The sequence below is a fragment of the Miscanthus floridulus genome, chromosome 19 (assembly GCF_019320115.1).
Source record: "Miscanthus floridulus cultivar M001 chromosome 19, ASM1932011v1, whole genome shotgun sequence".
Taxonomy (NCBI): Eukaryota; Viridiplantae; Streptophyta; class Magnoliopsida; order Poales; family Poaceae; genus Miscanthus; species Miscanthus floridulus.
In genome coordinates this window covers 26,007,953-26,149,767 of record NC_089598.1, presented here as the reverse complement: position 1 = coordinate 26,149,767, position 141,815 = coordinate 26,007,953, and the positions used below count along the sequence as shown (strand labels likewise).

Sequence of the window (141,815 nt, the reverse complement as noted above, 5' to 3'; positions counted from 1 at the left end):
TTACAATCATGAGCTAGTGGAGGGTTGACTTCACTTCTTTCTTCATTGTTGAGTTGTGGTTGAGCTCGCTCATTGTTGACACCATCTTCACGAGAATGATCTTGTGCTTCATTTGATCTCCCATCTTGATTATTTCTTGTTGCGGAAGCTTCACCATGTTCATTGGATGAAACATGATGAATGGTTGGATCAAGATCATCATGCACAACATGGTCTTCATCTTCATCTTCAACGGGCTTTACTTCACCAATAGCAAGCTTCTTGATTGCTTCGTGTGGAGCTTCTTCATTACCTACATTCTCAACATTGACTTGCTCTTTTTGAGAGCCGTCGGTTTCATCAAAAGTCACGTCTACCGCGATTTCAATCAAACCGGTGGTTTTATTGAAAACACGATATCCATGTTCATTAGTACCATAACCAAGCATGAAACCTTCATCAACCTTTGGTGCAAACTTAGAGCTTTTGGATTTCTTGTTAAGTATGAAACACTTGGATCCAAAGACTCTAAAGTAATGCACCTTAGGCTTTTTACCGGTTAGAAGTTCGTAGGCGGTCTTTTCTCTTTTCTTGTGAAGATATAAGCGGTTGATAGCATGGCATGCCATGTTGACCGCTTCCGCCCAATAGTTGGTAGGAGTCTTGTATTCATCCAACATTGCTCTTGCGGCTTCTATGAGTGTTCGGTTCTTCCTCTCCACAACACCATTTTGTTGTGGAGTGTATGGAACCGAAAACTCATGCTTGATCCCTTCTTCATCAAGAAACTCTTCAATGTTGGTGTTCTTGAACTCCGTCCCATTGTCACTTCTAACTCTCTTGATTTTGACATCAAACTCATTTTGGGCTCTTCTTGCAAATTTCTTGAAGATACCTTGGACTTCACTCTTTTCACGCAAAAAGAATACCCAAGTGAAACGAGAATAATCATCAACAATTACAAAACCATATTTGTTACCACCAATGCTTATATAAGCGACGGGTCCAAATATATCCATGTGAAGCAACTCTAATGGCCTTTCCGTTGTCACAACATTCTTGACGGGATGTTTAGCTCCAACTTGTTTTCCCGCTTGACATGCGCTACAAATCCTATCTTTCTCAAAAGAAACATTTGTTAGTCCAAGGATGTGTTCGCCTTTTTGAAGTTTGGCCAAGTTCCTCATCCCAACATGGGCAAGTCGACGATGCCATAACCAACCCATGCTAGATTTTGCCATTAAACAAGTCTCGGGATTTACTCTATTTGATGTGAAATCAACTAGATAGAGTTTCCCTTTTAAATGACCCGTAAATGCAATAGAGGAATCCTCCCTTCTATAGACTTCCACACCCTTATCCGTAAAAAGACAATTGTAACCCATCTCACAAAGTTGTGAAACGGACAACAAATTGTATTTCAACGAATTCACAAGTAAAACATTGGAAATTGAATTATCATTTGATATAGCAATTTTACCCAAACCTAGGACTTCTCCTTTTCCATTGTCACCAAACACAATGTTTCCACTTTGATCATGACTTGGTTGAAATGATGTGAACATGTCCTTCTCTCCGGTCATATGATTGGTGCATCCGCTATCCAACACCCAACTTGTTCCACCGGAGGAATATTCCTACAAAGACAAATTAGGCTTTTGTTTTAGGTACCCAAAGTGATTTGGGTCCTAGAGGGTTAGTCACATAAAACTTGGGCACCCAAACACTCCTCATTATTTCCTTTCTCTTTTGGGCACCAACATATTTAACCACAATTTTGCCATCCTTGCCCCAACAACACATGTAGTCACTAGCATAGCACCGTGGAAGTGGTGCTTGTGGCTTGGGGACATCGGATTGCTTCGTCTTAATTGTCTTGTTGCTTGTAGGTTGTATCTTTGGGATGTAGATCTTGTTGTTGGCCTTGCTTATTAGCTCATCAAGAGCAACGCCCTTGTTGAACTTCACATAAGGCACACCATTTATCATGTTCCTTCCATTGGCCTTTCCATCATACCTATTGTAGCCAATGCCTTCCTTAATTGATGGGTGCCTTGATAACTTGTATATTGTCTTGTTGGATTGCTCTTGACACTTGCACCCATTCTTCAATATTATCTTCAACCTATGAATCTCCTTGTCTTTCTTCTCTATCTCAACAAGGTTAGTTGTATATGCATTCACATCAATTTTATAGCATCTTTTACAACCATCACTAGTGGAGACATTAGAGTCTTTGGTTGCCTTAGGAGAAGTTGAAGTGCTAGCCCAAAGAGTACTATAGTTTAGCTCAAGATTTCGATATTTTTCTTCCAAGCTTGTGAGGCTTTCTTGAGCTACACTCTTTTCATTTTTTAGGCTAGCTACTTGATCATTAATCGAAGAATGTTCTTTAGTCAATTTCCCAAATGAGTTATTGGCTAAAGATAATTCAACGGTTAATTTTTCAACCTTCATCTTTTCCTCGGCGATAGATGCTTCAAGAGCAAGATTTTTCTCTCTTTCTTTTGTGATTATGTCTCCTTGCATCTCTAAGCATCTATCCCTCTTCTCTAATTTCTTCATTAGTATTTTTATTTTAGTGAAGGCCTTTTTACCAAATTTCTTTATCATAGTTGCTTCAATTTCTTCTATGTTCTCATCACAACTATCATCATCATCACTAGAGGAAACGGGTGTAGTATGTACCTTCTCCCCTTTTGCCATGAGACAAGTTGGGGTGTAGTAGTCGTTGTCGATGAGGTTGGAGAAGAGCCTCGGTGGTGAAGATAGGTTGGGGAAGAGTTTTGGTGGTGAAGTTGAGTCGGGGAAGATCATGGTTGGTGAAGAAGAGTGGTGGATGGCGATGTTTGCGGTTCTCTTCTTCTTCTTCTCATCATCACTTGAGTTACTATCACTTGACTCCCATTCTTCCCCAAGATGAGCTTCACCTCTCTTCTTGCCTTTGTTCTTCTTGTCTTCATCCTTGTCATACTTGTGCTTCTTTTTCTCATTAGGACAATCGGCTATGAAGTGACCGGTTTGACCACATCCATAGCAAAATCTCTTTTTGAACCTTCTCTTTCCATCACCATAGGTCTTGCGGTTGCTTTTCTTCTTCATAAACTTTCTAAGATTTCTAATCACAAATGCAACCTCCGCATCGGAATCTTCTTCTCCACTTGAGGAATCATCCTTCACTTTCTTCTTCTTTTCTTGACTTGAACATTGAACTTCATGTTGTTGAGTTGCTTTAAGGGCGGCACTTTTGTTGAATCCCATTGCATTAGGATTTTGATTGTGAGCATTGATTGCATCTTCATCTAGACACTCATGATGCTTGAGCTTTGAAAGGACTTCTTGAGGTGTCATCTCATCATAACCGGGCCTTTCCATGATCACGGATGCTAGCATGTTATTCTTGGCTCTATAGGTTCTCAACATCTTTCTAGCAACTTTGTTGTCATCCCATTCGGTGCTTCCAAGAGCTCTTATGCGGTTGACCAATGCCATGAGCCTATCAAACATAGATTGTGTTATTTCATTTTGCAAGAATACAAATCTTTCCAATTCACCATGAAGTAACTCTATGTTGCCTTTTCTCACACTTTTATCTCCTTCAAATGATACTTTCAAAGTATCCCAAATTTGTTTAGCACTTTCCATTCCATTCACTTTTCTAAACTCATCCGGAGCTAGGCTTGACACAAGCAATGCTACGGCTTGTGCATTTTGATGGAGGTTGTGCACTTCTTCCGGAGTTATCTCTCTATCTTCATCGGTAGGAATCATCACACCAACATCCACAACTTCTCAAAGTCTTGCGGCAATGAGATGCATCTTCATCTTGTATGACCAATCGGTGTATCTTGTTCCATCAAAGTGAGGTGGCTTGCCAATGTTGACAGATGGTGTATGTAGTGTTGAGCCCTTCATGAGTTGTCCATAGTCAAAACTCATGTTTGAATAAACTCCTTTTCCATGAGCATGCTCACCGGCTCCAATATCACTAGCGGCATCTTTGTTTGCTTCATTCTTGTCACTAGTATCATTCTTGCCACTTATTGCATCTTCTACTTTCTTGCTCAATTCTTCCTTCATTTTGCTCATCTCATCTTGCATCTTTTTCATTTCATCTTGAAAGATCTTGGCTTGAGTACTCATCAACTCTTCAGCTATTTTCTTGGCCATTTCGATGGCAATGGCTTGCATCTTATCGGACTCCGACATTGTTTCTTCTCACGCGGTGAAGCGCAAAGAGAAGACCTCGCTCTGATACCAATTGAAAGGATCTAACAATGCCTAGAGGGGGGGTGAATAGGCGTATCTAAAATTTACTGCAAAGGCTAAGTTCAATTCTGTCAGTCACTGTCGGAAGTCCCGACATTTGGGTCGGAACTCCCGACGTTGTCAGAAGTTCCGGCGCAAACGTCAGCAGTTCCGACGCCTACGTGAACTACAAAAGCAGTGCCAAATTTAACTTTGCGGATAAATGAACTTACAACCTCACTTCCTAGTGGTTTGGTGAAGATGTTGGGTCACTCCCTTGACGCCGTAATGCCTCCAAACCGTAGATCGAGTCCAAACCCTAAAATGGAAATTTGGGAGAGAGAGAGACAAACACATACAAGTAATATCTAGCAATCACAACAACAAGCATACGGGACACAAAGATTTATCCCGAGGTTCGGAACCCCACTAAGGAGCTCCTACGTCCTCGTTGTTGAGGTGACCACAAAGGTCGGAGTCTTTTCCACCTCCTTGCCTCTCTCTAAGCGACCACAAAGGTCACTTGAGCTTTCCACTAAGAAATCGAGGGGTAATACAAACTTCCCGAGGCTCTTCCACAAGATGGAAGCTCTTGGGCGACGCCTAGCTGGCTAGGGGTAAAACCCCAAGAGTAATAGACGCAAAATCAACCGGCTTGACGAAGAAATCAAGTGCTCAAGCTTTCCAAAGTGATGCTCTCACTTAATCCACTCTCCTTTCAATCAAACCCTAAGGGAATCGAAGATTGGAGCAAAGGGGGAAGGAGAGGGGCGCTTTCAGTTGCTTGGAGCTGTTGAGCACGAAGTGGGTCGCTGTAAGTGAGTCCGTAACGGTTAGAAGTGAAGTGAGAAGTATTTATACTCCAAGTGAAAATCCAACCGTTCAGATCTACGTTTGAAGTTCCGACGCAGATCTCGGGACTTCTGACGATAACAGAAAACACTGTTCACGAAGGTCAGAAGTCAGCGCGTGCAAGTCAGTGTCGGAACTCCCGACAAACGTCGGGACTTCCGACGGTCGGTAGTTCCGACGAACGTCGGGACTTCCGACATGCGCAGTAAAACAGACAGTCAGCACCTCTGATGCCAGGACTCCCGGCTTGGGTCAGGTCAGTGTCGGAACTCCCGGAGAACGTCGGGACTTCCGATGGTCGAAACTCCCGGAGAACGTCGGGACTTCCGACGAGCACAGACAGCGAGCCAGTCAGAAGCACAGGTGTCGGGACTCCTGGCTTAGGTCGGGACTTCCGACTGTCGGTAGTTCCGACTTACGTCGGGACTTCCGACGTCGACAGTCACAGAAATTTATTCTATGTGCTCGTGAAGTGCAAGAGTGTCACTCTTTAGATTTTATTTAAATGCTTGAGCACTCTATCTTCCTCAGACCAATTAAATTTGCATCCCTCTTAATAGTGCGGCGGATCCTAAACTCAAACTTAAAATTAAAACCTTTGAAGATCGTTTTGAGTTCGTCCGCCTTTGCAACTTGAATAATTGAGGGATACCATTACATCTTTATCAACTCTTTGATTCTTTCACGGGACTAATAGCTGTAACATATCTCATTAAGATCATATTAGTCCCTAATTTGGATGTCATCAATACACCAAAACCCACGTAGGGGGCAAATGCACTTTCACAATTGTACGTTTGTCACCAGGTTATGACGACGGTATTTGTCACTATAGTTGTCATAATACATTAGGCGGGATGGTGACAAGTGTACTGTCCAGGGATCTGACGTGGCAGATGATGTGGTGCGTGACGTGGCCCATGTATCATGGGCTGCTTTCCTCACTAGTTAATTGGGCTAAAACTAGTTTGGCCCACACGTTGTGGCTGGCCTTTTTGGCCCAATTTCTTATGAATCTTTTTAGCCCATTCTTTTTTTCTCTAGAGGCCGAGCATTCATATTATCAACCAAGCCCATTTAAATATTCATCACAAATAATAAATCACATCACCAATTACATAATAATCACAATTTTTAACGTGCGACCATAATATTTCCTCCAAACACAATGCTTCATACAACATTAGGTGCTCCAAATGTGTCATGATCCTGGTTCTTCCGGGAACATTACAACCCATATAAATATATCAACCAGCTCAAATACACATGAGCAAACCCATATACATACATCAGCCAACCCATATAGTTCTGTGATCTTATATTAACAACATCTCCATACCAGGTATCTTGTACTAAATTTCTTCACGTACCAGCATGCCTCCTCTTGAACTCAATGGTCTGTTACATGAAACACCAGATAATTAGAGATAGAATCTCATAGGCACGACACTATTTTCAGCTAGCAACTTGACTAGTTTAACCATTCTGTATATATCATCGGATTGCAGTATTAGTTTTGAAGTTTATGTTGCCAACACAAGACTACATTCAGGAACTGCATGTCAAAAAAATTGAAAAAATAAATTAGCAGCAAGCTACTAAACGCAGCAGAAAAAGAATAATACGGGCTATGGGCGCGGTACTAACAGCAAGCTATTTAAATCAGCACAAAAATGAAAAAAAAGTAACTAGCAATCAATCAATTAATAGGTACAAATATTTCTCAAAGCAGTAAAACAAATCAATAGTAAATAAGCAGCACACTAATTAGTCAGCTAACAGGAGCTTCTATTTACACATGGGCAAAATAAGCCAAGCTTAAAAAATAAAGCATACTGCTGTTGCTGCTATGCCGAACTGAACTCTACTGAACTGAACTGCTAGCAGTAGCTACTGAAAGTACTTCACAGAACTGAACTGAACTAAACTGCTGCTATGCCGAACTGAAAGCTATATAGCTACTGCTACTGCTGCTGCTATGACAAACTTTCGTCATGAGCTATTGTCACAAAGATTGGGAAGGGCGCACGGTGACAGTTGTTTATGACTAAAACACATCTTGGTCACGAACGCTTGTAATCTTCTGAAAAATTATCATAAACGCATCGTTTCTATGACTAAAAAGTGCTTTGTCATATGAAAATTGTCATAGAAGGCCTAATCTCTTGTAGTGAGGGCGAGCTATATTTTTCAAGTAATCCGTTCCTTTGTAGCATAGATATAGATATATACTATGTATAGACATTTAAAAAAACATAAGAACGTGCCCCTAATCCAACAAAAAAATCCATTACACAAAAGAGGAAGCTGTCACAAGTCAGGTACACGGCAATGGCAGAGCCAGCCATGCGGTTCTGTATTACTAGTACATAGCTCGTGCCTCGTGCAAGAAAATTCTGCACCAAACTCATGCTAGAAACAACACCTGCTCTAGCTCCCCCTCAAGCTAGGCAGCTTATGAACCTGCACAACACAACGCCACCCCCTTCACCCTGCAAGCGCCGACGCTGGAAAGTTCATGCATGGGCGTCAAACGTTCGATCTTCTCGGCGGCTTGGGCGAATCGCTCGCTCTTGAGCTGAACACTGATCTTGGGTACTGAGAATCGACCATCATCTCCTGTAAATTTCCCATCGAATACTCGTCTCAGTTATGCTTAGAATTGAAGTTCGTTATTAGTCGTGTTGGAAAAAAAATTTTAAACGGAAGTGTTGGAAAAAGGTTTGGTTATTATGGACGGAGGATGCTTACGGCGGCGTGCGACAGTGAGACATTGCTGTGGAACGGCGAGCTGTGCATGCCCATGCCGCCGCCGCCGCTGCCGCCCCTGATGGCGCCGCAGTACTGTATGTTGTCCTCGCCGAGCGCGCGCAGCCGGTTGAGCTCTGGGAGCACGACGGCGCCGAGGTCCGGCCGGTCCTTGCGGCGCAGCTCGCAGCAGCGGAGCGCCATCTCGGCGAGGCACTGCGCCTCCTCCAGGGGCCAGTCCGGCACGGCGGGGTCGAGCATGTCCAGCAGCGCTCCGCGCTCTATGGCGCGGCCGACGTGGTGCGACAGCCCCATGGGCGGCTTCGCCGTGATGATCTGCAGCAGCATGACGCCGAAGGAGTAGATGTCGGACTTGACGCCGAGCATCCCCGTCTGCTGGTACTCCGGGTCGATGTAGCAGAAGGTGCCCGCGGTGGACGTCATCCGGTACTGCGTCACGGTGTCGGCGACGGACGGCGGCACGAGCCGCGCCAGCCCGACGTCGCTGATCTTGCTCACGTAGTTGCGGTCCAGCAGGATGTTCCCCGGCTTGAGGTCCCGGTGCACCAGCGGCTCCGGCTTGGTCTGGTGCAGGAACAGCAGGCCCGTGGCGATCTCGGCGCAGATGCGGAACCGGTGCTGCCAGGGGATGACGGGTCCGGCGGCGCCGGAGGAGCGGCGGAACAGGCAGTCGTCGAGGCTGCCGCTGGCCATGTACTCGTACACGAGGCAGCCGTACTCCGGGCACGCGCCCAGGAGGAGCACCATGTTGGGGTGGCGGATGCAGCTGAGCACCTCCACCTCCTGCTGGAACTGCGACCGGCCCTGCGCCGCGTCGGGGCGGAGCACCTTGATGGCCACCTGCGTGTGGTCCAGGAAGCCCTTGTACACGGGGCCGTACCCGCCCTCGCCCACCTTGCGCGCGTCGTTGAAGTTGTCGGTGGCGTGCTCGATCTCCTCGATGGCGTAGCGGCGGTACCGGACCTCGTGCGACATGCCGCTGCTGCCGCGGTTCTTGCGCTCCTCGGCCTCCTTGAGCAGCTTCTTCTCCGCACTGATCCGCTTCTGCACCTCCATCTCCGCGATCCGCTGCGACGCCTCCGCCGCCTCCATGGCCGCCTTCGCCTTGGCCTTCTCCCGCTCGATCATCGCCATCGCCGAACCCTCTGTTATCCGCGAGTCCTGCGTCTTCTGCTCCTCCTCCATCTTCCACCGCTGCAGCTCCATGGCCTTCTGTTTGGCCGTCAGCGCCTCCTTGCAGGCCGTGCTGTACATGTCCATGGTCTGCTTCAGCTCCAGGCGTAGCCTCTTCATCTCCGCCTCCACGTCGTCCTGCTGTTATTAGCATAGGAGTGCATGCATCGTTTCTCTCATCAAGAATTCAAGATGGTGGCAATGACCATCAGAGTTGGGCTAATTAATAAAACAAAACAAAAGAAATCAAGTCACCATGCCGAGGGAGCAGAAGGAAGAGCTGCTGCTCTGCGAGAAGGTGGTGTGGTCCATGCCGCCGCCGAAGGAGTCGCCGCCCCACTTGCTGGGCGTGCGCGACATCTCGAAGCTGTGGTCGTAGCTGTCCACGGAGCCGTTGGACATCCGCGGCGGGATCGCGGAGTGGTGCTCGACGCTCCGGCGCCCGGTGCTGCTGACGAACGAGATGTCCGCCGAGTCCGGCATGGACATGTGGCTGAGGTCGGCGTACGACTTGCGCGTGTTGGCGGGGCCCCCGCGCGCGAACGGCGAGCGGAAGTTGTCGACCCGCGGCGTCTCGCCGTGGTCAGAGTGGCCCCTCGACGACGAGGACCACCGCTGCGACTGCGGCGGCGGCTCGGGCTTGGGCGTCGCGGCGTCGCCCTGCGCCGATTGGATCTGCGACCGGAGCGGCGACACCCGCGGCGCGGCGCGGATGGAGTTGCGCTGCGACGACACCTTCCCCTTGTTGACGATGTACACCGTGCAGAAGTCCGGCGCGCCCTTGGAGATGGTGGTCGGGATGTCCGCCTTGAACCGGACGAAGCCGCCCCTCGCCGTGGCGCCGAGGACGAGCTTCTCCACGGCCGCCTGCGCCGAGAACTCGATGATGGACTTGGCCACGTCGTGCTCGTCCAGCACCACGTCCTTGCAGTGGATCTGCAGCAAGGCAGCGTACATGTCAGAACCTCTCTCCATCAGTGCACGACGACACGCATGCGTGCTCGGATGCTCCGATCGTCACGCACGTCTTTGCGGGTGCAGAAGCATCGGAACGGGAGGAAGAGGTCCTTCATGTGCGGGTCCGTCGGCTGCTTGAACCCGGCGGCGTCCTCCACGCCGCCGGAGGTGCCCTTGGTGTTGACGTGGACGAGGACGATGGTCTGCCCCTTCTGGACCAGCGAGTCGATGGCCCACTTGAGCGCGTTCTGGCTGTTCTTGTCCTTGTCGATGCACACGGCCACCAGCGGGTAGCCAAGGTCCGTCCCCGCGTCCCTGCCGCCGTCATGGTACGACCGCCCCATCGTCAGTCGTCGCTGTCGACGGCGGCGTATGGTGTGACCCTCCTAGCTTCCGCCGGATTAATCGTTCGGCTCACGAGCCACAACACGACGACCGACGAGGATCTCAGTGTTGTGCCATGGCCAGATCGATCGATCAACGGACTGGAGGACGACGGGGGCACGCCGAGGGGCCTGGAGGGCACGTCGTCGGTCTTCTTCGCAGCTTCCTGCTCGAAGGGTTGACCCCCGTTATATTAAGCACACCATTTTGGGGATGTGGTGGCCGTCTGGGCCGTACGTGCCGGCCGAAAATAGAGGTGTTCACCGGGGCTTCAACCTCGTTCAACGGGTGGCCACTGGACAACGGATTCCTGCCCTTTTGGAACACGTGTTATATTACTCGAGTTTTTTTTGTTTACCTTTTTTTTTTTGGGATACAAAGACCCACGTCACAAAACCACCGTGCTTGCATTGCTCACGAGTGCACAGGATTTCAACTTATACCTCCTCCATTCCAAACTAGTATAGGTTATTTCAGCTTTTCCAAAGTCAAACTCAACTTCTTTAACTTTGCATAGTTTATAGATAGAAAAACATATCAAAATCTATAACAACAAATTAGTTTCACTAATTTTTTTCATAAAATATATCTTGAAAGTGTGTTCACTTAAACATGTAGATGCTAACATATATTTTTTTTATAAAAAACTTTGTCAACGTTAATAAAGTTTCACATAGGATAAAGACAAAGTGAGCTATAATTTTGAAAAAAAGAGAGGATTAGTATGACATCATGAATCTATAGGAAACACGTTTCATGCCGTCTAAAGCTAAAATTATTTTCCTATAGATTATGTAAGATGGTGAGATTTATTTCACTTATCAGGCCATTACCTCTTTTACTCCCTCACTTCCAAATTATAAGATATTTTGGCTTTTCTAGATACATTTCTATAAAGCTAAGTCAACCGTAATGCGCTTAATTCATTAAAAAAACTTGTTAGGTGACTCTATTTTCAAATATTGCATTTGAAGTATACATGTGTGTTTGGTTGGGTGGCTAGCTCTCTATCCAAGCTCTAGAATGCATTCTAGCTTTTATTTGGTTGCCTCTTTTGGGCCCGAAGCCAGACCCAACTAGTGCACCGACCATCCCTTGGTCTAGCTACCGGGAAACGCTCGGCCCCTTCATTTTCAAGGAGCCTGGCTTAGCTTGTACAGGCGACAGGACTGATTCCGCTCACATCCGTGCTATTTCACCGCGGCTCGCCTGCCTCTTCATTGCCTTTGTCGCCGAGACATGCCATAGCCCCAGGGTTCGCACTCTGCCTCCACCCTATCGACCACTGCCCAGGAGTCGTTCTCTGCTTCCACCCCGCCGGTCGCCACGTGATCCACGGTCCGCTTCCACCTCGCCGGGCGCCGGCTGTTGGTGGATCCGCGCTCCATCCCCACACCGTGCGACCGTCGCCAGAGGCGGTGCCAGTGGTGACTATCCGCCTCATGCTCGCTCCAAGAGCTCCGCCGCTGGGCTCGCGCCTCCACCCGTCTATGGAGTCATCAACGCAGACTAGATTCAGTCTATAGAGCCGATGGAAGAAAAAGAACACGAGCTGAAGAACAAAGTGAGGCCGTGAGGGAGATGTGATTTTGGCTAAGATTCACCTTCACTAAAAAGAGGTGATCCTATCTAAGCTAGCTAGACAACCAAATACGATTTAGATAAGCCAGACTTTACTAGTACAAGTAAACCAAATACATGACTCTTGTATTACTGGAACCAGGGTTAGGCTGGCTAGGCCTAGTTGGGTAGCTAGTCTAGTCTAGATCTAAAACGTGAACCAAACACAACCTATATGTCGTGTACATGTCGCTAAACCAAGTTAGCTTCGCTGGCCATAATAAATAGACAAACTTTTCTGGTGACTTGGTTGATTTAATTTACAACAACAATGTATTCATTATTCATTTGGTTCCCCTTCAAAAATATCATGTGAACGCCTTAGAATGAAGCCTCAGGTTTATGCATGGAAACAAAGTATGCCTAAAGTTAAACATGCATATTCTTTACCGATATAGTGTATCACGTATCTGTGTCCATACAGTCTCAATATTTTTACATATATATTAGGTTCCTGTCCTCGGGTATATCTGACCTTTGCTCAATTGTATAATTAGATTTATTCAAGTAACAGATTACAATATTGCAGCAGTATATTTTCTTTCCTCAAATCTCTTTCATAGTATTAACTACTAGGGTTATTTTGAACGAAGCCATTACAATTTTCACGTTTTGAGGATTTGCCATTCCAATTCATCTAATAGGAAATTTACCATTATAATTGTTGAACTCGCTGACAAATGCCATTATAGATGTATTTGGCCTCCTTGGGCCCACCTGCAGGTGATGTATCTATGTTGTATTCCCATATAGACCAAATTGCCCTGGGGGACAGAAGGATAAAGCCCGATTCGTATCCGCTCGATTCATCGTTTCAGCGATACGCGTCCATGGCTTCCAGAACAGCAACCTCGATTCATGTCTCGCCGGCGGCGGCTTTGGAGACTGGCGTGGGCGCAGGTTGCCGGTCGCGGCAGGCGAGTGGTCACGGGCGGTCCGTCACTGCGGTGGCGAGGCGGGCGGTCGCTGCGGAGGCAGTTGCGGGCGGGCGCAGCTATCGCAAGCAGGCCGTCACTGTGGTGACGCGGCAGGCAGCCGAATTTTTTACATTTTGGCCCCCTTTTTGAAAGTTTCTCACAAATAGACCCATGACGAAAAGAATTTAGAAAATGGACCCTTAGCTCGGCGCCATTGGTGCTGGCGTCGAACTAACACGTCTCGGCGCCAGCGTCTCTGGCGCCGAGCTCCTGGGCACGGTAAATGACATGGCACTGAGCTCGGCGCCAGTCACTCTGGCGCCGTAGATTTGGCGCCGAGCCTTTAATACCTATGGCCCGTGCCTCTCTTCCTCTCCCTCTCTCGCCCTAGAAGAGCCTAGCTCCACGTCGCCGCTGCCGCCGCCGCCCGCGCCCGCGCCCGCTCCGTGTAAGTGCACGGGGTACTATGCGAGCTTGGCTGACGAGTTTGTCGCTGGCTGCTCAAGTTTTCACGTTCTCTCTCTCGTCACCTAGGCAAATACTCCCTCCGTCCGGTAAATTTTGCAATTGTAAGACCTGAGGGAGCCACCAATGCACAAGGCAAATGACCAAAATACCCCTACTGTTAATCTGACAACTATACCAGAGTTCAGTTTCATCATCATTGCACAGGATATGGCCTACACGTGTCTTTACACAAAGGTTGACACAACATGGCGAGAAGACTCTAGAGACAGAGAAAAAATAAACAAAGCTTCTATGAACCCTAGTTGGTGGCTGAGAATGATCCACGCGGTGTCCAAAATTTGAACCATCTCCAAGTGATTTCCCGCCTGTGATCTCCAAGTGATTTCCCGCCTGTGCCACCCCACGTCCCCTTGTATAAGCTCTCCCTGCAACACCCACAAGATCATCCACTCCCATCAGCCTCCCCTCGTATAAGCTCTCCCTGCAATACCCACAAGATCATCCACTCACACCAGCCTCCCCTCCATCAACCTGGAAGCCATTTTCATCATCAGCCATGCCCATAGATCTCAACATTCCTCCTGATCAACATGGAGAGCTCTTACCTGATCTCAATGAAGAACCTGCACATGAGGAAGATGAAATCGGTCATCTCCGGGAAGATCAACTTCATGAAGATGAAGCCCAACTTCCAGATCAACATGGAGAGCTCTTACCTGATCTCAATCAAAAACCTGCATATGAGCAAGAAGACAAAATCTCTCATGTCCAGCAAGATCAAGTTTATGCAGCTGAAGCCCATTTCCAAGGTCAACCCCTACATCTTCATCACAATGAACGCCTTGGTATGCATGTCATCGATCTCAACGTTTATGCTTCCGAGGGTGAACACGAACATCATGAAGGTAATTCTTTTTCTATTGATTGTATTCAGACAACAATAAGAACCAGCTCAATTTTAATTATCTACTTAAAACTAGAATCATACTTGAATTACATATTGTGCCTCACCTCATTTCAGTAGTTGGAGTACAGGAAGAGCATCCGCAAGATGCATGTCTCATCTTTGGTGGTCCACATGAATTTGATATAAACTTTGAACCTTCTGAGCTGCAGCGACAAATACATCAAGTTCACAGTAAGCTTACGACCTGCTAACCTTTTTCTTTTCAATGGCTGAATACGCCTGCAGTTACAGTTCTCCAATACAGAAAATTAACAACAGTTACAGTTCATCGCTTATACCAATAATTATTTACTTGTACCAACACTCATAAGTGAACCGAAAATTGAACTAAGAAATACTCCTACACAATTGCTCCACAACTCACCATTTCATTCTTTTGTAGGCATGGTGGAGGCCATGGATGAGTATGGTGTTCATACTCACCCTGAGGACATAGTCTTCAATGAAGAGGAGTTGGATGACTCGGATGTTGAAGAACATCACAACATTGAAGTTTCTGAGCAGCAACAAGAGATGCAGCAAGTTATCAGTGAGTACACCATCATCAATCCTTTTTCATTTAATTTTCCAAAGCACGTTGAATTGAATAGTTCAAACATTAAGGGGTTTCCTTCATATATGCTGTAATCATAATGGGTACAGATTACTACTAAAAGGACATTAAATATCTAATGTTCAATGCACCTAATCCAACAGACCTGATTGGTTTTTGTAACTCATGTCAGTTAAATTGATCTTCAAATCTTAACCAACTGCTCTACAATAACTCACCTTGTAATTCCTTTTTTGTAGACATGATGGACGACATGCACGAGTATGGTGTGTATGCTAATGCTGTGGAGGTACACTTCGATGAAGAGGAGTTGGAGGACTCAGATGTTGAAGAAGATCATCATGCTACTCAGAATAGAGCACGTCCATATAGAAATTTGACAGATGCCGAACGACAGCAAATCTATGAAGCATTGCTTGAGAGAAGCAACCATGGAAGACTAAAGAGAAAAAGCACAACTGTAGTTGCTCAATTGTTCAAAGTGAGTAGGTATCGAGTGCAACGCATTTGGCAGAGAGCGAAGCAATGCCGTGCACAAGGAAGGCCAGTGGATGTTAGATCAAGAATGCCCAAGAAGTGCGGGCGCAAAAAGGTACAAGTAGATCTATCTCAGATTCTTAGTGTTCCCTTGCATAGGAGGAGCACTATTCGATCTCTAGCAGAAGCCATCGGTGTAAAAAAGAGCACTCTGCATACGCGGTTCAAAGAAGGGCTACTACGACGCCACTCTAGCACACTAAAGCCATTGTTGAGGGAAGAAAATAAGAAAGAGAGGCTACAATGGTGTATTTCCATGTTAGATAAACGGACATTGCCAAATGAACCCAAGTTCATTGAAATGGACAATATCTTCCATATAGACGAGAAGTGGTTCAACACAACATCCACGTACAGGAAATATTATATGCTACCAGACGAGGATGACCCACATAGGACTGTGCAGAATAAGAATTTCGTTGGTAAAGTTATGTTCCTATCAGCAGTTGGAAGACCTATATATAATGATGCAGGTAATTGCATTTTTGATGGGAAACTAGGAGTGTGGCCATTTGTTAGAAAGGTACAGCATAGTACACTTGTTTCGCTATCTTACATCAATTTTTGGTACTCATTTGTTATCCCAACTTTGTCTCTCATTTACTGCAGGAAGGAGCAAAACGAAGAAGCCGTAACAGAGGGAGAGGGGCCCAAGTCACTAAGCCTATTAAGGTGGATCGAACTACTATGAGGTCGTACCTGATTGGTAACGTTCTAAAAGCTATTGTTCGAAAATGGCCACGAGAACTTAGAGGAAAAACCATATATATTCAACAAGACAATGCCCCTTCACATGTGCCAGTAGATGACGCAGAATTTGCTCAAGCTGTAGCACAAACAGGGCTCGACATACGACTCGTCAACCAACCTGCAAATTCCCCAGATTTGAATGTACTAGACCTGGGATTCTTTGCATCTCTCCAATCGTTAACCTATGAAAGGATCTCTAGGCATTTGGATGAGCTGATTCAGAATGTCCAAAATGAGTTTAATAACTATGATCCAGATACTTTGAATAGGGTGTTCCTCACACTACAAGGGTGTTTGATTGAGGTGATGAAAGATGGAGGAGGAAACAGATATAAAATTCCTCACATTGACAAAGGCAGGCTCGAAGCGCTAGGCATGCTTCCTAAAAGCCTTAGTTGTGACCGACAACTCTATGAGACAGTGATGAAGTCCTTAGAAAAATAATGATGGACATGAGTAAACCCCACATGAGTATTTTGATAGTCCTGTAATATAAAGGAATAAGCCTTTTGCTACTGCTATAATTATATGTCCTGTAATATAAAGGAGTAAGCCTTTTGGTACTGCTGTAATTATATATCCTGTAATATAAAGGAGTAAGCCTTTTGGTACTGCTGTAATTATATAAAGTTTTGAACTTTAAATGGTTTGTGGCAAATGTTTCCATTGTTGGTGGTGTTTTAATTTCAGAAACTTCTCTAGGCCTAAAAGTTCAGCTCATGATATATAGTAAATAGTAAATAGATAAGTTCGGTTCAGTTTACATGCAAAGAATGGAATGTATAAACTGCAGAACATATAAATGGGAATGTAAAAATTATTTGGCCATGATGTTGTACTGTTGTACGAGTAATAACCTCATTATATCATATCAGAGAGTCGAAAACATTGTGAATTTACCTATACAGATTTATAAGAACACCAGTTTCATTATGTAGGATAATTCTTATTTACCAAAAGCAGCATTTCATCATCATGCATATACAACAGTTCATCATTTTGGAGACCTAAATAGCAGTTTATCGTAGCAACTAGCAACCTGTCCAGCATGTTCTGGTTGCTGCCCCGTAGGATTTCCTCGGCCGCATTCACATTCTTGCAGACATCTGCAGCGCAGCACGTACCAGCAAGCGTATTAGCCATGCACGCATATGGGCATCTGCATCTGCATGCGTACGAGTGGCTGTTGGATGGATCGGCTTACCCGACTTGGCCGAAATGTTGTTGATGAGGTCCGCGAGCTCGCCGCTGCCATCGCCGCTCTCCTTGTTGGCCTTCCTCTTCTTCCTCCAGAACGTCCTGTTCCTCCACCTTTTCTTCTTGCTATCTGGCGTGGAAGCCGGCGCAGACGTCGACGCCTCTTCCTTGCCGCGCACACCACCAGGGGCGGAGGCGGACGGCGAACAGCAGCACGCGTCCGCACTGCGGAGTAACTTCTTGCCGTTGCTGCATCTCTTAGCGGCCGATGCGAACAGGCCCATCGTGGGACCGACGCGAGATGGGCAGTGCACCCTCGGGTTGATCCGCGCGAGGAGGGTGGCCGGATTTCTTGGGGATACTTCTACACCGACGAGGGCACCCTCGGGTCGATCCGGCAGGCCGACGGCACCTGCCGCCGCCTCGAGACATGCGCGCGTCGAGGATGAGGAGCTACTAGAGGAGAGGAACGGGGAAAGGAGATCTGCAGGGATGGAGTTCGATTTGAGCGTGAATTTGGGTTCGGGATCAGGATTGTGGATGGATGGGGAAGGAGCTCTGAGGTGGTGCGGGAGTGCTCGGCAGCGAAGGATACGGAGTAGGATGTGGGGAGTCTCGGATGGGGGAGATGAAACGAGTGGCTGAGGACGTTCGCGTGAGGTTTGGCTGTCGGTCGTGTTTTTTTTTAGCGTTCAAGAGACTTCTGTAACCTGGGTCCCACTTGATGTGATAGCCTACTACTCTAGGATTGCAAAATTTGTGGGACAAATTTAAACTCTAAAATTGCAAAATTTACTGGACGGAGGGAGTAGCTAGCAAGAAGATTCTTGCTGCGACGCCCTTAGTTCTGCTATTGATGTTGCTCGTAAAGGTAAGAGAGGCCCTTTTCCATCCTATTGACATTGTTTTTCTCTCGTAACGCCCAGAAATCAGCCAGCAGGTGCATGCATCGTGAGTGCGGGAGACCGAGCAAAAAAAAGTCCACGTGTCACCGTCTCGCTGGGCGTCCCCGCACGGTGCAGCCGTACCTAAACCCACGAGGCCAGGAGTCGGGCTCCGCACGTGGCCGCGCCGCCGCAACCACCACAACGCTGCACGCGCGTCGCGATACAACCGCCGGCCCACCTAAACTTCCGTACGACTGGCAGTGACAGGCTGGCAGCTGCGCACGCGTGGTCGCGCGGAGTTCAAAACGGCCCGCGCGGTGCCGCAACTGAAGCCGCATATCCAACGGCATCTCATCGCATCGCATTGCGCGCGCAGCCGACGCCACGCCAGCCTCGCCGAAGCAAAGACGATGGCGCCCGCCGCGTCCTCCCCGCCGCCGCACGTGGCCGTGGTCGCCTTCCCCTTCAGCTCCCACGCGGCGGTGCTGCTCTCCTTCGCGCGCGCCCTGGCCACCGCCGCCGCGCCGTTCGGGGCCACGCTTTCGTTCCTCTCCACCGCGTCCTCCCTCGCGCAGCTGCGCAAGGCCAGCGGCGGCGGCGGCGGCTCCGCCGGGAACGGGCTCCCGGGGAACCTGCGCTTCGTCGAGGTCCCCGACGGCGCGCCTGCGGCGGCCGAGGGAACCGTGCCGGTGCCGCGGCAAATGCAGCTGTTCATGGCGGCCGCGGAGGCCGGCGGGGTGAAGGCCGGGCTGGAGGCGGCCCGCGCCGCGGCGGGCGGCGCCAGGGTGAGCTGCGTGGTGGGCGATGCGTTCGTGTGGCAGGCGGCGGACGCGGCCGCCGCGGCCGGGGCGCCGTGGGTGCCCGTGTGGACGGCCGCGTCGTGCGCGCTCCTGGCGCACCTCCGCACCGACGCGCTCCGGGAGGACTTCGGCGACCAGGGTGCGTTGGATTCTCCTATTCTCTAGATAGTTCGTTGTGATATTGAAAAAAAAGTCTTATCTTCGCTAGAAAAAGAATGAAAAGGTCTGATCTTGAATCTTGATGCATCATTCACAGCCGCGAACAGGGCGGACGAGCTGCTGACCTCCCACCCGGGCCTCGCCAGCTACCGCGTCCGTGACCTCCCCGACGGCGTCGTCTCCGGCGACTTCAACTACGACATCAGCCTCCTCCTCCACCGCATGGGGCAGCACCTCCCGCGCTCCGCCGCCGCCGTCGCGCTCAACACCTTCCCGGGCCTGGACCCGCCCGAAGTCACCGCGGCGCTCGCGGAGATCCTGCTGAACTGCCTCCCGTTCGGCCCCTACCACCTGCTCCTCCCCAAGGACGACGCTGACACCACCGCCGCGCCAGCCGACCCGCACGGCTGCCTCGCCTGGCTGGACCGCCACCCCGCGCGCAGCGTCGCGTACGTGAGCTTCGGCACGGTGGCGTCCCCGCGGCCCGACGAGCTCCGCGAGCTGGCGGCCGGGCTGGAGGCCTCGGGTGCGCCATTCCTGTGGTCGCTGCGCGAGGACTCATGGCCGCTGCTCCCGCCGGGCTTCCTGGACCGCGCCACCAGCACCGGGTCCGGGCTCGTGGTGCCCTGGGCACCGCAGGTGCCCGTGCTACGCCACCCTTCCGTGGGCGCGTTCGTGACGCACGCCGGGTGGGCGTCGGTGCTGGAGGGCGTGTCCAGCGGCGTGCCCATGGCGTGCCGCCCCTTCTTCGGCGACCAGCGGATGAACGCGCGGTCCGTGGCGCACGTGTGGGGGTTCGGTGCCGCGTTCGAGGCGGGCATGACGCGCGCCGGGGTGGCCGCGGCTGTGGAGGAGCTGCTGCGCGGGGAGGAAGGCGCGCGGATGAGGGCCAGGGCGCAGGAGCTGCAGGCCGCGGTGGCCGAGGCGTTCGGGCCCGGCGGCGCGTGCAGGAAGAACTTCGACAAGTTCGTCCAGATAGTTTGTTGCGCTTGAAAGTTGTCTTTGCTGTTAGATACCCCTACCCGTTCGTTCAGAGGTTTTAGTGTTTTACAGTACTGTATTTACCAACAGAAGAATGGAGTACTTCCGTTTTCTCCTTGTGAAATGAACATTTGAATGTGATGACATTGGTTTTCCTGTTTGTTGGGGCTTCTGCCCAGTGGCCGTCACTCATCTCACCGTCGTTGTCGCGGCCGTCCCCATCAATCACCGGGCGACCGATGGCAGAGGAGCTGATCTGATTTCTGTCAGTTGCTGTTGGATCGATTCGGTAAAGATCAGCATCGGTTATTTACCCTGTTGGCTTAAGCTGAAATTTGACTTACGTTGATCTGTATGCTGAAATGTTGTGAGAGAAAATAATATTTTATAGTTGAAATGTAGCGCGAACAGGGCGATTGATCCGCCGGTTTTCAGTATGTGTCAGTCGAGGTCCGTTTCTGATTGCGTATGGTCATACCGCGTTTATCTGGGCTAGTGGATCAGCTGATTGTGTATGGTCGCAACATGGATCCTCTCTACTACACCATGCACTTTGTGGACGGGTTGCGGGATGATATTAAAGTTTCTGTGCACTTGCATGGTCCTACATTGCTCGATTTTGCTTGTGCTCTTGCATTGTTATTGGAGGAATTAGCGGGATGCTGGTCGGAAGAAGCACTTCCGCAAGCCGGGTGAAGAGCATAAAACAACATTCCAGACTTATACCGGGCATTACGAGTTTCGGGTCATGGCTTTTGGTCTATTAGGTGCATCCGCCACTTTCCAGATGATACACAATCGAGTTGTTTTCTTTTGTTAATTTATTTATGGCCATAACTGCTACTATCCCCCTATAGATGATAATAGTTTAACATCATCCATCATAATTTTTTGATATTAAATTGTAACCAAACATCTGATTGCCAAATTGTGGAATTCATGTCAAGAATATCCCTTAGACAAGCCTGGAGTCAAACAGAACTACTCCATAAAATGCTTGCCATGAGCAGTGCTTCTTCGGCCCCAAATTATAGGTTGTTTTGGTGAAATACCTTTTGCTATGCCTAAATGTACATTATGTCACAGTTAAAACTATGTATCTATTAAAATCAAAATCCTATCATTTGGAATGGAGAGAGCAATTCACTTTGGGAAGTAGGATCTATCAGCAAGCACAGTTATATTATACTGTTATCATGTTGAAGGTTCTCATCTTTAGCTAATTAGCTCTGCCTTTGTGGAACTACTCATTTGGGCTAATCCTACTTTGTCAACCTCTTGGCAGCTAGGCTAGCACATAGTAATTTCAAGGTTGTGCATGTACAAAAAAGGGAACCATCCAAAATTACCAAAGCTCCTAGTGAAATAAACTTGTAAAAAGTAACCCATGCTAAAGCTTACCCTGGAATAATTCAGCTGGCAATGGCATCATCAGTCCTAGCAGCTGAAAAAAAGGGAGACAAAGGCAGATGAGGAGATAATTTGGTTCCTGGAAAAGAGAAGTCACCAACAATAAAGGTTCAGCTATTCACCTTTATAATTCATCTGGCAATGGCATCATCAGTCCTAGCATTTTTCTGAAGTTCAGGGAGCATCACCGTCGAGTAAGGGGGAACATTGGGTTGCATGGTAGCAAGGCAAACCCTAGGAAAAGAAGCAAAGCTTATTATTTTGGAGGAGTGCAACACTACGATGTCTGTGCCGAAGACACAGGGGAGGTAGTGTGTGTGCTGGCTGTCCAAAACCCAGCAGAGCAAATCATGACTGATGATAGGTCTGAACTACACTGTCACCAGTTCCATTGGTGTGTTCTTCCCATCCCTCCACGCACTAGCCTCTTAGTACTACAGATATCAAGTAATGATGGCACACATGTAAAACAATAACTCGCTAATAACACACATCAGCCACACAGTTGAATGCAATTATGCAAACGTATAATTGTCTAATTGTCTATTATTACAGACATATAGATATATGATGGCACACTTGCAAAACAACAATTTGCTAATAACATGCTCGCCGCCCCCACAATTAAATGCGCCGCAGCACAGTTGAATGCAATGGAATTGCAAGCACACACATGAACAAATAGAATCCATATATAGAATCATTATTCCTTGTATCACCACGACCTCGATAATAACATCAGACTGACGATCCCCCACAGTTTAGGATGAGCTTACACAAAGTTTAGACAGAGCTTACAGCCTTACATAGAGTCATAGACTGCTTACGATAGTAGCTACAACTTGTCAACTAATCCCGACAGAAAAGCCTAGTGTCAACTAAGTGTTGTTTCAACTTGTCAACTAATCCCCTAATTGTCCTTACTCATCAACCTCTATCTCCTCATAGGCGCATCTAGTTTCATGGTACTGACGGAGTATGTCAAGTCTAGGCTCATTCCACTGGTCGATCGAATCTGCAACTCCGGGAAGCTGATCAAGAATGGCCCGTCGTCTCTCAGGATTGGAATAGGCTAAGGGGGCGGACTCTTCAGTGAAAGAACGTAGGCGATGACTGAGAGTGAGATTCACTGGATGCTCCAGCAGGGAGTTGATGCGGTCATCCGCCACCTTCACCAGCATCTTCTTCTTCTTCTTCGCTGGCCCCGCGGACATGGCCTCCTCCGCCGCCTCTGGCTTGTTCCCCGCAGCCAAGACCTCCGCTTCTGCTGCCTTGTTCCCCACTGCGAACTCCTTCGCCGGACCCGCCGGAGCCTGCTTGCTCCCCCTCGTCTCAAGCGCCAGCGCCTCCACCTCCATAGCCTCGATCACCTTCGAACCCTAATCTCCCTCTCTCCCTCGAACCTTATATCTGGATGGGTCCCTATCTGGTTGCCAGGTCGCGGGCTCGCGGCGGTTCCCTTCTCCGACTGCAATTCTCTCTTATCGGAGAGACCTCCCTCATCTATTACGTGACCTCCCTCATCTACTACAAATAATGTAGATTGGTTTTTGACCTTGTCTTGATATATTTACATCTATGTGGTCCATGGGCAAAGTGGCAAACAGCTATAGCATTCAGATGCATTGCATACACTCCTGCGAGCCAAATGAATTGTTAATTTGAAAGAGTTTCCACTTTGGGTCTGCAAGTTAGGGATGCGTGGGTTGTGTGCTTGCAGGCTAAATCTATGGTAGCTCGGACAAGGAAGTTTCACTGCCAAAATCAGTATAAGGCATCATGCGTGGATCTCTGAAATTGATCGTGCCCACAAGTTATTCAGGCATCACTGTTCATCGTACTGCAAATAGGAACTTCAAATTCTTTCCTTAAGAAATTCTGGACAGTGTGCTTTGAAGTCGTAATACCATTGCTATGCTATCTTTAATCGTCCTACCAGTGTGTTATTTCTGGATATAGCATTTGTTATGGGAAATACCTAGCGCCCGGACGTCCGCCCCCAGACCCGTGTCTGGACATAGCTCCGCCGCACCCTGTCCCATCCCCCGCGTAACATAGCGTCCGCCGTGCCCGCATAACAGGGGAGCGCGCCCACTCGCTGTGCCCGCAGCAGGTCTCAACCTCGTCGTGCTTGCGTCACCTCCATAGTCGGGGTCTGCATCTCCGTTGTGTGGGGAGATGCCACGAGCTTCTGCTCTAGGACCTTCGGCGGAGGTAGCATGTCGTACGGGAACGGGTTGCGTGCGCCAGCGCATCCTTCAATGGAGCGCCGCCGCCAGCTTATAGCCGATGCCGCCATGGCTCCCGCACTAGCCCTCTCTTCCTCGCTAAACAGCCCTACATTGATATCTACTTTTGCAACACTCAGATGAAATAATCGTAACATACGACTGAAACAGATGAAACATTTGGAACATACAGTTGTAACATAATCATTGTAACATATGTAATATCTAGATAGAATACTTGCAAGATACGTCTGAAATAGATGAAACATATCAAGCATGTTGTTGGAACATATGTGTGAAACATATGCAAACATCCGGATCAAAACACTTACAACATACGTCTAGAACCGATGAAATATTTTGAACAAATGCTTGCAACATGCCTATGAAACACTTGCAATATATGCAACATCACCGTTTTACTTTTGTAATATCCATAAGAAACAAATGCAACATATCTTTGAAACGACTAAAACACTTGAAGCATATATTTACAACATAGGGGAGGGGAAGCTTGGGCGGTCGATTCCAGTCATTGGGGGTCGAAGCCGGCGACGAGCAGCGGCGCACGAGCACCACCAGCACCCAGCACCGACCAGTGGCGCACACGAGCACCACCACCAGCCAGTGCCACCAGCACCGACCTTAGCTTAGCCTGGCGGGTGACATGTGCTACAGAGAGGGAGGGAGCAGGCGGCGCGACGCACGACCAAAGCAAGGAGCGAAGAGCGAGCGGCGCAGGTGGGGCGCGCAACGGTGTGGAGCGAGGAGCAAGCGGCGTAGGTGGGACGCGCGACGATGCAGGAGCGGGGAGCGAGCGAGCGGCACAGGGGCCAGGGCATGGTGGGAGAAGGCCGAGCGGAGTGAGCGAGCGGTGTCTGGATGAGAATAAGAGATAGAGGAAGTCAAAGTTGTAGTGCACGTCACACCACGCGTCCGTCCGGCGGAGGGAGTCGCTAGCGTCGCCTATTTGTAGCACTATCGTTTGTCATGTTTACTAGTTTTGTTGATGTAAGGGTGGAGTATTATTGTGCGAGGTCTTGTAACAGATTTGCAAAAAAACTTGCTCGTATAGGAGCACAACTCAGGGCGACTGGAATGCTTTTTTTTTAAGGTCAACGGGGGGAAGCGTTCCCCAACTGATTTTATATATTGACCCGAAACAGCCCCTTATATGAAGTTACATGACATTTTGCTTTGTTTACAGCATCACACAGATGGTGATGACATCTAGATAAAATTACAACATTTCTACCCTTGTCTTTCCAATTCAAAAACCTGACACCGTTGATCCACAATTTGCTTCTTTTTTTTTGGGGAACCTGAAGCGCCATTGCTCAGCAGCTGCTTTGGAAGCTCCAAAAACTTGTGAAATGTTTTGCCTTTCATCTCTGAAAACCGCTGCATTCCTTGCCTTCCAGAGTTGCCAGCACGGCAGGGCAATGAAGGCTGCAAACTCTTCCCTGGGCACCCCTCTTGGAGGCGCCAATGTATATGTAGGCTGCCCGTATTTTTTCCAAGCATCGATGGCATGTTTAACCTCTCCCAGAAATGCTTACCGAGTATGCAGCCACTGATTATGTGTTCTGGGGTCTCATCTTCTTCATGACAGATCTCGCAGGTGCAATTTTGTAGAACATGTTTGCGCTGTAGCACCGTACGGCACTGAGTACGTCGCTGCACCAGTAGCCACATGAACATTTGGACGCGCGGAGGGGCTGCATTCTGCCACACAAAAGCCGATCTGTCATCGTTCGGTTGGCCGCGTGCTTTGAGTAGCTGATAGACTGCTCCACTGTCCACTGTCCAAACCCGAAGGCCCCTTGATGAATGGCGAGGTTCCATGTTCAGGCTCATCAAGCAGCTGAGTGTCCGCTATGACTCCTTCAATATCTTGCAGTTCCTGCAGAGCCCTTGGAGACAGCCTCGGCACAAGGGTTTGTTGCAGTCCGGACTGCATGGGTTCACGCACAGTGATGTCTTTCTTCGTGCAGTGGCTGAATATTGCCGGATAAATGTCAGCTAGTGCTTCGTCCCCGCGCCAAACGTCCAGCCAGAAGGAGCAGGACTCCCCGTCACCAAGCTGCACAGAGGTAATCGCCTGATATATAGTGGCAGCAAGGATCGCAGGACCTCCCAGTGATCACCATGAATGTCACCCTTGAGTGAAGAGATACAAGCTCGGCCTTGTACCCACTGAGCCCATGCCGGGACAATGAAGCTTGTGGATGAGTTTCAGCAGTAAGCATATATTTTGCGTGCCCATATCTTTTATGCCTAGGCCACCGTGTTCTTTTGGATTGCAAACTTGCAGCCATGCAACAAGACAGCTCGCTGGCGAAGCTTTGCCTGTCTGGTATGTGATATCTCTTGATGATGTATTCATCACTTTACTAGCCGCTGGCAAAGAGCGGCCTTTGGTTAATAGAAGGTCTTCCAATCTCAAAATAAAACAGGTCACAGTACCCAAAACAAAGTGAAAAACAAGCAAATTACAGTATTTAATTTACTCATGAATAGTATTCGAAATCGCAAATGCCATAGTCCTGTGAATCGAGTTGCCCACTATGGAACATGCCGTAGTCCTTTAACCGGCAGAGAATCATGGTTGGACTCTTTCTTTGTTTCATCAATTTTCAGGTGTGTCATTGAAGAACTTGGGACCTCCACGACCGCCGCCAACCTCCTTCACGACGTGCACGCGGCATGGGCGCCGCCGCCGCCGACCGCGTCGCCATCGTCACTGCGGCCGACAAGCGGCCGTTCTCCGAGGCCGTCAAAATCCCTCTGCCCCCACGCTGCCCCCTTCCATCCTGGAGGCAGCTCGGTGGGGCGCTCCAAGGCTAGTCGCTGGGCAGACGCTGACCTAGGCGCGGGCAGCTCTGACGACGAGCCCACTCATGCTGCCACACGCCCGTCGTACCTGGACGCCGCTCGCAAGGCTCTCCGGGCCACGCCTCCGATGCCAGCGGGGACTCTGAACGCGGCGCAGCGTATAGCCGCCGTGAAGGGAACTCATCCGGTGCCTGCAAGGTGGAAGCGGCGTCATCGGCGTAGGACCAGTGCGCCTGTTGGCCGTGGGACACCGTCGCCGCAGGCCGCGCGAGTGCCCGCGCAGCGTCGCCTTCTCCCGCAGTAGGCGGCATGTCAGCGACTCTGCTGCAGACGATGAAGATGAACCCACGCCAGGCTCCAATGCAACTTCGCCTGACGCTGAACCGGCAGATGGGCTATTGCCAGATGGACTACAGGAGAACGTGCGTGCCAGGAGGCCCATGAAGCAGAACCCGCGCTACTTCGGCCCGGCGTGGCAGAGCAAGTGAAGAAGAACCTTGTAACAAACTTGTTCCCTACTAAGAACTCATCAGTTCCTCGGGCTATTGCTGTTCTTCTTGCCTTGCTCCTGATTCGTCCGCTTCCCAGCCCCTCTGCTGCTAACAAAGTGGTACTCAGAGCCTTCGATTCCGTGGGTCTTCCCCTATCTTCCTCCTCTCCACCGCTTCGATACGGCACCGTAATCCCCGTCGGCAGGTCGATCTCCGTCTACGCTTCTGTGTTGGTCGTCGATATCCCGTAGGTCCGATCCGAGGTCGGTGTGATTGGCGGTGGCGTAGTGAGCAGTCCACACTGGAACCCCACGAAATTTCCCACGATTACTTCACCCGATTTCGGAAAGAGCTCGGCGCCATGGATCCCAACTTCAAGATGCTGCTGGACGAGATCAAGGTCGTGTAGACGTCGATCGCCAACATCGACTCCAGGCTGTCCTCCCGCATCAACTCCGTCGAGCACACCATCGCGGGACGCTTCGACAAGATCGAGCATGCCGTCCAGGTGTTCGACACTTGGAAGCCCAAGGTCGACGCATCGATGGAGGAGTTCCGCGCGGAGATCGGCGCGTTTCGCAAGACCGACGAGTCGGTGGAGCGGATCTGGTCCGAGATGACGGCGCTTCGCAAGACCGTCAGCCGCACCGCGCTCGAGTCGACTACAGCTTCACCGATGGGAGTACTGCCGCCACCGCTCGCGTTCCCTGCGCCAGCAACGGCCGGCGGGTCCGTCATCAGCCCAGTTGGGCACGGCGTCGAATCAAGTCACCTAGCTGTTGTCTTCCCCAACAGCTATCTCCGGCTAAGCCTCCTAGCTGTTGTCTTCCCCAGCAGCTATCTCCGGCTATAGCTGCAGCTATAGCCGGAGATTTAAAACTTTGGCAAGGATTCGCGCCGCCCGGACATGTACTCGGCGACCAAACCTCCACCCAAGGGGGCCTTGCCGCTGCCTCTGCCACCGCATCGCATTGAGCGCGGGGCCCAGGAGGCACCGCCGGTGGAGGAACGTCGCGGTCGCGGCGTCGATGATAAACTCAAGACTCTGAGAGACTACCGGCGTGCACGAGGCTTGTGCATTCGTTGTGGCGAGAAGTGGTCACGCGACCACAAATGCTCCGAGACAGTGCAGCTGCATGTATTACAGGAGTTCTGGGATATTTGCCACTCTGATGATTCAGCAGCTCCTGAACAAGATACTGATTCAGTCCACGATGCCCAAGTCCTTCTGGCAGTTTCTGTGGCAGCTCTTAGTGGGAAGTCTTCTATCAATGCTATTCAGTTTCGGGGCAAGGTACAGGGCCATTCAGCTACGATTCTGATCGACTCAGGTAGTTCCCAATTCCCATACCTTTGTCAGTCGTTCTTTTGCAGCCAAACTTTCTGGACAGTCACCATTGTCGCAGCCCTTGACGGTGAAAATAGCAGATGGACAACTCATACAGTGTGATTCTGAAATTCTACAACTCAACTGGTCTGTTCAGGGGTGTGATTTTCAGTCTGATGCTAAGATATTGTCTCTAGCACACTTTGATATCATTGTCGGTATGGACTGGTTGGCTCGCTTCAGCCCAATGCAAGTTGACTGGCAAGAGAAATGGTTATTGATTCCATATAATGATTCCTTTCAGCTACTTCATGGGGAGTTTGAATCATTGCCTCCCGGATCAGTGATTCAGATACATGCCATTGTGCCTGATGCAACCAGATCTGAAGCTCCAGTATACCCTCCTGAGATCGCTGTCTTGCTGCAGGAATTTCAGTCAGTCTTTGCTCCGCCTGAAGGATATCCTCCACCCAGAGATTGTGAGCACTTTATTCCATTATTACCTGGTGCTGCTCCCGTCAACGTTCGCCCATACCGTTATCCTCCGGCGATCAAAGATGAGATTGAGAGACAGATTTCAGAGATGCTGGCTACTGGCGTGATTCAACATAGCCACAGTCCATTCTCGTCTTCGGTGTTGCTCGTGAAGAAGAAAGACAGAACGTTCCGTTTCTGTGTCGACTTCCGTCATCTCAATGCTATCACTGCTAAAACCAAATATCCAGTGCCAGTCATTGAACAACTCCTCGACGAGTTACATGGGGCTTCGTGGTTTTCGTGCTTGGACCTGACGGCAGGATATCACCAAATCAGATTGGCTGCCGGGGAAGAACCAAAAACGGCATTTCAAACTCACTCTGGTCACTACGAATTCCGGGTCATGGCATTCGGTCTCTCGGGCGCCCCAGCGACCTTCCTCAAGGCTATGAACACGACGTTACATCCGGTGCTGCGTAAGTGTGCACTTGTTTTCTTTGATGATATACTCATCTATAGCCGCAGCTATGAAGAGCATGTTGAGCATGTCAGACTAGTTCTGGAGTTGTTGGCTCGTGATCAGTGGCATGTTAAATTCAGTAAGTGCTTATTTGCTCAACGTCAGTTACGCTATCTGGGTCACATCGTCTCGGAGCACGGGGTAGCAACCGATTCCACCAAGGTGCAGGCTGTGTTGGATTGGCCAGTTCCGAGGTCAGTCAAGGAGCTCCGGAGCTTTCTCGGTCTCGCCGGGTACTATCGCCGTTTTGTCAAGCATTTCAGCATGATTGCATGCCCATTGACAGACCTTCTGAAGAAAGGCGCCATATATGCGTGGACAGATATTCGTCATCAGTCTTTTGTGTCTCTAAAGCACGCAATTACATCAGCTCCTGTGCTCGTGTTACCTGACTTTTCTCAGCCTTTCACCTTGGAGACCGATGCTAGTGGCACTGGAGTGGGCGCCGTTCTGATGCAGCGTGGTCACCCTCTAGCTTTCATGAATAAATCGCTCAGTCCACGGTTGCAGGGGTTATCCACATACGAGAAAGAATATCTTGCCATTCTTATGGCAGTGGAGCAATGGAGGAGTTACATGCAACATGCTGAGTTTCATATCATCACTGATCATAAAAGCTTGATGCAATTGAGTGAACAAAGGCTCCATACACCGTGGCAGCAAAAAGTTTTCACAAGACTCCTCGGTCTTTAGTACCGTATTATTTATCGCAAGGGTATTGAGAATGGGGCCGCTGATGCACTGTCACGAGTACCTTCGCCTATGTGCTCAGCCATATCTGTCATCCAGCCTCAATGGCTTAAGGAGGTCTTACTGTCTTATCAAGGTGATCTTCAAGCTCAAGACTTATTAGCCAGATTGACTAACACGTTTGACGATGTGCCACATTATTCACTGCACGATGGCATCATTCGCTATGACGGGCGAGTCTGGATTGGAACATCAACTGATCTGCGTTCTAAACTGATTACTGCTATGCACAGTGGGGCAGTGGGGGGTCATTCCGGAGTTCCTGTTACTTATCGCCGGATGAAGCAGCACTTTGCCTGGACCGGTATGAAAGCTGATGTCCATGACTTTGTCACTGCTAGCAGGTCTGCCAGCAGGCTAAACCTGATCGTTCCAAGTTGCCGGGGTTGCTGCAAACGTTGCCAGTTCCTGACCGTGCCTGGAAGATTGTATCTATGGATTTCATCGAGGGCTTGCCATTGTCCGAGGGATTCAACTGTATTCTGGTGGTAGTGGACTTGTTCTGGAAGTATGCTCATTTCATCAGCCTTCGTCATCCATTTACTGCTGCCAGTATAGCTAAGTTATTCTTCCAGACAGTATACAAGCTTCATGGTATGCCTTCAGCTCTCGTATCTGATCGCGACAAGATTTTCACTAGCACCCTTTGGAAAGAACTATTCAAACTTGCCAAGGTGGAACTGCATATGAGTACCGCTTATCACCCGCAGTCGGATGGGCAAACGGAGAGAGTCAATCAGTGCTTGGAAACGTTCTTGTGCTGCTTTGTGCACGCCTGTCCGCGTCAGTGGCATCAATGGCTTGACCTCGCCGAATTCTGGTATAACACAAGTCTCCACTCCGCATTGGGTAGGTCTCCGTTCGAGGTGCTGTATGGGTACTCACCTACCCAGTTTGGTCTGCAAGCCGCTGACGATGCTCTAGTTACAGACATCACCAGTTGGCTCAATGATAGGGAACTGATGTCAACTGTCATTCATCAGCAACTGCTGCGAGCTAAACAGCGCATGAAGAAGTATGCAGATGAGAAGCGTTCTGAACGGCAATTCAAGGTTGATGATCGGGTATTTCTCAAGCTCCGACCCTATGTCCAGTCCTCTCTTGCTGCCTGTAGTAATCAGAAGCTTGCATTCAAGTTTTTCAGTCCCTACCGAGTCGTTGGCCGCATTGGATCGGTTGCTTACATGCTTGAGCTCCCGCCTTCATCCTCAGTCCACCCTGTGTTCCATGTTTCGCAGCTCAAAAAGGCGGTGGGTGCTCGCCACGTGAAATTTTCGTATTTTGGTCTCTTTTGAAAATATTTTTTAGAAAAATACCAACGCCAAAACATTTTCTGAAAATAGACCATTTTTAGGCGTCTTAGCACATGACGCCGAGGTATGAGGCTCGGCGTCCTGTCACTCAACGCCAAGGTACTGCCACGTCACGGAAGACCGGGGTCGTCGTCGACACGTTGGCGCGTGGGTCCGAGACGTCGGCGTCGTGTCAGCCGACACCAAGTACCCAACCTCGGCGCGGTCGGACTGAGCGCCGAGCTCTGGCCCCATCCGGAGCGTGGCCCAGGCGGCCCAACAAAGCACGGTGGCTCAGCAGCTCGGCGTTGGGTCACTTAACGCCGAGCCTCTAGACCTCGGCGTGACCCGACTCAACGCCGAGGTCTGGACCCTTTAGGCCGCGCCGAGGCCCCTTCTTCTTCCTCCCTTCATTCTGAAACCGCCGGCCTCCCTCTCTTTCTCTTCTCCCCCGCGCCGCCAGCAAACCCTAACCCCCAAAATCGACCCCCGGTGCCACGATCTCGGCTCCCGAAGCTTCCTCGAGGTAATGGTCCCTCCTCTCCTCCATTCTATCCGCGTAGATGTGCTTACATTGTCCCTAATCATGTGGAATCATGGTTGTTTGGTGATTTGGTATATTTGTGTTTTCATTTGCAAAATGTATGGCTAAGGATGATTGAGTGCATTGTTGTTTAACTGTTTTATGTGATGAACATGTTAGGTTAGTTTGGTTTCTAGTTATTTTGGTCATTAGGGTTATTTGTTTATTGTAGGTGTCATTAGGGTTAGTTATTTATTGGTCATTAGGGTTACTATGTATTTTATTTATTTGTTGGTCATTACATTTCAATTTGTTATGACTAGAAATGATTATGTTGTTGGGGTTGAAAAACGATGAAATGATATATTTTAGTTTCTACTTATTGGATTGAAATATATTCATATGTTACACTACTTGTTGTGTGATGGCTGTAGATGGATAAATTAGTGAGGTTGCATCATGGAGGCCGTATTGTTAGGACAAAAGATGATAGTTTGGAATTTCTGGACATGTGTGAGGAGTTGTTGATTTTTTCTGAAACACCATCTTTGACCCAGTTAGTGGAGCGAGTGAAGGTTAAGTTAGGCTGGAATGAAGGAGACGTGCATGTTCAGTTTGAAGGTGTCATAAATGTTGGGTCATCGAAAGGTCCTCGGATCAAGCGGTTGCTCAAAATTACAAGTGAGACTGAATGAAATGATTACAAGGCAGTTGTATTGGCCTCAGAAGTGCGATATTTGGATTTAGTAGTAAGTAAGGAGTCCGGCTTAGGAAATGATAACTTCGAAGCATGGCCATCTTCTCCCGCTCACATAGGTTATGGTCCTTTGCCTGAAGAAGAAATACTTGTCACACAACTAGGCTACGGTGGAGATGAGGAAGAGAATCCGGTTGTCGATGGTGAGGGCAATCATGATAGTGATGAAGAGGTTGATGATTATGTAATTGTTGATGCAGAAGAAGGTTTGGACGAGCGGAGACTTTTCTATTGAGGATGAGCTTAGCGACGAAGATGATCTTAGTAGTGAAGAAGACTTTGGTGATGCTAGGGCTACGAACCGTTTTGACATGGAGATAGCTGGAGATGATGAGTCCTTCGTAGAGGAGATAGCCAAAGACTCTGATGACGATCGCCCTGTTGGTCGTCTGAATTTAAGGAAAATAGAGATATTATCTAGGGTCTTGCCTTAGAGAGATCCACTAGTTGGTGATTTCGAGGACCTTAGCCATGGTCATAGGGCAGTAGCTGATGGTGGGCCAAGTGATACAATTATGCCTGATGTTAGCGGTTGCCTCATCATACGGAAGGGCATATTGTTTGCTACCATGGATGAGTTGAAATCATGGTTGCAAGAGTACTCCATTGTACACAACCGACCTTTTAAGGTCATCAATTCATTCAAGGAGAAGAGGTACACTGTTGCTTGTGAAGAACAACAGTGTGGTTGGAGAGTATGTGCTAGGAAGACGAAGGCAGGCAAATGGAAGATTACCTCAGTGAAGCAACCACATGTTTGTGCCACTGCTGAGGTAGAAGAGAACCATCTGCAGCTCAATTCTAGGTTCATTGCAAGGCAATTATGCCCCGTGGTGAAGCATATGCCAACCATTACGGTGTCTGTGTTGGTTGAGATCATCTTCCAACGGTACAATTACTATGTCAAGTATGGGAAAGCATGGAGGGCAAAGCAGCGTGCACTGGAAATAATATTTGGAAATTGGGAAGAAGCTTATGAGCGCCTCCCTGTAATGTTGAACGCAATGAGGGCCGTAAATCCTGGGATGCACTTCAAGTATTTACCTAAGGAGGGTGAAACAAGGAATGGTAGCCAGGTATTTGGAAGGGCATTTTGGGCGTTCGGGTAGAGCATCGAAGCATTCAAGCATTGCAGGCCCGTCGTCTCAATTGATGGGACCTTTCTTACAGGGAAATTTGAAGGCACAATGCTTATTTGTATTGGGACAGATGCAGAGGACCAGCTTGTGCCATTGGCCTTTGCGATTGTTCGAAAGGAGGACACGGATAGTTGGTGTTGGTTTCTCAGGCTAGTAAGACAAGTGGTAATTGGTCTGGGATGTGATGTTTGTGTGATATCCGATAGGCATGCTGGCATTCTGAATGCCATAGAACAAGAGATTCCTGGTTACGGCCAAATACATCACCGGTGGTGCACCAGACACCTTGCTCAGAATCTTATTAGGCGTGATCACACAAAGGACAACTTCAAATTATTTGAGGAGGTTTGCAGGCAGCAAGAGGTTCAATTATTCAAAGACAAGTTAGATGCCCTAAAGTTAGCCACAAATGTTGATGGCAGGCAATTCTTGAGCGAGTTGATGGCGTCGAAGGATAAGTGGTCACTTGCATATGACACGGGTGGTTGGAGATGGGGCTTCATGACTAGTAACATGGCAGAGATGTTCAACAGCCTTCTAAGAGGTTGTCGTGGTCTGCCTATGACTGCTATTGCCTCATTCACCTTCTATAAGTTGAATTCTTGGTTCGTTTCGAGGAAGAAGCATGCGAGGTCTCTATGGACAGCAGGCAAAGCTTGGCCACTTTTAGCATCTCAGGAACTAGCTTTCTCAAAGAAAAAGTCTAAACGACAGAAGGGTTCATGTTTCGATCCGATCAACCATGGATATGAGATTCTAGAGGGTGGCGGAACTAACATTGGTGGTGAAGACCGGGGTGCTCGAAAACATAAAGTAGTGATCAATGAGAACAAGTGTACGTGTGGAAAACCGATCATATACCATAGGCCTTGCTCCCACATGATTACAGCCTGTCGCCTTAGACGTGTTGACCCTAAGGTCCCTCCCCATATGGTCGCGGAGTTCTCTTTGAGGAACCTAATGAGCACCTGGAATCCTCAGTTCGAGCCATTTCTTGACGAGAGTCAATGGCCTACTTATGATGGCCCCAAGTATGTGGCTGATCTTGGTTTATTCTGGAAGAGTAGAGGAACTAGGTGGTGGAAGCGGTTCAGGATGGACATGGACCGAGCCACGAAAGGTAGATCAACCACGAGTAAGGTTGGGAGACATTTTGTAGAGGACACCCAAAAGAGCCATTGCTCTGGTAGCCATAAGCCGGGCCACAATAAGAGAAAATGTCCTGAACTACTTAGACAACAGGTATCCATCAAGCTAGCTACTAGAATTGCTTTGTGTAATGGTACATTGGTTTACTTTTGTTTTTTTATTTTTATGTTACTTTGTACCACATACACATGCTTTAACTTATACTATTGGTTTGGCATTGCTTATGTTGTAGGATGGATCGGTTCCCCCTTCTTGATCCAAGGTTCGATGAGCACCACCGGGCTCGGAGGATCGAGGACGGAGAGGTATATTCAACAATTCGTATGAAAACATTGCATTGTTCATGTTTTGCTCTATAGTCCATGCTCTTTATAAAGTGACATGAACTAATACTTTTTCATGCTTGTTTTTTTTGCAGGTTTTGAATGTGCTGAGGCCAATGACACATGAGGCCTCTACGACCATGGTCTACGACGAGAGGTACACGCCCCTCCTAAAGCTGGCAAACCTTGCTACTGTTGCTCGTGTTTGTCGTCGAGGCACGCCACCTTTCAACCCAGCGGTGCTGACGGCGTTGATAGATCAGTGGTGTCTGGAGACACACAGCTTTCACCTACCATGCGGGGAGATGATGGTCACTCTCGAGGACGTTGCCATGATCCTTGGAGTCAAAATCCGAGGATTCCCAGTGACAGGAGACACGGAGTCTGAAGGATGGCAGCAGTGGGTTGAGCACTTCTTGGGAAGGCCCCTAGCGGCAATTGAGGCTGGCAAGAAACGGCGCAGCAGTGGGGTGTCCTTGAGGTGGCTTCATCAGCAGTTTCGGGAGTGCCCACCCAACGTAGACACCGAGACCGTGACATACTACTGTCGGGCCTATGTCCTCCACATGTTAGGTACGGTTCTCTTCCCTGACGGCACTGGAGACACGGCGTCCTGGATGTACATCCCGTGGCTTTTGAACTGGGAGGATGCCGACAATAGGAGTTGGGGCTTGGCTATACTTGCCTTCCTGTACCATCAGCTTTGCGAGGCTTGCCGCCGTCCTGGAGGCGCGCACGCTACAATGTCAGGCTACATCACACTGTTGCAGGTAATAAAGCAAAGTTGTACAAGTTACCACTACAATTCAATGTTTTTTCTTAACAAAAGTGATTAACATTCATGTTTCCACTCTTTTTTTGTAGATTTGGATGTGGGAGAGGCTTCCAGTTGGGAGACCGCATTAGCTTGATCCCCCACAACCTTGGTTTCCTCAAGGAGACGCAGTTGTCGCCCCTACCATGGCACACCTCTACGAGCGAGCCCATAGAACATACCACGTGTCACGCCACGCGTACATCAGCTTCACCAACGAGCTGGACACCCTTTTGCCACAGCATGTAAGTTTCCCACCCTTTTGCCCTAATCGAGGATATGTGCACAAATTGAGCGTCGACTAGTTGATGACGACGTTGTGTACAGGTTCAATGGAGCCCATATCGGCGGAGGCAAGTAACGGATCTCAACTTGAGCGCCTTGTGCATGGCAGACGAGGACGTCTGGACGATGAGGACCCCCCTTATTTGTTTCTATGCAGTGGAGTACCATCTCCCTCACCGTGTAGCACGGCAGTTTGGTAGGCTGCAGCCTTCTCTGCCCGATGATTTCTCCACCTGTTGGCAGCTCCACAAGTACGTAACATACAATATTTTGTTCGTTTCACATGAAAGAATCATTGAGTAGGCCTTCATATTGCCGATTTGGTGTAAAATTTGCAGGTTCAACAGACAAAAAAAATAAGAAGATCACCAACTGGCAGCTAGAGCACCAGTGCTACATTGATGAGTGGATGTTGATGGAGCAGAACAACATGGGCATCCACGCCGTCCATCGTGACAAGGCATTCCATGATTACCTTGTTTGGTTTGGTCAACAAACAAGGCTTCAATTGAGGCCCGCTTGGACGGAGCAAGACATTGCTAACATTGCGAGCGAGGATGAGGGCAACAACCCATATGACCAAGCTACCCAAGAAGGCAGGCAAGTTGAGATCGCCCCTGCGTTAGCCAGAGCTGTAAGTGATACAACTATTTCAATCACTGAGGTCTTTACTGTGATAGAGACTTAAATTATTGTTTTTGTTGCATAGAGCATGGAGATAATGAGGACAGTGGCCGACCAAGGAAGGGCATTGATGATTCCTGTGCGCGATCCTGATGAGGCCTCCATGTTACGACAGCACATTCAGGTAGTCTTCTCTCATTCAGTTGATGTTACATCTTTATATAGTTTTGCGACCAACCCCACTTACTAATAGTGCTTTCAAAATGCAGCGTGCCATGCATCGCCTACGAAAGGTAGCTGCACGCCTTGGATGTAGACATTCCCCGGATGTGGCAGTCCCACAACAGCTTGGTGCTAGACCTTCTACTGCACATGTTGGAGGGACTTCATCTTCACATGGTGCACATGGTGGCAGGACTTCTTCTTCACATGGTGCAGCAACTATTGCAGAGGGTGGTCAAGGACATGGTCATTATGATGATGAAGTTGATGAAGGACAGGGAGAGTACTATGATCATGAGTATGATGAGATTGGCATGTCCCAGCTTGGAGATGCACCCCAAGGAACTCAAGGCCCCTTCGGTTCTGGACGTCCACATAGGACGCTCAGACCAGTGGACAGGTACACTCCAGGTACCTATCCGTTTGGGAGGGGAAAGCGTTACGCTCGCCGTCCACGTTAAGGTACAAGGAGCGATAAAAGATCCAAAGACTTCATATGCTTTATTTTGTGCATAGACTATGTATGCATTGGACCTTGTACTATGTTTGGACTATGTTTGTTGATTGATGAAGCATATGTATGGACTATGTTGGATGTTGAATGTGTTGGACTATGTTGGATGCTTAATGTGTTGGACCTTATGTATGTACGGATGTTGAATGAATCTGTCTGTCAGTGTGGTCATGTGTTATGTGAATGTGTGGAACGTCGCCATGTTTCATGTTTCCAGCTATTAAGGGCCTCCGTCGCAACTCACAAGGAAGAAGGGGTGTCATCATCCCCATCCTCCATGTTACGATCAACCTCTGTTGGATCCATGGTGACATGGCAAGCACGCAAAGGGGATGAAGCGGCTTAGGAGAGTCGGGGAGCTAGCAAGCTCAGGTCCGTTGTTGGCACAAGGTCATCGTCGGCTGATTAGAGTAGTGGGAAATAGTGAAGCAAATCAAAGAAGAGGTATATTTTGGTGAACCCAGGGGCTCGGCGTTTAGTCATTTGACGCCGACCCCTGGTACATACTGGAAAACAATTCACCGAAGCGCCGAGGTGCCCAACCTCGGTGTTTATTCGTTTCACGCCGACCCCTGGTACATACTAGAAACCCTTGCATCGAAGCGCTGAGGTGCCCAAGCTCGGTGTGGGGTAAATTGACGCCGAGCCATGAACCTCGGCGTGTTACGACTAAGTGCCGAGGTTCGGCCCAAACCGGGCGATGGCCGTTGCCAAACCCTAGGGTTGGCGTGGGCCAACTCGACGCCGAGCCTCAGCCCAACTCGCAAACGGCCGAGCCAAACCCTAGGGTCGGCGTGGGACGACTCAACGCCGAGCCTCAGCACACCTCACACACGGTCGAGCCAAACCCTAGGGTCGGCATGGGCCGACTCAACGCCGAGCCTCAGCCCAACAAAACCCAAACCATTTGGTATATGTTGCGATCCTATTTGCATGATTCAAATGAAAAATCTTTCTCAATGATTCCTCTTTGACTAACACGAGTTATACTAATAAGAGTAGACAAGTTATATTTATGTTTGTATGTTTGTTCCTGCAGGAAAAACCGATTGTTGGTTCGATTTCAATCCCCTATTTTTAGAGACTCAAATCTTTTTTTCAGTTTGGGAATCAACCATAGTACATGAAACTTAGAGGTAGGTAAACTGCAATTTATGAAATAGCGGAGGCACAACGATTACACTCACATCAAAAGTAACAAATGGCATGTCGCAAACTAAACCTAGCATGCCTTAGGGGATTGAAAGAAACAAGTGATACAGACATTGCAAAGGGTACACACTCACATAAAAACTAACAAGGGCATGTTGCAAACTAAACCTAGCACGCCTTACGAGATTGAAAAGAACAACTCATACAAGCATTCCATATTCGGATTGACTAACAAATGTTGGTCCTAATAATGCTCCCACATATTGAACTAAGTTACGCCTTCCCCATAGTATCCTCTAGTTGACGGAGGCGGTGGTGGTGGCGGTGGCGGTGGAGAAGGAGGTCCGTCCTTCTTATGGTACGGGCACTCGCAGTACGGATTATTGCATAGTGCCTCCTCTGCATCATTGCTGTTGTCGTCGTCCGACTTGTCCCTGTTACCACTTCCAGGGCCATACTCTAGGTCAAAGATGCGTCCCTGTAGATATGTGATGTACTGTTGATGGGGATAGATAGGAGGAGGGTCGACCCATCTAGTGAAGCCACAGTTATCTGGACAGCTTGAATCCTGAAAACCCATCTACCAATAAGTACTAGTAGAAACCAAATGCAAATCTAAAAAAGGAGAGAGTTCAAAGGCAATACAAATCCTCACGGGCATCTGAAGAAACGACGGCCTCCACCGTCATAGTCGTTGTACATCTGCACAACGCAATCCAAACCGTGGCGGCATTTTGGCCAATCTTCAATACGCTTCTCGTATGATCTAAGAGGTCTCTCACGGGTGAAGTCACTCTTCCTCTCCAAAGGAAATTCCTCTATTGGTTCTTCAAAAGAATCAGGACCCAGAGAACCCTCCCACACAATCGGAGGTCCCTTCCTCACCCCCTTTCCTCTCCCTCCGCCGAAACCCTTTCCACTCGAGGAACCTCCGCTCAACATTTGCTAAAACTAAACCAGAAAACAAGTTGTGTGGATGTGGAGCAAGACATGGAGCACTATATATAGAGATGAAGGCAGGTTCACCATGAATGCTACTTGACAAAAAACATGTGTGCGTACTCATTTATTGAATCTACAAAGGCTAGATGCTTCATCTGAAAAGCCTACAACCATAACTGGTCATTTCATCTGAAAAGGCTACACCTGTGTTTTGTCACTTCATCTAAATGCAGTACATCACTCTGATATTAATTCATTGCGTATACGGATACAACAATAAATGAATCTAGGCTTTTCAGTGAGTTTTCAAATAGACTTGTAGCCCTTTCAGTGACTGCAACAACACAAGTAGTCTTTTTAGTGATACAAATAGTACCACTACAGTCTTAGGATAGTTAACGAAGTACAGGGCATAAGACCATCTGAAATAAAATCATAGTGCATTACAACATAATAAAAAAAGTCCAGGGAATAAGTTCATCTGAAATAAAAGCAGAGTGCATTACAACATAGTAAAAAAAGTCCAGGGCTACACGACATCGCTCGTGAATGAACCAAATACCTACTGAGTGCAACGAGGCCACTTTCCCTTCCTCTCGACATCAGGATTCTCCTCCATCGCTGCCTTCGCTCGGCGCACACGCTCAAGCTTCTTCTCCCTCTCCGCCCTGTATGCAGCAACACGCCTCCTTTCCTCCTCTTCCTTATGCTCCTTTTCTATAGCCTCCAGTCCGCGTCTCTGCTCAAACCTCTCCTTAACCTCTACATCCCACTCCTTCAGGCCTTCTAGACGCTGCTTGTCCGACTCCTTGATCTCAGTGTCAATCCACTGCTCAAAGTCACACAGTGGTGGAACGGTCTGCAAGAAAAACAAATTGTTACAAAACAAATAAATAAGCAATACTTAATATCACAAGAAAATTAATTAACACAATAAAAATTCCTCACAAACGATGCACGGCGCTGTTGCTTTGTAGGTTCCCATGCATAATTGGGACACATCCAGTACCTCTGTCTATATGTTTCCTCATCTTCAGAGATGTCTACCTTGCAAGGATCACCACAAAAGCACATTGGTCGAGGAACACCTTCAGGGAGAGGCTTTAGGTCGTAGGGATTTGCCCTCTGGCAACCATAGCTACAATTGAAAGAATTTAGTCATATTAACGGAGAACCAAACCTAAACCTAGGGTTTTCTATTTGTTGCACAGATAATGAATAAACATTGGGATTACCTTGGAATACGAGTTTTACCACGCCTTGGCATCCTAACATTACGTAGAAAAAAAATCAATCCAAAGTACCTTGCAACGAATGTAAAGGTACTAACACTACATCACCATACCTCCCAAATAAGCTTTTCATTATAAACCCTAAACAAATTTGAATCCCAACAAACACAAAATTTAACTCAATGATTATAAACCATAACATATACAACAACAACACCAACAACCATACATTTGGGTCATTCAATCATTTGAACCACCATACATTGCACGAATGACATGAACATGAACCAAACCTATAATGCCAAGTTCAAAAACAAACAAATCTAAATGAATGAATTGAAAGAGGGGAAAGAGGAGTACCTTGGCAAAACGCCTTGGTCATAACAAATTGAAATGTAATGACCAACAAATAAATAAAATACATAGTAACCCTAATGACCAACAAATAACTAACCCTAATGACACCTACAATAAACAAATAACCCTAATGGCCAAAATAACTAGAAACCAAACTAACCTAACATGTTCATCACATAAAACAATTAAACAACAATGCACTCAATCATCCTTAGCCATACATTTTGCAAATGAAAACACAAATATACCAAATCACCAAACAACCATGATTCCACATGATTAGGGACAATGTAAGCACATCTACGCGGATAGAATGGAGGAGAGGAGGGACCATTACCTCGAGGAAGCTTCGGGAGACAAGATCTGGGCACCGGGGGTTGATTTTGGAGGTTAGAGTTTCATGGGGGCCGTGGGGGATTTGGGAGCCATGGGGGAATGGAGGAGGGGAGGGAAGAAGAAGAAGGGGGCCTCGGCTTAAAGGGTCCAGACCTCGGCGTTGAGTCGGGTCACGCCGAGGTCTGGAGGCTCGGCGTTAAGTGACCCAACGCCGAGCTGCTGGGCCACCGTGCTTTGTTGGGTCACCTGGGCCGCGCTCCGGATGGGGCCAGAGCTCGGCGCTCAGTCCAACCGCGCCGAGGTTGGGTACTTGGCATCGGCTGACACGACGCCGACGTCTCGGACCCACGCGCCAACGTGTCGACGACGACCCCGGTCTTCCGTGACGTGGCAGTACCTCGGCGTTGAGTGACACGACGCCGAGCCTCATATCTCGGCGTCATGTGCTAAGACGCCTAATAATGGTCTATTTTCAGAAAATGTTTTGGCGTTGGTATTTTTCTAAAAATTGTTTTCAAAAGAGACCAAAATACGAAAATTTCACGCTCGCCACACGGTTACTCCTACTCTACCTCCATCTTTGGTACTCTGGAGTGTGCCTGCTCATATCTTGCAACGGCGTTAGGTCACCAAGGGTAAGCGCCTTGTCCAGCAGGGGCTCGTTCAGTGGTCTAACTTACCTGCTTCTTTGGCAACTTGGGAAGATTTGGAGTACTTGCGCCAACAGTTTTCTCACACCGGTATTTGGCAACAACCAGGCGCGCAAGGGAGGGGGAATGTCAGCGACTCTGCGGCTGACGATGAAGATGAACCCGCACCAAGCACCACTACAACTTTGCCTGACGCTGAACCGGCAGATGGGCTATTGCCAAATGGACTACAGGAGAACGCGCGTGCCAGGAGGCCCATGAAGCAGAACCCGCGCTACTTCGGCCCGACGTGGCAGAGCAAGTGAAGAAGACGGTAGCGTAGCCGAGTTGAGTTCTATATGTATCGACCAGCTTCTTGCTGAAGGGGTTATGAAAGAACCTTGTAACAAACTTGTTCCCTACTAAGAACTCATCAGTTCCTCGCCTATTGCTGTTCTTCCTGCCTTGCTCCTAATTCGTCCGCTTCCTAGCCCCTCTGCTGCTAACACGGCAAGGGTCCCAGTGCATCAGCGCCTCGGCCCACGGCGTAGGGTGTCGGTGCCTGGAGCATCTCGGCAGCCCCATCGAGGGCCCGACGTCGACGCCGATGTTTTCCAGACTGTCGAGAGTCGTTGCCACCGGCGCGGTCCGGGGAAGGCGGCACCCAAACGCCACCGCCCCATCCCGCTGGAGCTTATGGGTCTCTGCTTCAACTGCCTCGCGCATGACCACATCGCCGCTCAATGTCGCTCTCCGTCCCACTGCTTCTGCTGCCGGGGTACTGGCCATCGGGCCAGAGCGTGCACGCGAGTGCAGTCGTCGGCGTGTGAGCCTTCGTCCTTGCTGGCACGTTGCCCTAGCCGGAGTGCCTCTAAGGGATGTCGCTCCGCTGGTTCGAGGTGTCCCAGCTCGTCGCCAGAATGTCGTGCCATGCAAGGCCAGACGCCGACAATGTCTTCGCCTTGTGTGAAGCGGCCGACCGCATCGTCATCGTCGCCGCAGCAACACCACAACAGCAGCCTGCTGGTATCCCCACCTCTGGGTGACATTAATAACCGGCCCAAGGTCGAGGTCTTCGTCGTCCAGAGGAACGTGGACCTCACTGCTTCTGGTGCGGACCTCCCCCTTGTTCTTGTTGCACTTGTTGGCGAAAACTAGCCAGCCACCATACTGGAGGAGTTCCTGGCGCACCTTTCCTCGAAGTTCCATGTGTCTGTGGGAGTGCCCAGGACCTGTGCTTGGCTCGGAGGCCCCGTTGCACGTGAGTGCCTGCAGGACGACCACTGTTGCGTTGATATGCAGGGAGGCAAAATGTAGATATAAACGGTTCAGCTTTGGGACTTTGATCCCATGCTGGTTGAGGTGGAGGCAGGTCTCATGAGCCAGGGCGTGTCGGAGGTGGCCCTGGCGGTGGACCTGTGCCTTTCAGGCCCGGACGAGTGTGGTTTGGGCCAAACCTCACCAAGGCCATCACTCCTGGAGACAGAGCAGGCTGGGGGATTCCCACCCCCGGTCCAGGTCGACTCCCCCAGCAACCGGGAAGATGCAAACGGAGGCGGTTCAGCCATGCTGACTGTTGATGGCGGAGTGCCTCACGCACCGGCCACGATGTTGATTCAGGAGAGTTTGGAGGAGCAGCTCTGCCTTCCTTTGTAGACACCCCTCATCCGCAGGTCACCGAGGTTGCACAGGCCTCGAACGCTAGCCCCCGTTACGTCGCTGCGGCGCAGTGACCGCATTGCTGCCAAGCCACGCGAGGCAGACTCCACCAAGCAGGCTCAGTGTGTTCTCATGCAGAAACTGGGAATGGTGGCACCATCGCCCAATGTCGACTCCGAGACGGTGCACAAGTACAAGGCTACCTTCAGGGCGCTGCTGTCAGACTCTACCCAGGAGGCGCTGCAACTTCTTTTTGGTGGGGAGTTCGCTTGGATATGGTCGGGTTGGACGAGGTGGCCAACTAGCCCCTTCGCTGCCAACACCACTGTCGCTCAGTAGTCATGTTTATTGTGTAATTACAACCACGTGCGAGTTTGGTGAGGGTAAAAGGTGTGGGTTTGTGTAATCTTTGGATTACCGAAACTTGAGACTGACTATGACAAAACCCCCTTTATTCTGCTTAATGAAAAACGTGCTAAAGCACGATCTCGAAAAAAAAAGAACTTGGGACCTTGATTACTTGTATTATAGTAGAAGAAAAACTCTTCCCATGACGAGTATATATATACTACAAATATAGATAGATTTTTGCCCTTGTCTGCTCGATACATTTACATCTATATATGTGGTCCGCGGGCAAACGGCTATAGCATTCAGAATTTCAGATGCATTGCATACACTCCTACGAGCCAAACGAATTGTAAATTTGAAAGAGTTTCCACTTGGATCTGCAAGGTAGGGATGCGTACGTGGGTTATGTGCATAAGCAGGATAAATCTATGATCGCAGTAAAGAATTCAAACAAGCAAGTTTCGCTACCAAAATCACTATATAAGGTATATATGCGCAGATCTCTGAAATTGACCGTGCGACCACAAGTTCAGGCATCACTGTTCGCTTGCTCGTAAACGATCGTAAATTTCCAGCCGGGAACAGTGTTTTTCTCTCACACCAAACCAGCCAGCAGTAAATAATCCACGATACGATACGGCCTCCCGAACAGGCTGCATAATAGTCTACCAATGAAGAAGCTAATTAGCAAAATGGTGGACTGGATATTGGTACTCGTTCTCCCATGTGTTTCAGATCTGCTGAAAGAGGCACCTGTTTTCTAAATGTAAATTCGCAAAAGGAAGCATGGACTATGGAGGAGCTAGCACTAACATTGGAAACTGAAAGTAACAGTCTAAACTTACAAACACCAAAGTGTTACTCAAGCTCAGTACAAGGTAACATTGAAATATTCGGTGCTGGTCTATGGTATGCTCCGGTTTGCACCTTGCAATACTGGGCTACTCATGGATTTCAGCTGTGGTGTAGCTGTGTTTGTAACATTCCATTCCTCTTAATGAAACACTCTTGCGCTCATGCGTATGTTCGCGAAAAAAAGGTTGGCTTAAAGTCATGCAAGTTAGAACAACCAAAGCACTATGGAGGATCTGATCTCTGCGGGTAATGATGCAAACGCAGAGCAAATTACAATAAAGACATACAGGTTGCTGGCTAAAATGCTAGTGAGAGCACTGAATTTATACAGACACCGGTATGTAACAAGTATGTAGTAGTATTGAAAATGAAACCTATCACCCAAACCCCATAACCATTGGTGCCAAGCGGAGCAGCGGCTCGAGCGTGTCCGGCGCGAACTTGCGCGCGAACACGTAGCAGACGCCGCTCCCTCCGTCATTGTAGGCGGTGCAGTTGTTTTCGCCGCCTGGGCCGAAGCCGCCGCCGGCGGCGCTCGCTCTGATCTCCCTGATCAGCGCCTCCGTGGCGTCCCCTGCCCCGTGCGTGCGCGGGTGAGAGCCGCCTCCCCTCCAGTCCGCGTACGTGAGCGTCCGGTTGGCGTTGCGCGTCCACCCGAGCACGCTCAGCAGCGTCGGCAGGTAGTGCTCTTCCGCGAAGCAGTACCTGTTGCGCGCGCAGTACTCGCGGAACGCCGGGAAGTAGGTGTCCTCGGAAACGAGCTCGACCGCGAGCGCCCGGTCCATCTCGAACCACTGCGCGCCCTTGCGCCACTGCGCGAGCGTGATGTTGCCGCCGGCGGCGCGCTGGCCGAAGAAAGGGTCGTACCGCACCTCGCTGTCGTGGTTGACGAAGCTGTCCACGAAGCTGGTGTTGGAGCCGGTGAGCAGCGCGTACACGGTGGTGAAGTTGTAGAGGGGGATGCACGACTCCGAGAGCAGCGCGAACCGCTGGTTGCCGAGGTCCAGCAGAGCGTTCGCCACCAGCCGGCGCGCGGCGTCCACCAGGGTCACGTCTCCCCAGGACGTATTCTGCAGTGGCCAAATTCTTTACTTTGTCAGTGGCAGTGCTGCAACCTTTTACATACGTTTCTAGTATCTATATGTGATTATTACATTTTACATACCTGGCTTCGGATCATGCGATCGTAGAACACGGAGTCCTCCGGCGGCGAGCCGGTGTAGGACGGATCCGCGTGCACGTAGATGGAGTAGAGGCCGTCGTGCCCCTGGAAGAACTTCTCCCACAATGGCCGCAGCGGCAGGTCACCCCTTGCCAGGAACAAGAAGGCAACCTTTGGCACGCGGTGGTACGGCGTGGCGCGGACCTTGGGCGACATGGACGCCCACCAGAGCAGCTCCTCGTCGGTCATGTTGTTGCTCTTGACACTGCTAAGAGAGCCAATCATCAGTTCCACCTTAGGGCTTTGTACTGATGTCGTTGAAGGTGTAGATGGAGGTGGCGATGGAGGAGGCGGAGGTTGTAGGGCCGGTGGTGGCGGTGACGATGGCACAGGCGGCGGCACCAATGGAGGTGGTGATGGTGACCACATCCTCGCAGAGGGCAATGGCGGCACGAAAGGGAGGTAGAAATTTGGGAACTTGGCGTTGCAGGTGATGCTCACGACAAAACCCAAGGAGAAGCAGAGAAGCATAGGCACCACCACGCCGAGGAGATTCCTTCCTACTACCGGCATGCTTGTGTCGTTCATGGTTTAGCCGCAGCCCGCAGGCTAGCCGCATGTGTGATCCAGAGAGATGCAGCAATGCCAGTCTATAAGAGTGACGTTGAATACACGTATTGGCGCGTATACACAGCTCCGATCCGATAGATCCACTTTGCTTTTTCTGCAAATTAACAGGTGTCGCTTGTGGTTGCAAAAGTTTGCGGTGTTGACTTCTAATTTGTTTCAACATTTAGGCCCTGTTTATTAGATTCGTTATCTGATAATAGTTAGCTAGCTAATACCTCATTATCTGATTTGGTCTAGCTAGTTGAATAGCTGTTTTCTAAAGGTCTAGCTAACAATCAGCTAGTCTATCATCTGTGCCTGATTGGATCCAAAAGAGATAATTATTATTCCCTCCATTTTAAATTATAAGTCGCTTTGACTTTTTTTGGTACGTTCATTTTGCTATGTATATGGACATATGTTATATCTAAATACATAACAAAATAGATATAAAAAAATCAAAGTGGCTTACGTACAATTTGGAATGGAGGGAGTAGCAGAGAACTGCCTATCTATAGGATCCAAACAAGGCTTTAATTATTGGACATATGTGGGAAGCTAATTTATCAGTCGCACATTTATCATTTCTTTTCGTTACTAATTACTCCCCAGGGAATATGTAAGCTTCGAAATTAGATCTTATGACAAATATCGGCCTGCTCGAGTGGGGATAGATGAGAAATTAAACAAATGCAGCTTGCCCTTATGGAGCACAAGGGGCACTTGCAAACCAAATTAAACTGTACGTGCATACACTCAAGAAATGCCAATACTGACAGAACGATGCAATTGTTGTGTTTCCATCTTTTCTCGATCTGTCTACCTTCTCTCTCTTTCTCTCTTCTCTATCCCTACCTCTTCTCTATCTTTGCTTCTAACCCTCTCTCTCTATCTCTTCTCTACTACTACTCAGTACAAAAGCTTATTAGGCGTCATTTTTGGTTGACAAATGCATAGTAACGAAACTAAGGGCCTCTTTGGTACAAGAGCTAATTGCTAGCCGAATTAAAATTAGCTAAAATTAGTCATAGTACATTCAAACAGGAGAGCTAATAGGTGGGCTAATTGTTTAATCAAGCTGTCACTAGTTGTTAGCCAACTAAGGGTCTGTTTGAATGAGTTAGGTCTAGTTACTAGTTGGACTAAGAATTAACTTAAATTAGCTGAGTTTGGCTAGCTAGTTGGCTAACAATTAATTAGAGACTTGGCTAAAAATTAGTCTATTTATTAGCCTTCTTCTTTAGATGCACTATAGCTAATTTTAGCTAAACTTTAGCTAGCTAGTAATTAGTTCTTGCCAAACAGGTCCTAACTAGCAAACCTTAGTTAATTTGAGCTAATTTTTAGCTCAACTTATAATTAGCCCTGACTCATCAGACAGACCCTAAATAGACGAATGCAATAGTTTTATATTCATTTTTTGGGGTATTGTGTGGTCAGAGATGAAATATTGTGAGATCAACGCAGAACATGGTAAAGAGTTAGATCTCGTTCTTAGTAAAGAAACATAGGAACGACACAACTTACTCTAGAGCATTCTCTTAGTATGTATTTCTCAACTGTTAAAATATGTGCAATAAGATGACAAATATACATAGGAGCACAAGCCCGAAGATTCAAACCCTATGCTTAGCCTGCTCCTCATTCTAGAGCCAAAGTTGACTACACAATCTAATTGCCGTAGTGGGATCGGATCACCCTAAACGCAGCATGTTAAAACAGTGACCTGTAAGAAGTAAGAACTAAGCAAATATTAGCACTTTTGACCTGACTCAAATTAAGGCCAAAATTTTCACGCGTACCCACACATGATTGCTACGGGGAAATATGATTTATTTTAAATAATAATATGATCTAAGTAAATCCTAATAGTAGTTTGGGTGTGGCTGCATGCTTGTGACCCTTTCCATGCCCCCTATTTCTGGACACTAATAAGCTTCTATTGTGTGTAGGTTAGGCAAAGTTTGCCTGCCAAATTCCTAATGATGGAAAAAATAATTTTGGAAGTCCCTAATTGACTACGAAACATAGCAGATGCTTATAAAAAAAGACTAAGTAGGTGTGCGCGCTTCACCTGCCCATGTATATATAATATAATAATAACATGGTAACCATATAATGTATATTTGTTCTTGTGCCATTCATGTGTTCAGCAGGCCATGCATTTGTGTCACTACCTATCTGCCGGTAGGAACTCCGGACGCGAGTACTCAAGCGGGCGTGCACGAGGAAGAGACTCCGACCAGATGGGGCTTGGCGGAGCACAAGGACCAGACGACCCGATATCGTAACACCCCGGTGTTACGATTTTATTTAGCACCACATTTTAGGCCTAAGTAAAAATTTTCGTAACGAGTTTTCAGAATTTTTAATCTAAACGTACTTGAGGCGATAAGCGAATCTTGGGTGACTTAGTTTCGCGGACTCGAATTAAGCACTCAAGATAAATTACGCAGTGCGTAGAAATATTCAGGAATGTCCGACGACGATTCTAGAGAACGGTTTATCCTGTTAGATTAAGCATGAAAATCAACTTTTATAAATAAAATAAAATCCATTAATAAATAGAACGATATATATATATATATATATATAAACTCACGGGTTTATTTTGTTAAGCACGAACTGACGAGAAAGAGAGCGCAGCAGCTTCGTTTATTTTTCCAACATGCAACGTACTCGCCTGGCATTACTTTTTGATCACTGTCTCGTTCTCATCGTGGCCCTGCAATTCTCTGCATTGCAAAGTCTCCTCATCCATCCGCGGTCTTGTCCATGCCAACCGGCACGCCCTGCCGGCCACGTTGGGTCTGGCCGTCCTGCCGTCGTGTTTAAAAAGTAACCGAGCCCGTACGCGTCTCCTTGCTTGTTCGTCTTGAGCTAGTCTACAAATAATCTTCTCCTTCTTCCTTCTTAATTTAATTAGCACGCATACACTCTTTATTGCTGATCAGCCCCGTTGGCACGCCAAAGACACACTCGAGTCCAAGTCTATCGTAAATCAACTAGTCCAGTTGACACGTCGAAAGACTACTCTAGTCCATCGCCTGAAATCAAAACACGGTTCACTTGCACCGTCTTACACGTCGGGTGCTGTAGCGCGCAGAATCAACTCAGAAAGCTGTAGCGCGCAGAATCAACTCAGAAAGCTGCAGCGCACAGAACCACTGTAGCAGCGTGGAATCACTGTAGCGGCGTGGAATCACTGTGGCGACATGGAAAACACTGTAGCAACAACTTCTTTTGTGCTCAGGCGGCTCAGTTTTTGGCTCCAGTCCATAACGCGCATGATGGTAGGCGGACAAGCTTGCCAGCTTCTCTTCACGGTCTATAAAATGCGAGCCCGCACAGTCCAGTAGCTGAGCCTCCGCTCTCCATAGCTCCAGCTCTCTGCTCAATCTCTCGCCTTCCCTGTTCTGTCCGCAAGCTACACGCGGGTCAGAGTTGACCTTTACTCGTCGGGCGAGGTGAGCAGCTCATGAGCATCCCCTCGCTCTCCTCTCTTTCCCGTGACCTTCTCCTTGCACCTCTTCTTCCAACCCGAGTTGCCCACAAGCCCCATGAGCTCGGCCATGGCGTTCACGCATGAGGCAAGAAGAACGCTCGTAGCTTTCTCTTTCTCCCATCCCATGCATGTGTATATGACGCGTGGGCCCTAAGCAACAGCACATGCAAAAGAACCATGCCAACACCCACGTGAAGACCAAAGAATATTCCCTAATCACGCATTAGTCTTTTTCTGTGTGATTAAATTGCGGCCACCTCGCACAACCAAATGCCAAATCCGATTCCATCGATTCTTCTTCTTAAATTCATCTAAAATCGAACCCCACCTATCCATAAAATTTCATAATTTTTGGAACGCAGTTGAATGTGAATATTTAATTGTGTCTGTTTGCCGAGTACTGCGAGTTCGACGCCAATGGTGGGACGTCGATGGATTGTGGAGTCATCGGGAGTTGCTGGAGAAATGGTATTTTTGGAAGCGTGATTGGATTTCTAAGAATTTCGGCTGTCGTTGATTATTTACACCTATGCATTTGCATCAATACATATCATAATAGGAACGATGGTGGATCGATGGTATCAACTAGAGTAGCTGAAAGATGATGCTATGGTGATCATATCACGAAGATGGAATGCTAACTTTTGGTTATATTTTACCCAGACAAGCCACGGTGCATAACCTCTACTTTTCTGCAGTTTAAATTATATTTGTGCATTAAGTTTAAGGAGTTGAATGAAACCCACTTGCATATATATCTTTATTCCTATGAGTCTTACTAGTATGACAGGATCGTGTAGAATGCTATGCTATAGGACTCCGGTAGAAGTCGAGTGATTGCCTGTCACTCGCGAGAGATAGGAAATATATTATTAGATTACTATCACTTGGAAAATATCAAAATGGTGGAAAGGAAAATGGTGACCGGGCAGGGATATGGTTTGGGTATTGGTGAGTGTAAGGAGTTGTGTCGCCGTGGACACGGGGCATAGCTTGGTTACACTATTTTTTCCCTGTCTGGTCGGTTAAGGACCGATCGTTGCATATGACTCTAGGCAGGTCATGGACTTATTATCCCGAGCACACACTTGTGTATGGGCGCTTGAAAGACTTGTTGCTCTCTTGTCGCGGATCCGGCTCTTTCCGGACCGACTGTTAGGGTTTGTTTTGGTGGAGGAGGTCCTTGCACCGCACTAAGTCCGGGACTCAGGCGCGGGGGCTTGGAGTCCCAGTTTGGACGGGGACCTAGACACCCAGGATAGGAGAGTGATGGGTTGGTCCTGCTTGTGCCTAGGGTACAAGCGGGACGTGTGTTTTCGGGGTACCCAGCTGGGGGCATTGATTCACGAATCGTCGGGCTATCTGGTACGGCTTGTCTACGGTTTAGCATCGTAGTAAGAACTGAAGATGAAAGATGAAAGATGGAAAAGGAAATCTGATTGCTTACCACCTGCTTAAAAGTAGCACAGGTGCTTACATAGAATGGTTAGTTAATGAACCAATGCGGCTATTAGTAAAAATCGAATATAAGGACGCACGCTTAGTAATGCTTCCTGCAAATGCAACCCACAAGCTAGATAGCCTTGCATATCCTTGGAGTCTTTTCTTTTCTCCTATCGGGTAAGTCTTGCTGAGTACAATTGAGTACTTAGGGTTTTATTCCCCCTGTTGCAGGTGATAGGTTGATGCTAGAGCTGACCCTTGTGTGTGGATTCCTCCTGGTGGGCTCAACGAGGATTCCTTTACGTCGCGATCATAGTTTTTATTTATAACTCTCACCAAATGTTTTTATAAATGAAAGTTTCATAATCTGTTGTAATAGTTTATATATCAATACTTTATCATATCATTAATAGATGTTTATTTCCGCTATAATTCTGATCACATGTTTAAATTCTGCTGTACATTAAATTATTTATAACTCTGATAATATGATTACATTCCGCTGTTACACAATAACTATTATACTCTGATGTTGTGCTAAAAGGGATGTATGAAATGGTTAAGAATGATGTAAGCTTTGTTCTCTCATTTGTGACCCTGATGGCAAAAATGTGGATTTTTGGGTTCTCCCCTGGGGTGTGCCCGACGGAACCGAGTAATTTAGTGTTCTCCCTTGAGTGCTTAGTGTCTAATGGAAGACAAGCACTCCTATGAGGCATTAGATTAGACGGTTCTGCCACATGTGGTATCAGAGCATAAATGAGGAAATAAAACTTTCAAATCCTTTTCTAAGCTAAAATTTGACAACCTGTTTTTGCAAAAAGTTAGGACGTTTACATGCGAAGTTATATAAGTAGCCCTATTACTATGGTTATGTATCCAGGATAGATGGCACTCTGCTGACTTAGATAGGCTTAATCAAGTTTTCTGTAGGTACATTGACTCGAGCATAGTTCGATAGTATCGACTAGCTAAAGGGAGAGAACGTTGTGCCAAAAATATGAGAACGGTTGCCCTATGTGCTGGCAACAATGGAAGGACGTATAGGACGTGCATTCATGCATATCCTGTTTCTGCATTGTAGCGCTCGTATTGCTTGTAGATACACCCTCCATAGGTGTCACGACTGACTCGTTCCTGTTCCATAGTTAGGTCTGCACTGTGGCTTTGTGTTCTGTGTTCACCCGTGGTTTCACACCTGTCATGACCCATGTCTCCCCGTACCCCTTTTTATGTGCTCTTGTCAGACCCTTGCCCTGCAGTCGTACTAGTCAGTAATGGCATCGCACGTCGCTCGCCTCGAACACGTGGAATTTGGTCAATTCGTCGTAGTGATCTCGCATGGGAACCCTGGTGAACCACGCCAGGACCACTAAGCGCTCCGCCTTTATAAGCAGAGCCTATGTTAGCCTTGGTATCACCACTCGGCGCACTTTAGCTCGCTTAGGTTTTCCTTTGAGCAAGCTTCGCTCAGCCTTCCTCACGACCACCGCTAGAAATGGCAGGAGCCTAGGTTAGTAGTTACTGCTTGAACGTTGAGGGTTTTCCCAAAATCCTGCATACCACCCTGCAAAAGCTCAGAGTCAAAGATCATCCCGAGTATGAGGGCTGTGAGTATGAGGAGCATGGCACCGAGCGGTGTGAGGTTACCGTCTACATTGGGAAGAGTGAAGAGTTCCTCGACGTCACTAAAGCCTGGAGTGTGACCGCAACCGGGTGTAGCTTCGTCGACACCTATCAGGTTGTGGCCCGTAAAGCCTTGCGGTACCTCTGCCAGATCTATGAAGAGCCCATTGCCCGTACCCCTATGCGGTTCTTTCCACCTTTGGACAGGAATCGGCGGGCATGGAGGGCTCGCTTGGAGGCTTTACAAGGGCGGGATGCGCAAGAAGACAGTCCAACCATGGTGTCCTTGACCACGTACCTACTTGCTTTGGATGAGCAGTATGACCGGCAAGCCTTGGAGCTAAGGGCGTGCCTTCAGCGTGCCGAGGAAGCCGAGATCTTCAACAGGATGCTCTAGGTGCAGCTTGCCGAAGCGCATGCCAGCGCTGCAGCTGCTGAGAGCCGAGAGGCTGCCATGGAGGAAGCTCTAAAGGGGGCTGAAGATCGTCATGTCCATCAGCTACGGGTGGCCTATCTTGTCACCAGGACCGAGCGGAGGATGTTGTCTACTGAAGGGCAGGATGCCCCAATCTTGGAAGGGATCCCTATCCACCCACCAGAGAGAAGAAGAACCGATGATGCAGCACCGCCAACACCTCCACCTTCGGAAGTGTTAGAAGCAGAACCCTTGGTTCCTATCAGTCAGTCACTGCCACGAGAAGATGTAGATTAGTTGCCTTGGGATGTTGTAACCATAGTAGTAGTACTTTTCGTCGCTGTCCTCCGGTATTGTATTCTTGCCGTTGTTGTTCGTCCATAGTTGTTGAGATCGTCCGACCGTAGGTGAATGCTATGCCGTGAATGTGAGCCTGAATGCATGTACGTTGTACCCGTATAAGGTCGTTGGAACATGCATTTTAATTATTTCGCTGTGTTTATTATGTTCATTTACCTTAAAGTCCTGTTAGACGTGCTCTAAGTTTTCAAGGGCGATGTTAAGTGAGTTACAAGAGAAGTTGCCACTCAGATACCAGCAGATCAGCCGTGATTGGATAATATAGGACACTGTATCGGCTAATTGTGGATGTCCCAACAGAACACTTGAATCTTTTTAAAAACAAATCCGTCGTTGGATTTGAATTCCTTGTCCCTTGTTGTGGAGGGAAACCTGTGTTGTTGAATTTTTCCCTTGCGATACCCCTTACTCTGTGGTATATGACCCCACCACCTTCATGGTGTGTAAGTTGGTAATAGTTGACTGGTTAAAAGCTTATGGTGCCGCGACGAAACTGAGGGCTCCCTGTGGAACAGCTGCCACATGTGACGCTGCTCGGCACGCGCTGGTATCGAGGTTTTTGGCCAAGTACCTTTGCCGAGTTACACCGCCGTACCATTTTGTTTTAAAAATTTTCTCCATGGAAATGTTCAGGTGTTCACACGGGAATTCCACAACGGGTTGATGCAGAAGTGTTCTCTCAAGGTAAACAAGAGATGGTTTGGAGAAAGAAAGTATGACATGGTCTCAGTCTACATGAAAGACGGATGTGGTCGAGTAAAGGAAAGAAAAGGAAGAGTAGTAAGGAAGGTTAACCTTGGGGAGCCGGGAGTAATAGAAAAGCCTGAGTGGCCGTCATGTTCCAACCCTATTTTTAGTTGACCATGCTTCGCATGCCGGGTCATTTCGCTGCGTGCCCTGCAAACGCCGCCTGTGTCGGGATCTATAGCACCCCATTTTCGCATGGCTGCGGCATCGTGCAGTGCTCGCCGTCCTTGTGCACTGTGCACTTTTCCTTTCCTGGCGTCCGGTCAGCTCTCTACCCCGCACCATCGTTCCCCGTACCGGACCCCCCCTCATTTCCCCTTCCCTCTCCTTCTTTCTTCTTTTGGTGACACGACCGCCGCACGCCTGCCTTGTCGAGCGGACCTGTCCCCCTCTCCTCTCCTTTATTTCCTCCTCTGCCGCTCACGTAGGAAGCGCACCATGTCCGACCTTATCTCCACATCATGAAGCGTCTATGTATCCCATCCACTCCATCTCCACTTCCGGTGTGTTGCTCCCCACCGTTCGCCACTATAAAATCCCCTTGGTTCTTGCTCTTCTTCTTCATCCCCATTCCCCCGTATTCGGAGCATAGCTACGAGATCCAGTCGACGTTGTAAAGCTAGGTTCGCCTGTCTAAGGTGATGGTGTGATCTAAGAAGAAGAAAGGATCCAGTTCGTCGAAGAAGTTCAAGTTCCCTTGGTTAGTTTGGTCTTAGAATTCACGATGTTTTACTTCTCAGTCGACTGTTTCTGGATTTATTGGTGCTATACCATGTTTTGGATAATCATTATCTTATTGTTTCTCCATTGTCCTCGCCTATCTCGACTTCTGGAGTAGGTCTCGGTTGTACCCAGTTGCTCTTAACCATGTATCCCTAGATCCCTGTGTGGTTTAGTATTCGAAGTCGTGTAATCTTTCGGGTAATCTCTGATCTATGAAATGTACTCGCGTTTTCCCTCTTCTGGTTCTTGCTTCGAATCTCGGGGCGAGGTTCTTTTTAAGGGGGGTTGGTTGTAACACCCCGGTGTTACGATTTTATTTAGCACCACATTTTAGGCCTAAGTAAAAATTTTCGTAACGAGTTTTTAGAATTTTTAATCTAAACGTACTTGAGGCGATAAGCGAATCTTGGGTGACTAAGTTTCGCGGACTCGAATTAAGCGCTCAAGATAAATTACGCAGTGCGTAGAAATATTCAGGAATGTCCGACGACGATTCTAGAGAACGGTTTATCCTGTTAGATTAAGCATGAAAATCAACTTTTATAAATAAAATAAAATCCATTAATAAATAGAACGATACATATATATATATATATATAAACTCACGGGTTTATTTTGTTAAGCACGAACTGACGAGAAAGAGAGCGCAACAGCTTCGTTTATTTTTTCGACATACAACGTACTCGCCTGGCATTACTTTTTGATCACTGTCTCGTTCTCATCGTGGCCCTGCAATTCTCTGCATTGCAAAGTCTCCTCATCCATCTGCGGTCTTGTCCATGCCAACCGGCACGCCCTACCGGCCACGTTGGGTCTGGCCGTCCTGCCGTCGTGTTTAAAAAGTAACCGAGCCCGCACGCATCTCCTTGCTTGTTCGTCTGGAGCTAGTCTATGAATAATCTTCTCCTTCTTCCTTCTTAATTTAATTAGCACGCATACACTCTTTATTGCTGATCAGCCCCGTTGGCACGCCAAAGACACACTCGAGTCCAAGTCTATCATAAATCAACTAGTCCAGTTGACACGTCGAAAGACTACTCTAGTCCATCGCCTGAAATCAAAACACAGTTCACTTCACCGTCTTACACGTCGGGTGCTGTAGCGCGCAGAATCAACTCAGAAAGCTGTAGCGCGCAGAACACTGTAGCAGCGTGGAATCGCTGTAGCGGCGTGGAATCACTGTGGCACCATGGAAAACACTGTAGCTACGACTTCTTTTGTGCTCCGGCGGCTCAGTTTTTGGCTCCAGTCCATAACGCGCATGATGGTAGACGGACAACCTTGCCAGCTTCTCTTTGCGGTTTATAAAATGCGAGCCTGCATAGTCCAGCAGCTGAGCCTTTGCTCTCCATAGCTCTAGCTCTCTGCTCAATCTCTCGCCTTCCCTGTTCTGTCCGCAAGCTACACGCGGGTCAGAGTTGACCTTTACTCGTCGGGCGAGGTGAGCAGCTCATGAGCATCCCCTCGCTCTCCTCTCTTTCTCGTGACCTTCTCCTTGCACCTCTCCTTCCAACCCGAGTTGCCCACAAGCCCCACGAGCTCGGCCATGGCGTTCACGCATGAGGCAAGAAGAACGCTCGTAGCTTTCTCTCTCTCCCATCCCATGCATGTGTATATGACGCGTGGGCCCTAAGCAACAGCACATGCAAAAGAACCATGCCAACACCCACGTGAAGACTAAAGAATACTCCCTAATCACGCATTAGTCTTTTTCTATGTGATTAAATTGCGGCCACCTCGCACAACCAAATGCCAAATCCGATTCCATCGATTCTTCTTCTTAAATTCATCTAAAATCGAACCCCACCTATCCATAAAGTTTCATAATTTTTGGAACGCAGTTGAATGTGAATATTTAATTGTGTCTGTTTGCCGAGTACCGCGAGTTCGACGCCAACGGAGGGACGTCGATGGATTGTGGAGTCATTGGGAGTTGCTGGAGAAATAGTATTTTTGGAAGCGTGATTGGATTTCTAAGAATTTCGGCTGTCGTTGATTATTTACACCTATGCATTTGCATCAATACATATCATAATAGGAACGATGGTGGATCGATGGTATCAACTGGAGTAGCTGAAAGATGATGCTATGGTGATCATATCACAAAGATGGAATGCTAACTTTTGGTTATATTTTACCTAGGCAAGCCTCGGTGCATAACCTCTACTTTTCTGCAGTTTAAATTATATTTGTGCATTAAGTTTAAGAAGTTGAATGAAACCCACTTGCATATATATCTTTATTCCTATGAGTCTTACTAGTATGACAGGATCGTGTAGAATGCTATGCTACAGGACTCCGGTAGAAGTCGAGTGATTGCCTGTCACTCGCGAGAGATAGGAAATATATTATTGGATTACTATCACTTGGAAAATATCAAAATGGTGGAAAGGAAAATGGTGACCGGGCAGGGATATGGTTTGGGTATTGGTGAGTGTAAGGAGTTGTGTCGCCGTGGACACGGGGCATAGCTTGGTTACACTATTTTTTCCCTGTCTGGTCGGTTAAGGACCGATCGTTGCATATGACTCTAGGCAGGTCATAGACTTATTATCCCGAGCACACACTTGTGTATGGGCGCTTGAAAGACTTGTTGCTCTCTTGTCGTGGATCCGGCTCTTTCCGGACCGACTGTTAGGGTTTGTTTTGGTGGAGGAGGTTCTTGCACCGCACTAAGTCCGGGACTCAGGCACGGGGGCTTGGAGTCCCAGTTTGGATGGGGACCTGGACACCCGGGATAGGAGAGTGATGGGTTGGTCCTGCTTGTGCCTGGGGTACAAGCGGGGCGTGTGTTTTCGAGGTACCCAGCTGGGGGCATTGATTCGTGAATCGCCGGGCTATCCGGTACGGCTTGTCTGCGGTTTAGCATCGTAGTAAGAACTGAAGATGAAAGATGAAAGATGGAAAAGGAAATCTGATTGCTTACCACCTGCTTAAAAGTAGCACAGGTGCTTACATAGAATGGTTAGTTAATTAACCAATGTGGCTATTAATAAAAATCGAATATAAGGACGCACGCTTAGTAATGCTTCCTGCAAATGCAACCCACAAGCCAGATAGCCTTGCATATCCTTGGAGTCTTTTCTTTTCTCCTGTCGGGTAAGTCTTGCTGAGTACAATTGAGTACTTAGGGTTTTATTCTCCCTGTTGCAGGTGATAGGTTGATGCTAGAGCTGACCCTTGTGTGTGGATTCCTCCTGGTGGGCTCAACGAGGATTCCTTTACGTCGCGATCGTAGTTTTTATTTATAACTCTCACCAAATGTTTTTATAAATGAAAGTTTCATAATCTGTTGTAATAGTTTATATATCAATACTTTATCATATCATTAATAGATGTTTATTTTCGCTATAATTCTGATCACATGTTTAAATTCCGCTGTACATTAAATTATTTATAACTCTGATAATATGATTACATTCCGCTGTTACACAATAACTATTATACTCTGATGTTGTGCTAAAAGGGATGTATGAAATGGTTAAGAATGATGTAAGCTTTGTTCTCTCATTTGTGATCCTGATGGCAAAAATGTGGATTTTCGGGTTCTCCCCTGGGGTGTGCCCGATGGAACCGAGTAATTTAGTGTTCTCCCTTGAGTGCTTAGTGTCTAATGGAAGACAAGCACTCCTGTGAGGCATTAGATTAGATGGTTCTGCCACAGATATATACCCATGTCACAGGATCTATGTGGGCAAGGCCCATGTAATAGTGCCATGTTGAGGTGAGGTTACCAAGTGCAGCATGTATCGCTACTTAGAGAGAATGTGAGAAGAGAGGAGACATGAAGAATATAACAGAACTCTAATTCCTCATGGATTACCATGGCGTTTATTTGTAATTTCGAGTAAACTATCTTCTCCTGCTTAGTGAACACCATGCCCGAGGCACGTTCGAGAAAGAACTCTAATTCCTCAATCCAATTCCTCCTTGTCCCCAAATTGTTATTCGTCTCCTCATCGATCTCTGATTCATCTGCCTCAATCCCCAACTATTGACATACTTGGTATCAGAGACTTAAATCCTAGATTGACCCATCTCATTTGCATCTCATTGACACTTCACCAGTCTGCAAAGGAATCTCGGTGCCATGGATTCGAACACTTAGCTCGTCCTCAATGAGCTCGCCAAGTGGCTTCAAGAGCAGGAGGGCAAGTGGGAGAGGTGATTGGGCAAGACTGACGCCTAGTGCTCTGCCTAGGGATGGAAGTGGGCCAGTTTCAGGTTGAGTCCCCACGTTTTTTTGGTCTAGCAGGTGCAGGGGGTGATTTTCACACGCGGTTTTTGGGTTCAGGGACCCAAAAAACTTATCGGTTTGGTTTTAGGTTTTGGCTTCCACATACGGATGCCCAATTGGAGACCCAAAATAGATCGTTTTGTATTAAAACTAATGTCTTGCATTAAAATTGTTTATGTAAGCTACTAAATTTGTTCTTAGTTGAGCCACAGAATTGTATGTTGTTTTTTGCCTCTTGTTTATGCATGTGAATATGTAATATATATCATACATGTGTTGCAAAAAAATCCTTATTATTGCTCTTATTATTGTATTGCCATATAGGTGGTGGGTTTCGGGGATCCACTGGGTTTGGTTTGAGGGAGGAGGGTGTATTTTCACCCGAATTGGTGTTGGTGGTGGTTTTGGGTTTTGAGTTCGAGTTTTAGGTTCGGGTACATGGAGATTCCACCCGACCTGAATCTGCACATTGCCATCCCTAGCTCTGGTTGCGTTGATGCCCTAAAAAAGGTGATGCAACTGCTTTAACGTTTTGACTACAAGAATCTTGATGTGAATTTCCATTCTTGTCCTGCTCAATCAAGACCTCTATTGTTTCCTCTTCCACCTGGGTACATTGACAAGAAAGTTGGGCTAGTGTCTACTAAGGAACGCCGCATGTGTGAGGCAAAACTATTGAAGAAAGGTTTTAGGCATTGTGAGCTTACTATCATGCCAAAGGATTGTGCCTTCGCTATGCTGAAAATTGGTCTCGTGACCATCGCTATGCTCCAACCGTTTAACATGTGATGGAGGAGGCCTTGCAACAATCATGAAGAGGATGCCGCTGACACTCATTATATCATATTCGGCGCGTAAGTCTTCTTCTCTCTTTCGCTGGATGTAGTGAATGGTGTTGAAGGGCTCAAAGCTTTCCTCAGTCATAAGGTAGCTGCTGCTCTACAAGGTCTGGACTCTGCCTTACATGTTTAAGTTGCTAGCGGCCAACTCTTAGCAGCATGTACTTCTCATATTGCCCAAGGGATCTAGACAATGGGTGGGCTGTCTATGTTTTGCCAATCTCAAGATTTCCCTCCTCAACCATTATGACCTAGTTGTGGGCATGGGTTAGCTGGAATAATTCAACCCATGAAGTGCATTGGAGTTTTAAATGGATGGCTATTCCCTACCAAGATATACCATGGTTATTATTCAAGGTCTAGTTGATGCTGGGCTTGCAGAATTGTTGGTGTAGTTATGCTCTATTGAGGTTTCTCACCTCCATTTGCCATCAGTCCAGAGGTTCCTAATGCTATAGCAACCTTACTAAAGGAATTCACTGATGTTTTCTCGGCGCCTAGGCTTCCTCCCAAGCATAGTTGTGATGATGTAGTTTCACTAGTGCCTGGTGCTGAAAGTGCATTTAATCCTATCATGGTTTTTGGTGATATAATGACAAGTGCAATAAAAAAAAGGGACCCCTTCCCCCAAAATTTCATGCACAATAAAGGCTTTTGGTACTGACCTTGCTGGCCCGTCGCCTGCCCAAGGCAAGCCCCGGTGTATAACCCCTATTTTATGATCACTGAATATATATATGATGTGCATTTAAGTTACAGGCATTTTATGGAAACTACATGCAAAAATATATCTACCCATGAGTCCTACTAGTATAGGTCGAGTAGCTGCTATGCTCAGAATATCGATAGCGCGAGTAACCTGCCGTTACTCGCAAATAGGTGATAAATATGATCACTCATGATAAAATGGTGGAAAGGAAAATGGTGACCGAGCAGGGATATGGTTTGGGTACTGGTGGGTGTAAAGGGTTGTGTCCTGCGGCTAACAGGGCATAGCTCGATTACACTTTTTTCCTTGTCTGTGTCAATTAAGGACCGATCGTTGCATATGGCTCTAGGCAAGTCACAGACTTATTATCCCGAGCACATACTTGGGTATGGGCGCAGGGAGGACTTGTTGCTCTCTTGTCGTGGATCCAGCTCTTTTTGGACCGACTGATTGGAGGCGGGGATGGTGTAGGTCCTTGCACCGCACTAAGTTTGGGACTCAGGAGTGAGGGCTTGGAGTCCAAGTTTGGACGGGGACCTAGACACCCAGGACATGAGGGTGATGGGTTAGTTCTGCTTGTGCCTGGGGTACAAGCGGGGTGTGTGTTTTTGGGTACCCAGCTGGGGGCATTGATTCATGAATCACCAGCATTCCGGTATGGCTTGTCTACGGTTTTACACCATAGTAAGAACTGAAAGATGATGAAATGGAACTGATTGCTCAACTCTTGCTTGAAAGTAGAATAGGTGCTTATATAGACTGGATAGATAATAACTTAATACGGATGATAATAATAACATAAATAAGGACTCATTATTAGTATTGCTTTCTGCCAAAAGAAAACCAACAAACCATAAAGCTTATCATATTCCTTGGAGTCAGGAAATTATTCCCACTAGTCAGATAAGTCTTGCGAGTACATTGTGTACTCAGGGTTTATTTACCCCAGTTGTAGGTAAAGCATGAGAAGTACCATTGTGTGGAGGATTCTTCTAGTGGGCTCAGATAGATCCTCGTTCCTTATCGCTAGATGTTTATTTTTTAATTCCGCTATTTATTATTCCGCACTCTGACATTTGGTAATTATCGATGTGGGACCCACGGGATACCCCACAAGGAAGGGAGAAGACCTAGTCTAATTAGGATTCTTCCCCTATAATCTTAGTAGCAGTGTTACTCTGTAATCCTACTAGGAATTTTCATTGTAAATCGACTAGGACTCTGATCTCCTGACTATATAAAGGAGGGCAGGGCTCCTTAGATTGGGAGTTCAAGACAACAATTGTACAACACAACACTTTACGATCGATCCAACGCAAAGGCTAACACCAACTGGACGTAGGGCTATTACTCGATCTACGATCGAGGGCCTGAACCAGGATAAATCGACTGTCTCTTGCGTTAACCATCGAGTTCTACATATGCTGAAGCCCAAACATATTGCCCCGGGTACCCCCATGGCAGGCTATTGGTGGTCAAACATCGATAGCTGGCGCGCCAGGTAGGAGCTTTCGATGACTTTGCATCCGAGAGCTCGATGGACCTCGACAACATGATCTTCTCGAAGGGATCGACCTTCATCTTTGGTTCATGGATCTACGAGGCTGGTGATGATGGCAAGCTCCAAGGCCGTCTCCTCGAAGATTCAGATCATCATCAAGACTATCCTAATTCGACGATAACGACAGATCAGCTTGCCAGAAGATTCGCGCAGCTCGTAATGTCCAATCCGACTTAGTTTTCATGACTTCATGCATCCAATTCAAACTCAAGTTCTGCTTCCAAAACGAAGTCTTATCCGAGTTCTTTCAGAAAACCAAGTTCTTTTCTGACAAATCTCCAAAACATGATGTCAACCTATCAAGAATACTACTCGGAGTACACCCAGAGTACTTCAAAGAAGTTGGGTCCTTTTCTGTTTAGACTCTACAACTTGGCAACATCTTATCAGACATGGCACGAAGGATCCACTTATCCCATGCTTAGAATGCCGCTAAAGGGAGCCCAGGAAGGTCTCGTTTTAACCATAACATCTCAAGACTACATCATTCACTGGCCAGGTACCGTTCCTTAGGATGATGGCACCCAACTAGTCGACGATACGACAATAGCAATTCTACCCTACCAAGAAGGAGATTCCATCAATGACTTTGAAACCTCTACTGAAGTTATCAACAACTCTGGCAGTACAAAAATCAACGACGATGACAGAACAACTCACGCTAGAGAAGTATTCATGATTCGCCGTCCTCGATCACCATTGATCCCCCAGAAGCACCCGACATAAGGTCTTTAGATGAATCCGAGTCCAACATATCACCATTTATCTAGGGGCACGATGGTGAGACTGAGAATCAGAGGCAAGCGAGAGAAAGAAAGAACAAATTGAAACAAGGATGTCAACGCCGTGCGAAACAGCAAAAAGACACTTGGATCAAATATGAATCAGACCTAGCCGAGTACAATAGAAGAAAATCAGAACGAGAGGTCGAAGAAGGACGAGCAGTGAATACACCCTACGATAAGATCCAAGAAGCACTAGAAGAACTCAAGGCGACCTCATATCCCAATGAAAAACAAGAACAGCTCCGAGATTTTCTCCGATCAACAGTCTTTAGAACAAACGATGGAAGGACAACATCTCATGAACAGGAAGATCAAAATCAAAGGAAGTCCGCTTTTAAAAGACTTGGACTAAGTGGAAGTCACAATGGAGAGAGCCAAAGAAATCGTTGTCAAAACAACTGAGTCGAGCAACCAAGAAAGGCCAGAAGTAGAGCACCTACTCGGACAGCCACACAGAACTACTCTCACCAAGACAATAGTTGGCAAGAAGGGGGCGCAGAATCAGAATATACAGAAGCCAGAACACACGATAGATTTCCCTGTTTTGCAAACAGACTTGCTTCAATTCGACTACCTCATAAGTTCAAACCGTCCAACCACTCCAAGTACGATGGCAAGACCGAACCAAAGCAATGGCTCAAGATTTACTCACAATCGATTGAATTAGCTGGAGGAGACGATAACATCAAAACCTTGTTCTTTCCCATGGCCCTAGAAACCATGCCGCTTCAATGGTTTGACAAATTAAATCCCAGATCAATCAGAAATTGGGAAGACTTGCAAAGAGCTTTCTGTGAAAATTTTGTGGGAATTATTACACATCCAATCACCCACGCAGAGTTAAAAGGACTCAAGCAGAAAGGAGGTGAAAGTCTTAGAAATTACTATCGACGATTTGGCAAACTACGAGCTCAAGTACATGACATCACACAACGAGAAGTAATCGAAGCTTTCTCTCACGAAATCGTGGCTAGGTGGTAATTTCAAGACTTCTGCAAAGAAAACCCAAGAAACAATGAATAATTCAGAAGAACAGTAGAAAAGATGATTACTGCTGAGGAAAAAACAAGAGAAAGATTCCCAGACAGAAACAATGGAGACAACCCGGACAGGCAAAATCCTCGAAGCAATAGACATCAGGAGAGAAAGCGAGGTCCAGACAACACAGTAGCAATGGCTAACAAATCAAAGAAATTTACCAAGCCCAGAAGATACGACGACATTGAGAACATATGTTGCCCCTTGCACCCCAATAGAAAGCACACCATCAGAAATTGCTACACCTTCAATGAAAGATACACTAGAAGAGATAGCAAGGGAAACAATAAAGAAGATAATCAGAAAAAAGGAGACAACCATGAAAACAAGGGATTCCAAAAATACAGAGGGACAGTGGCAGTAATCTTTGCCGGGGTTCCAGACTCTAGAAGCAAACATCAAGAAAAACTAGCGTTAAGAACAATCATGGCAGCAGAACCTGCTACACCAAGATATCTCAACTGGTTAGAGTACCCAATCCAATTCTCAAGAGAAGACCAGTGGACCAGCATAGGAAACGCAGGCCATTACCCATTGGTTCTAGATCCAACCATTGCCGGTATGACTGTTATGAAAGTACTAATCGACGGAGGAGCCGGACTCAACATCATTTTTTCAAAAACTCTAAGGAAGATGGGACTACAACTCGCCAGGATGATCACACCAATAAGCACACCTTTTTATGGCATAGTACTCGGCAAGGCAGCAATGCCACTTGGACAAATCACTCTACCGGTTACCTTTGGAACTCCCTCAAACTACCACACAAAGTTCATCAAATTTGAAGTCATAGATTTCGATTCATCATATCATGCAATCCTTGGGCGCCTGGCACTAGCAAAATTCATGGCAATACCGCATTATCTGTACCTGTTGCTTAAGATGCCAGGGCCTAATGGTGTTCTTTCTCTTCGGAGCAATTTAAAGCATGCATTTGACTGTGACATACAGGCAATCCAAATTGCAGCAAAGGCATAGGCAAATGATGGAAGAAAAGAAATAGCCACTATCACCGTAGAAATAAGCCAAGAAGAACTAGAGATACCGGCTAAAAGACCAAGCATCCTAGCACCACCAAAAGAAGCCGACGTTAAGCAAATCGACCTAGGCACCGGTGATCCCTCAAAAACAGCAACCATCAGTGCCCACCTATCAGCAAAATAGGAACTCGTGCTCACCAACTTTCTTCGGGACAACAAGGATATCTTCACTTGGAAGCCGGCCGACATGCCAGGGGTCCCAAGAGAGTTGGCTGAGCACGGAATTGATGTTAATGAAGGCTCCAAGCCTGTGAAGCAATGACTACGATGATTCTCTCCCGATAAGAAGGCAGCAATTAAAAAGGAAATTACAAAACTAATGGCAGCTGGATTCATCAGGGAAATTCTCCACCCAGATTGGCTAGCAAATCCAGTCCTGGTATAGAAAAAGAACACGGACGAGTGGCGCATGTGTGTTGACTACACAGATCTCAACAAACACTGCCCAAAGGATCCGTTTGGGCTACCACGCATTGATCAGATAGTTGATTCAACAGCAGGATCTGCACTATTATCCTTTCTTGATTGCTATTCCGGATATCACCAGATCGCATTAAAAGAATAGGACCAAAGCAAGACATCTTTCATCACTCTGTTCGGCGCCTACTGCTACAGGACCATGTCATTTGGACTCAAGAATGCTGGAGCCTCTTACCAAAGAGCCATCCAAACATGCCTTGGTGATCAGATCGGCGAAAACGTAGAAGCATACGTGGATGACGTGGTTGTAGAAACAAAGAACCCGGATACACTGATTGAAGACTTAAAACAAACCTTTGAGAATCTGAAAAGGTGGAAGTGGAAATTGAACCAAAACAAGTGTGTATTCGGAGTTCCTTCAGGACAACTACTTAGATTCTTGGTCAGTCACCGCAGAATCGAAGCAAGCGCCAAGTAAATTCGAGCCATAACAAAGATGGGCCCTCCTCGAAACATCAAAGATGTACAAAAACTAATAGGCTGCATGGCGGCACTCAACCGTTTCATATCAAGACTCGGCAAAAAAGGGTTACCTTTCTTTAAACTACTAAAGAAGACAGACAAGTTTGAGTGGACGGAAGAAGCCAATGAAGCTTTCAAGAAACTTAAGGCATACCTCACCTCCTCACTAGTCCTCATGCCTCCAAAGAAAGACGAAGACATGATGCTATACATTGCAGCAACTTCTACTGTAGTCAGCACGGCGATAGTAGTGGAAAGGGAAGAAGAAGGGCACATGTATAAAGTACAACGCCCAGTATACTACATCAGCGAAGTACTGTCATAATCAAAAATCCAGTACCTGCATGTGCAAAAACTACTCTACGCCCTACTGATCACTTCGCGCAAGCTTCGTCACTATTTTGAAAGCCACAAGATTACTGTGGTGACAGATTTCCCACTAGGAGACATCTTACACAACAAAGACACAACAGGACGCATATCCAAGTGGGTGGTTGAACTCGGTGCTCTCAACATCGATTTCACCCCGTGGAAAGCAATTAAATCTCAAGCCCTTGCTGATTTTGTTGCCGAATGGACAGAAATTCAACAACCCATGTCAAGCGCCATCCTTGATCATTGGAAGATGTACTTTGATGGATCACTCAAGCTAGGCAGAGCCGGTGCAGGCGTCCTCCTAATTTCTCTGGACAGAAAACAACTAAAGTATGTCCTTAAGATATTATGGCAAGCTACCAACAATGAAGCAGAATATGAAGCTCTCATACACGGGCTAAGAGTGGCTATTACCCTCGGAATCAAGCGACTACTCGTATACGGCAATTCAGCAGTAGTCATCAACCAAGTCAACAAAGATTGGGATTGCACCAAAGAAAACATGGGTGCTTACTGTACTGAAATCCGAAAACTCGAAAAACATTTCCAAGGATTATAAATTCTACATGTCCTATGGGATTCCAACATTGCAGCAGATGTTCTTACCAAGCTTGGATCCGACAGGGCAAAGGTCCCACCCAGCGTATTCATAGGAGTTATCAGCTCCTTCTATCAAACAACCCAGTGAGACAACCACAGAACTCATAGCCAAAGGCAACCAGATTTTGGTGATCAACACTTCATGGACATAGGTTTTTACTGATTACATCAAAGAGAATAAATTGCCAGTGGAAAAATAGGAAGCCACACAAATCATTCGTAGAAGCAAGAATTACGTCCTAGTAGGAGACAAGCTATACAGAAGAGTCGTATCATCAGGAGTACTCCTAAAATGCGTCTCATTTGAAGAAGGCAAACAAATCCTAGACGAAATACACTCAGGTTACTGTGGAAATCATGCCGCTTCAAGAACACTAGTCGACAAAGCATTTTGCACTGGTTTCTACTGGCCAACCACTTTGAAAGACGCAGAAGAACTCATCAGAAGATGCAAAAGTTGTTAGATGTTCGCAAGATAGGCTCATGTGCCAGCCCACAATCTCATCTGCATCCCACCTACTTGGCCTTTCTCCTGCTGGGGGCTGGATCAAGTAGGACCTCTCAAGAAAGCAAAGGGCGGTTTCGAGTACATCTTTGTAGCAATTGACAAGTTCACCAAGTGGATCGAATACAAACCACTCGTAAAATACAGTGCAGCCAAAGTAGTCGAGTTCATCCAAGACATTATGCACCACTTCAGCATGCCTAATCGAATCATCACAGACTTGGGTTCTCCCTTCATAGCTACAGATTTCAAAAGGTGGGCACAGGATTGTGGCTTCAGCATAGATTACGCATCAGTCGCACATCCAGAAGCCAACGGACAGGTAGAAAGGGCTAATGGACTCATACTAGCCGGATTAAAACCAAGACTGTATGAAGAACTAGTAGACTATGGGTCAAAATGGATTGAAGAATTACCCAAGGTTGTATGGGGGCTATGGACTCAAAGAAGTAGAGCCACCGGATACTCACCTTTCTTCCTGGTATACGGATCAGAAGCCGTACTACCCGCAGACTTGATCTAGACGTCACCAAGGATAGAGCAATACGACGAAGGAGATGCAGAACACACCCGAAGATTAGAACTTGATAGCACAGAAGAAGTCAGAGTAAACGCTACCCTGCAATCAGCGAGATACCTCTAAGGACTAAGGCGCCACTGCAACAAGAATACCTAGTCTCGATCATTACAAGTCAGAGACCTAGTACTAAGAAGAATACAAAAAACCGACGGATGCCACAAACTACTCAGTCCATGGGAAGGTCCTTTTATCGTCACAAAAGTCATCGGACCAGGCACATACAAGCTCATAACTGAAGATGGAAAAGAAGTCAACAATACATGGCACATCAGTCAGCTATGAAGATTCTACGCATAAAAACAACTCAAGGGAAAATATGTATACAAGACACAAGAGATCAACGTTCATGATCAACAAAGATACCACTATGTATCATTGTAACACATCAATATTCATGATCAATAAAGATGATTATCTCTCGACAAACATATGTCTCATAGCTCCCTCCGAGTTGTTTCTTAGATGCAAAATGGCTAAAAATACGCCTGAGCATCCCAACCGAGAGCAAAATAGCTGAAAAGACGCTTGAGCCCACTGATGAGGGTAGCTAACAAGCTAACACCCAAAATAAAAAGCAAAATGGCTGAAAATACGCCTGAGCATCCTGGTCGAGAGCAAAATAGTTGAAAAGACACTTGAGCCCGTCGATGAGGGTAGCTAACAAGCTAACACCCAAAATAAAAAGCAAAATGGCTGAAAAGACGCCTGAGCATCCCGGCCGAGAGCAAAATAGCTGAAAATACGCTTGAGCTCGCCGATGAGGGTAGCTAACAAGCTAACACCTAAAATAAAAAGCAAAATGGCTGAAAATACGCCTGAGCATCCTGGCCGAGAGCAAAATAGTTGAAAAGACACTTGAGCCCGCCGATAAGGGTAGCTAACAAGCTAACACCCGAAATAAAAAGCAAAATGGCTGAAAAGACGCTTGAGCATCCTAGTCGAGAGCAAAATAGTTAAAAAGACACTTGAGCCCGCCAATGAGGGTAGCTAACAAGCTAACACCCGAAATAAAAAGCAAAATGGCTGAAAAGACGCCTAAGCATCCCGGCCGAGAGCAAAATAGTTGAAAAGACACTTGAGCCCGCCGATGAGGGTAGCTAACAAGCTAACACCCGAAATAAAAAGCAAAATGGATGAAAATACGCCTGAGCATCCCGGCCGAGAGCAAAATAGCTGAAAAGACGCTTGAGCCCACCGATGAGGGTAGCTAACAAGCTAACACCCAAAATAAAATGCAAAATGGCTGAAAATACGCCTGAGCATCCCGGCCGAGAGCAAAATAGCTGAAAAGACGCTTGAGCCCGTCGATGAGGGTAGCTAACAAGCTAGAACCCGAAATAAAAGCAAAACGACTGAAACTAAGCCTGGGCATAGACCAGAGCAATCTCAAAAGCAAGACCCTCCAGCTACTTGTACCAAATAGCAAGAGGCTCAGGGGCTACACTGGAGATACCCAAGAGCTCAAAGATCTACATATAACGAGTTGTTTATAGAGCACAAAAGAAGGCCAGGCAAGCACTTGATAGATCAAGAAAGGTCATCAACACAAAGATCTATATATAACGAGTTGTTTACATGGGCAGAAAAGTACTCGACAGATCAAGAAAATTTGTCAAGACAGCGTGCAGAATTGTTTATAAGGCAAAGACGAGAGAAAGACAAAGTACTCGGCAAAGTCTAGTAACTCTGACCAATCGGACAAATCATTCGAGGAATAAGCAAGGCATTCAGGCAAAGAAGACATCAACAAAAAAACCTTCATTCAAAAAAGAAGTATAATGTCATATTACAAGGCACGGGCATAAAAGTCAAATACATCAAGCCTCATCATTAGGAGAAGGGAGAACAATATTAAGATTATCTACTATCCTACTAGCTAAGTCTTCAACTTCAGGCTCTATCCTCTCAACGGCATCAATGTATTCTTGACTGTTAGCTTCCTCTGCTATCTTGGACAAAGGAGCCATTGGAGCAAGAACCCAGACTTGGGCCAGGATATTCTAGTACACAGTTGAGCGCACCTCTTCACAAACTCTTGGAAACGAGTTAGAATTTGAGGAATCAAATGAGCCCAAGATTGCCCATCATCCACTGGAGTTCGGAGAACGTCGGCTACTGAACTAAAGGATTTCCACAAAGCTTTCCAGTTTTCAGTAGCCGTCGCCAATTTGCCAGACAAGTCTTCAATAGTTTTTGAGCCTGCACAAGATCTTTATTAGCTCCATGCCTAATCAACTTAGCAAGCGCGAGTTCCTCCTCAGCATGAGTAATTACCTCCTCAGCCTTGTTGTGACTTGTACGAACAAGAGTCTTCATTTCTTCAACGCCCTCCGAGAGCTTCTGCTTTTCAACCCGGAGAGCTAGACAAGACAACAAACAACAAGTAAGCAGAAAGGAGAATTTGAATGCAAAAGGAAACAAAAAGAACCCGCAATACCGTTGCACTCTTTCTTCACGGCCTCCTAGTTCTTCACGGCCTCCGAATTCTTTTGAGCCTCCTAGAAAGCAGCATCCCTCTGCTTCTCGGTCTCAACAACCTGGGCACGAAGAGATTTTCCTCCTCCTCATGCGTTCGACGCTCAGCCTCCATGTCGGCCTGGAGGTGGTCAAGATCAGCTTTCAGGGCGCTCACTTCTGAAGACAACTTTTTCTCATTTTTAGACGAGAAAAAGAAGCCGGTATGATCATGAGAGAAGGACTGAGCAAAAAGAGACAAAGAAAAACAAAGAATGAGGACAGAAGAAAAGCGAACATCCAAAGAAGGAACGGTGAAAAAACTTACCTGGAGCTTTTCTCCAAAAGAAGTCGCAAGAGACGATAAGCTTCCCCAGGCAGCAGTTAACTCCGATAGCCAATGAGTGGCATCAAACTGCTGCACCACATCATCAGCAAAAGGAGGACCACTGGAGGTAAGAGAAGGAGAAGGAGAAGCTAGCCGAGGCGAAGAGGGCATGACTAGAGCAATCTCCTGGGAAGCTAGGGCCAATCCCTCAGAAGGACCCACCGCAATGGCCACGGTCACCTCCGGGGCAACCAAGTCTGCAGCGGCACCGTCGCCAGAAATCTTCATCACCCCCGCAGCCACTTCACCAATAGTACACTACGAGTCCTGAAGCTCAGTACTCGGTGGCACAACGGAGGGCTAAGAAGAAGTCGACGAAGGAACGAGAGAAGACAAAGGACTAAAAATTGATAAAAGAAATCTCCAATGAGAACCAGAGAAAAGGAGAACAGAAGCAAAAAGGGTGAAGCCAGAATCCACTCACCCAGCCACCTTCTTCTTTGCAAAACAAAAAGAGGACCTCGTAGGAGGGACCATGGTGGCAAAAATGTCCCCGCCACTTGGCGGCAGGAGCGGTATAGCCGATACCGGAGCCCTGGAAGAAGCCGATACCGGAGCCTCGGAAGAACTCGGCACCGGAGCTACGGAAGAACTCGGTACCAGAGCTACCAAAGAACTCAACACCAGAGCTTTAGAAGAAGCCGGTGCAGGAGCCTCAGAAGAACCCATACCCGATGTCCGATTACTACAAAAAGATCAAGACTAAAAGTCAAGACAAAGAGGAGAAATTCAACGGCAGGGGAATATGAAAACAACTCACCGCCGCATGATAAGGGGTACTTCATCATCCTCTTCCCCCTCGGTCTCAACCAAGGCCACCAGGGCACTCGCTGAAAAAAGAACAAAAGTACTTGGTTCAAGATAAAAACAAGAAAACAAAGGGACAGAGAGTATTAAATATGCTTACCTAAGAGCATGCTAGCTACAACTAGAGTACCTGGATGAGTACTTGGCTTGCGAGACTTCTTGGAAGCAGGCAGACCAGACGAAGACCCATCCATTCACCCCCTCATCGAGACACTACGAGGACCTCGAGGGACTAGACGAGGAACATATTCTTCATATAATCAACAAATCTAGAAGAAACCCTAGGAAACACTGTGGAGGTTGGGAACTTACTGGTTGCAGAAGCCCCAGCAAGTTTCTCCCCAGTGTTCACCATGGCAGGGAGAACATCAAGAGGGATTAGGTCAACAAAGTTGCGCTCCAATTCCTATGAAAAAGAATAAAACAACAAGACAAGGAAAAGTTAAGCAAAAAATGGATACAGCAAAAATACAGAAAGTACCCGAACGAAGAGAAAATGACTTACAGCTAGAGGTGGGTTGTTGGCAGAGAACTCGGAGACAGTAAGTAGGACAACGCTTGCTCCTTTCAGCATCTTCTGGAGACGCTCGAGTACCTCTTCGTCGGTCAACTCAAGGGCTAGGACCATGCGTGAAGGATCCTCAGCCCCAGAGTACTCAAAGCCAAGGTGCTCTTGCTCCTTCAAAGGCTAAACTCGGCGACGAAGAAAGCTCAAGACAATACCGAAACTGGTTAAGCCCTACTATTTCAGCATACTAATCCTATCAAGGAATGGCTGGATTGCCTGAACCTCAGCAGACGTCATAGGGTTCTTATCCCATCAATCATTAACTAAGGGGCTAGATCCAGAGTGGACAACGAGAGAAGGGATCAGATTGGCGGCATAAAACCAGTCGGCACGCCAATCCCTTACAGAATCAATCAGGTCATAGTCAAAGAACTTGCTCTTAAGACCCTGGCAAAATTGAATCCCACAACCACCAAGAACACTGGTGTCTTCACAGCGGGGTTGGGGTTTTAGGCGAAAGAAGTAACGAAACAGAGAAAGAGAAGGGGGAATTCCAAGGAAAGCTTCACAAAGATGAACAAAAATAGACAAGTGAAGGACTGCATTAGGAGCAAGATGATTCAGGCAAATCCCAAAATAGTTGAGAAATTGATGAAGAAAGGCAGAGGTAGGAAGACAAAGTCCAGCATGAATGAAAGAGATGAAAAGAACGATCTCACCAGGACCTGGGGTAGGGACCCGATGCTCGCCTGGAACTCTCCATTCAGCAAAGGCCTTGCTCTGTATCAAGCCGTCACTGACAAGCTCGCGAAGCTGCTCTTCAGTTGTTGTCAAAGTTAGCCAAGACTTCTGGGCAGCCCTCATGGCCACGAACTCCTGATTCTCAATCACGGAGAGTGAGGACTCCTCATCCACGAAGGTTGACTGGGACTTGCTTGCGGCCTTCTTCTTACCCATGTACTAACGAAGGCAAAAAAGAAACTAGGGGAAGAGAAAGTTTGGACGGCGGTGCTAAGATGGCGGCAGCAATGGCGACAACGGATGTCTGAGAGCTAGGGTTTCAAGGCAAGAGAAGGGCAGTAAAGAAAGAGAAGATGAAGGATCTTTAAATAGATTTTACAGTGATAAAAACAGCCCACCAGGCCCATTAAAACACCGTGTGAGAACGCAACGGTCCATTTACTGACACAGCTAAAATGACGGAGGGCACAAATCCACACAACGGTACAATTCAATGGGCAAATTTTAGACTTATCCATCTAGCACTACTGCGGAGTTATCAGATTACTACAAAAACAACCTGTCAGCCATGAAGAAAAGAAGGGCTACTTCACAAGGAACATAAGAACTCAGTTCTTATGGAAAGAACTCAGGAAACTCATGAACAACCAGAACTACAGCAGAAAAACAAATGACAACTCAGAAGACAAGATTCTTTTCATTACAAGCAACTTCAAAAATAGAAGATTACAAATCTTATAAGACCCAACATACTCGGTACCACGAAAAGCAAAGTAGCAAAGAGGAACACGGACATGACTAGGCTCTGGAATGACTACGTGTCCCAAATTGCTACTCAGAAGGACAAACCGCCGTCGGCTACATTGTTTTCTTCAAAGGACGGATGCAGTGCATCCAAGGCGGAAATCAGCAGCATGGCAGGACAACATGGAGCAGAGAAGGCCGACAGGCATCTGTCTACCCAAGACCGATGTGATGCTGGATATGGCGTTGATCTGCGCCAGACAGTCTCAAGACATGTGACAAGGATCAACCCAGAATTGCCAGATGAAGGAACGAAGCCCACATCACAAGACTTCCTCCAACTACCGCCACGTACATCCTGGTACAATGCTGCTACGGGATTAGCCTACCTCTAATCCCTATCACAAGACTTCCTCCAGCTATGACAAGACACACAGGAACTACAAAACATGCCCGGGGGCTGCTCTACTTCACAAACTACCATGTTAATGACCACGAAGGTTTCAATAGAATGTTCAATGGATGAAAACAAGCACTCCAGGAGGGTATTTATAGATCAAAGGAGCGGTGCACATGGACTAGGAGTACCAACGAAATAAGCCTAACAAAGGACATAGTGAAAAGACAGGACTCGATAATGGAAGACTCAGGCGAGAGGGAACAATACTCAGAGACGAGCATATTCAGAAGAATATACCGACACAATACAACCCGTGAACAAAAGGCATTTACACTCAACCACCACCATACAACTACATCTGACAATAGCAGACTACCAGAGAATATGCCAAAACTCTACATCCGAGTTCTTCCTGAACAAAACAACCCGGATATATGCTCGGGGGCTGCAAAAGGAGAGGTATACAGTTCTATCGAACAACTCAGATTCAAGACCCTCCAACTTTTTGTTCCAAATAGCAAGAGGCTCGGGGGCTACACTCAGTGAGTGCACTTTTTTCTCCAAAAAAGCACACGTCACTCAGAATGCTTCTTCAAGACAGACGGCTTCAGGGCCACAAGATAAAAGAACCCGGGCATAGCTATATCCGAGCTCTTTCCGACAAAAAGAACCCGAACACAGCTAAATCAAAGCTCTTTTCAACAAGGAAGTCAGGGAGCCTTTCAACGAAGAATTAGGAAGATTTCAAGAAAAGACCCTCAAGCTCCTTGTGCCAAACAGCAAGAGGCTTGGGGGCTACATCCAAATGGGAGTACTTTTTTCTTCAAAAAAGTACACACCACGCAAAGATCTCACGAAGCGCTACATGGTTTCGATCAAGAAAGCACTCAGATGACGCTTGTTCCTACTCAACGAGACTTGAAGGAACAAGACGAGGCTTCCAAAACTCAACCATGAAGTGCTCGGGGGCTTGTCAGTGTGGGACCCATGGGATACCCCGCAAGGAAGGGAGAAGACCTAGTCTAATTAGGATTCTTCCGCTGTAATCTTAGTAGCAGTGTTACTCTATAATCCTACTAGGAATTCTTATTGTAAATCGACTAGGACTCTGATCTCCTAACTATATAAAGGAGGGCAGGGCTCCTTAGATCAGGAGTTCAAGACAACAATTGTACAACACAACACTTTACGATCGATCCAACGCAAAGGCTAACACCAACTAGACGTTGGGCTATTACTCGATCTACGATCGAGGGCCTGAACCAGGACAAATTGAATGTCTCTTGCACTAACCATCGAGTCCTGCATACGCTGAAGCCCGAACATATTGCCCCAGGTACCCCCATGGTAGGCTATCGGTGGTCAAACATCGACAATAATGTAATAATGTAATTTTTAAGAACTTCTGGTGTATGAAATGGACAAGTATTGTAACTCATTCTCATTATTGGATCCATGGAAAAAATGTGGATCTTTTAGGTTCTCCCTTGGGGTGTGCTCGACGGATACCGCCCGCTGTAGCTTGCTTTCAGGGTGCTTAGTGTCTGGTGGAAGACGAGCACCTCTGTAAGCATGTTATTTTGGGCGGTTTTGCCACACTGTCGGGTGCTCACATTAGCGCCTGATAGATTGGTGGTAGCCCCTGGACCGCTCGCTGCCGTACCACCTTCTACTTCCTTTGGACTCCTGCCATTGTCCCTCGATTCATCACTATTCCATTTAGAGAGTGTAGGCCCTTAGAAAAACTTTTTTGAGTGCTGGTTCCATGTCACTGTCATCATCTAGATCTGAGAGAGGTCACCCACCATTGCCCCCCTACTTACCTTGCTTCTCAAGTGATGTGTTGACAATGATGTTGCCTTGCACTACTGAACCATCTCGTTCTCTGCATTTCCAGCCCTTTCGCTTCTTTGTACTGGTGGAGCCTGAAGAATTGGCTTGGTCCAAGTTGATTGCATCAGCATGTTGCTCCTTATTTTGTACCCCAACATCCTTGTTCTCACCACAAAACTCACCTACTTGCTTTGCTTCATTACCCTGTAAATTCTTATCTGCCATGGACATGCGAGCCACCTCCTTCAAAACCAACTCCACACCCTCTAGGAGGCCCGCATTTGTAGGTATTGGGGCACGCCATAGGGAGGAGACTCGGGGTTTGTGAGAGGATTGACCCATCCTATTAGGTAGGAACCAGCATCAGGGATCATCAAAGTGTACCAGAGGAACATAGAGGGACAAGCTAAAGTTTAATCTCTTTTCTGCAACTGGAATATCACACTTTGCCTCCATATGCCCTATGAATTGTGGTAGAACCGCCTAATCTAATGCCCTCCCAAGGGTACTTGTCTTCCATTAGACACTAAGTACCTAAGGTGCACTAAATTGTGCCATTCCATCGAGCACACCCTAAGGGAGAACTCAAAAATCTATATTTTTCCATCAGGATCATAAATGAGAGAATAAAGCTTATAACATTCTTAAGCCATTTCTTACATCACTTTATTAAAGTAGCAGAATATTACCTCAATTGATTATAACAGCGGAATATAACAATGTTATCAGAGTTTTCAACGAAAATGTATACAACGACAAGTTTAAGCGCTAACATGAGGAACATTTATATACATGGAATGATAATAGGCCATAAATATTTTCCTTTGCAAAAACATTTTGTGAAAATTTTGAATAAACTCTACGTCAGCAACGTACGGAAATCCTCGTCGAGCCCACCAGGAGGTTTCCACACACAAAAACCATCTATCATCCCTCGGTCACCTGTAACAGAGGGAATAAAACCCTGAGTACTCGATTGTACTTAGCAAGACTTACCCGATAGGAGGAAAATAAAAGACTCCAAGGATATGCAAGGCTTATTTGGCTTGTGGGTTATTGCATCTGCGAAAGCATTACTAGACGTGTGTCCTTATATTTAATTTTATTAGCAGTCATCCTTAGTTCATTAACTAACCATTCTATGTAAGCACATATGCTACTTTCAAGCATGTGGTAAGCAATTAGAACTATTTTACCATCTTTCAAATTCTAGTTCTTATTACGGTGCTAGACCATATCCAAGTCATACCATCTCACAGAAACGACGATTCGTGAATCAATGTATCACAGCTGGGTACCCCAAAACACACGCCTCGCTTGTACCCTAGGCACAAACAAGACTAACCCATTCCGCTCCTGTCATAGGGTCCAGGCCCTCGTCCAAACTTGGACTCAAAGCCCCCATACTTGAGACCTGATCTCAATATGGTGCTTAGACCTCCACCTTTCCCCACCTCCAATCAGTTGGTCCGAAAAGAGCCAGAACCCATGACAAGAGCGTAACGAACCTTCCTGCTCCCATAAGCAAGTATGTGCTCAGGATAATAAGTCTATAACCTGACTACCATCCACAGCAATGGACGGTCCTCAATCAACACAGGTGAATCAAATGCAACCCGGGCCTTGCTTGAATGCCTTACCAAGTCTAGATCTAAAGTACCATTCTGCCTGGTCTCCAATTATCATCTATATATATATTCCATGTGATAGTTTTATGATAATAAAACTAATAATATCTTTCCTATCTCCCACGAGTAATAGGTAGTCACTCGACTTCTATCGGGTCCTATAGCAAAGCAAGCTACACGCCCCTGCCATACTAGTAAGACTCATAGGATAAGGATATATACAAGTGGTTTTCATTCAACTCCTTAAAATTTAATGCACAAGCATAAAATAAAGTGTAGAATAATAAGGGTTATGCACCGAGGCTTGCCTGGGTAAGATATAACCAAAAGTTAGCATTCCATCATGGTGACACGATCATCAAGGCACCATCTTTTCCGCTACTCCGATCATCTCCACGATCCATCGTTGTTCCTATTATGACATACGTGGATGCAACGCAGAGACGCAATTAATCGATGGTAACTGCAACTCTTAAAAATATGATTATGCCTCTCAAGCTAACGAGCTAGCACTAATGACTAACGTACTAGGCTACGTAGCACGTTGTCGAGTAAGGCATCGTTTCCCGAAAAATGTTCTAGTTTTAAAATCCCAGGGTGTTTTGGCATTTTATCGATTAAACATATATATATTTGAACTAGAACTCATTTAGCTACCTTAGCAAACTGATTATTATGGAGCTACAAAAATTATAGTGAGCATCTAATAATGTTAGCAATTTACTATGAAAGTTTTAAAGCCAACATTATCACCAATTTATCACAACAATTCCTACAAGTTTATATTTTAACAATATTAAGCACCTAAAATTAATATGATCACTCTTGAAAATACTTATGAAGTTATGTGAACCAATTATACTAGTAGATAGATCATGATTTTAGGAACCTAACAAATTTAGTTTCACAATTTTTGGTTAACTACACAAATTTATATTGAATTTATAAGTTTACCTTAAAAAACTAAATTAGAAAATGCTTTAGAAAAAGAAAAGGGTCGGTGGCCATCGATTCACCCCAGTAGCCCCGCGTGGGCGCGGCAGCATGCGCGTTGTGGCAGCCCAGTACGGCCCAAGGCCGAGGGCGCCTGCGCGCGTTGGCTATTTTGCATAAAAGCCCCCGAGCTTCTAGAGATTAATGTGAATGCTATGTGCACCATTCCTACCGATAGTGGTTTTGTGATCAAGCCCTCGGACATTTTCATCCTCACCATGGAGAAGTCCCTAGAATCCCCGCGCTCGCCGATGCTAAGGCCAACGGCATAAAAGCAGCTACGTCGGGCAACCTAGGCTCGCTATGACGGGAGTAAGGGGCTGACCACCTTCTACGGCTAAACACACAAGGTTGGGTGGTGGTTAGGGACTCAGGGACACACTGACATGAGCTGCAGCGGCAAGTGGCTACCCACGGCAGCAGCACGGCTCCTCCAACGAGCGAGAGCCCTAACGGAGGGGTGGAGACGGTGGGGAAGCATCAGAAACTCACCATGCACCGTGCTGCGGTGACGGTTGACCCGGGGAGTGCTGAGGTGGTCCGGCCATGTGCACCCTATCAGTGTTTTGAGTTGCTAGTTGCCACCAACAAGTAAAATTCTAAGATTGCGCATTTGGCTCGGATGGTGTGCTTGGAGGACATAAGGTTTATAGTGGTTCAGGCTGAATGTCCCTACGTCTAGTTCGTTGATGTTGCTCGTGTTACTAGCACTGAAAGTTCATAGTAGGGGTTACAAATAGGCGAGAGAGGGACAGGTCCCAAGTCTCTAATGAAAGCAGTAAACAGGTGCTGAGGGAGCTCGGCTGCTACTCAGCCGTGTGTTTTGGGGTTCGATGGGTTCGAGACCGAATCATTGTGATGTGTTGTGATGCATTGATCAGCCGATGCCTTAAATGGGATGCCCTGCTTCCTTTTTATAGGCCAAGGGAAAGCATGGGTTAAAGTGGAGGAAGAGGGGAGAACGAGAGAGAGAGGAAGTCCTTCAGGATCACAGGTCCTTATTCTCCTTCATGTGGGCCCCACCAACCCTGTAGACATCAATAGAGACAGCTTCATGTCATGGCCTAGTCCATCACCGGTGCCATGCGTAGGCATCATTTGTCGGTCATGGTGCTCCACTTTGTCCTATCGGATGTCGTGGTGAACTGACGCACCCGTTAGTGTTCGTACAGGGGTTAGGCAGAACAACATCGGTACGCCCGATGCTGTTTCTGACATGAACCCTCAGTGTGGCCCATCGAGGCCATGGGTTACATTGGGGCATGCCGTTCTCTACCTCAGTGTTAGAGCTTTGACTCAAGCCTATACGCTTGGACCTAGAGTGGTTGGCTATGGTATGAGTCTCCATCAGGTGAGGCGAAGCGCAGACCCAATGGTCGAGCAAGGCGAAGCCCATGGCCTTAGGGTCAGGTGAGGCGGAGTCCTCCCCAAAGGCTGGGTGAGGCAGAGCACATACCCAAGGGTTAGGTGAGGTGGAGCGTAGACCCAAGGGTTAGGCGAGGCGGAGCCCGTGGCCTCGGGGTCGGGCGAGGCAGAGTGCACACCCAAGGGTCGGGCGAGGCGGAGCCCTCGGCCTAGGGGTCAGGCGAGGTGGAGTCCTCCCCAGAGGCCGAGCAAGGTAGAACCAGCCCTTAGAGGTCAAGCAAGGTGGAATCTGCCCTAGAGGTCGGGCGAGGTGGAGCTTGCGCACTGGGGTTTGGTTGGAGCTGTAGTCGCTCTCTTGACTGCTCAGATGAGTCAACATTGATGGTCATTAGCTCCTCCTCTTTTGGTACCCTAGTATTGGTCCTTGATAGTAGCCCCCGAGCCTGTAGAGGAGTAGAATACTCCTTTAGAGGTTTTTTTGAATGGGAGGACTCTAAAGGCCAAGGCGTGACCTGGGGACGGTGATTCCTTGATTTTGACCCCTACGGGGGGTCTATCATTTTTGTGATCATTCGTTCAGTCTCCTTGTGAGTTGAATCTTTCCCCAAACCCCCATGCATAGTGGGGGTCCAACTAAGGCTCATCTTATCTTTGTGATTGTCACCCCATCCATGGTTTCCGCAACCAGACGGGTGAGCCATGCCATGATTTTCCTCTATGGATGAGCCATGGCAACTGGTAAGCTATTAATATCCTAGCCTGTGTGGGCCCCATGGCATCCCATTCGTAGGGATTCAGCTTGGGTTAGCTTGGTGATCGACTCTAGATTCTCAGCGGTCAATCCATATCATTCTCGGGTCCATTCGACCGGTCGCAAAGGCTATGTGCCTTTTTTCGAGGAAAAACCATGGATCGTAAACGACCAAGACTCGAACATGGGTTGGGATGCCCGTGATGCTCGTGTGCCCAGGTACTAGCCGCTAGCGGGCCCATCCCTTTCCACCTCTTACTCTCTAATGGTGCCTAGAGCGGTTGTCGAAACCGTCGATGGGCTGACCTATGAACTTCTGGGCCTAGCCGGGCCATAGAGGCACTTTTAGATTTGTATTCCTCTTACTCGTGATGAGCCATGGCCCCTCTAGAGAGGCAAAATGTCCGACGAGTTTTCCAAGAGGAACGATAGAGATTGTGTGTGCATGTCCCATGGTGAGACATTGTGGCAGATCATGGTAGGCATGGAGATCTAGGCGGGCGGTTCAGTTTCCTCGCACTTGTCACCCCTATAAAACCAAAGGGTTTGCCCCCTAGGTTCCATACCTTGCATCCTTGCCTCCGCAGCCATGACTGCCGCCGCCTCCAATCTCTTAGGTTTCCTACCTTTGCATCTCCACCACCGTTGAGCCTGCATCCACCTGTCCCCATCTCTAATGGATCCATGGTGCCTCTCTAACATAACCTTCTAGCGCATGGAGGGCCTCATCTACCGTGGTCTTCTCCACACATGGACCTCGCCTGAGGTGTGGCTACTACCCAGTGAGGAGGATCTACCATTGCCACCCGATGGCTATGTAGTGTCGTTCGCACACTTCCATGAGCGTAGGTTCGCTACCCCCACCCACAGATTTCTTCAGGGGCTGCTGCACTACTACAAGATTAAGCTACAACATCTCAATCCCAACGGGATCTAGCACTTGGTGGCGTTTGTTGCCCTATGTGATCCTAGGGATCAGCCCCCACTTTGACCTATGGAGGTACTTCTTCGTTGTTACCCTCTAGAAGAAGAGGGAGAAGAGTGGCAGGTAGGAGCTGCACATGCCGATGGGGTGTGCCGGCATCTAGCTCTGGAACAATCAGGTCGGCAAGTACCCATCGATGCATCTGTCAACATTCAACAAGGGGTGACACTCATAGTGGTTCTACCTCAAGAATGACACCACCGTGCCACTGCTGAAGTTCACCGGGCGCCTGGTCTAAGACGTCCCAGAATCGTGGAGGAAGTGGGGTGTCCCAGAGAAGGACAAGAAGAAGATCCAAGACCACATCACCACCATCCACATCCTAAAGGAGAGCAGCCTATATGGGTCAGGTGTCATTGGGGCCTACCATGCAAGGAGGGTGGCGCCGTTGATGACGCGCGTGCTCCCGCTGTACGTGATGGCGCTCGAGGCATTGTTCGATGGGATGATGCTTACCGAGTGGGTGCTCCCCAACTCTGAGATCACGCAACGCATCAAGGAGGCAATGGAGCCCTCATGGGATGACATGGGTGCCCCCCTTGATTTCATCTACCCAGTGCTAGGACATCCTCTGATGCGGCTAGAACTAGGCCACGTTGTCTTCGTAAGTTTCTCCTTCTCATGCCTTCTCTTCGATTGATTTCCCAACCTCTTGATATTAACTTTGATAGGGGTAGGACCAATCGAGGGACCTCATATTCATGGATCACCTGGCGCCATTGCTGAGGGATTCATCCATGAGGGTGAGTGGCTGAGGAAGGCGATGGAGGACAAGAGGAAGAAGAAGCAGCGGAAGCTATAGGTGCAGGAGAGAGGGGAGGACATCGACAGCGACGATGATGGTCGTGATGGAGACAACAATGAGGTAGCCGATGATGTTGAGTGGGACATCCTAGAGAATGAGGATGTACTGATAGGTATTGGTTCGTCTTTGCAGGAGTCATGACCCTTCTTGTTCCACAGAGGGGAGGGTACATCTGGGGAGCCGGTGGTGGTGGGATGTACCGTTGGCCTCCCCTAGGATCCAATAGGGGCAGGCGGTGGGCTCGAAATGGCCTTGCCCCAACGAGGCAGAGCAAGGGTCAAGGGGTTCACCCCCAAACATATCTGCCACCTCGATGGCGTTGAGGTAAGTTATCAGTTCCCCTATTTTCTCTGTTTTGGATGGATTTCATTAGGACTTATGCTTTTTGTCCATCGCAGCATCTATAGGCAGCGTGATCCCATGATGCTAGCGTCGAAGAAGATCATGGCCCTCCAATTGAGGTGGCAGCCACCGGCTGGTGTTGTGCCCATTTCGGGCGGGAGCGACGCTAGTGTGACCGCGTCGTTGGTCGATCAGACGCTGCCCATGGTGGCGCCCGTGCCCTTGATGGGACAGGCAGACATGGGGCTCAAGGGACTCCTTTGGAGGTTGTGGAGTAGTCGGCGATGCCCTTGATACCACTACCAATGATCGGGCGAACGAGGTTGTCGACCGCGCTCATGGTGCTGACTACGGTAGGCACGGCGTAGCCGATTGTGACCCCACTGACATAGGTGGAGGTGGCTGTGGCTGTGATAGGTGGGTCATAGCTAAGAGCAATCGTGGTAGTGCCTGGCATGGGCTAGATGGAGGGGGACCTAGCTAAGGGGTCCACGAGAGTCATGGTGCTAGGAGAGAGGTCAATGTCCACACCGCTGAATCCTTCCTCTGCCAGAGGGGGCCCCTCGGTGGGGACGTCATGGCGAGAGCGGTCGGCAGCGCCCGGTATCAGCAGGGAGATGTCCCTGGCCCTAACATCGGTGGGCAGTGGCTCGCCTACATGGGGCAAGCCTTAGTGCCAGTGGTCGAATCTAGAGGATCTGGCATCGACGCTTTTCGCCCTCGACGCTGCCGCTGAGAGCATGGAGCGGGAGAGCCTTGACGCAGGGATCGCTTTCGTGCTCAAAGCCCTGGACCATGCCAGGGGTGCCTTGCACGATGTCATTGTTCCCTTTGGCTGGGTATTTGCTTGATCCTGCTTCTCGCCCTTTCCTATCTCCATATATTTTTGTATTCTAACCATCGTCTCCTTTCAGTCCCTCATCGCTCGTAGCCACGGGAAGTCTCGGTTCCTTCGTGAATAGAAGGAAACCTGGGACTGCCTTGTCAAGGAGGTGCGACTGCATGGGGAGGTGACTGCTCAGCTTGTTGCCACCTAGCAGAGGGTGTCCGAGGAGGCAGACAATCTTTGATCGCGTGTGGCCAAGGCCCGTCGGCACGCTGACGAGGCCAAGATGGCATTCAAGGCCTTATCGACAAGGTCCTAGAGGGATGACGAGGAGGCCTCCAAGGTTAGGAAGGAGAGGGACGAGCTGCTCTAGAAGGATGCCGAGACCCGCCAGTGAATGCTCGACCACCTGGCTGAGGTTGAGAAGGAAAGGGAGCTAAAGCTAGGAGCCGAGGAGAAGCTCGTGGCCCTAGAGAAGAGGGCGAGCCTAGATGCCATGACAGTCACTCGGCTATGCAAGGAGTGGGATGAGCTACTCCAAACCACAGAGAAGCTCCACTCAGAACATGGTGTGGCTCACGAGTAGTGCGACTAGGCCTTCCAGAAGCGTGACTAGGCCTACCAAAGCGTGATGATGCGCAACAGAAGGTCGGCTCCCTCCAGACCGAGCTCAGAAATGCGATGACCCAGAAGCTAGAGGCCAAGAGCATTTCTGCTGGGCTAGTCATGGACCTCGCTGAGGCAAGGAGGAATCTTCATGCGGAGAGCGACGAGCTCGGTATCCTAAGTGCCACCCTCGAAGTGGTCTGTGATGACCTTGAGGTGGCGCGGTCAGAGGGGACCAGCTCGCTCATGGCCCATGCCATCGAGATCATGGCTTGGGTGCGCCAGCTTAAGAGGAACGCTCTTTGCATCGAGGTCAACCAATCCTTTGTGATTGCTCACTCTCACTATGGGGACAACATTGATCTAGAGACGATGAGCCATGGCTTCATGCCTGGCTATGAAGTCCATGAGCTGGATGAGATGGAAGTGGCGGTGGCTCCCCTTTTGCAGGACCTAGAGCACAGGATCGAAAGCATGGTTCTCCCTTAGAGGGGATAGTTAGTTGAATAGGTCAGTCAATCATTCTTGTAATCAGCGGACAGGTGCCGACCCTTGTGTATTATTTTAAACAAACTTGTCATTTTGTTTCGTTTGACCAAGTCTATCCTTTTTGTTTTGGTGCGAACAGATTTGTTTTTCCTCCCTTTTTATGTGTGAAAAGGGGTTCATGCGTTCTGACCCTTCTGTTTGTTAAGACCATAGAGCTTGAGGTGTAGGAGGGAAACTCTAATCATGCTAGTAAGTAAGAGTGCCATAGCCGCTGGGGCATAGGTTTCTTGTAGTTTGACCAGCCTCTTGCTTAGTCGTTTGTTTCCGTAGACCTTGCCACTAGGTTTAGCATGTGGAAGAGGTTGGGCACGGTGACTGTTTTAGAAAGGGTGTGTATATACCCTTATTAGCCCCCAAGTGAGACCTGACCCCTTGTCATTGCTGGGGGTCGGGTGTCACTAAAGATCGAGGAGAGGGTAGCGAAACTAGTAGGAGAAAAGCGTCTCTTGTTTTTGTGCATACCCCTCCTTAGGATCTGAGCCATCATTCTGCAACCGCATGTTTGGTCTCCTTGTGGGTCCAACTTTCCTCAAGCCCCTGCGCGTAGCAGTGGTCCGGTCGAGGGTCAGCTCGTCTTTGTGATCGTCGTCCCATCCACGGTTTCCGCAACCAGAGGGGTTGAGCTAGCGTCACTTGCCTCGATGGCTCGAGTGATGCTCTCAGTGAGCTCGCTAACGGGCATGTTTGAGTGGAATCCGAGTTTGTTGTTTGTGACGGAGTTAGCATAGCCCTCATGTGGCATTCCACTGCTCCTTAACCTACCTCCTGATAGATGCCTATGTCACTCTGGATAGTGACTCAGGTGGCCTGCTGCCCTCTCCTTGATGGAGATTTTGTGGGCCCGACTTGAGGTCAGGATCGAATGAGAAGGTCTGGATGACCATGTCCGCTTCTGAGCGGGTCAGACAAAGGCTGCTGGGGCTTGTCTATGTTTTCTCCCATGGCTCTATTCAATGCAAGGTGGCCTCAAGCCCTTTGTGGGCTAGCCTTTGAACCCCAATCAGGTGGATTCTTGAGTTTGGGTCAGGTGGCTCGAGCCCCTAAGCCCCATGGGCCTCGATAGGTGTCGGCCAAATTTCATGTGTCACCTCATCCTCGGTTTCCACAACTAGAGGGGCTAAGCTAACGACACTTGCCTCGATGGCTTGAGTGTCACGCTTAGTGAGCTCGCTAATGGGCATGTCCGAGTGGAATCTGGGTCCGTCATCCGCTGATGGGGTCGGCATAGCCCTCATGTGGCATTCCACTGCTCCTTAACTTGCCTCCTAGCAGATGCTCGTGTCGCTTTAGAGAGCGACTCAGGTAGCCCGTTGGCCTCTCCTCGATGGACATTCTGTGGGCTTAGCTCGAGGTTAGGATCGAACGAGAAAGGTCTAGATGTCCCTGTCCGTTTCTAAGCGGAGTCGGGTAAGGCCGCTGGGGCTCATCTATGTTTTTCTCCCCTAGCTCTATTTGATGCAAGGTGGCCTCGAGCCCTTTGTGGGGCGGCCTTCGAACCTCAGTCGGTCACCTCTCATATCGAATGAGACAACTACCGCTTCGTGACACGATGTGAAGCATTGTGATGCAGCAGTTGCATATGCAATGCTTGGATGTATGGGATGAATGTATGATGAATGAATGAATCAATTAATGAATGTATGAATGCATGCATGAGAATGGATGAATGAATGATTATGCAATGGAAAAGCAAAGTGGGGCTTGGTAAAGTTACCTCGATGGCTCAAGTGACGGGTTCGAGGAGCTCTTACCGGATATGTTCGTGTGGGATTTAGGTCTATCATTCATGATGGAGTTGGCGTAACCTACATGGGGTACCCCACTGCTCCTTACATGTCTCTTGGCCATGACCCAAGCCATTTGATCAGCTTAGGCGACCTGCCGACCTCTCCTCGATGGAGATTCCATAGGTGGACCCCTCCAAACCCTTCTTGGGAAGGCAGAGGCTAAAGCTCGGGATGTGGGGACAAAAACTCGATCATGCTAGTGAGCAAAGAACGTCGTGGCCGTTAGGGCATAGGTTTCTTGCAGTCTGACTAGGTTGGCTCAGTGTTTGTCTCCACATACCTTGCCTCTAGTTTTTTAATGTGAGGAGGGGTTAGGCATAGAGAATGTCTACCGAACAGACACTCTTGCTAGCCCCCGAGCGAGGCCTGACCCCTCACCATTGTTGGGGTTAGAGGCTCGATAGCGAAATTAATACAAGGAAGCATGTGTAAAGTAAGGGTGACCCATCTCTAAGCAGTGGCCCGAATTGTTTGATCGATTTGGGTGACCCGCTAGCACAGGACTTACCTTGATGGTGTGAGTGACGGGTTCGGGGAGCTCTTACCGGATAAGTTCAAGCGAAATCTGGGTCCATCGTTCGTGACGGGGTCAGCATAACCCGCGTGGGGCATCATGTTGCTCCCTACCCGTCCCTCAGCAGTGGCTAAGCTACTCGGTCGACTTGTATGACCCGCTGGGACAGGACTAACCTATGGAGATAGAGGATAAGAACATCCCATGCAAGAATTTAGTTAGGCAGATAACCCAGGCGATGAACTTGTAATAAATGGACAAGCTCTTAAATTCCGTTATAGCCTAACAGATTTTTAGCCTTTCTCCCCTTTTTGTATAAAAAGGTTAGTGCGTTCCAACCCTTTTCGTCGTTAAGGCCATAGAGCTCGGGGCATGGGTGAGCAAATTCTAATCACGCTGGTGAGCAAAGGCGCCATAGCCGCTGGGGCATAGGTTTCTCACAGTCTGATCAGTTATACTTAGAGTTTGCTCCCACAACCCTAGCTCCTAGGTCTTAACATGAGAGGGGGTCAGGCACAGAGAAAGTTGGCTAGGTGGATAAACTCTTAGATGTGCACCGACACTTTTCATAGCTGAGGCCCAAAAAACCTGAGGTGTGGAAAAAACTCTGATCACACTGGTGAGCAAAGTTGCCGTAGCTGCCGAGGCGTAGGTCTCTCCTAGTCCGACCAGGTTTACTCAGCGTTTATTTCCACAAACCTCGCTTCTAGGTCTTAATGTGAGAGTGGGTCAGGCATAGAAAATGTCTATCGGATATGTACACTCTTATTAGCCCTTGAGTGAGGCTCGACCCCCGCTGTTGCTGGGGTCAGGTGTCAATAAAGATCAGGGAGTTCGATAGCGAAACTGATAAGAGAAAGTGTGCATTTATTAAGGGTAAAAGCGACATAGCTGCTCAATGTTCTAGGCATTGACGAAGACTTCACCGTTGATGGTCTTGAGCTTGTAGGCGCCTGGTCGGAGAACCTCCACTTTGGCATATGGTCCATCCCATGATAGAGCTTGTGGTGGTCCTTATTGCTCTGAATGATGCGGAGCACCAGGTCTCCAATGTTGAAGGCCTGACCCCGCACTCGACAGCTGTGGTACTAGTGCAACGCTTGCTAGTACTTGGCCAAGCGGAGTAGGGCGACATCGCATGCTTCATCCAACTAGTCCATGGCATCCTCGAGGGATGCCTTGGCTCCTTGTTTGTCGTACGCCCTGATCCTTAGCACTCCATAGTTGAGGTCGGTCAGGAGGATCGCCTCGAAACCATAGACCATGAAAAATAGTGTGTAGCCGGTGGCTTGGCTAGGGGTTGTCCTTAGGCTCCAGAGCACCGCGGGAAGCTCTGTGACCCATCGTGCACCAAACTTGTTCAATCGATTGAAGATCCTAGGCTTGAGGCCTTGTAGGACCTTGCCATTCATGCGCTTGACTTGCTCGTTCATGTGGGGGTGTGCCACAGCGGCCCAATCGACCCGGATGTGGTATTCATCACAAAATTGGAGGAACTTCTTTCTGGTGAACTGCGTGTCATTGTCCATGATGATGGAGTTTGAAACCCCAAAGCGATGGATGATGTCAAGGAAGAATAGCATGACTTGCTTGGATTTGATAGCAGAGATCAGCCAAGCCTCTATCCACTTTGTAAACTTGTCTATGGTGACAAGCAAGTGGGAGTAGCCCCTAGGTGTCCTTTTGAGAGGTTCGACCAGGTCGAGGCCCTAGACCATGAATGGCCATATGATGGGGATTGTCTGGATCGCTTGGGCCAGCAAGTGGGTCTACCGAGCATAGTACTAACACCCTTCATAGGTGCGCATAATCTGTTTAGTGCCGGCTACCATTTTTGGCTAGTAGAAGCCATGTCGGAATGTGTTTCTGATAAGGGTTCAAGGTGCGGCATGGTGACCGTAGATTCCACCATGGATATCGTTCAGCAACCGCTTCCCCGGCTCGATGGGGATGCAGCGCTGTAGGATCCCGGTGTAATAACGACAAAAGACTTGGCACGACACATGAGCCACCAAGCCTCTGTCTTGTCCATCGGTAGCGCCTCATGGAGGAGGTAGTTGAGGTAAGGTGTCCTCCAGTCGACCAGAGGGTCAGGCTCTATCGCTGGATCCTCGTCAAGCTCCATGACCATGGGGTCAGATGGAGCCAACGGCTAGTTAACCCCTAAGCCCAGGGCAGGTGGCCCACCATCGGCTCATTCTGGCTCCTCATAGTGGACCGAGGTCTTGTGCTGATCGCTGGCGAAGACGCCCATTGGCACCGGCTCTCGGTCGGACGCCGCCTTCGCCAGGGCATCAGCCACCTCATTGAGATGCCTCGAGATGTGGTTGAGCTCGAGACCATCGAACTTGTTCTCTAGCTAGCGAACTTCTCAGCAGTATGCAGCCATCTTGGTGTTGTGGTAGTTCAACTCCTTCATGACTTGGTTGATGACCAGCTAGGAGTTGCCCCGAACATCGAGGCGTTGGATACCCAACTTGATGGCGATGCGCAGAACATTGATGAACACCTCATATTTAGCCATATTGTTGGAGGAGGGGAAATGGATGCGAACCATGTACCCCATACGCACCCCAAGGGGTGAAACGAAGACCAGCCTCGTGCTGGCGCCTTTCTTCACTAGTGACCCATCGAAGTACATCGTCTAGTACTCCTGGTCGATGACTACTGGTGACATTTGGATCTTGGTCCACTCCGCAATGAAATCAACCAGCACTTGGGACTTGATGGCCGTTCAAGAGGCATATGAAGTGCCTTGACCCATCAGCTTGAGTGCCCACTTCATGATTCTTCCTAGGCATCCTGGCTTTAGATGATCTCACCGAGGGGAAAGGACATCACAACTGTCATCGGATGTGACTCGAACTAGTGGCGTAGCTTCCTCTTGGCGATGAGGATGGTGTATAGGAGCTTCTGGATTTGGGGGTAGCGGGTCTTGGAATCAGACAGAACCTGGCTAACAAAGTACACAGGGCACTATACTTTGAGGGCGTGTCCCTCTTCCTCTTGCTCCACCACCAAGGTGACGCTGACCACTTGTGTGGTGGATGCAATGTAGAGCAGAAGTAGTTCTCTATCGGTCAAAGGAACCAGGATCAGGGCCTTTGTCAGAAGCTGCTTGAGCCTATCAAGTGACTCCTGGGCCTTGGACGAACATTCGAAATGGTTGGCCTTCTTTAGAAACCAATAAAGGGGGACACCTCATTCGCTAAGGCATGAGATGAAGCGGCTAAGCACGGTGAGGCATCCTATAACTTGTTGTACCCCCTTTATGTTCTGAATTGGGCCCATCCTTATGATGGCCAAGTTCTTCTCTAGGTTGGCTTTGATGCCACGCTCGGAGATGATGAAACCCAGCAGCATACCCCTTGGGACCCCAAAAATGCACTTCTCGGGGTTGAGCTTAAGGATGTTTGCTTGGAGTTTTCCGAAGGTCTGCTCAAGGCCGGCTACAACCTAGTCAGCCCATTTGGACTTGACAATGATGTCATCTATGTAGGCCTCAATGGTTCACCGGATGAGGTCCCCGAAACACCTAAGCATGCAATGCTGGTATGTAGCCCCAATGTTCTTCAGACCGAATGACATTGTGACGTAGCAGAATGATCCGAATGGGGTGATGAAAGACGTCATGAGCTGGTCGGACTCTTTTATCATGATCTGATTATACCCGAAGTACGCATCAAGGAAGCAAAGGGTTTTGCACCCTGAGGTCGAGTTGACTACTTGGTCTATGCGTGGCAAAGGAAATTGATCCTTTGGGCATGCTTTGTTGAGACCCGTGTAGTCAACACACATTCTCCATTTCCCACTCTTCTTTCGTACAAGAACAGGATTGACTAACCACTTGGGGTGGTACACTTCCTTGATGAACCCAGCTGCCAGTAGCTTCACAATCTCCTCACTAATGGCCCTACGTTTCCCCTCATCAAAGCGACACAGGCGCTGCTTCACTAGCTTAGAGCCTGACCTGATCTTCAAGGCATGCTCGATGACTTCTCTCAGAATGCCTGGCATGTCCAAGGGTTTCCACGCAAAGATGTCTCTATTGGCGCAGAGGAAGTCGATGAGCGCGCTTTCCTATTCGGAGGAAAACATGGTGCCAATACACACCACTTTGCTGTTGGAGCCGCTGGGGTCTATGAGGACCTCCTTGGCACCCTCCACTGGCTTGGAAGACCTAGCTGATAGCTTGGGGTTAGGTGCTTCTTTGGCGACCTCCTTCCTAATGGCCGCAAGCTCCTTTGAGGCGACAATTGCCATGGCATGATCGCAGCACTTGACCTCGCACTCGTAGGCGTGCTAGAAGGAGGTGCCAATGGTGATGACCCTGCTTAGGCCCAGCATCTTTAGCTTTAGGTAGGCATAGTTGGGGATGGCCATGAACTTCGCATAGCATGGATGTCCAAGGATGGCGTGGTAGGTTCCATGAAACCCTACCACCTCGAAGGTGAGGGTCTCCGTCCTATAATTGGATGGATCCCCAAAGGTGATGGGCAGATTGATCTACCCAAGTGGCACGACCTGCTTTCTAGGCACAATGTTGTGGAAAGGCGCTCTGGTCAGTTGGATGCGCAATCGGTCGATGCCCATGGTGTCTAGTGTCTTGGCGTACATGATGTTGAGGTCGCTGCCGCTGTCCATCAATACCTTGGAGAGCCACTTCATGTCGATGATTAGGTCGACCATGAGTGGATATCTCCCTGGTTGCAGGATGCTTTCTGGGTGATCGGTCTGATCAAAGGTTATAGTGAACTCTGACCACCGGAGGAAGGTAGGCGTGGCCGGCTCAGCCGTATAGACCTCGCAGTGTGCGAGCTTCTGGCGACGCTTGGAGTCATAGGCCACTGACCCTCCAAAGATCATGAGGCAGCCATTTGGCGTTGGAAAGCTACCATCCTTCCCCTTGGTGTCATCTGTAGCTGGGTTAGGGTCCCCCCTATGCTCCCCCTTGTCGGAGCCTCCAGATAGGAACTGCTTCATGAGGCCATAGTCCTTGTATAGATGCTTGATGGGGAAGGCATGGTTCGGGCATGGCCCTTTGAGTAGCTTCTCGAAGGGGTTAGGGGTACCCTCTGTGGGCTTCCGACCCCCTCTGCGGTCGGCAGCAGCCACGAGCGAGCCCTCACGCTGCTGCTTGTTCTTCTTCTTCATGGAACGGTTGGAAGCACCTTCGCCAGCGTCCTTTTCCCACTTCGCCTTGCCTTAGGGATGGTCAAAGATCGCTTCGACTGCCTCCTCGCCCGAGGCATGGCTGGTGGCAATGTTGAGGAGCTCCTTGGTGGTTCATGGGCCCTTATGACCCAGCTTGTGAACCAGGGACTCACAGGTGGTCCCAGACAAGAAGGTCCCTATGATGTTAGTGTCAACGACATTGGGCAGCTCATTGCACTGTCGGGAGAAGCACCGAATGTACCCACGAAGGGTTTCCTCAGCCCTCTATTGGCAGTTTTTGAGATCCCATGGGTTCCCAGGATACTTATGCGTGCCCTAGAAGTTCCCCATGAAGATCCCTTTCAGGTCCGCCCAACTTTGGATTCTGTTGGGCGAAAGGTGTTCCAACCATGTTCGCGCCTAATCAGCCACGAACAATAGAAGGTTGCGGATAATGAAATCATCATTATCTGCTCCACCAGCTTGGCATGCAAGCAGATAATCCTCGAGTCATAGTTTGGGGTTCATTTCCCCAGAGTATTTTGTGATGTTGGTTGGTGGTCAGTACCTTGGCGGGAAGGCTGCATTGAGGATGTGTCGGCCGAAGGCCTGAGGTCCTGGCAGGCCAAGGCTTAGGCTTCAGTCCTTGCCACTGTCATAGCATCCGCCATGGCGAGGGTGATAGCCGTGGCTAGCTCCCTCTCTCGGATCATCATGAGCACACCTACGGGCATCGAGGGTGTCACACGCATCACGATTGTGGCCGATACGCTCATGCACCAGGGCTGCGGTGCGCAGCCTGCCACCTTGTAGGGCTAGGTGGATTGATGCATCCTTGTTGGGTCACTCCAAGGGTGTGCACTGGCTAGTGTCGAGCTTGTGTCAATGAGACAACGAGCTTTCAGCCTGCTACACCGCCGCACACTCGAGTAGCGAGCAAATCTCATGATGGGCCCAACAATCCTTTAGCGTCGTGGGCCCCAAAAGCCCATGGAGCAAGGCTACCGCCGTAGTGATGTTCTGGCTCACCCGGGCGAAGTGTGGGAGGGCTTCATCATCCATGATGATCCTTCGATTCATGTCGTGGGCCATGGCATGGGCGCGCCCTCTGTCTCTGTGGTGCTCGATCTCTCGATCGAGCTCTATGCACTCCTGCTCGAGCTAGAGTCATGCTTCCTCGAGCTCTTAGTGCCGAGCCTTTAGTTGCTCCACCCACAAGCGGGGTGGAGTCCCTACCTCCCCCTCAGCCTCGTCATCGAGGTCATTCATTGGGGTAGCTTCTTCCTCGTGGATGCTTTCGACGTGTCCCTCAGGGGTACTTGCCATGAAACATTCATGAGAGGGGTGATGGCTTCCCCTGCTATAGTCAGAGTCAGAGGGTGACTCTAACTCTCCTACGAGGAGGTCATGGAAAGATTCTATGACATATTCGGTCATCCCCATGAACTCATCGTTCATAGGGGACCGAGGGGTGCATTGTGCCACAAAGTGGCCAATGGTCTCTGCGACATATTCGGTCTCTGCTGTGTTCAGATGAGGTATTCTAGGGAGATGGGCTCTTCCCCGGCAAGCTGCACCATGACATTGGCGAACGAGAAGGTAAGGTGGCGCAAGTCCTCCTAGGATGGTCAGGGTCCCAGGAAGGTGCCGAGCTAGTGCTCTAACCTCCCGTAGCCGAAGCCGAGGAGCCACTTGCTCCCGGGGGCGCGGGCCTCCGGTGTGTGCAGCTGTAGCTCCTCAAGCACCTCGACGATCGTGTCAAGGCTGGCAGAGTGGAGTCATTGGATGGTTGTGGGAGCCAGCGCCAGCTCTCCCTCCATCATGACGATGAAGTCTAGGTCCTCGAAGCACACGTGTGCACCCAGGACCTAGCTGACATTGCGATTAGCCATCTAAGGCCTAGTGTGGATGTCGAGACACGCAAAAGGCCCCTACCTAGTATGCCAACTATCGGTGTTTCGAGTTGCCACCAACAAGTAAATTTCTAAGATTACACGTCTGGGTTGTATGGTGTGCTTGGAGGACATGAGGTTTATATTGATTCAGGCTAAATGCCTCTACGTCTAGTTCATTGCTGTTGCTCCTGTTATTAGCACTGAAAGTTTGTAGTAGGGGTTACAAATGGGCGAGAGAGGGACATGTCCCAAGTCTCTGGTGAAAGGAATAAATGGGTGCTGAGGGAGCTCGGTTGCTGCTCAGCCATGTGTTTTGGGGTTTGATGGGTTTGAGACCGAATCGATGTGATGTGTTGCGATGCGTCGATCAGTCGATGCCTTAAATGGGATGCCATGCTTTCCCTTTTATAGGCCAAGGGAAAGCAGGGGTTACAGCGGATGAAGAGGGGAGAATGAGAGGGAGAGGAAGACCTTCAGGATCGTGGGTCCTTCTTCTCCTTCATGTGGGCCCCACCAACACTGTAGATGTTAATAGGGACAGCTTCACATCGTGGCCCTGTCCATCACCGGCGCCATGCATAGGCGTCGTCTGTCGGTCATGGCGCTCCAATTCATCTTGGCGGACATCATGGTGAATTGACGTGCCCGTCAGTGTTTGTACAGGGGTTAGGCAGAATAGCATTGGTACGCTCGACGCTGTTCCTGATGTGAACCCTCAGATATGGCCCATCGAGGCCACAAGTTACATCAGGGTGTGCCGGTCTCTTCCCTAGTGTCAAAGCTTTGACTCAGGCCCATATGCTTGGACCTGGAGTGGTTGGCGACCATATGGGTCTCCACCGAGCGAGGCAGAGCGCAGACCCAAGGGTCAGGCGAGGTAGAGCATAGACCCAAGGGTCAGGCGAGGCGGAGCGCACACCAAGGGTCGGGCGAGGTGGAGCGCAGACCCAAGGGTCGAGCGAAGCAGAGCGCAGACCCAAGGGTCGGGCGAGGTGGAGCCCCTAGCCTAGGGGTTCGATGAGGCAGAGTCCTCCCCAGAGGCCAGGCGAGGTGGAACCAGCCCTTAGAGGTCAGGCGAGGCAGAATCCGCCCCAGAGGTCGAGCCAGGTGGAGCCCACACACCTAGGGGTTGGTTGGAGCTATAGTCGCACTCTTGACTGCTCGGATGAGTCTACATTGATGGTCATGAGCTCCTCCTCTTCTGGTACCCTAGTATTGGTCCCCGACATGCCCACGTCGCACGACGACGCTCCGAGCGTGGCTTCGATGCGTCACCGCACCCAAGATGGAAATCCAGACCAACCTGACGCAAGCACTAGCTAGAAGGGATCAAGACGAGTCTAGTAACATGGCTAGTTGAGTCCTTTCCCCATGGGTTGGTACTTACCCCCAACCCACTGGCCACGGCGGTGCTCATGGCCAGCGGCAAGCAAAGCCCAAAATTGGCCATAGACGGACCACTACTAGACCCGACGAGAACGGAATTGGGCTGGGAAGCTTTGAGTTGGTGATTATGAAGGGGAAAGGAGAGCGGCACACTGCCACCGCCACATCGCAGGGAGTGGCCCCGACTGAGGTGAACCGACCAAGACCTGACAAGGCATGGCAGCACGAGGACACAATCGCATGAACGAGGGCAAGGGTCATGTTGTTTAATGCTTGGGTGGAGCCTTTAGGGGGTGCCTGTGTGGCCATGTGCACACGGCAGTGTGACCTCACGACGCGGCAAGTCACGCCATGCCACCGAGAGTAGAGCTGGGTAGGTGGGTTGAGTGGCGGAGGGCGAGCACTACAGTGACTAAAACCACAAGAGAACAAGGCATAGCCCTGCATGTGCGCTGAGACAGCGCCACGGTTGATAGCATCCCGTGCACGGCGGAGAGCGGCTGTGGCCACGCCTATCCCGACGAGCAGCCGATGGCCACACAGCTGGCCAGCGGGACATCGGTCATGGTCATAGGGTAAGCCAGCCAACGCGTGGTGCAGTGTGTGGTAGCAGCGGCCGGCAGCAGTGCAGGTAGCCCGCGATGGCGCGACACCGGACGCGGTGACTGTGTCCCCAGGCCTGAACGGCCGAACCACCTGCTTGCATGATTTTTGGAGTGCGCCAAACTTCAAACCTAGCTCAGTGGAGGTTCAACCAAAGTTACCAACCTAGGGCCGATACTAACACCTAGCTGGCAAAGCAAACCACGCTCCTAGAGAGCGACTAGAGAGGGAAATGGAAGGATGCCAACATGAGCTCATCACGCTAAACACTCATTCACGACTGAAGCCTGAAACAAAACCGACAGTGCGTTCTAACGAAGTTAAGGCAATTTTTGCGATGCCACGCCAACCCCATCTCATCCATAGGCTACACCCGGCTAAAGCACTCACCTAGAGGCAACCAACAAAACAAAACCGTTGAGCTAGTGCTTAAGTATTTTAGTTAAAACGTAAACGCCAAGATGGCATTGTCTTCTTCCTTTTAGTCTTAGAAGGTCCAGAGCTCGGATTCGATGTTTGAGCTCCCAAAACTCTAGTTAACACTATTCACTTCCCAAATCTAAAGATGCACTCTTAACTACACTATTTGCTCATCCTTTTACATAAGCACTATACATACATTATATTTTGTTTTTGTTTACCGAAATTGCTTTCCGTTTCATGTGTGTTTTAACTCGTTAAAATTTGAAAACTCGTTCGGCTAGATTTCCCGAGGCCTTAACCTAGGTGCTAAGCAAGTTCGTAACACCAGAGATGTTACATGAATCCACAGAACAAGAAAAAATTTGGTAATCTCTCGTACTGGATTTGGACAAGGACCTCATCACCTGTGATTTCATTGACCAGCGTAATCTCCCTCTACAAAGGCATGAACAAGGGGAGCGGAACTCTAGTTCTGATGAACTTGTCGTTGATGTAGCCTCTTGCGTTGTCGTCGATCTTCATAGTTGACCCGATGATCTCCCTGAGATCATGGGCCAGCTTCTTGGTGAGGAGGTAGAACGGGATGTTCCTAAACTGCACCCACATTGGCACATGGGTGAAGAGAGCCAATGACGAATCAGCTCCTGCTGCTAGCCCTTCCACCAGGAAGGCATCACCTTTGTACTGCCAAGGTCCGCCCAGGATGGCATGCCTCCAATCACCTTCCTACGAGAACTCTAGGACGAACTTCCTGCCCGTCTCCACCTCCAGTGGACTGTCGTCCATCTCCCCATGGATCTTCCATACCTTCTTCATGTGATCGATCAGCTATCTTGAGCTCACCAGCAGAATAGAGAGGAAGAAGCCGACCACCAAGTGCTGCGAGGGCTTGCGTGCCCCGGTCATGTCAATGACCAGGACACGCTTTCCCTCGGCCTTGCTGTTCTCCCCCACCTCCTTTGTCGAGCCTATTGGGACAGGGTGAGCACCACCCATCCCATCACCTTCAAGCGCCATGAGCTGTTCTGGGTGTTCCGCCATTGAGCAAATCAGCGAACACCTTGAGGGCAGAGTGGGCTGGTTCTGGACTTGAAGAAAACTTTTTGGAAGAATCTGTAAGCTGTTCTTGGAACTTTTAAAGGGGAATTCATTGAACTCATAACTGATCTCTTCATGTCCCAATTCACTGCCTCTAATTACCTGTAATTTCCCTTTCTTCAGCACGTGGGAGGTGGGGGTGTTTCCTGTCTTCATGACCTTCAAGATCAATAATGGGGTGAGTTGATGCTGAAACTGCAGGCCCCGGATGTGGTGGAATCTTGAAGACATCGTCAAGGATTTTGGCTACTTTGATCTTCAGAACACCCAGCCATGACCTTAGGATACTAGTATAGTGCCTGTGCTAACGTTACGGCTTTATTTCATGGATGTACATGGAAACAACCAAACAACGATTTTTGTTTTTAGACTTCAACTTTCACACAATTGTATATGACCATGCATATACAATCTGAGAAACACTTACACGTAACAAGGCATAATAAAGTTATTTCTCGCATTAACCATATAATTTATAATCTACCTAAGTCTTTAAACATGTCTTGGAGATCTTCATGGCCACTTCATGCAAACTTTATCCCAAATAATCAAAGATGACGTACCAAGCTTCTTAAAGTAGATATAGCTTCTTAAAGTAACTCTATAATTCACTTTTGATAAATGAAAGAAAAAATTGTATTTGATCTTTTTTAAAATTAAATAGTAGATATAGTCGTAAATATATGTGTGCAACCGCGATGGATATTTATCTGGTTGTTCCTCGGTTTCTCCCTCTCTCCCATCCTGTTTTTCTTTCTTCAGATGATTTTTGGGTATTAGAAAGCTAACTAATGAAAAATATTGGACAAAAGAAAAAAAAAGCATTTCTTCTTGGCATAATCAATTGATTTATTTAGTAAGTTTTAAGTACTCCATCTGTTTTAAATTATAAGTCGTTCCAACTTTTCTAGATACATACTCCCTCCATTCCAAATTATAAGTCGCTTTGACTTTTTTGGTTCATCCATTTTGCTATGTATCTAGACATATTATTATATCTAAATGCATAACAAATTAGATGTACCAAAAAAAATCAAAGCGACTTATAATTTGGAATGGAGGAAGTAGTTTTTACTATGTATATAGACATAATGTATATTTAGGTGCATAGCAAAAGCTATATATCTAAAAATTAGAACAAAACTAATTGTCTCTAGCTTGCGTGTTCTATTTCATAATGGCCTTTTATTTTCATAATCACGTGTCAAGTCGGTTCGTTTATTTTGTAAACTCGGTCGGGGCGTGTAGTGTGTTACTTTTGTAACATAGTGGTCTAACTCCTCTCTTTGGAGGATGAAACTGGATATTTCTTCTATTTTTTTAAAAATAGGCAAAACCAAATGTGCTAAACCTCTTCACCGATCTCCTCTCTGTGGGCCCGGACTGTAAGTGACCCGTTTTGCTTCCTTGTCCGCCGTTGGTATTTTATGAGAAGAAAGGGGTAGACCTTTCTAGGTTTAGCCATGCTGCAGACGCTCCACTGCTCCTACTGACGCGTGGGGTCACCAAACTAGGTCCCACGTGTTCTTGACAGAAACATGCGAGTGGGTATGTTGGCAGGTCTGTCGCCATTCCTTATTGACGCAATACCAGAACGACACGAAGAGTTTTGGAAGGGGTGCGTCAGATGGGGCCAGGCTCGGCGTGGGTTTTTCCATTATAATGACAATTTTGAAAATTGCGTTGATCAGAGTCACGGATCCCTCCTTCCTATTTGTCTTGACTGACTTCCATATTTGCCTTGATTGACTTCCATTGGTTTTCATTTTACCGTAGACTACGGGATGTGTTGGAAATTGCCTTGATCGGATTCATGGATCCCTCCTTCCTATTTACCTTGACTAACTTTCATATTTGCCTTGATTGACTTCTATTGGTTTCTATTTTACCGAAGACTGCGGGATGTGTGAGGCGTGCGATGAAGCCTTGGTGGGGGAGATCCAAATAACGTTGGCCATCGGATCAAGTTGAAGCCTATGAGAAAGGATTAGGAGCTATAGATTTTAATGATACGATAATCCTGGGTATAATTTCGTTGGTGCACAATGGTTGTAGTCTCTCAGCGGTGGACTTTTTTTTAGAGACCTAGTATAGTTTTGATTGGTACCTTACAGTAGAGATGTAGACAGGCTTCTAAGTTCTTTGAGTTTACTGTAGCTACGCTAGTTCTTGTTTAGATATCAACCTGATTCTGGGATTTTTGTTGGCTGTTGGAGAGTCCATCGGCATCAGGATTGGTAGCATATAGGTTTCGGGTTTCAAAGATTGGTTTGCATCGATCTGTGGATTGGTTTCTAGGTTCGTCGCCGAAGAGCGGTGGGAGTGGAACAGTCACAGGCATCCTAACCAGTCTATTTTGGGTCTACTTGGTTATCGGACCTAACTATGAAAATTATCCAACCAGATATCTGATATTTGGCGGATATTTGTTAATTGTTCTTATATTGGAATGATATCTGAGGGGATAGTTTGTTAATTTGTATCCAATATTGTAGAAAATATCTAGATATTAAAAAAAGAGAGCTCTGAATCACTATTTGGGTGATCCAGTGGTCCAGAAACATCAGCACATTTGCACCCTTAGGATGAAGGATGTAGATAATTGATAAACCATGTAAGGGGCACGCTGACATGAATGAAAACTAGGCTTTTGTGTTGATAATGAATATAAGGCTTGTAGGTCAATTAATTGACACCATAGGAGATGTAAACTAAGTACTAAATATACTGACAATATGGGAAAAATTCACTCACACAAATTTTTAGGTAGGGCATGCGGTATTTCTCCTCCGGTGCTAGCTCATCCTCAATGCTTTGGCAAGTATCCAAAATTTTCCCAAAAATGAACTTCATGTTCTCTGGGAGACCTCTGGTGACTGCAGTGTCCCAGCTGGACCAAAGCAATTTTCATCCTGTGTTAGTTACATTTTTTTCTTCTAGTATTATTCGTAGTAGATAAAGAGTTTCATTTCAGTCATCAAAAGTACAAACCTTTCTATGTACACTTGGTAAATAACTCACACTCTTGTGAAGTTCCATAGACATCGTAAGTGTCGTCCAATAAGGACACAATGGCAAGAACTTTTGACAATATTACTCGAGCTCTTGAGTAAATTGGTTCAAAATATACTCCCACCATCCAAAAGTAGCACTCCACAACTCTGTCTCGAGCAAATGATAGCCTTGATTGAAGTTCTAGATCATTCCACCACCTGCTCATTCTTAATTAAACCACAACTACAAATATGAAATGTGTAATAATGCCCACAAAAAAAATTGATATCATGGTAGTCTCCATATTTTTTTTTTGTGATTAGGAATGCAAGTTCTGTTTTGTAGACCATTAGGTGACCCACGGCACATTAAATTGAACTTCTACAGATGTAAAGTAAAGAAATTGGGTATACATGAACTACCTGAGGTGGAACCATCTATTGGTGTCACCCAGCCATATATAATTGTGATTCACGATAGTATAGTCCCTCAGTTCTAAATTATATGTTACTTTAGTTTTGTTATAATCTAAACTTCTCTAATTAATATTGACTAAGTTTTTAGCAAAAAATATACTAACATCTATGCACTATCAAAATATATAAATTCTATGAAGAATTTAATAAACTACTTTGATGTTCTAAATGTTGGTGCTTTTTCTATAAATTTGGTCAAAGTTAGAGAAGTTTGACTAGCGACATTGCTAAGTGACCTATAATTTTAAATGGATGGAGTAAGTCACTTCACCTTGTTATGATTTTCAGCTCTTCTTGATGTTGGAGCTGCACAAGATTATAGTTGAGCTTTGCTAGCTCCATTACCATTTCATTAGCTTCAGTCTCACTTCCATATTCAGCTATATGAGATTTGGCTTCATAAATTCTTACACTTCGAGGAAGCGGGATCTCAAGCACACGCTTTATTTCACTTGCTAATGATGTTTCCATGTTGGGTGCTACTGATTTTAAACACTTCGTCGTGAAGGAAATAGCCTCATCAAGTATTATCTCTCCATGAGTCCTGAGACAAGCAGCGTTGTAAAGGTTCAGTAGATCCCTTGGATTGTTTGCTGCAAAACACCCCTGTTCGTCTCTGAACTTGGCAAAGACATCTGGAACAGATAATTCTAGAATTATACTCCGAACAAAAATAATATTTTTCTTTGTATCACCTCTTCTGGATGTTACTTGTGGGGGGCATGACCCCGGATATCCACGGCAGACAACATGGGCTGCGCCCCCAGGGGCGGCCCAGCCCACGAGACGAAGCCTTGCGGGGCACGACTCTGCTCGGCGCCTCCCGCAAGACATCTGAAAGATATCCTGAAGATACTACGAGATCTGTTAGGATATATATGATTCCAAGATTCCTATAATCAGTTATTACTTTCCGGTTATTTCTCAGATCTAACCGACTTGTAACTCTGCTCCCCGGACTATATAAGGCGGGCAGGGACCCCCTCCAAACTCACGCAATATCATACGATAGCTAATACAAACCAACAGACCACAGGAGTAGGGTATTACGTTATACTAACGGCCTGAACCTGTCTAACTCGTGTGTCTCTGTTGTCTTCTTGTTCTTGATCTCATGCTCCTCTGCCGATCAATCTACCTTCGTGGGATACCCCTCGGAGGACTGCCGACGATATTCTGTCGACAGTTGGCGCGCCAGGTAGGGGCTTACGTGTTGTTTCCCTGTCGAACAAGATGGCTTTTTCCGCAGGCTCTTCGTCCCTCCCGTAGCCCGGCCAGATCTTCACGGTCGGATCGATCTCCTGGATCATCAACGCTAACGGAATCGGAGAGCTCCTCGAGCCGGCGCAGATCAATTCTGTGCCGATCATCCCCGCACCTGCGATTGTAGATCTGATCTCGAAACCACCTCTGAGGTCGCCTTCATCAGCAACTCACTGCCTGCTTCCTCGCTACCAGAGGAGGCAGATCAACAACGATGATCTGATCGAATCCATCGATTGGGTCGGTCTGAAGCTCGCCGATTGCCTCTCCATCGCCGAATCGGCTCTGGACACTTTGGTTCAGCGCCAACCACCCTCCGATCCAAATCTATCGGAGGCTGCTCGGAAAACACCGGGAGTTGTGGCTCTGCCCTTCGGGCTCACCAATGTCGCCGCCACCTTCCAAGACGCCCTAAGGGGCAAATTCGCCGACCAGGTGGGAGACATCCATCCTCTCGCCGACCAGATCGCCGACCAGCCTCCGCCGGCCGTCAACATGCTCCACGTCAGCCGATGCTCTGGAGCGTCCCTCCAGACCATCCCGGAGGAGAATCTAGACTCCGAGTCCCAAGGCTCTACGGAGACCCTCGCTGAAACCTTCACCGAGCAACTTCCTCTCCCTCCTTTTCGGGGTGGTGCGATCTTCAACGTCAGCGTCGACAGCCCCCCTCGGAACGGCGAGACCGAGGAGGAACGCGCCGCTCGTGAGAACCAGAACGTCAACTGCGCACAACACCGAGCAAACGAAATGCCCTTGCGATGCCTGAGCAGCAACTCGACTCGCAAGGAAGGCCACTCCAGCACAACCTCGACGAAGAGTTTCTCCGCGTTGACGGCCACGACGTCTTCAAGACTCCAAGCGCCAATCTAGCAGTGGCCGTCAATGAGCTCGCCAAGGTCGCCGCCATGCTTAAAGCAGCGCACTACCAGGTCAATGAGATTCACCAGGATTAGAGACCTTCATACTCCACCACTTCGATTCACCGATCAGTCACCACAAGAACCGATCGCCGCCAAAGTCGTTTCACCGACCAGCACCGCGATGACAGGCAACCCCTCCAGGGCGGAGCTAGGGGCAACCACGCCGAACATCACCGCCAACACGACCAGGAGGTCGACCAGGACGTCCGGGTGCACCTCAACAATCTCTAAGATGCACGACGACGTATCGACGAACGCCGCTTCAGTCGCCATGAAGACGAAGTATGCCACCACCAGGAGTATGAGCAAGAGTACGGCAACCTGGACTCAGCCGTTGAGCCAATCACCGGCGGCAACGCTGCAGATAACGGCGCCGACAACCCCAAGGGGCCCCCGGCATTCATAAGGGCGCTCCGAACACTTCAGTGGCCCCATGGTTTCAAAATCACTGGGGTCGAGCCCTATGAGGGGAGGATGAATCCAACACAGTGGTTACAGGCTTACGCCACTGCTGTTCGCACCGTCGGAGGAGACACCGGTGTCATGACGAACTATCTTTCCATCATGCTCGCGCCAACCGTCATGAACTGGTTTACTAGCCTCGCCCTGGACTCCATCGGATCCTGGGAAGAGCTGAAAAAAGTCTTCGCCGACAATTATATGGCTACGTGTACGCGACCGGGAACCAAGCATGATCTCAACCGCATCAACCAGAAGCCATCCGAGCTCCTCCATAACTACATCTGACGTTTTTTTGAGATGAGGAATTCTATTCCAAACATCATGGAAGCCGAGGTCATCACCGCCTTCATCCGAGGACTCCATCACCGCGAGCTTCGCTCCAAGTTCAACTGCAAGCCACCCACCGCGATCGACAAGATGATCACAACCGCCAACCAGTACGCCGACACCGAGGAAGCCGAGGTGCGCTTCAATGATGATGCAGGCACTCATCGCCCAACACGCCGCTACGATGACCGCCGCCACTACGACCGCCGCCACGACGACCGCAGTTACCATCGTGACAGCAGCCGTGAACGGCCAGAAGGACCCAAGACTGGTCAAAATCGCCGCCGGCGGCCAGACCACATCGTCGCTGCCGTCTATGAACCTCGCGCCAAGTGCAACTACGACGAGCAGTACAAGAAGATCCTCGACGGCCCATGCCCTCTCCATAAGAACGCCAAGCACAAGATGAAGAACTGTCTCGGTTTGGCTAAGGAGTTCCAGGACAAAAAGCTAGACGACGACGCCAACGGAGGAGCCGGAGGTCGCCGACCACCTGGGGGCAATGACAATGCCTTCCAGGACCACAACAATGTGGTCGCCACCATCTTTGGGGGCCTCGCCTCCACTGAGAGCAGAAGAGAACAGAAGCTCGCCGCACGGTGGGTGCTCGTTGTCACCACGGAGGATGCCGTCGCCAACCCCAGCTATCGCCCATGGTCCGAGGTCCCCATCACCTTCAGTCGGACCGACCAGTGGGCAAACATTCCCTACACATGGCGTTTCCCCCTCGTCCTCGACGCAACCGCCCAAAAGGTGCTCTTCAGAAAAGTGCTCATCGACGGTGGGAGCGCTCTGAATCTCCACTTCGCTAGAGCCCTAAAGGAGTTGGACCTCGGATTAGCAGATCCCACACCCTCTGACTCCTCCTTTTGGGGTGTGGTACCTGGCAGGGCCTCCAAACTGCTTGGAGAGATCACCCTACCAGTACAATTCGGCACGGCAAGCAACTACCGCGTCGAGCACATCAACTTCTACGTCGTCGATTTCAACACCGCCTACCACGCCATACTTGGTCGGCCAGCTCCTTACACCCTTGGTTCATGGCTGTACCACACTACTCGTATCTGGTGCTGAAGATACCGCACTACGCGTATCTGGTGGGCACACTTGGTCTAGTGCGAAGAAATTTTTGATTCTGAACTTGAGCTCCTTACACCCTTATGGCAAGCCGTGCTTGGGTTATGCTGCTCGGCTACGGTTCGCGCTGCTCGGTGATAGTACACGTTACTCGGCAACTGCTCACAATTGCTCGGCAGCTCATCACGGTGTTTGGATCATGAGTTTGACTGCTCGGCTTCGCTCGCACCTGCTTGGACAAGCTCAAGATGGTGTCGCACAATGGGTACAAGGCGCTCGGGGACTAGCTGTGGGGGGCACGACTCTGCTCGGCGCCTCCCGCAAGACATCTAGAAGATATTCTGAAGATACTACGAGATCTGTTAGGATATGTATAATTCCAAGATTCCTGTAATCAGTTATTACTTGTAATTCTGCTCCCCGGACTATATAAGGCGGGCAGGGACCCCTTCCAAACTCATGCAATATCATACGATACTTAATATAAACCAATAGACCACAGGAGTAGGGTATTACGTCATACTGACGGCCTGAACCTGTCTAACTCGTGTGTCTCTGTTGCCTTCTTGTTTTTTATCTCACGCTCCTCTGTCGATCCATCTAACTTCGTGGGATACCCCTCGGAGGATTGCCGACGTCTGTCGACATTACTATAGACCAATTTGCAGCATAATATTTCAGTTTAAGATAAATTATGATGCCGTTTAATATCCTGCAGTGTACTTAATGAGCAAAATGATTTTGTTTTGTAAAGGCTGCAAATCAGAAGTTTAATGTGTTTTGGTTACCTGATGAGACCCTGTATACATGCTTTCGGAGAAGTTGGTTACCTGATGAGACCCTGTATCCATGCTTTCGGAGAAGATAGAACCACATAGCCACCGTTTGAAGATCACAGCCACAAACATTAACGTTACTAATTCGAGTTAGCATATCATTGATCTCGTCTTCAAAAAGATGATCCAGACAAAGACGCTTCAAGACATCAATGAGATGAATCCTATGGTACAGACTACAAGCACTTGAAGCTGCTATCAGTTTTGCCACTTGTTCCTTCAGTTGTTCTGCTCGATGTACCATCCATGCCTGTTGAAAACTTGAAATGTTTTCAGATGCATGGCGGATCAATGCTCAGCTTAAAATAAACGAGTTTAGATCAACAAGATGCCACTTAATTTAGATTGTTACAAACCTTTTGAGCGGACGACGTAGCCAGAGGACTGGAGTAGGTAAGGAAGAAATCTCCCCAGATGGATGGCTGAAAACCGGAGACGTTTCTGCTCGCACGACGATCCTCCTCTTTTGACTGCCTACTACTAGTGGCGGCGGTGGCGGTGGCGGTGGCACTAGCAACGACGACACCGGCGGCCCTGCTAGTCCAACCAAGTGAAGGCAGATGCCTCCCGGGCCCCGGAGGGTGCCGTCGAACCAGCAGGATTTGCTTGCCGGCCATGACCACTGGCGGCAGCGCTCCGGCGAAGGGGCCAACGGCAGGACGGCTGTGGCGTCCACCGCTGCACTGTGCTGCTAGCTTTATGTTCGTCATGAGGAGGAAGGGCGTGTACGTGCCGGTGCTGGTGCTGTCTGTCATTTCCCAGCGAGGTTCTTGGAATGCCTACTGCTACAATTTGCTGCCACAAATGGCACAACCACGCATTGTCGTCTTTAGTAGTAGCCTATGCCATGTCCTCGGGCTGGATTAGTGGCAAGTTTAATTCACGTGAGCCTCTTGCGTCTGGGGCTTCGTTGGTTTAGTGGCAAGTTTCACGTGAGCCTCTTGCGTCCGGGGCTTCATTGGTTTAGTGGCAAGTTTCACGTGAGCCTCTTGCGTCTGGGGCTTCAATTCATTGGTTCAGCACCACGTCTAGAGTGCTAATCTTACAACGAGGCCGACAAGATCCACTCAAATCTTGTAACCTCTGTTGTCCGGTTTGGCAAGCAGATCGACACTCAGGGGAAACCCTCGATCTGTTCTTGCACCCAAAAAGTCTTTCTGCAAGCAGACCCTCAAGCCGTGAAGAAATTGAATCTTCTTGACGAAGAAGTTGGCATTTCTTGATCAATGACATTGTCTTCTCAGTCGAAGGAATTTAGCTGAATTCTCTAGAGCTCATGGAGACCAATTACCGACTGTAGTATTCAGGACTGCTCGTGTCCTGAATATTTAGTTTTACGCTTCACCGGTAGTTTTGCGGTGTTGAACGTGATGGCAACATATTTTAAGGCCCTGTTCGGATCCTTTCGACTAAGACCGTCTCCAACGGCGTGACCCAAACGCAAAAATACGTTATGCACAGTGTTTTTGGGCACCAAAACCATTCTCCAACGGAAGACCGAAACCAGATACCCATTCTGGGTACTCGGCGATTCAGAAGGCAAATCTGCGTCTTCGAAGAGAGACGACGCAAACATGTAGTGGTGGGCTTGTAGGAACCGTCGGGGCAGGGCGCGGCCGGCTCGACTCGGCGAGGCGGATCCGTGGTGGAGCGCGGCCGGCGGGGCGAGGCGGGCTCGAGGCGAGGAGCGCCCGGAGCGGCGCGGCGTGGCGAGGCGGATTCGGGGAGGACTGGAGTGGAGGAGGCTGGCCGCCGCGGGAGGAGTTGACGAAGGAGAGAGCGCCAGGGGTCCGCCGCCGCAGCAGGGGCAGCCCTCGCCCTGCGCCACGCCCGCGCCCTTGCTGGTGCGCTGCCGCGTTGGGGGCCACCCTCGCCCCGCGCCCATGGCCACAACCGGGGCCTACCCGCGCCGGGGGACTCCCACGCCTGGCCCGCCTGCGCAAGGCCGCCGGGCCCCTGCCCTGCGTCGGTGCGCCGCCACGTCGAGGGCGCCCGCGCCCGGGCCCACCAGCGCCTCTGAGCCACCACGCCGGTGCGCCGCCACGCCGAGAGATGCCCTCGCTTAGGCTGCCAGCGCAAGACCGCCGAGCCCGCCTGCGCCAGTGCGCCGCCGCGCCGAGGGGCGTCGTGGCCCCGCTGCCACCGCTGGCGAGGTGCTGCTGCCGCCTGGGGAGAGAAGAGAGTGAGGGAGCGTGGAGAGAGAGAGAGAGGAGAGAGAGCACGGATATCATGGGTGGGATTTGGGGCATCTGTTGGAGAGGTCAAGGTATGTGTACGTAGCTTTTTTTTTTATTGTGCGTTACCTAAACGGTGAAATAGGTGTCCGGTTTGGGTCACACTGTTGGAGTCAGTCTAACAACTAGTTGGCTAAATTTTAGCCCTTAAGATCTAAACATGAGGACTAATGGGTAAGCTAAAGTTTAGCCAAAGCCTAACTAGTTGTTAGTCCACTAATTCATAGAACTCAACTATCAAAGACTAACAACTAATTCTAATCTATAGAACCCAATAATTAGTTCATGATCTAAACAGATATGGACTATAACTAGCTGATTAGTTTTTATCTAGCTATTTTTGTCCCGGCTAACAACTAGTCCTAGTGGGTCGCGTGCTGAAAGGGAGAGTCGCGTTCTGCGAGAGAGCGTCGAGAGTACTGCCAGTCTCCGGCCCCCTCCCCATCGTCTCCGGCGTCTTCGCCGGTAAGTGGACGTGGGCCGGTCCCCTGTTCATATAAGTATTAGTTAGTGTTTTGTTAGAGTGCTTGGATGGGTGTCGTCCTCGTTCATGGCTACTGCCTGGAGCTCCTGGCCGGAGTTGCTCGCGTCGTCGTCGGCTGTGTAGTCATCATCAGCCTCTTCGCCCTCAACTCCAGCTCCAGTCCATGCGCGGGAATCAATAAAAGCAGGGATGGGTGTTCATCCATCGCTGCTGTCGTCGGTCAGAGAGGCGTCGTGTCCGTTGCCGATGCCTCGGTTTCGTCTTCCTCAACGCTGCGAGCAGTGTTGCTCGTGGTCGCAGCTTCGCCCATAGCTGCTGCCGCGGAATCACGGAGGTCGTCGCCCGCATGGTCGTCGTCAGCGTCGTCGCAAGCTTCTGCGGCCGCACCTCCGGCTCCAGCCAATGCGACTCCGGTCGAACCGTCGATCGGCGCCTCCGTCCGGCAGGATACGTGGCAGCAATGGGACCCACTGTACTGCACACGCGTTGCTCAATCATGGCCCTACGTTCTGCATGGGGTCCTCAGGGTGGCACGCGTCTTCTGCGCTGGAAGCACAAGGCCACTCGAACTTCATCAGGTTCACACGTGTGTAGCACAAACAGAGCATTATACTTTTCGTTGTTCCGCTCCTCAGTTTCCTTGCAGACATAGAAGTGGCAATGCGTCTACGGGTGTTCGGGTCGACCGCCGACGATCATCGATGCCGGTGCTCAGATTTGACATTGGTATGTGCAAAACCAATATCTTGAGTCCGATGAAGCATATAATATATCTACGGCTCATGATTTTATATCCTGAAAGACACATGCCGATCAGACAGTCGAGGGAAGCGCCAACTATGTTATCCAAGTACGAGAACGAGGACCTCGATGTTTCTATTGTGGCCACTTCTCGTGGGCCCTGTGGCCCCAACGGTCCCCGCGCTCCCCGACGAAAACATCACCTATGTCTACAAAAGCATTTCAGGAGTAGCTTTTACTTGTGTTCTATAATCTGAGAATTCTTTTACCACACTAGTGAACTGTGCTTTAATATTATATATTAAAAGTTATTGTTGTAAAAAAAATAGTCCTAGTCCATCCGGGCCCTAGTGTGAGTGTAGTATTCAGACTTTGTTTTCTGAGTGTCTAAAACCGCATGTCGCCAGCAGTTTGTAGTGTTGAATGTGAAGTCAAACATACTTTAGTTACAAACGTGAAACACTACGTGAACAAGTGTTGGATGTGATTATCTTGATGTAACATAATGGCAGGATTAGTAAAAAGAATTACTTGGGTTGCAAAATGACAGATTTCATTAAAAAGAATTACGGCTGCTGATTTCATTAAAAAGAATTACGGCTGCTGATTCTTGAAAAAGTGATTGGTAAGTTGTAAAACTGAGATGATAGAACGGATTGAAGATCATTGCTTTTAGTAGTTCACTGCACCTGATGAGACCTTGCGTGTATATCAGCATACCAATGCAATTGACATCACCATCGTAAATTTGAGCTTTTTTTTTTGTAGAATTGAGTTGAAAATATGATCCAAGCAAAGATGGTTCAAAACAGAGATGAATTCACTAATACATGCTCTTGTCCATCTACCTCTAGAGTTGCTTCAAGTCAAATTATTTTAAATTTTAAATTTGACTCATTTTATAGAAGAGTACGAACACCTATGACATTAAAAATGTTATTTATGATTTATCTAATATAATACAAATTTGGTATTATAAATATTGGCTTTTTTTAATATAAACTAGGTCAAACTTTAGATGAAGACATAGGTTAACTCATTATTTAGAAGGGAGAAAGTAAATGCTGATTAATTGTTTATGCAAAAGATAAATTAGGCCAAACTAAGTTTAAGACATAGGACAACTTTAAAAGTTAATTTATTTTAGAGCAAAGAAAGTATACATGCGGCATAGGACAAATCTACAAGTGTTAACTTTTAAGATGCTAAGAGCAACTCCACCAGATTGAGAAAAACAAATCTCTTTCCCTAAAAACTATCATATAGGGGAATAGGGTGAAAAAAAAAACAGTGCTAGCAGATCCCCTTTTCTCAATCCCCCCAACCTATATTTTTTTCTCAAAATCCCTCAAAACCTCCCCTTAATCCTTTACATAGAGGGGAGCAAGCAGCCTTTTTCCTCAATCCCTTTCCCTCAGATCTGTTGGAGCACAATACCCCCCTCGTAGACAAAAGTTTGTTTTCTCAATCCCCTTTAGCTATGAAGCTAAAGCTGGGTACACTATGTTGAAGCTAAAGCTGGAGAGCTGCACCAAACACGTACATCGCCACCAGCTAATCATGTGCCCATAAATTTTGCAGAAATGGTTTTGAAAAGGCATACATCAAAGGATCCCAGAGCAGTGTAAAAGAAAAAGCATACATCAAAGGATCCCAGAGCAGTGTAAAAGAATATTACACATCCGCACCAAGATCATATTGCGCGATTGTATTTGAGATGTGGCACAAAAACATTGGAGGCAAGTGGGAAAATATGACCATAGGAATTTGAAAATACTGCAATCAGACATTGATGGCACGGGGCAAAATAAGCTCTGCTGCGGGCACAACAATATGACAATAGTTCATCAGTTCGACAACAAATTTTGGCAGAATATCGACAGGTTCAGTACATGAACAATCTAAGGTACCACCACATGGCATTTTAATCTCAGAGAAAAGTAAGAAATATGCATGGCCATTTCTAGTCCACCTTTACTCCAACAAAACCTGCAGTCATAAAAGCCCAGAATAGCATAAGCAAAAGCATCGCAGGCTATGTGTATGGAATTTTTGAAAGAGTTAAGCATTGGATCAAGCTACAAGTTCAAACTGTGTTGGGAGCCACATGCCCAAATTACTAAACAGGATAAGGTATGTTTACAACCATTCAATTGTATCAAAAAGGCAATAAACATTCTCTAAACATCAGTGCTTGGGCAGAAATATCATTTACACTTCTATGGCAAGAAAAGGTGCCCAATTATAAATATAAATGGTAAAAATAAAAACAGCTAAGTCTAAAGTGTTCAAAATAGGCAACACTATATCCAATACAGGGTGACAGCACAGCACAATTAAGAACTGATGCAAAACAGCATTGATGAGCTCGAATGCAAAGAACCTGATATAATCAAATGGTGATATACATATCATGAAACAGAATAACTGATAGAGAACTGGAAAAACATTAGTTGGAACAACTATATACTCCCTCTGTCCATAAGAGTAAGCATTTTTTAGCATTTAAAAGTTTCCACAAATGTAAACATTTCTGGCATATGCCGCCATCCCCTTCCCTCACTATTAATTTTCCAGCAGTTTTGTCCCTCTTATAATATTGATTGATGAGGAGCGTGTCATTTCCTTCCCTACTAGAAATGCCTACATTTGTGAACAGAGGGAGTAATACTGATAACTAATGAAATTAGATAATGTATATTCCACGTGTACTTGGTATCACTGAGACACGTAAAGAACAGTGGAAAGTTAACCATCCCAAAATAGCAAACAGAAGTTTTAACTTAATCTTCACGAAGTGAATTATCCCAGCCAGCTATAAACTCACCGAATTCAAGCCAGTATCAACATGAGCAAACCAAACCACAAAAGCCGAATTACCATTACTCACAGCTGATAGACATGGTTTGCTGCTACACAGACTCAGTTTGCCTCATAATAAACAACCGAAACCACAAACTATGATGTGTTTAACCACCTAAAACTCCTAGCCCATGGTCTACAGCAATGGCGAGTGCAGTCTAAGCAGAATTCGTTGTCATATCATTCGATCACAAATGACAACTTCAACATCAACCAGCCAAACAAATAGAGAATGTCAGACGTTTGAGGATCCTAACCTTAGATGCTGCTAGGGTACATGAACACTCTGACCTTGCGCCCCTGCACTCATCAAGAAAAAAAACATCATCAGTACAGAGCATCAATTGGGAAGCAACACATCAAACAGCGTACTGAGTGCGTCACTGACCATGGACTCAGGCGGGAGGTTCGACTTGAACTTGGCGCGGACGACGCCGGAGTTGCCGTGCGGGCGGGTGACCTTACCCCAGATGCACCTGTAGCGGGTCTCACTGCTCTTGGTCTTGGCCTTGTAGATGTACGCCATGCGCTTGCCAGCGTACCACGCGACGTCCTCCTTAGTGTTGACCCCCTCGATCTGCACGAGCGACGTGGTCTCATACTGGTTCGACTTGGACCTGCACAGCCACCACCGCAGCCACCGTAAGCCGAATAGAACCGCGAAATGGCCAGATCCAAGCAACACAGACGGAGAAGAAGCGGAGGCGTGGAGCTCACCTCTTGTATCCGAGGATAGTGCCCCGGGCGTAGAGCCTGACGCGCTGTCCCGTGCGTCCCTTCACCATGGTGGCCGCCTGCTTCCTTCCGCTTCCGCCTCCGGAGACGAGAGAGAGCTCGTCCAGATTGGGGAAGACGACGAGACGGGCCGGAGGCGGGCAGGCGGCTTGTATGAAGCAGCGGACGGAGAGGAGAACGGCCTTGATCGTCTCGCAGAGTCCAGCGGACGGTTGTGATGTTCTGAAGGGCTCTCTATGAGAAAGCTAGGGTTTAAGATCGCGAGCTTAATGGGCCATTTGGTTAATGGGTTTCTTTGCTTTTTCTCTCTTTCCATCTGGGCCATGATGGGCCGATCTGGCAACATAACCGGCCCAATTGCGAATAGGAGGCCTCTTTCCATGTTATGTCGCTGACTGTGGTCCCAGGAAAACGATTAGTGGTCTCAGGAACTTAAAAAAAAAAAAACACGGGACAAGCGAAGAGTTGGCTGCGGCCTGAAACCGTCCACTGAATCACGCGCGGGAATAAAAAAAAAAAAAAAAAAAATCCTGCACGCGCGCACCCAGTTCTCCGGCGGGGCCGAGCTCGACGCCGGCGCGGCCTTGCTGAGGCGCCGCTCCTCAGTCCGCCGCCTCTGCGGGAGCGGGGTCGCTACGACCCTGGTCTAGGGGCGTGAAGTCGTGGATTGTATTCTTCCTTCCTCGGTAAGTAACCCTACATGCTTAGGGCCGATGTCTCCGGCTTCTAATCAACTCCGAAACCCTTCGATCTCCAATGGGTTTGCTGCAGAATTTAGTGGTGTATGTGGTGCTCTAGGAGGCAAATCCATCCATCCATGGTTCGGTTAGGTTCGTGTTCCTCATCTTTAGCTCGCAGGATCGATAGATGCCACGCTATTTAATGCCCAATTGTGGTGCCGGTGCAGTTTGTTCTCCTGAAAAGTAACGGAGCTTTCACCCTAAATCAGCCCCTTGCCACAATCTGCTCATCTATCTGAGGTCTACACCCCTGCTGTTCTCAGATCAATGGCATATTGCTACCCTCTGGTATGTGCCAGACTCCGCCCGCGCACCCCCCCCCCCCCCCCCCCCCCCCCCCCCCCCCCCCCCCCCCCCCCCCCGTTTTGTTAGTATGCCGAGAAAATAGGTTGTTGCAATGCTATTTTGCTACATCTTTTGTTTTGTGTTAGAGAACTGCGACATTTGAAAGAGCACCAATGTGGCAAGTTGTGGATTTTGATTTGACATTTTGTTATGTCCTCATTTCGGTTAAGTTCATGTAAGAACAGAACTATTACCTACAGAAGGCTGCACTGGCTTGCTTATCCTCCACAGTTTCCTATTATTTTTTTTAAAGGCATTATCTGGATTATTATGGTTTAAATTTAATTTTCTTGAACACGCAGGAGAGCTGTGTATCATTATATTAAGAAGAGAACAAAACACGGGGTGAGATCCCTTACAAAAGAACCACACAAACCCCCCACCAAACCTACAGGTTGAAATAAACATTGTTGTGCAGTCATATCCTTTCTGCATAATCTGACCATCTTACATTTAAATTTATGTTTCACAATCTTGCACATTACATTCTCTGATATTGAAGCTTTAGGTTATCATTGGTATTCATGATATTTCTTTTTATGGTTTAATATTGTATTGTATTGTACCTATGATGCGATCGTTTTGTTTTTTTTTAGATTTAGATGTTTGCCTTAAAGTTGGCTTATTTCAAAACTTCATATTTTCGAAATATGGATGAGTGTGTTATGCCTGACATCTGCTATAAAGAGTCACTTTAAACATGTTGCAACTATGTTATTTCTATGTGCCAATAAAACATGGTTATGTGGGTGTTAAGTGTAACCCAAGTTTTGATCATACATGGGTGTTTGTTCATATCCTTGTGTTATGCTATAGTTTTACTGACTTGCCTCTGCATGCTCATCTTTTCTTTTTCTTGCAAAGTGCAACACATTGTATTGATCCTAACACAAGTTTTTACACTTTATGGGTGGTAGGTTGTAGGAATCCTACTGTTTTGGTTAAAGCACTATTGCATCATCAAATATGGAAGTTGATGATGATGTGGAGGAGGATGACATAGATTTTAGCCCTTTCCTTAGGGAAGGATCTCCGTCTGAGACCTCATCAAGCCTTACATCAGAAGCAGAATGCGAGGTACATAGTTCTGACAATCGACCAAGTGGCCAGACATATTTGCAGAATAGTGTAGTTAATGAAAATACAAGTGACAGTGCACTTCCTCAAAATAGACTGTCGTCTCAAGGTCTTGTCAACGAAATATTTCCAGAAGAAACGTCTACCCAGGTTAATCTTGAGAATGGATTGGAAAAAGACGTTTTAGCAAGCGAAGCTGCTTGCTTTCCAACAGTGCAAAACCCTCATCACCTATCCCTCGAAATTAGCGAGGAAGATGCAATTTGCAGATGGACGAGGGCAAGATACTCACTAGCAAACTATTCACTTGAGGAATTGGAGACCTTTCTCCAGGAATCAGATGACGATAGTGGTCTGCAAAATGTTCATGAAGAAGAGGAATACCGCAAGTTTCTTGCTTCTGTCCTGTCTGGTAAAGGCAATGACACACAGGCATTCCAGGGGGACGAAAACCAGGATGAAGATGATAATGATGCAGACTTTGAGCTCGAGATTGAGGAGGCCCTAGAAAGTGATGGTGATGAAAATGCTGAGAACTATGATGACACAAATCATAGGAAAGAGAAAGGTGGACGTAGGCCTCAGACTAGGCAGAGGCAGCCATTTACCGAGTTGTCTGGGGCTCGTAGCTATCATCAGGAATCCGATAAAACTAATTTTAGATCAATTCTGCCATATATTCCATCTGCATTGGTGACTCCTGCTCATGCTTTTGGATGGCAATATCCTACCCATAATGCCCTTTTCCCTTCATCCTTGGTTTCAGTACCGTGTGCACCTTTAGCATGTGGATTTACTGATCAGCAACTCGGGCAACTGCATGTGATGATATATGAGCATGTTCAGCTCCTTATCCAAACATTTTCCCTATGTATTCTTGATTCGTCTAAACAAGATGTGGCTAATAATGTCAAAAAGATGATAGTTGAGTTGGTTGGCTTTCGTGATCAAGCATTGGCTAGGAGTGCTCCTCAACAGCATATCGTTTTTGAATCCCGGCATCTCTCATCTAGTTTTGTTTCATCTGAAAATTTGGAATGCCAATGGATGCCGTTAATCAAGAGTCCTGTTATATCCATCCTTGATGTCGCACCACTTGAGTTGGCCCTCGGCTATTTAAGTGATGTCGCAACTGGTAAGTTCAAGATTGGTACATGGGCCGATTTTTTATACTTTGCTTCTTTTGTTTGTCACCACTTGATTGGTAACTTTGCTTGCATATTGAATTTACAGCTGTCGTGAAGTATAGAAGAAGTCATGTGGATGGCACTGCTGACAAAACCCGCAGGAAAGAGCCCCTGTTTCCTTCACCATTGATTAACAGTTGCAAAGAAGTGAATAATGTTTCTCAAGATAGATCAGATAGTGTGCCTACAGCATCATCTCCTTCATCTGGGCAGTTGCAGCAGAAGAAGTCGTTGGCTGCTACCCTGCTTGAGCGTACTAAAAGGGGCACAGTTGCTCTTGTTCCTGCTGACATTGCAAGATTAGCACAGAGATTCTTTTCACTTTTCAATTTTTCAATCTTTCCTCATAAGCCACCTCCTTCACCTATGGCCAATAGAGTGTTTTTCACTGATGCAGAGGACAGGTGTGTTTTACATCTTCTCCAAGATTTATTTTGAAATAGAATTCGTGCATGCTTCCTTGCCATCTTGACTTCAAAACATAGAAAATCAAGAAAGCTGAATAATTTGGTTTTGTTGAACTGCATACTGTTTTTATTTCTGTATTAGTGATGTTGGTTTATGCAACTTGTGTGTTTACTTCCTCATCTGCTGTATCACAGCTATTCCATTCATCTTTTTGTTTTCAACTTTCATCAAGGTTTCCTTCTTTTGTATGGTTAATTGTATCATGGTTGCTTTGTTGTTATTACCACTTTCCTAAAGGACATCATGTAGAGTGCCCTCCTCAATTGTATAGCTGATATGATGCCTGTGACTTTCTTTTCTCGGTTAATTTTTTAGTATATTATCTGCCTGCAGATTGTTAGCTCTAGGAATTCTGGAATATAATAATGACTGGGAAGCAATACAAAAGCGCTTTCTTCCTTGTAAATCAAAGCATCAGGTATTTTTTCGGTTACTCCTTTTTATTGCAATTTTTTCTTCAAGATCCAAAAGTTTCCTTTTATGATTTGTCAGGCACAAATCAACAGCTCTTTTTATCATCTATTTGGTGAAGATTGACATGTCATGAAATAGTTTCTTTTTACTTTAATCTAACAAAAAAAAATTGAGAGTAATGAAGCACATGAAACGCCTTCAAGGATTCAGTATAGAAAAAGGAGTTGTTTTGAATGTATTGACATGTCAATAACATTTTTGACCTTTCTGGCATTAACTCTTGGCCTAAAGTTGATGTCTGCTCTCAGTACTGCCAAAGCAGGGTGTTTTTTCAATAAAGATTTTGAAGTCTGAACATTTATTGTCACAAAGGTCTCGTTGCCAATTTACTTTGCTTTCCTTTTGACCGCACAAGCAAGTAAGCTTAGATGAAATCCTTCATTTAATTTTCTTAATGAATTAACACGCAGCTCTCCTGCTTATTCGAAGGGGGAAAATCCTTCATCTAATCTCTGCATACAATCACAACCTGAGACTGTTTGTTCAATTTCTATAATGCCTATTGCTTAGTTGTTGTCTTAAATTGTTAGTTGATCATGATCTTTAATAATTCCTTGTTCTGGGCTTGTGTATTATGCCTGCTGAGTGAAATAATTTCTTTGGTGCAGATATTTGTGAGACAAAAGAATCGTAGCTCCTCCAAAGCTCCTGATAATCCAGTTAAGGTAAATATTTTGCCCGTCTTCATTTACTGGAAGATAAGATGCTGAATTCACTTTTATGTGCCTTTTAGGGTTCAATATTCAACATTATGGTCAAGTTGTCCATTGAGTTGCATAGTAGTGTAACAGATTAACAGTTCATGCTAACAAATAGCAGTATGTTGTTCTCATTCCATATTCAGTATTGAAGTTTTGGTTTTGAACTGATATTTAAACATTGAAGAGAGTGCTTTATAAAATCCTGTATTGTGTACGTAGTGAAGTTTCTGCTGCAGCACTTACACTGTTGATAATTTTTATCTATCTCATTCTGATATCTATACCATTTTTCTTATGTGCCAACAAAATAGTAGTATTTTATTTAAATTTATTGGCAAGATTTGTGGACAAATCACATATTTAATAATGTACTCGGTAGCAAACTGGAGATGTTTTTTTACTACTCTCTTAGCGGCACGTGTTGCTCTGCTTGTGTGTGGAGCTATATTATTCAACCTCTGGCTACTAGATTTTTTCAAAGAGCATGTATATATATGTTGTGGAAGAGTTTGTCTCTGTGTTCCCTTGTTCTGATACTGGTTTGGGTTGGGTTGATTTTTCCATGTTCTGTATTACCATGGTCAACCATCAGGATGGGAGATTTTGAGCTCATTGACTGCTTTCAGCAAAACCCAACGTTATAACCTTCCAACTAACTATATTGTTATCTGAATTAATGCAGGATGTGCGCCGTATGAAGGCATCTCCATTGACAGTCGAGGAGAAAGAATGTATCGAGAAGGTGATAACTTGTGACTATCTTATTTTTTTCATGTTTGATTTTTGTCGCATAATTTCTTCCATACCTACTGCGATTTCAGGGGCTGTGGATATTCAAAAACGACTGGACATCAGTTTGGAAGTTTGTAGTGCCACATAGAGATCCTTCACTGCTCCAACGTCAATGGAGAGTTGCAAGTGGAGTCCAGAAATCTTACAGTAAAAGTGATGCTCAAAAAGAAAGAAGGCGAACATATGAAGCAAAGAGGAGAAAGCTGAGAGTATCCATGCCCGATTCACGCCGTGGGCAAGAGGTTAGTATGTTTCTTTAACTTGTAGGATATTCAAATAATATCTTAATCTCCATCTAAAGTGATGTTGTTGAGCATAATTTTTAATTCTTTCATCACAGGCTGATAACAATGCTTCTGAAGATGCTGAAAATGATGATGATTCATATGTCAATGAAGCATTTTTGGAAGACACAGATAGTATGCCTTATCAGCAGTCAGGCACAGGCCTCGATGAAGAATGTGGTACTACAGATGGTTACATTGAACCCCAGAAACTAAGTGGTACGAAACTTGATGTAACCACCTCATATATAGCTTTTATGTACCGCCCCTCTGATGGCCCATCATATGTGAGAACATCTTCCACTGCAGCTCCGGCGGTATCATGTGGATCTCTGGACCAACTGCCAGCTTCCCAATTGAGTAAACAGAAAGGCAGTTGTGTGGTCAAGTTGTCTCCAGACTTGCCTCCTGTGAACCTTCCCCCTTCTGTTCGTGTCCTATCTCAGGCGGAATTTTATCGGAACGCAACACACTTTCATGGCACCTCGGATAATGCAGCAAAGGATATGTATCCTGTGCCACCTTTGACCTCCTTTACAGAAAGTGCTGATAGACAGCTAAATCTGTTCCCTGATCACAGAGCTAATTCTAGATTGCAGCAGAATGGGATCTCTAGTGATAATGCTACAGAAGATGGTGCTGAGCAAGATTTGCAGATGCATCCTTTACTGTTTCAGTATCCTCGAGATGTTTCATCATATAGTCACCCAGTTCAAAATCTTATTAATCAGTCAAGAAAATATGATCTTTTCCCCTTTGAGAAAGTTCGAGTTGAGAGAAGTAACAACCAGACTACAGGTTCCACCGAAAATGGTACTGTAAATGCTAACACTATCGACTTCCATCCTCTCTTGCAAAGAACAGAAGTTGATGTTCATAATGAAGTACCAGAATATGATAATAACCTTGACTGCCATCAGTCTGATAATAACATGAGCGAAGTCCCAGTAGATGACCAATCAACAGCTGGGCAAGCATCCACAAGCCCTTCTGAGAGGGAGACAAGTATTGACTTGAACATTCATTTGTGTTCTCCAATGGTCATAAATGGTTCAAATGACTTCAGATGTAGTTTTAGCAGATCAAATGTTCAAGATGAAGTTTCTAGGAAGGACAAATCTAATGTTCCAGAGCTCGAGGTTGTAAATTCCTATTCTCATTATTGCATTCAAGAACCTAATGAAGAATCAATGCAAGGAATTGTAATGGAGCAAGAAGAGTTAAGTGATTCTGAGGAAGATAGCCAGCATGTTGAGTTTGAATGTGAAGAAATGGATGATTCTGAAGAGGAGCAAGTTCAGAGTCCAGAAGCCTCTCCAATTCAAAACAAGGTGATGTTTGTAGATACGCCTATTAGTATTATAATGTTCATGATCCTAGTATGGCATTGGAAAAGGTGTTCTATTGTTTGTTATTGCTGTGTTCTGCTTTAACATGCCAGGAATATAAACATACATGATTGGTTTTGCTTTCCTGGTTATACTTAATTTGTCAGAAATTTTCTTCTGTGTTCATTACTCTTTATTTGAATTTTCCCTTTTTCTTCTGATTTTTTATGTGTTTAAATATTTCTTGTTCAGGGTATCTCAGCATCAGATGTTTGTGGGGAATTTCATGTTAGTAATGACCAGAGTCAAATCCAGCAAGGATCTGTTCAAAAGGATAAACAGGGTGCCAGCTCAATGCAGAAAACGCAAGTTCCTTCTCGGTCAGTGAGGGCTAAGCTGAAGCCGGAAACTGCAAAGTGCACAGGATCTAGGACGAGCCAACATTCGTCCACTTCTCGCACAGCTGAAACTAGGCGGAGCAAAACCAGAAATTCTAAAGTGTCACAGGGACAGTCAAGTGCTGAACGCAAGCCCAATGATTCAAGAACTAGAAAAACTCTGGCCCCAACATGAAGGCCAATTTAGCATTTTATTCCTGTGCTGCATGTGCCAATGGCAGAATGGCTCAGTTCAATCTGTTGTCACTCTGTTGTTGAGTTGATTATCGTCAACTAATATGCAGCGCATGCTGGAGAAAGCAACCTAGCGAACCTCTCTGTGGTCATTTAGCTCGAATTGTCATGTGAAAATAGCAGCAAGAGGAGCATACCAAATATATGGATTCTCCAGTTGGATAGCAAGACTGAAGTGGTGATCTTGGCCCAGTATCTGGAACATAATGTTTACAAATCATCAAATTGTTGGTGACTGAGAAAGCATTCGCATGGAATAAGGTTCTGAACAGCCATGAGACGATTTCCTCGGATTGACTTGGGAGTTTTGTACCTTGACGTCCTCAAAGGTTAAATGTAATGCGCCTTGTAATTTCAAAAGGTTAGTTGCTCTGCGTTCTTTGTGTGTACTGTGAATAGAGAAATGTATCGAGGCCTGATACCTGGAAAATTTTTTGTATTGACCATTGACAAAGAGTCGAGTGGACTGTAACAGCTTGAGTTCCTCGAGGGAATTAGACTACATATATGGATTGATCCTACATCCTAGGAGTAAAACAAATTTATCATCTAACGTTCAAGATTGTACTCCTTCAGTCTCAAATTATAGGTCTTTTTGCCTTTTCCAAGTATATGACTTTTGCTATGCAACTAGATATACACTATGTTTAGAATGGAGGAAGTATCTTTTTATGCATTTTTCTCCTTTCAAATGGGGATCAATGGAAAATGTAATATATTGTGAGCCAGCATTGCTTCTAAATCATAACTGATCTTCAATACATGTTCCACTAGCAACTCCTGCAGTAGCTGAATGAATGTTGTTCATGCCTTTGAAATGGGTTTTTTTTGGCAGTGGCAAGGCAGTTACTTTGCAGTTTGAACTGATTCAGCAAACTCTCATTCAAACATTGACAAACAACTGATCGTATTGCCTTGCAAGAAAATGAACATGGTCATGGTTGCCTCACAAAACAAGAAGCAATTGATCATGTTGCTCCTCACAAGAAAAGGAATAATTGGTCGTGCATGATTTCACAGCTCAGATCGAGCTGCTCATATATCTATTTTTTCAATCAATGTATAAAAACCCAGGAAATGAAGAGCCAATTTGTGTGTGGCGGATCGGATATTTGCTTTAGATCATCTCCAATAGTTTTTTAAAAAAAATAGTAAATCAACGAGTTTTCTAAGTGACTAAAAAAGTTGGAAGTATATTTGTTAGGTTCTATCCCTCGGCCCTAGAGGGATGGCGCGACAGCGGTGGGGGTTCGAGGGCGGCAAGGCAAGGCCACATGGTGGAGGACAATCGGTGAGCGGGGTCGGCGGTGAAGGTGACAAGCACAACGTTAGCAGAGGGCAGGGCTGCAGTGGTGATGGTGAGGTGACAAGCACAACGTTAGGAGAGGGCGGAGCTGCGGTGGTGATGGTGAGAGCTAGGTAGTGAGGTCGCTAACGGCCTGGGCAGCGGTGGAGGCGGCAGAGGGGCAGCATGGTACGGAGGAAGAAAGAAGGTGATGATAGAGAAAGAGAATGTGTGTGCGTCGTTAAAGCCTTGTCCACGTTCACGCACTAGTACAAAAAAGTGTTTGTAATGACGGTAGAAAATAATTTGTATCGGCGGTGTTTTTTTACACCAGTGTGAAAAGCTAGTAAAAATGCTAGATTTCTACTAGCATAAAAGATATACCAGAACAAACTTATTCACATGAAGGTAACCTTATGTAAACCGTCTGTGCAAATCCAATTTCACACAAGTAATAAAAAATGAGCTCAACTCTATAGAGTGGGATACCTAACACTAGTGGCAAACCTAAAGTATATTGGAGGGAATGCTCTTACCTGCGTAGGTGCATAAACTTATCCTACAAAAAGAACCACCATTTTTACATTTTTTAACGGTGCATTTGCACTTGTCGTAACCGCCTTGGTCCAGCCGAACACAAGGTGCATAGCACACGAAAAGGGATTTGGCATAATGATAGTCAAAGAAAATATATTGAATAGTTTCTGTTTTACTTAAAAACAGCAAACTTTATTATCAATCGAGGAAAATGTCCAACCGGTTCTTGGCTTTTTGTTGCCCACGTTCAGCCATTCCTTTGTGGTTAGAACCTCCACAGTTGACTACTATATGTCTATACATATGTGGCTAAACATTGTTAAAACAAAATGTATGGTGTATAATCCAGAGCCAGTTCAATTTGGGCCAAATTCGTAACATTTCACTGGACGGTTCAGTCTACAAATATTGGAGGAAATGTCAAGCCAAATTTGACAAAACTCATAAGACTTCCTTCGATGGGATTCTAATTTATGTCTGATGGAACATCTAGAAGGAAAGAAACCAAAGAACTTTCCAACATAAGGATTTGCAACCATCCTAAGTAGCGGTATTGATCAAAGATGACATCCAACAATTCAACTTTGCAACTCGACCAGAAGCCAGATCTCCTTAGTTTTTCTTAGTATGGTGGCGGTTTCCTTTTTCTTTTGTTTTTCTGGTTGGGGTCGAGGTTGTTTTACTCCGTTGGTTTTGTTCGTTGATAGTACTGGTCGAGGGCGTTTGGTGGTGGTGTTTCTTGTAATCTTTTTGTTTTTTCTTTTTCTCATCTAATAAAAATCGCGGCAATTCTCTTGCTGTCCTTCCGAAAAAAAATGTTAAAACAAAAACAAAAAAAACCAGAATGTTCTGAAAATATTTTCATGGCACATGTGTAGGAGTACGTTTGTCAAAAATGCACGGTGCAAAAAATAATAATGGCGATCATGTACCAATTAGGAATGCACACATTATATTTTCAGAACATGTCACCACTCTGTACATAATTACGATTTACATGTTTAGAGAGTTTTCAACATTCACCAAGTACTTCGAGTCTTCACAACCATTCTACCATTTCCGGCCGACAGCGACATGGCTACACTGGACACTGCATAAATTCGCGTCCGGTTCTGCTACATTCCAAGCACATAAATGCAAAAGAACTCAGATGAAAACAACAGACTCCGGCTACAACATTTGCCTGCCGATAATGCAAAAAAACAGTTTCATCTTGTTGCCAGAAGCTGCTGAGCAGCAGTCGACTTGGAAAGTGGAGTACTAATATGGACAGAGAAATCAGAACTGCTGATCCACAAAATGTAATATGAATCGTTCAATGATATGACATCTCAAGAGCTATAGCTATTACAAAATGTCATGAAAGTGACCTCCCTTTCTTAGCTGTGCATCCTAGAGCCAGCTGAAACCATGGTGAGGAGCTCACACAATAGTGACAGATCAAGAAATCGGGTTTCTGCAAGAGTGCATTGAAATCTTCACGAGCAACAGAGCTGAATCATCAGTCAGGACCTCAAGAGGGCGGTTGGTTGCGATGTCATTGTAATACGGAAACTCGATCATCTCCAACTGGTGCAACCGTGCAAGAGGCACGGAATCAAACCACAATTTAGTATGAAGAAGGCATTTTTTTTTCAAGAGAACAAGAGGAGTAAGGAAGCCCCTAGGTTATGAACAAGCTCACAGTTGATATAAAATACTTCACAGCGAGTTTTAGCTGTAAGCACAGAAGAGTGCCATGTCACTAACAAAACTAATGCTATGATATTCTGTTGTCACACTTGTCGTCATTTAGTAAATGTCAAGTAGTTAACATTTTAAGCATGGGATTTTGTATATGTTGCTGTATATGTTGTAGCTTAGAATGCTGAGCAGTGAGTAGTCAAAACAAAGAAACAGCTTAGAATGCTGAATTGCCATCGAATAATTGTGACAGAAACGGCCTAGTATTCGTCACAAAACTGATATATCTGAGTTTCTGAATTCAAAACTCTTGGAGTCCCTATCCAGTTGGCAATGCCCTTTTCTTATATTAACGTGCCATTATGAAAATATGTCGTCAACGAGATGTATATAACTTCGCAGTGGAAGCTATCAATTATATATGTTTCAAGCAACGTATCAACAACCCTTCATATTTAATTCGCTACACGCCACAAATCAACAATACTACAAATTTACACATTCTTTGCGGAATAATCTGAGGATTCTGATCCCCACTCTCTAGAAGTTGTGTAGCTTGCTGGAGGGCTCCAACCGGGTGACATTGAAGTGCTCCAGTGTGTGTGCCCACCTTAGGTCCTGCTTCAGCTGATGCACCCCAATGGTGTTCTCCAAGAAGTCCTCAGCTTTGGCGCTCTTGTAGTCATACATCCTGGGGAAAATGTTCACCCGGTTCTTGGCCTTGTGGCCCATGTTCAGCCATTTGCCTGTGGTCAGATCTTCTACACCTGAATATGCATATATACATGTTGCTAAACATTGTTAATAACTACTATGCATGTTCTGAAAACATTTTCATGAGAAGTGTAGTAGTAGAGTAGTATATGTTAGTAGTCAATAAGACTAAGGTGCAAGAACGGATGCATGCATGAAAAATGCAAGTGCGTACCCTTGGCCTCCCTTCTGACCATGTCGGAGGTGGCGATCCATTCGACGAGGTCCCAGGACAGCAGGTAGCCCATGCCGAGCATGAACGGCGGGAACTCCCGGTCGTGGAACGGGAGCCCCACGCCGCAGTACATGTCCTCCCTCGGCGCCGAGCACAGGGTGTCCACCAGCGCGTCCAGCCGGAGGAACGTGTCGTCGTCCACCTTCATCACGTAGTCGTACGGCCGGCCGCCGGAGCCGGTGAAGCCGAGCATGGCGGGCAGGCTGGCGAAGTACGTGTACGTCTTCCCCTCCTCCGCGTTCTCGGCGCAGTCGAGGACCAGCACGTCGCCGTAGGCGCGCGCCTCGAGCGCCACGAACGCGCGGTGCTCGGGCGGCATCGGGCGCGCGCAGAGCACGAACCGGACGTCGACGCGCGCGGCGGCGGCGCGGAGGGCGGGCGGCGTCTGCTGCTGCAGCTCGTACGCCATGCGGATGAGGTGGCGCCTGGAGTGCTTGCCGGGCATGGTGTGCACGCCGACGAGGACCCTCATCAGCTCCGCCTGGGCCGGGCGCTGGCTACCGACACCGTCGCCGACGTCGTCCACGGCTGCTGCTGGCGCCACGCGGACGACCCCGGCGGTGGTGCCGACGCAGGCGCTCGTAGCCACTGTCGTGGCAGCAAGCGGGTTGCTGAGGTAGGCGGACAGCGGAACGAGAAAGGTGAAGCATAAGATCAGGGTGAGAGGGAGGAGGACGATGAGGGAGACGGTGTAGGGGGACGGCTTCTTCAGGTACGTCGACATTGCTGCCGCCCTTTCTTCGAGAGAGGTCCTGTTCTCTTCTTCTTCTTCTTCCACCTTCAGTTCTTCTTTGTTTGTGCGCATGTTTTGGTGACTAGGCGTGTATATATATATATAATCAAGCGATGAATGGGATGCATTGGCAGAGCAGTTTTTTTTATGTCGTCATCTTCTTCTATCTTGTTGCTTGTGTAGTGTCGGTTGCTTGTGATGTGTCGCTGCCCCGCTGGGATTGCTCTAGGTGACTAAAACATATAGTATAATAACAAATAGTTGTGCTATACCATGCGTAGCAAGCTAGAGAATTCTTTTATAGGTATAAGCATTGGTTCTATGATTGTTGTATTGGCCTATAATCACTACCGGAAACACCTAATTTGCCGAGTGTCCCCACTTTTGCCGTGGGCAAGATTTCGGGCACTCGGCAAACATGGTGTTTGCCGAGTGTCCCAAAGACGACGCTCGGCAAAAACAAAACTCACGGCATAACAGTTTACGCCGAGTGCTGACACTCGGCAAACAATAGACACACGACAACTTCATGTCCGAGTAACATCGTCGACCTCCGTTATCATTTTGCCGAGTGTCACACGTTAACACACGGCAAACCCACCTATATGCCGAGTGTCAAAATACGACACTCGGCAAATTCTGTTATATGCCGAGTGTCAGCATCTGACACTCGGCAAACAATTTTTTTTTTTGATTTTGCCCCCAAACTTTTTTTACTGTTGTTTTACAATACCTGTTGCTCTATGTTGAAGTTTTGTACATTTCTGAGTTATTTTACTATATTTCGTCAATTTATTTTAGTCAAATGAATTTTCGGTAATTTTTTGGATTTGAACTGCAAGTGCTTCGAATATCCGAAAAAAGTGAATAAAAAAATGATATTCTTGTCACTGAGTCTGTTTTGAGACCGTATCCAGGGCCAGACCAGAAATTTCAAACATTGTGTTCGCGAAACATGAGCAGAAACGCGTGGCAGAAACGTCTGAAAATTCTATAAAAAGCAAACGAAGTCTGAAAATCACGAAATTCGTCGAGTTGTCATGATATCATACGTGGAGGCTATGGTAAAAAATTGAGAGTGTTTCGGCAAAGTTGACATGTACGCTGCTTCCAAATCGGATCATCTCCGGAGAAGTTTCTGAGATTTGAGAAAGATCCGGTAAGATGAGGAGACAATTTGAATGTCGATTTGGAGTTTCACTTGAAATTTTTTTGTATATACAATAGAGAACAAAGATCGCTTCTTGTGAATTTTTGGCAATTTTTCGGAGCCATTTCATAATTTTAATTCTTTCGTCGCAATTATTGAATTTTAGATGCGTGATATACAAACACATGAAATAATAGTCCAATTTTTGTACAAGCTTGAAATATACATTTGTGAATGCACCTAACAAAGTGTAATGCAAGTTCATTTCATGAAATTAGTGAAACATGAAATAGAGGAAAGTAATTAAGTAGAGGAAAGAAAAGGGCAGCATGAAATATAGAAATAAGTTTGCCGAGTGCTGCGTAGGTGGCACTCGGCAAAAATGTAATAAACTTTTTTTAAAAATTCTTGTTAAGGGAGAACATGGATTTTTTAAAATAGGGAAAATAGGAGGGCACTTTTTTAAAAAAAATGTTTGCCGAGTACCCAATTGTCACGGCACTCGGCAATCAGGCGTTTAGGTTTTTTTAAGTAGTTTACCGAGTGCGCCATCGGCCGACACTCGGCAAACTGATGGGATTTTTTTTTAAAAAAAAAACGTTGCCGAGTGTCGTATCGGGCCGACACTCGGCAAACAGGCCGCAAAATAGCTAGGCCGCTGGCCGGCTTTGGCCATTTCTCCATTCTATCCCCGCGCACGCGCGCGCCCTCCTCCGTGCCACGCGCCGCCGTCGTCAAACAGGCCGCCGCCGAGCTCCGTGCGCACGCGCTGCCGTCGACCTCCCTCCCCTCGCGCCGTTGTCGAGCTCCCCCCCCCTCCCCACGCGCCCTCCTCCCTCCCCACTCCATCGTGCTCCCCACGCCCGCCGCCGTCGAGCTCCCTCCCCACGCGCCGCCGACCGCACACCCTCCACCGCAACCCCTCCGCCGCCCCCCTCCCTCCCCACCCCGCCTGCCTCCGCCGTCGACCTCCACCCCGCTCGGCCGGTCTGCCACAGCCACCGGCTGGCCCACGCCCCTGTCCCCGCCGCGAAACCGAGCGCGAGCACGACCCCGCCCGCCTGCCCCCAGCGAGACCCTGCGCCACCTCGGTGCCCGCCCGCAGGGAGCCCCTTGCTCGACGCCACTCCGACGACCTCCTGGGCGGCTTCTACAGCGCGGCCGCCTCTCCGACGACAACTGTTCTACGGCGACCCAGGTAACTCAAAGTCGCCCTGCTCGGTTGCTTCCGATTTGGGAACGGCCTCGGCAGCTCCGCTTGCTGACGACCGTGGGGGCGGCCCCAATCCAATTGGGGGCCATAGTTCAGGCTGCACGCGTCTGATCGAATGTAGTAGATTTACTGAACATTAGAAAGCGACATCTTGTGGTCATATTTGAATGCTAATCAAATGTATAGTTATATGAGAAGCAAGTTGATGAAGCAAATATTCTTTTAATAGAAACAGAGCACCCATCATTAAGTCAAAGTTTAGATGGGTACTACCTCTCTGAGTTGGCAAGGGATAATGAACATGAAGAACAAAATTTGAACCTGTCACTGAAATGCTTACAGTAGAGATCTTACTTCACAAGATGTTCATATAGTGTAATGGGAAATGATGGAACTACTGTAAACGAACAAAACAAATTAGTGGATGTGAAAATCAGCTTATGTTTTACCCTGTTTTTTTTTTATTTTTTACAGATAGATCAGAGTATTGTTAAAAGTGAAACATGCATAATACACCAGATATTTGGTGATACCAGATACTTGGTGATGTCTTGTTGGATTACCTTTTTATCACCGGATCTAATCAGTATATCGCCCGCCCTTCCTGTCTTTTGCCATCATCAATCGTGTGCACATTCCAGAGCAGAGAGATGGTCGTTTACATTAGGAGCCAATCTAGTGCATACGGACAAGTAATCATTCACCTGTCAGTTTGTTAGTTCAAAAAAAAAAAATCAAGTTGCTAGGGAATACGAAAGGAAGGTTAAAATGCGGAACTTATAGTCATCAGCTTACAGGAAGGTTGAAATCAGATTGCAGAGCAGATTGGTCACTCTTCAGGCTCAGAAACAGCTATCTGACGGATGTAAGCACCGATGCATCTGCTCTTCATACATACAAATACAAGGAGAAAGTAGAAGACGACGGAATGCCGACGGTGCTCTCGAGGCCGCGATGCTGCCCGCGATGCTACCAATGTCAGCTCAGACATAGTGCCGCTGGCATGTGTATATAAACAGCAACTTGTCAATCCAATTGGTCCATATATAAATGAGAAAAATAGATATTTGTCATTAGGTCCAGCACCGGACGTCTAAGCTGACATTGGTATCGTCGCGGACCAGATAGTCCTCATGGTTGGATGAACTAGAGGACTATTTTTTTTTGCTAGCTAACAATTAACTCTCGTATCAAAACGGACCCTATGTACCGGCTAATGCATTGTCCTTGAATTTTTTAAATAAAGTCTTCCATTATAGAAAAAAGCATCGCGAGCAGCAGCATGGAGGCTGCTTGTATCCCTAATTGCCACCCTAAAGAGTGGGTTTCGCAAAATTATTATCTTGAGCTTCCCAAAATTGTCATGCAGAATGTGTGCACCTTAATTTGGATGACATATCGTTTCCTTTTCTCCTTTTTCTTTTTTCTCCTAAAATCACCTACGCAAAAGAATGAAATTGCCTAGGTGTACATGTTCTGCATGACAATTTTGTGAACGCCACAATAAGAAAGGCGTTTTTGTGAAACCTACGCTAAAAATGTTTTGCATGACAATTTTGTGAATCACCTACGCTAAAATTTGCAGTCTACATCATCATACTGTTCCTTGTTCCTCGTTTTTAGACTTATGTACTTCATCACATTGTTTTCTTTACTTTTGAAGGGTTAAAGGGATTGTTATTTGTTTTTTTACATGCAAATTTGCTTACTGATCAAGTGTAATTAATGGCTTTCTTAGTAACTTCGTCAATATGCATGTAGGTTTATACACGCCTTTTAATCTCTGATGCGTGTATTGCTGCCCATAGCCTTTTGCAATAGATTTTACTCCATCACAAATTCACTGCTTCAGAAGTGTCTTTCTTACTGACCTCATGTATCCATTATCTTGTTTCTTTTTACTTTGTTTATGGTGATATAAAGGTAATTACTTACTCGTGTGAAATGACTTATTCTTTTAGGGAGGACTGAGGCTTCTGGTTGTTTGTTGGTGTTCCGTGGACCTTGTAGCGGTTGAGGCTTCTCCTGTTTGCGGGACAGCGAGGTGAGGCATAAAACACCCCTCTTTTCCGTATCATGCATGTTTGTAGAGCACGTAACCCGGTTAGGCGTCTCCCGTTCGAAAGAGATACGGTTGGAAATATGCAGCTCTTTGCATATCGATAACCGTATCTGTTTCGAATTGTCCACGTTTTTTGGATAGCCCTAGGATGCGTAGATGGGGTTAGTCTCCGTGGTCTACTCCGTTCCGAGGCAGAGTTTCGGCAGCATCTCCCTGTTGTTCTCCGAATACACAATCTTCCTACCGGGATGTGTATTTGGAGAATAGCGGGGAGGTGCTACTGAAATTCTGTCTCGGATCGGGTGGGATTAGGACCTATCCTAACCTATTAGATGGTAGGAACATCGTGTACATGCAATTGATTCTTAATGTCTCGCTGGTATATGTGTGTGTGTGTGTGTGTGTGTGTGTGTGTGTGTGTGTGTGTGTGAGGATGGATGACCGTGAGTGGATGTACACGGGCCGCCCAAGTCAGCGTGCTTTGACTGATGAATGGATTGAGAAGACAGAGGCTTTCATAGATAGAGCATTTGCCCTAGTTCCAGGAGCGTCAGCCATTTGGTGTCCGTGTAGTAGATGTGCAAACAGGCGTCGGCAACCAAAGGATGTCATGTCTACTCATCTTTGCAAGAATGGATTCACGGCAGATTATACTCAGTGGATCTACCATGGTGAAGCCGATCGGATGAGAGAGGAGGTCGTGAGAGCACGCGTCGAAGATTTCGATGCTGATGCCGGGGTAGGTGACTGGCTAAATGACTTTCATGAAGCACACGTAGGTGAAGAAGGTGGGGAGGAGGAGCCAGAGGCAACCCAAAGGCGTATTATGACATGTTGTCTTCGGCACAGAAACCCCTTCACGGCCACACAAAGGTTTCTCAACTGGATGCCATTGGACAGGTAATGGCCTTAAAGGCTCAGTTTAGCATGAGTCGAGATTGTTACGATGCTACGTTGGCAGTTATTGGCAGCTTGCTTCCAGAAGCTCACATTATGCCAAAGAGCATGTAAGAGTCGCAGAAACTCCTTCGTGCACTCAAGATGCCGTATGAGCAGATACATGCTTGTTCGAAGGGGTGTGTCCTATTTAGGAAAGAACACGAGAAAGCAAAGTACTGTCCAAAGTGTCAATCCTCTAGGTACTTGGAGGTAGAGTCTGATGATGGTCAGAAGAGGCAGCTTGAGATCCCCGTGAAGATCCTACGGTACCTTCCATTCTTACCGAGGATCCAACGGCTATACATGACCGAGGAAACTGCGAAACAGATGACGTTGTCATGAGGGTGGGAGGAGGCAAGAAGCATGGCAGGTACTGGCTTGGCGACAGCGTCGTCGACACGGCCACTACTCCCACTCTCTCCCAGATCCGAGCAAGCGACACGGGCCAGAGGCCGCTCATACGCCCACGGCCGACCAGTACACAGCACGCCATGTAGACTTTGCAGGTTATTACTCTTTTATTCGTCGTTCATTGTTTCTTACATACCTTTGATTTCCATTGTAGCATTGTGGTGAAATTTTGTAGGCCGAGCTAGAAGAAGAGATGAGGCAGAGAATAGCGTTGGAGGCGAAGATTGACGCTGATCGGCAGAGGCAGGAGCAAATGTTTTAGTGGATGCAAAATCTCAGCGCGAAGATGGGTGAACCTCTGCCACAAGCGCTATTCCTTCCTCCTCGTCCTCCTGAAGACACTCCTGTGAGTACATCTATCCCCATGTCCACTCACTCACATACACTCACACACACACCAGCACACACACACACACACTCACACACACACACACACACACACACACACACACACACACACCAGCACACACTCACACTCACTCACACACACACACACCAGCACACACTCACACTCACACACACACCAGCACACACACTCACTCACACACACACCAGCACACACTCACACTCACACACACACCAGCACACCAGCACACACACACCAGCACACCAGCACACACACGCACTCACACACTCACACACACAGTTGTATTTGTTGTATTGCCTTTTGAATTGCAATGCTACTAGCTATATATGTCTCAACAATTCCTTTTGCAGCTATCAAATAATCTTATCTATTCTTTGTGCAGGGTCAATCGGCGGCATCAAACGATGTACCTCATGACCCACCACAGCAGTCGCCGTGGTCTAATTGGTGATTTGCTTCTTTTCATGTGTTGAACTTATTCATTATGTTGCACTTATGCTTGTAATGCACTTGTGGTGGATACTTTAAACTCGAACCTTATGTTGGTATTGTGGTATGATATTTGTGTACCATTGTGGATTATTGTGATGTATGTGATATGTGGTGTGTGGAGATGATATATATATATGTGATATATGTGTTGTGTAATATATTTGTGCTGTAAAACATATCTGTGCTGTGATATATATATATGTGTGCTGGGAAATGTAATGCAAAAACAAAAAAAAAATTCAAATTTCTGAGGCTTTGCCGAGTGTTATACCAAGACACTCGGCAAATATGAAATATTTACCGAGTGTAGGTATTATCACACTCGGCGAAAAGCTATTTTTTTAAAAACCAAATACTGTTTGAAAAATGTTTGCCGAGTGTCTGCCTGCGTGACACTCGGCATATTATTATCATTTACCGAGAGCAGCACTCGGCGACAAGGAATTCTAAAAACCAAAAAAATTTAAAAAGAAATTAGTTGCCGAGTGCCTTGCCGTTTGACACTCGGCGAAGTCGCTGTTAACGGCGGGTCTGGCGTTATGATCGTTTCTTTTCGCCGAGAGCAAACTGCACACGGCAAAAACTTTGCCGAGTGCCCGATAAATGATACTCGGCAAAGTTGGCTTTGCCGGAACTGTTTGTGGCGAGTGCTATTCGCCAAGTGTTACACTCGGCGAATAATTTGCCGAGTGTTTTCTGTATTTTGCCGAGTGTTTCGGGCACTCGGCAAACTCAAGGAGTCCGGTAGTGAATGGTGTAGGAGTACGTGTACCCAGTTTTATGTCTGGTCAATGCAACAGGATGTTACAGAAATGTTGAGAAGAGAGGCTTCTCCATCATCCTCTCATTGCAGAAGAACTTATTTATTTATTACCCTCTTATTAAGATTTTTTTATTGACGGTACAATCAGTTCAAATTCAGAACTAATGCCGGCCGATTACACATAATTTTCTACCTAACACGAAAGAGCAATAAAAATTGAAAATGAATTGGCCATCTAATTAATGAATTAAGTCAAGGAACACAACTGGTAGCTAGCTAGGATTATGCATTTTTCCTTACGTTTTATAAAAACCAAATATAGTATATTCATATATTAGGAGAAAATTTGAAACGCACATGGCACCCCTATTTCTCGTGCAAGGGCCAAAAGGTGGAATGGGTCATTTTCATTTACTTGAAAGTTGGGACTAGTGAGAAATGACGATACTCTACCGTGGTATACTAGGCACCATGTTTGGATCCACTAGCCAACTATAGTTAGCTAGCTAATAACTGCTAATAAATAAGAATATTTTGTAGTTGCTACTAACTACTAGCTAATAGCTTATATTTAATACTATCTCTATTCTAAATTATAAGTTATTTTTGGTTTTTCTAGATACGTACTTTTATTCTATATCTAGACATACAAATATGTCTAGCTACACAATAGAAACATATATACATAGAGAAGCTAGAACTACTTTAGTTTAGCTAGTTTGGCCCAGTTAGCGAGATAGTTGGTAGTTAGGTATTCAGCGAACAATTAATTAGACTATTAGATGTCTTGCTTGATCCAAACAGCTAATTATTAGCTCTATGGATCCTAATAATCCTGAATGCTAGTTAGCTAACTATTAGAGCATCTTCAAGAGCATATCTTAAACTCACTCTAAATCATCAGTTGGAGAGCCATTTGAATAACAATCGTTCTATGTCTTTTCACCCTCCGAGAGCTTCTCTATATCATGTGCATACACTAGAGAACCAACTCTGTTCTCCATCTTTGGCTAGTAAAAAAATCAAAATAGAGAATGACAATATTTGAAGATTTAATTAAAAAGTTAACAGATAGTACATATTTTTTTCACCAAAATCTTTATCCCTATTAAATACGAAAGATATAAAGAGACTCTTGGAGTTGCTCTTAGCTAGCTAATTATTTTTTGGATCAACTAGCTAAATATGGGTGTATAGGTAGTTTTATCTATAATTTCCTTTCATTTTCTATTTCTATTGGTAGGACACGTGAATAAAGGTTGGTAGAAGTACAAAAGTGTCTCTTTTCAATTTAGAAGCTACTATTAGTTGTTACCTCAGTATATCTGACTAATAATTAGCTAGATCCGTTTGAATTCACCCAGCTTATTTTAGCAGACAACTATTAGCTAGGTGATCTAAATGTCACTTTGAACCGAGTGTTTCTCCGGTTGCTTATCCCTATATATATGGACAGTCAAGATCCTATCTATTTATTCCCTACTATTAAGAGCATATTTGATACATGGGCTAAATATTAGCTAGCTAAATTTAGCTAAAATTAGCTATAGTGTATCCAAATAAAAAGAGTAATACTTTAGCTAAATTTAGCTGCTCTAGTGTATCCAAATAAAAGGAGTAATAGATGGGCTAATTTTTCAACCAAGTCTCCAACTAGATTTTAGCCAACTAGCTAGCCTACCTTAACTAATTTAGACTAATATTTAGTCCATCTAATAGTAGTAACTACTATGTGTAACAAACATGCCCTAAGTCACGTGAGTTTCTTCGTCTTTTTTTTCTGTTTTAGTTTATTCTTCTTCTTCTTTTTGCTTTTTTCTTTTCTCTTTCATTTGCTTCTCTGTTTTTTCCTTTTTCTTTTTTTTTGTTTCTGTTTTTTTTCGTCCATTTTCCTCCCATCGTGCCCGTCGTCCCGTTTTTTACGACACGGACTTCTTTTTAGGTAAGGTTCGTTTTTTTCCCTCGCTCCGTTGTCCGTTTTTCTTTTTCTTGCAGTTGGATTGATGCCCGCGTATGTCCAGCCAAAAATTGACCATTGACTCTAGGCAAGATTTCAGTCTGGAACTCTGATCCCAGCCGCGTCAGTATCTCACGACCAGCGAATAGTTCATTTTCTAGCCGCTGTACGGGCGATTCGCTAAGGCTGCGTTTATTTTTCACTTCTAAACTTTAGTCCACGTCACATCGGATATTTTATACATGTATGAATTATTAAATATAGACTAATTACGAAACTTAATAAACAGATTGTTACTAATTTGCGAGATAAATTATTTAATCTTAATTAGTCCATGATTTAACAATATGATGCTACAGTAAACATTTGCTAATGATGAATTAATTAGGCTTAATAAATTTATCTCGTGGATTACTGATGGCTTATGTAATTTATTTTATTATTACTATCCGAACACTCAATGTGACACCCTCATATAACACCCGATATAACACCTCTAAATTTTAGCTCCTAAATTTAAATACCCCTAAATTCGGCCGGCCGACCAACTAGTTGGCAGGTCACAGAACGGTAGCAACTAAACGCGCGGTTAGTCCGTATATGTTGTTGTCCGTCCATTGTCTGTTTTGGCTAGCGCCAGGATGTGCATGTCCGGACACCTGTGCAGCCTGTCTCTGTATCCTTCTATTTGCGCTTGATTATTCCTCAGACTTGTTCCTCTCTCTCGACGTGGGTGGCACTTGAGACCCGGGACCCGTGAAAGGTCCTGTGGCTAGAGGGGGATAAATAGTCTATTAAAAATTTCTACAATAATATTTAACAAACCGGTTAGATAATTATGAGGCGAAGCAAGTATTGCGCTAGCCTACCAAAAATGCAAGCCACCTACTATAATTCTAGTTTCTATAGTTTTTATCCACACAATGGCTATATCACTACACTAAGTTAGTGTGCTCTCAAAGACTAACTAAAGAGCCACATTAACCAAACTAACAAGCTCTCACAACTAGCTACACTAAAGAGCTTGATAACTAGTTTACGATAATGTAAAGAGAAAGAGCAAGATAGTTATACCGTCATGTCGAGGAGTGAACCAATCAATCACAAGGATGAATACCAATGAAGACCAATCATCTCGGAATCAAACGATGACACAATGAATTTTTACCGAGGTTCACTTGCTTGCCGGCAAGTTAGTCCTCGTTGTGGCGATTCACTCACTTGGAGGTTCACGCGTTAATTAGCATCACACGCCAAACCCTCAATAGGCTGCCGCACAACCAATATAAGATGAGGATCACACAAGCCACGAGTAATTTACTAGAGTATATTTTGGCTCTCCGTCGGAGAAAGGTCAAGAACCCCTCACAATCACCACGATTGGAGCCGGAGACAATCACCAACCTCCGCTCGATGATCCTCGCTGCTCCAAGCCATCTAGGTGACAGCAACCACCAAGAGTAATAAGCGAATCTCACAGCGAAACACGAACACCAAGTACCTCTAGATGCAAACACTCAAGCAATGCATTTGGATTCACTCCCAATCTCACAAAGATGTTGAATCTATGATGGAGATGAGTGGGAGAGCCTTTGCTAAGCTCACAAGGTTGCTATGTCAATGCTAATAGCCAAGAGAGTGATCTTGACCTGGCCATGGGGCTTAAATAGAAGTTCCCCACAAAATAGAGCCGTTGTACCCCTTCACTGAGCACTGCTCGGGGCGACTGGATGCTCCGGTCAGATCGACCGGACGCAGGACCCCAGCGTCCGGTCACTCACTGTCTCCTCTGTGCGCTGCCATGTTAGTAGGAACGGACGCACCACGCTAGCGTTCGGTCGAAGACCAACACCATCGTCTTCACTGCTTTCACTGACCGGACGCACCGGTCTAGTTGAGGCCAGTGTCCGGTGCACTCTGTGAAATCATGTCTTTTCTGTACAGGGCACTGGTGGCACCGTCGGACTGTCCGCACTCTATGGGCGGACGCTCCACCGGTGAAGTTTCTTACCCTTGCTCAAATGTGCCAACCACCAAGTGTATCACCTTGTGCACATGTGTTAGCATGTTTTCACAAACATTTTCAAGGGTGTTAGCACTCCACTAGATCCTAAATGCATATGCAATGAGATAGAGCATCTAGTGGCACTTTGATAACCGTATTTCGATACAAGTTTCACCCCTCTTAATAGTACGGCTATCGAACCTAAATGTGATCACACTCGCTAAGTGTCTTGATCACCGAAATAAAATAGCTCCTACCATTTATACCTTTGCCTTGAGCCTTTTATTTTTCTCTTTCTTCTTTTCAAGTCCAAGCACTTGATCATCACCATGGCATCACCATCATCATGTCATGATCTTCATTTGCTTCACCACTTGGAATATGCTACCTATCTCATGATCACTTTGATAAACTAGGTTAGCACTTAGAGTTTCATCAATTCATTAAAACCAAACTAGAGCTTTCAATCTTCCCCTTTTTGGTAATTGATGACAACCCTTACACAAAGGTATGAATTGAATTTAAATTGAATCCATGTTGCTTGCCCAAGCATATTTATCATGTGTAAAAGTATATGGATAAGTTTCATGAACTCCGTATGGTAGCAATTTCTCCCCCTACATATGTGCTAAGAGTTTGGATTGTAGCTTGCACATATGCTTAGATAGGAAATATAGGAGACAATGTCTACCAAATAATGCTAAGGTATAAAAGATGGACCTTTGAAGCGTGATACCAATCAGAGTGCACCAATATACCACCCTTAGCACCATGGTTAGCTTGATACCACTTGGAAATGAAATCACTAGATAACTTATGCATGCTAGTTTTTCATTTCATCATTCAAACCTACAACTAGCATACACCACACAAGCATGGATATTGAAATTTAAAACTTGTGCCATGCAAGCAAACATATGAAATGCACATTCAAATGCACCATACAAGTTCATGATCTTGCTCCCCCTACTTGTGTGCTCAAAATTTTAATTGATCTCTTTCATTTGTCATATCTCTCCCCCTATGTCAAATTCTCCGCCTTTGTTGTCTTTTCACTATCTTAGTACACTAATATCTTTGTTTTTCTCCCCCATAGTACTAATATCACTAATATCTTTGTTTTTCTCCCCCTTTGTTATCAATGACCACAAAGGTTCTAAATGTAGATAGGTTGAGAGTATCAATGTCAATCAATGGGGTGAGGATCATTTTCCCAAATTTGGTTCAATCTAGAATACTTGCCAAAGACATTTAACTCGGTTTGATCCAAGGACAAGCTTCTTCACACATCCAAATAAGGATTATCTTGTACCATGTTGAGTTAAACACTTAGAGCTCATTTACTAGATCAAACACTAGGTTTACAAGCCCACAAACATGTCATATGCTACCACTAGACCAAATTAAGCATAAAAGCAATAGTAGTACCATACAATCATCAAATTCATTTGATTTTCATGAATGAGCCTATTAAATGTGAAGGATGTCTAGATGCACTAAACATGTCCTTAGCAAGGATGTATGCCATGCCAATCAACTTTTACCTTGGATTGCTCGAAGGAGATGCATGTCATATAAGTGGGGGGGGGTTCATCAACACATATTTGAGAAATCCAATATGTTCAACTCATTCCTTAGCTTGCAAAACCTTTTCTCATCCAATGGCTTGGTGAATATATTGGCAAGTTGATCTTCGGTGCCTACACTCTCAATGCAAATGTCCCCCTTTTATTGGTGATCTCTTATGAAATGGTGGCGAACATCAATGTGCTTTGTTCTTGCATGTTGAATCGAATTGTTGGTCAACTTGATTGCACTCTCATTGTCACATAGCAATGGCACTTTCTTGAAATTGATTCCAAAGTCACTCAAAGTGGCCTTCATCCAAAATATTTGTGCACAACAACTACCGGCGGATATGTATTCGGCTTCGGCGGTTGATAATGCAACACTATTTTGCTTCTTTGATGACCATGAAACAAGTGATCTTCCCAACAATTGACATGTGCCCGAGGTGCTCTTCCTTTCAACCTTGCATCCCGCATAATCCGAGTTGGAGTAACCAACTAGCTCAAACTTTACTCTTTTGGGATACCACAAACCAACATTTTGTGTATGCTTTAAGTACCTCAATATTCTCTTTGTAGCCTTCAAATGACTTTCTCTTGGTGAGGCTTGAAATCTTGCACACATGCATACACTAAACATGACATCCGGCCTTGATACGGTCACATAGAGTAGGCTTCCAATCATAGACTGATACAATTTTTGATCCACCATATTGTCACTTGCATCACTATCCAAGTTGCCATTTGTTCCCATTGGTGTACTAATGGCTTTGCTATCACTCATGCCAAACTTCTTGATCATGTCCTTGATATACTTGCCTTGACTCACAAATATACCATGCTTCAATTGCTTGATTTGAAGACCAAGGAAGTAACTTAACTCTCCAATCATGGACATCTCAAACTCATTAGCCATCATCTTTCCAAACTCTTCACAAAAGTCTTGATTGGTTGATCCAAATATGATATCATCAACATAGATTTGCAATACAAATAAACCTTTTCCAATCTTCTTGATGAAAAGAGTGGTGTCAACCTTGTCCATCATGAACCCTTTAGAGAGTAGGAAGTCCCTCAATCTCTCATACCATGCTCTAGGTGCTTGCTTCAAGCCATACAATGCCTTCTTCAACTTGTACACATGGTCGGGCTTCTTGTCATCTTCAAAACTGGGAGGTTGCTCAACATATACTTCTTCATTAATGTAACCATTGAGAAATGTACTCTTAACATCCATTTGATAGAGCTTGATGTTGTGGGCATAAGCATAGGCTAGCAAGATTCTAATTGCTTCTAATCTAGCAACCAGGGCATATGTTTCTCCATAGTCAAGACCTTCAACTTGTGTATATCCTTGTGCTACCAATCTAGCTTTGTTCCTAACTACTATCCCATCTTGATCTTGCTTGTTTCTAAAGACCCATTTGGTTCCAATCATATTGTGTC

The 141,815-nt window shown here is 46.9% G+C and overlaps 8 protein-coding genes and 2 long non-coding RNA genes across 20 annotated transcripts; 4 read left to right on the top strand and 6 right to left on the bottom strand.

Moving 5' to 3' along the window:
• Positions 1–7,365: 7,365 nt before the first annotated feature.
• On the bottom strand, positions 7,366–10,512 carry LOC136528163 (U-box domain-containing protein 35-like). Its single transcript, XM_066521085.1, has 4 exons — positions 10,047–10,512; positions 9,277–9,957; positions 7,831–9,162; positions 7,366–7,698 (listed from the first exon to the last, which is right to left on the bottom strand). Exons 1-4 carry the CDS (start codon positions 10,320–10,322, stop codon positions 7,609–7,611), a joined length of 2,379 nt encoding a protein of 792 aa, XP_066377182.1. The 5' UTR covers positions 10,323–10,512; the 3' UTR covers positions 7,366–7,608.
• Positions 10,513–13,630: 3,118 nt separating this feature from the next.
• On the top strand, positions 13,631–16,832 carry LOC136529134 (uncharacterized). Its single transcript, XM_066522199.1, has 5 exons — positions 13,631–14,272; positions 14,389–14,505; positions 14,717–14,863; positions 15,127–15,947; positions 16,034–16,832. Exons 1-5 carry the CDS (start codon positions 13,924–13,926, stop codon positions 16,616–16,618), a joined length of 2,019 nt encoding a protein of 672 aa, XP_066378296.1. The 5' UTR covers positions 13,631–13,923; the 3' UTR covers positions 16,619–16,832.
• A 1,765-nt stretch (positions 16,833–18,597) lies between these two features.
• LOC136528746 (anthocyanidin 3-O-glucosyltransferase-like) lies at positions 18,598–20,352 on the top strand. Its single transcript, XM_066521721.1, has 2 exons — positions 18,598–19,197; positions 19,315–20,352. The coding sequence occupies exons 1-2, from the start codon at positions 18,669–18,671 to the stop codon at positions 20,208–20,210; spliced, it is 1,425 nt and encodes a 474-aa protein (XP_066377818.1). The 5' UTR covers positions 18,598–18,668; the 3' UTR covers positions 20,211–20,352.
• Positions 20,353–37,015: 16,663 nt separating this feature from the next.
• LOC136526990 (uncharacterized) lies at positions 37,016–37,638 on the top strand. The gene is made up of 3 exons (XR_010776652.1): positions 37,016–37,152; positions 37,228–37,326; positions 37,412–37,638. It is a non-coding gene; the product is annotated as an uncharacterized lncRNA (long non-coding RNA).
• An 8,092-nt stretch (positions 37,639–45,730) lies between these two features.
• Positions 45,731–47,141, bottom strand: LOC136525756 (glycosyltransferase BC10-like). The gene is made up of 2 exons (XM_066518634.1): positions 46,557–47,141; positions 45,731–46,461 (listed from the first exon to the last, which is right to left on the bottom strand). The coding sequence occupies exons 1-2, from the start codon at positions 47,139–47,141 to the stop codon at positions 45,769–45,771; spliced, it is 1,278 nt and encodes a 425-aa protein (XP_066374731.1). The 3' UTR covers positions 45,731–45,768.
• A 1,667-nt stretch (positions 47,142–48,808) lies between these two features.
• LOC136529020 (alpha-terpineol synthase, chloroplastic-like) lies at positions 48,809–107,899 on the bottom strand. 5 transcript variants are annotated; one of them, XM_066522044.1, is made up of 9 exons: positions 107,489–107,899; positions 107,127–107,382; positions 102,943–103,093; positions 102,519–102,791; positions 101,769–101,989; positions 101,532–101,667; positions 79,004–79,107; positions 77,944–78,009; positions 48,809–48,888 (listed from the first exon to the last, which is right to left on the bottom strand). In XM_066522044.1, the coding sequence occupies exons 1-5, from the start codon at positions 107,885–107,887 to the stop codon at positions 101,773–101,775; spliced, it is 1,296 nt and encodes a 431-aa protein (XP_066378141.1). In that variant the 5' UTR covers positions 107,888–107,899; the 3' UTR covers positions 48,809–48,888; positions 77,944–78,009; positions 79,004–79,107; positions 101,532–101,667; positions 101,769–101,772. The 5 variants fall into 5 exon arrangements, with proteins under 5 accessions (XP_066378141.1, XP_066378140.1, XP_066378142.1 ...); XM_066522043.1 differs by lacking the exon at positions 48,809–48,888 and having other exon boundaries at positions 77,751–78,009; XM_066522045.1 differs by lacking the exons at positions 48,809–48,888; positions 79,004–79,107 and having other exon boundaries at positions 77,751–78,009.
• On the bottom strand, positions 70,968–75,049 carry LOC136529740 (uncharacterized). 2 transcript variants are annotated; one of them, XR_010777404.1, is made up of 9 exons: positions 73,347–75,049; positions 73,154–73,247; positions 72,942–73,073; positions 72,795–72,864; positions 72,459–72,719; positions 71,975–72,374; positions 71,630–71,890; positions 71,467–71,552; positions 70,968–71,391 (listed from the first exon to the last, which is right to left on the bottom strand). It is a non-coding gene; the product is annotated as an uncharacterized lncRNA (long non-coding RNA). The 2 variants fall into 2 exon arrangements; XR_010777403.1 differs by having other exon boundaries at positions 72,972–73,073; positions 73,347–75,048.
• A 4,492-nt stretch (positions 107,900–112,391) lies between the features above and the next one.
• On the bottom strand, positions 112,392–114,327 carry LOC136528444 (large ribosomal subunit protein eL33w-like). Its single transcript, XM_066521406.1, has 4 exons — positions 114,171–114,327; positions 113,842–114,070; positions 113,711–113,753; positions 112,392–112,580 (listed from the first exon to the last, which is right to left on the bottom strand). The coding sequence occupies exons 1-3, from the start codon at positions 114,236–114,238 to the stop codon at positions 113,712–113,714; spliced, it is 339 nt and encodes a 112-aa protein (XP_066377503.1). The 5' UTR covers positions 114,239–114,327; the 3' UTR covers positions 112,392–112,580; position 113,711.
• A 345-nt stretch (positions 114,328–114,672) lies between these two features.
• On the top strand, positions 114,673–122,958 carry LOC136527877 (uncharacterized). 6 transcript variants are annotated; one of them, XM_066520731.1, is made up of 12 exons: positions 114,673–114,874; positions 114,960–115,018; positions 115,096–115,216; positions 115,576–115,667; positions 116,191–117,485; positions 117,584–117,941; positions 118,339–118,423; positions 119,088–119,144; positions 119,863–119,922; positions 120,002–120,214; positions 120,313–121,587; positions 121,837–122,958. In XM_066520731.1, the coding sequence occupies exons 5-12, from the start codon at positions 116,240–116,242 to the stop codon at positions 122,155–122,157; spliced, it is 3,615 nt and encodes a 1,204-aa protein (XP_066376828.1). In that variant the 5' UTR covers positions 114,673–114,874; positions 114,960–115,018; positions 115,096–115,216; positions 115,576–115,667; positions 116,191–116,239; the 3' UTR covers positions 122,158–122,958. The 6 variants fall into 6 exon arrangements, with proteins under 6 accessions (XP_066376828.1, XP_066376832.1, XP_066376830.1 ...); XM_066520735.1 differs by lacking the exons at positions 114,960–115,018; positions 115,096–115,216 and having other exon boundaries at positions 120,313–120,475; positions 120,566–121,587; XM_066520733.1 differs by lacking the exon at positions 115,576–115,667.
• A 3,303-nt stretch (positions 122,959–126,261) lies between these two features.
• LOC136525755 (uncharacterized) lies at positions 126,262–127,433 on the bottom strand. The gene is made up of 2 exons (XM_066518632.1): positions 126,650–127,433; positions 126,262–126,488 (listed from the first exon to the last, which is right to left on the bottom strand). Exons 1-2 carry the CDS (start codon positions 127,431–127,433, stop codon positions 126,262–126,264), a joined length of 1,011 nt encoding a protein of 336 aa, XP_066374729.1.
• Positions 127,434–141,815: the final 14,382 nt, after the last annotated feature.

Coding starts and splice junctions, on each gene's coding strand:
- LOC136525756 (XM_066518634.1), bottom strand. CDS start 47,141: ATGAACGACACAAGCATGCCGGTAGTAGGAAGGAATCTCCTCGGCGTG. Junction 46,462..46,556: donor ATCGCATGATCCGAAGCCAG/GTATGTAAAATG, acceptor TGGCCACTGCAG/AATACGTCCTGGGGAGACGT.
- LOC136528163 (XM_066521085.1), bottom strand. CDS start 10,322: ATGGGGCGGTCGTACCATGACGGCGGCAGGGACGCGGGGACGGACCTT. Junction 9,958..10,046: donor GCTTCTGCACCCGCAAAGAC/GTGCGTGACGAT, acceptor GCCTTGCTGCAG/ATCCACTGCAAGGACGTGGT. Junction 7,699..7,830: donor TCTCACTGTCGCACGCCGCC/GTAAGCATCCTC, acceptor GGAAATTTACAG/GAGATGATGGTCGATTCTCA.
- LOC136528444 (XM_066521406.1), bottom strand. CDS start 114,238: ATGGTGAAGGGACGCACGGGACAGCGCGTCAGGCTCTACGCCCGGGGC. Junction 114,071..114,170: donor ACTATCCTCGGATACAAGAG/GTGAGCTCCACG, acceptor GTGGCTGTGCAG/GTCCAAGTCGAACCAGTATG. Junction 113,754..113,841: donor ACCTCCCGCCTGAGTCCATG/GTCAGTGACGCA, acceptor TGATGAGTGCAG/GGGCGCAAGGTCAGAGTGTT.
- LOC136525755 (XM_066518632.1), bottom strand. CDS start 127,433: ATGTCGACGTACCTGAAGAAGCCGTCCCCCTACACCGTCTCCCTCATC. Junction 126,489..126,649: donor GGTCAGAAGGGAGGCCAAGG/GTACGCACTTGC, acceptor ATGCATATTCAG/GTGTAGAAGATCTGACCACA.
- LOC136529134 (XM_066522199.1), top strand. CDS start 13,924: ATGCCCATAGATCTCAACATTCCTCCTGATCAACATGGAGAGCTCTTA. Junction 14,273..14,388: donor TGAACACGAACATCATGAAG/GTAATTCTTTTT, acceptor ACCTCATTTCAG/TAGTTGGAGTACAGGAAGAG. Junction 14,864..15,126: donor AGAGATGCAGCAAGTTATCA/GTGAGTACACCA, acceptor CCTTTTTTGTAG/ACATGATGGACGACATGCAC.
- LOC136529020 (XM_066522044.1), bottom strand. CDS start 107,887: ATGACAGACAGCACCAGCACCGGCACGTACACGCCCTTCCTCCTCATG. Junction 103,094..107,126: donor TGGATACAGGGTCTCATCAG/GTAACCAACTTC, acceptor TAGTATCTTCAG/GATATCTTTCAGATGTCTTG. Junction 102,792..102,942: donor ACAAGTAACATCCAGAAGAG/GTGATACAAAGA, acceptor TGCTTGTCTCAG/GACTCATGGAGAGATAATAC.
- LOC136528746 (XM_066521721.1), top strand. CDS start 18,669: ATGGCGCCCGCCGCGTCCTCCCCGCCGCCGCACGTGGCCGTGGTCGCC. Junction 19,198..19,314: donor GGAGGACTTCGGCGACCAGG/GTGCGTTGGATT, acceptor CATCATTCACAG/CCGCGAACAGGGCGGACGAG.
- LOC136527877 (XM_066520732.1), top strand. CDS start 116,240: ATGGAAGTTGATGATGATGTGGAGGAGGATGACATAGATTTTAGCCCT. Junction 117,486..117,583: donor TTTAAGTGATGTCGCAACTG/GTAAGTTCAAGA, acceptor TTGAATTTACAG/CTGTCGTGAAGTATAGAAGA. Junction 120,215..120,312: donor ATTCACGCCGTGGGCAAGAG/GTTAGTATGTTT, acceptor CTTTCATCACAG/GCTGATAACAATGCTTCTGA.